At 46.2% G+C, this 138,355-nt stretch overlaps 13 protein-coding genes, 1 long non-coding RNA gene and 14 other non-coding genes across 30 annotated transcripts in view; 15 read left to right on the top strand and 13 right to left on the bottom strand.

The window, feature by feature from the left end:
- Nucleotides 1–179, top strand: part of LOC118357159 (histone H2A type 1-E) — a 547-nt gene extending 368 nt beyond the window's left edge. The window contains exon 1 of the mRNA XM_035728418.1: nucleotides 1–179. This exon is cut by the window's left edge and continues 368 nt beyond it. Within this exon, the coding sequence (XP_035584311.1) occupies nucleotides 1–47 (47 nt within the window). The 3' untranslated portion in view covers nucleotides 48–179.
- Nucleotides 180–1,172: 993 nt separating this feature from the next.
- On the top strand, nucleotides 1,173–11,484 carry LOC113926890. The gene is made up of 4 exons (XM_035728357.1): nucleotides 1,173–1,584; nucleotides 2,686–2,713; nucleotides 9,535–9,843; nucleotides 10,584–11,484. Exons 1-4 carry the CDS (start codon nucleotides 1,180–1,182, stop codon nucleotides 11,018–11,020), a joined length of 1,179 nt encoding a protein of 392 aa, XP_035584250.1. The 5' UTR covers nucleotides 1,173–1,179; the 3' UTR covers nucleotides 11,021–11,484.
- Nucleotides 11,485–14,137: 2,653 nt separating this feature from the next.
- On the top strand, nucleotides 14,138–14,908 carry H1-5 (H1.5 linker histone, cluster member). The gene has a single exon (XM_035728414.1). It carries the CDS (start codon nucleotides 14,138–14,140, stop codon nucleotides 14,816–14,818), a length of 681 nt encoding a protein of 226 aa, XP_035584307.1. The 3' UTR covers nucleotides 14,819–14,908.
- A 362-nt stretch (nucleotides 14,909–15,270) lies between these two features.
- On the bottom strand, nucleotides 15,271–15,663 carry LOC113926788 (histone H2A type 1-E-like). Its single transcript, XM_035728426.1, has one exon. The coding sequence runs from the start codon at nucleotides 15,661–15,663 to the stop codon at nucleotides 15,271–15,273; it is 393 nt and encodes a 130-aa protein (XP_035584319.1).
- Nucleotides 15,664–16,021: 358 nt separating this feature from the next.
- LOC118357168 (histone H2B type 1-K-like) lies at nucleotides 16,022–16,491 on the top strand. Its single transcript, XM_035728440.1, has one exon. It carries the CDS (start codon nucleotides 16,094–16,096, stop codon nucleotides 16,472–16,474), a length of 381 nt encoding a protein of 126 aa, XP_035584333.1. The 5' UTR covers nucleotides 16,022–16,093; the 3' UTR covers nucleotides 16,475–16,491.
- A 9,371-nt stretch (nucleotides 16,492–25,862) lies between these two features.
- On the bottom strand, nucleotides 25,863–29,795 carry LOC118357167 (histone H2B type 1-K). Its single transcript, XM_035728439.1, has 2 exons — nucleotides 29,319–29,795; nucleotides 25,863–26,198 (listed from the first exon to the last, which is right to left on the bottom strand). The coding sequence occupies exon 1, from the start codon at nucleotides 29,720–29,722 to the stop codon at nucleotides 29,342–29,344; it is 381 nt and encodes a 126-aa protein (XP_035584332.1). The 5' UTR covers nucleotides 29,723–29,795; the 3' UTR covers nucleotides 25,863–26,198; nucleotides 29,319–29,341.
- Nucleotides 29,796–43,365: 13,570 nt separating this feature from the next.
- On the top strand, nucleotides 43,366–43,706 carry LOC118357177 (histone H4). Its single transcript, XM_035728452.1, has one exon. The coding sequence runs from the start codon at nucleotides 43,384–43,386 to the stop codon at nucleotides 43,693–43,695; it is 312 nt and encodes a 103-aa protein (XP_035584345.1). The 5' UTR covers nucleotides 43,366–43,383; the 3' UTR covers nucleotides 43,696–43,706.
- Nucleotides 43,707–46,317: 2,611 nt separating this feature from the next.
- LOC113926884 (histone H4) lies at nucleotides 46,318–47,082 on the bottom strand. The gene has a single exon (XM_035728451.1). The coding sequence runs from the start codon at nucleotides 47,079–47,081 to the stop codon at nucleotides 46,770–46,772; it is 312 nt and encodes a 103-aa protein (XP_035584344.1). The 5' UTR covers nucleotide 47,082; the 3' UTR covers nucleotides 46,318–46,769.
- Nucleotides 47,083–51,511: 4,429 nt separating this feature from the next.
- Nucleotides 51,512–51,956, bottom strand: LOC118357172 (histone H2B type 1-C/E/F/G/I). The gene has a single exon (XM_035728444.1). The coding sequence runs from the start codon at nucleotides 51,942–51,944 to the stop codon at nucleotides 51,564–51,566; it is 381 nt and encodes a 126-aa protein (XP_035584337.1). The 5' UTR covers nucleotides 51,945–51,956; the 3' UTR covers nucleotides 51,512–51,563.
- Nucleotides 51,957–52,252: 296 nt separating this feature from the next.
- Nucleotides 52,253–53,235, top strand: LOC113915752 (histone H2A type 1-E-like). Its single transcript, XM_027581663.2, has 2 exons — nucleotides 52,253–52,712; nucleotides 52,816–53,235. The coding sequence occupies exon 1, from the start codon at nucleotides 52,270–52,272 to the stop codon at nucleotides 52,654–52,656; it is 387 nt and encodes a 128-aa protein (XP_027437464.2). The 5' UTR covers nucleotides 52,253–52,269; the 3' UTR covers nucleotides 52,657–52,712; nucleotides 52,816–53,235.
- Nucleotides 53,236–55,043: 1,808 nt separating this feature from the next.
- LOC118357160 (histone H3.1) lies at nucleotides 55,044–56,336 on the bottom strand. The gene is made up of 2 exons (XM_035728420.1): nucleotides 55,848–56,336; nucleotides 55,044–55,729 (listed from the first exon to the last, which is right to left on the bottom strand). Exon 1 carries the CDS (start codon nucleotides 56,334–56,336, stop codon nucleotides 55,926–55,928), a length of 411 nt encoding a protein of 136 aa, XP_035584313.1. The 3' UTR covers nucleotides 55,044–55,729; nucleotides 55,848–55,925.
- A 1,382-nt stretch (nucleotides 56,337–57,718) lies between these two features.
- On the bottom strand, nucleotides 57,719–58,388 carry LOC113912204 (histone H2A type 1-E). Its single transcript, XM_027575118.2, has one exon. It carries the CDS (start codon nucleotides 58,342–58,344, stop codon nucleotides 57,952–57,954), a length of 393 nt encoding a protein of 130 aa, XP_027430919.2. The 5' UTR covers nucleotides 58,345–58,388; the 3' UTR covers nucleotides 57,719–57,951.
- A 213-nt stretch (nucleotides 58,389–58,601) lies between these two features.
- On the top strand, nucleotides 58,602–59,138 carry LOC118357170 (histone H2B type 1-C/E/F/G/I-like). Its single transcript, XM_035728442.1, has one exon. The coding sequence runs from the start codon at nucleotides 58,669–58,671 to the stop codon at nucleotides 59,047–59,049; it is 381 nt and encodes a 126-aa protein (XP_035584335.1). The 5' UTR covers nucleotides 58,602–58,668; the 3' UTR covers nucleotides 59,050–59,138.
- A 5,432-nt stretch (nucleotides 59,139–64,570) lies between these two features.
- On the top strand, nucleotides 64,571–64,642 carry TRNAQ-UUG. The gene has a single exon. It is a non-coding gene; the product is annotated as a tRNA-Gln (tRNA).
- Nucleotides 64,643–68,763: 4,121 nt separating this feature from the next.
- Nucleotides 68,764–68,835, top strand: TRNAQ-CUG. The gene has a single exon. It is a non-coding gene; the product is annotated as a tRNA-Gln (tRNA).
- Nucleotides 68,836–71,387: 2,552 nt separating this feature from the next.
- On the bottom strand, nucleotides 71,388–71,459 carry TRNAM-CAU. Its single transcript has one exon. It is a non-coding gene; the product is annotated as a tRNA-Met (tRNA).
- Nucleotides 71,460–76,254: 4,795 nt separating this feature from the next.
- Nucleotides 76,255–76,327, top strand: TRNAV-CAC. Its single transcript has one exon. It is a non-coding gene; the product is annotated as a tRNA-Val (tRNA).
- A 1,335-nt stretch (nucleotides 76,328–77,662) lies between these two features.
- On the bottom strand, nucleotides 77,663–77,736 carry TRNAT-AGU. Its single transcript has one exon. It is a non-coding gene; the product is annotated as a tRNA-Thr (tRNA).
- A 4,353-nt stretch (nucleotides 77,737–82,089) lies between these two features.
- On the top strand, nucleotides 82,090–82,172 carry TRNAL-UAA. Its single transcript has one exon. It is a non-coding gene; the product is annotated as a tRNA-Leu (tRNA).
- Nucleotides 82,173–84,234: 2,062 nt separating this feature from the next.
- Nucleotides 84,235–101,395, bottom strand: LOC113926896. Of its 3 annotated transcripts, XR_003521437.1 has the most exons (6): nucleotides 101,022–101,395; nucleotides 98,410–98,476; nucleotides 95,189–95,312; nucleotides 90,473–90,683; nucleotides 89,700–89,868; nucleotides 84,235–84,989 (listed from the first exon to the last, which is right to left on the bottom strand). It is a non-coding gene; the product is annotated as an uncharacterized LOC113926896 (long non-coding RNA). The 3 variants fall into 3 exon arrangements; XR_003521436.1 differs by lacking the exon at nucleotides 84,235–84,989 and having other exon boundaries at nucleotides 89,699–89,868; nucleotides 90,323–90,683; XR_003521435.1 differs by lacking the exon at nucleotides 84,235–84,989 and having other exon boundaries at nucleotides 89,699–89,868.
- A 2,838-nt stretch (nucleotides 101,396–104,233) lies between these two features.
- Nucleotides 104,234–104,307, bottom strand: TRNAI-AAU. The gene has a single exon. It is a non-coding gene; the product is annotated as a tRNA-Ile (tRNA).
- A 2,220-nt stretch (nucleotides 104,308–106,527) lies between these two features.
- On the top strand, nucleotides 106,528–106,601 carry TRNAT-AGU. The gene has a single exon. It is a non-coding gene; the product is annotated as a tRNA-Thr (tRNA).
- A 3,426-nt stretch (nucleotides 106,602–110,027) lies between these two features.
- TRNAV-AAC lies at nucleotides 110,028–110,100 on the top strand. Its single transcript has one exon. It is a non-coding gene; the product is annotated as a tRNA-Val (tRNA).
- Nucleotides 110,101–111,626: 1,526 nt separating this feature from the next.
- On the top strand, nucleotides 111,627–111,708 carry TRNAS-CGA. Its single transcript has one exon. It is a non-coding gene; the product is annotated as a tRNA-Ser (tRNA).
- A 1,165-nt stretch (nucleotides 111,709–112,873) lies between these two features.
- TRNAR-ACG lies at nucleotides 112,874–112,946 on the top strand. Its single transcript has one exon. It is a non-coding gene; the product is annotated as a tRNA-Arg (tRNA).
- A 1,463-nt stretch (nucleotides 112,947–114,409) lies between these two features.
- TRNAI-AAU lies at nucleotides 114,410–114,483 on the bottom strand. The gene has a single exon. It is a non-coding gene; the product is annotated as a tRNA-Ile (tRNA).
- Nucleotides 114,484–116,869: 2,386 nt separating this feature from the next.
- On the bottom strand, nucleotides 116,870–116,942 carry TRNAF-GAA. The gene has a single exon. It is a non-coding gene; the product is annotated as a tRNA-Phe (tRNA).
- A 9,393-nt stretch (nucleotides 116,943–126,335) lies between these two features.
- TRNAI-UAU lies at nucleotides 126,336–126,429 on the bottom strand. Its single transcript has 2 exons — nucleotides 126,392–126,429; nucleotides 126,336–126,371 (listed from the first exon to the last, which is right to left on the bottom strand). It is a non-coding gene; the product is annotated as a tRNA-Ile (tRNA).
- Nucleotides 126,430–138,355: the final 11,926 nt, after the last annotated feature.

The following is a 138,355-nucleotide window of genomic DNA, read 5'->3' as shown; positions in this document are numbered from 1 at the left end:
TGCTCCCCAAGAAGACCGAGAGCCACCACAAGGCCAAGGGCAAATAAGGTCTCAGTTCAGATACCAGTCTTTAGGAACCAAAGGCTCTTTTCAGAGCCACCCACCACTTCTGAGGAAGAACTTAACACTCTTGGATGTAAAGAACACGAAATAACTGGTCTCCTTTTTGACGTGACCAATTCTGGTAAAGGCCATACAATGCATATTCTGCTCAATTATAAAACCATTAAACCACCTTTATTGTCTCCTCCCCACGAACACACTTATGGTTAGTTAAAAAGTAAATTTTTGTTCCAGCAAACACTAAATCTTTAGTTCCTGGATCTTTATCAGTAGTACAACCTGATGGTTCATTGGTCAACGAAAAGCTTCCTAACACTAAGGAGCTACTTCTAGAAAAAAGCTCTTAATTATCGGTCATTAAATCTTAGCACTTCACGCCTGCTGATTAAATTTAGCACGATTTACATATTAAGTACCCCAATCAGCCACTTGATTGCATGAGTAAGTTAATGATGTCAGATAACCGCTCGCTGGTATTGAGAAGTCTAACACTTATCAAGCTCACCTCCCCCGCGCCACGCGGGGTAGTCAAGTTCTGGCGTTCCAGGCGGCCGCTGTGCCCTTCTTACTTGAAAACTGACTTTGTTCTGGGTCTCGGCACAGTCAGCAGAAGCAGATCTTAATGATGTAGTTATGAAACGCAACTTTTCTTAGACTAACCAACAGATGATTCTATTTTTCCCCATACTATATGAAAAGGGGGAAAGGGCTGAAATGAAAATGCATTTTTTTAAGGACACTTTGGGCTCTGACTTCCACAGATTCTAGGTCCCATTCCTTTTCACTGGTGGAATCTTAACGTTTTGGTTGAAAACAGTAAACTTAGGATGGAGTATAGCCATAATTTTTTCCTGTAAAAATAGGAAACAAAAATAAAACCAAGCATGGAAAACAAAACCGTTTCGGAGATCTTAGGACTCAAATGAGGATTGGATTGAAAACCAATCAGGTTACTCCTGCGACAGCTCTGACCAATCAGGTTACTCCTGCGACAGCTCTGACCAATCAGGTTACTCCTGCGACAGCTCTGACCAATCAGGATGGGCTCATGAGTATAAAGTCTGGTCCCGACACCAACTCGGCAATTGCTAGTTTTCGCAGTACAAGTGTCTGGTCATGGCTCGCACGAAGCAGACGGCCCGCAAGTCGACCGGCGGCAAGGCCCCGCGCAAGCAGCTGGCCACCAAGGCGGCCCGCAAGAGCGCGCCGGCCACCGGCGGCGTCAAGAAGCCGCACCGCTACCGGCCCGGCACGGTGGCCCTGCGCGAGATCCGGCGCTACCAGAAGTCCACCGAGCTGCTGATCCGCAAGCTGCCGTTCCAGCGGCTGGTGCGCGAGATCGCGCAGGACTTCAAGACCGACCTGCGCTTCCAGAGCTCGGCCGTCATGGCCCTGCAGGAGGCGTGCGAGGCCTACCTGGTGGGGCTCTTCGAGGACACCAACCTGTGCGCCATCCACGCCAAGCGCGTCACCATCATGCCCAAGGACATCCAGCTGGCGCGCCGCATCCGCGGGGAGAGAGCATAATCTGCCGTTGCGACCTTCCCCGAGCGCGTTTGCTTTCCCTCCCAAAGGCTCTTTTCAGAGCCACTTCCGTTTTCACGGAGAGTGGCTGTTCTGCTACTGGGTTGGATGTTTTCAGTCCGGGGAAGGGATGCCGTGGCCTTCTCTAGCAGCTACAGCATCTCTCCTTTATGCGATTTGTAAGCTGGGAAGGCCTCGCCTGTTTAGTCGGTACTCAAAACCGTTCCTGAAGAGGCAACTAATATTAAAAACCAGTGCCTGCTGACTCACCCTTTGGTCTCTTTTGAGTAATCCAGATGTAAAGAAGGCCAACACTTGGAGGAAAGGAACTTTACCACCAAGTAAAGGGAGAGTCATTGCGTGGATACTGGTACCTCCTAGCCCCACACCTGACCTAACTCTGGGAGCAGAGTTCTGTAATTGTGTTCCCCAAAGTACCCACGGCGCATGGAAGAGCACCTTGCACGTTTTAGTTCCCTAGAGTTTGCTCATTGAATTGTCCCAGTTATGAGGAAGTGGTGAGTGCCTCCAGGTTAAAGTCAGGCAATGCTGGTGTTTTGCCTAGGATCTAGCAGGATTTTCTTATTGACACTCAAGTGTGTCCTCCACAACTCCAAGAAAACGAAAAGTTGGAATTTGGCTGCAGCTCATAGAAAATGAGCTAGTATTCAGACTATTTTTCTCTCGAGAATTGAATTTCTCCTGTTTAGCACTAACATCTGGTAACTGTATGGGATAAAGGTCTGAAATGTTTATTCTCTTTCACACCCATCCTAAGATACTGTGACGTCAGTAAAATGGCCCCTTGGGTCTTTGCCAGCGTCCAGGAGCCTGGTAATGGAGAGTGTGCATGTGGAGCAAACCACAGGCAACCCAACCTCAGGATCTGGTTGCTGAGGCCTGGACACCGGTCACCTGATGTAATGGTGACTTCCCTGGGGGACAAGCCACAGTGAGACCATCTGGGGTAATAACCCCTACTCCACTTGACCATTATCCCTTACAGGACACTTCAGACGTGTTCCCCAAAATTTCATGTGAATCGGTGCTCATTAAATTCTAGTTGAATGAATGTATGGTTAATTTGCTGTCTTTTAGACACAAGATAGCTCCCACTCAGCCATAGGTAGGCCCTGAGTGCTTTACACCTTTCATCCTAGATGCTTTTTGTCACCACTGCTTCGATTCCCATGGTGAGCAGGTAAAACACTGACAACAACAATTATATAAAACTTTACAGTTTCCGAAGTATCTTTACATATCTCTTTGTATATGGAATTGACAACAGCTGGGGTTTAGACAGGGCCTATCCATACACCCTCACTAGCTCTAGAAAAGTTTATCTTTTCCAAAAGTATCCAAGTATTAGGGGATAAAGCTGGTTGATCTGTTTAGAATTCTTTCTTTAAGCCCTAGGATGGAAGAAGATCTGATGAGCCTCCAATGGCTGTAGGAAAATAAAGGAGAATTAGTTTAAAACAAAACACAACAAAAAACTAGGGGCAGGAAAGCCTGTTTTCCTTGAAGTGAAAAGGCCAGGGCGGAAGCTAGAAGTTATGTTTTCTAGCTCCTCAGAAAGGACATCTGCTGGGATTGGGGAGTCTATGGATCAGTAAGGATATATTCTATTTGAAGGCTAAGTTTGGACATAGAAGAGGTGGTTTTAGGACATGTTCAAAAATTCTTTGATACGCTTACCTTCAAAAAATGGAGCCTAATTCCTCTCCCCTCAAGTTAGGGCTGGATTTAGGAACTGGCTTCTAGTGAATCGGACAAAGCCAATGGCATGAAGTCAAAGTGACAGAGACCTACTTTGGAGGCTAGCTAACAGGAGGTAGTGTTTCCTGCTTGGTCCCTCTCTCGGGCTACTTGCTCTGGGGGACCCTAGCTGCCATGTTGGGCAGACGCTCAGGCAGCCCTGTGAAAGAGGTCCACTCGATACTAAACCGATGCCTTCTCCAACAGTCCGTGAAGAACTACCAGTAGCCATGGGAGTGAACCATCTCCAGCCCCAGTCAAGCCTCAGGTGACCATAGCCCCTGCGGACAGCTTGACTCTTCTTGAGAGACCCTGAACCAGACTACCCAGCTAAACCGCTGTCTGTTTCCTGAACTTCTGAAGCTGTGGGAAATAATAAATTTGTTGTTTTAAGCTGCCAAGTTTTTTTGGGGGGGGGGTAATTCATTATATAACAATAAATAACTGAGCAATAGAAAAAAAAAAAAGAGGAATAGTTAAGAGTCACCAATGACCTCCACTAGTCTAGATGAGATGACCACATCCCACAGCTGTGCCCTTCACCACCGGGACATCTGGACTCACAGGAACTTGCCTTAGTCCTTGTTGCATTAGCAGCAGGGTTTTCTTCTGCCGCTCTCCAGAGAGGCCAGAGACCAGCTTTGTGCTGCCAGCTTAGAGAAGATGATACCTTTGGTTGCTCATAAGGCTGCTTTGAAGGTGTGCATCTGGTGGGTCACCTCTAGCTATAGACTTTGAGGGCCGGGGGGTGTAGTGTTGGTGAGGTTGGGCTAGAGACAACAGCCGAATACTCTCTCACTAGTGATTTCTCTCTTTCCCTCTTTTTTTGGAAAACTACCTGTCTGAGGTACCATTTCTAATGGTCAGATATACTAGTTAAGGAAACCATTATAAATTTTTATTCTGTGACTCTCCTTTTTCCAGATCCCGCACCAGTATAGACTAGCAGTCACTTAGATTAGAAGTTATTTTAGATGCCATTTTCCTTAATAATGAAATGGATACTTTATTTCCTCAAAAGATTGCATTAAAGATTAAATGTGGCAATATATGAAACTGTAGGAAAATACCCCAGAGAATGTATTAAGTGCACAATAAATACTCAGTAAACCCAATTTCATCTCAGAATCTTAGTTTGGTATGTCTCTTGTAACATTGAGGAAATATGCCCAAAATCCTCTGATAAGATTAGATTGAGGAATCATTCTTGTCATTGGTTGAGATTTGGGAAATGATCCAATTTGATCAGTCACACATTAGCAAGTCATGTCATTTCTGCTAGTGGCCAATCTTATTTCTTGGAAGATTTCTCTTAGTTTCTGTCTCACAAGGTGAAGTTTTCAAAATCTGTCTTCCAATTCTGGACAGTACTTGGAGCACAGGAACTATTTCTGTTTCGGGGGCAGGGAAGATGTTGAAAAATTAGATGAGAACAGATGCTTCTAGAATGGCCCACCCCCCAGTCCCTCCAAAGGGTAGAAGCCCTGAGAGGATATCAAACAGGAGAGCAAGAAAAGTCACCAAGAATTCATTAGGAATGAAGTTTAGGGGCCACCTGGGTGGCTCAGTCGGTTAAGCGTCTGCCTTCAGCTCAGGTCATGATCCCAGGGTCCTGGGATCGAGTCCCACACTGGGTTCCCTGCTCAGTGGGAAGTCTGCCTCTCCCTCTCCCCCTGCTTGTGCTTGCCCTCTTTCTCTCTGACAAATATATAAATAAATAAAATCTTTTTTAAAAAAATGAAGCTTAGATTGTGCTCACTCTGCAGTGGGATATGCTGCCAAAAGTCTCTCCCACGAATGTGGTGGTTCTCGTTATGAAAGAGGTTCTTAAATGTAAAAAAAATTGAATTTTTAAATATCTCTTTGCCAATGATAAGGTTTCTTATCTGGACAAGATTAGAAATAGTGTACTTCCTTAGATGGAAACTGGTAGAAAGTACATTTAAAATTTTTCACCTGAAAGGAGGGTTTATAGGAATGATAGTTCCGTGTAAGAAAATATGCCTTTAGTGTATTAGTTTATTGCCTATCTTGAAGGAAAAAAAGCCTGGTTTTAAATGGAGACACTTTAGGGGCACCTGGGTGGCTCAATCAGTTAAGCATCTGCCTTCAGCTCAGGTCATGATCCCGGGGTCCTGGGATCGAGTCCCGCGTTGGGCTCCCTGCTCAGGGGGAGTCTGCCTCTCCCTCTGCCCTTCCCCCTGCTTGTAATCTTTCTCTTTCTGTCAAATGAATAAATAAAATCTTTAAATAAATAAGTAAATAAATAAATGGAGACAGTCGAATGGCTGACAATTATATGAAGAATTTTTAATCTTCACTTGGTAATCAGATAAGTGCAAATTAAAATAATGACAGGGTAACACCCATCGAATTGGTAAAATCAGAAAGCTAGATGCAATCACGTGTTGCACGGGAGGTGGAGAAACTTATTTTCATGTGGTGGTTTTACACAAGACATTTTGAAGAACTGTCTAATTTACTTAGTAAAATTGGGTGTGCCCAGGTCTATGCCCCAAGGAAATTCTCCTACAGACCTATAAGAGGACATATCGAGAATATTCAACAAAATGCTATTTGTGAAAGCAAAAAGGTAGAGATAAATTAAGGGCCTGAGTAAGTAAAATATTGTGGATGCATTCTAAAGAATGCTCTTTCTTCTAGGATCAAGAAACAAGTAAATGGCAAAAACAAGAGCTGAACCAAAGGCTCAACCTAGCTGCTATCATTCGGTTCATACTTGGACACTTGTGCCAGGATCTCCAACAGAATTTTCTAGCTTTACTTACAACTAACTCGGAATAACCACCAAAACCAAAGACACCAAATCTGAGTACTTAATAAACATGATTTACAGAACACCAGTGTCGTCTCTGTGTGGGCTGCTAGAACAAAATACCACAGACAGGGTGGCTTATAAACAACAGAAATTTGTATCTCATAGTTGTGGAGGCTGGAAGCCGAAGATCAAGTCTTTGTCAAATTCAGTGTCTAGTGAGAACTCACGTCCTGGTTCACAGATGGTCATCTTACGGTGTCCTCACATGGTGGATCACTGGGGTCTCATAGAGGCACTCACACCATTCAGGAGGGCTCCACACTTACGACCTAAGCACCTCTCAATATTCCCACCTCCAATTACCATCACATTAGGGGTTAGGTTTAAATATACGAGTTTTGAATGGACACAAACATTCAGTCTATGGCGACCTGTTCACTGCCAAAGAGTAGAAGCTTAGGAACTGTGTTCTTAGCCTCTACCCCTTGTTTTGAAGCCAGGAGGGCTCGGGTACCCCTACACAAGGGGCCCTCACCTTCACCTTGATTCTTGTGTTCTCAGTAACCAACCCTGGAGATATTATTAAGGTGAGATGAATGAAAGTTTCTGGCAAAATTGTTTGATACATTAACAGGCATGGAAACTCGCTAAGTTAAGGCAAGTTTAGAAAACAAAATAAAGATCATCACTGATTACATGAGAGTAAGAAATTGCAGAAACAAGGTAGGGTATTAGATAAAACAAGGAACGACTGCCAGGCATGAAATGCCTTGTAGACTGGAGAGTACATCTCAGTTGAGAGTTTCAGAAGAAAAGCAAGGGTTTTCTCTGATAAAAGACTTTTGCAAATCACTTTTCAAGCCATGAGCGACAAGACTATGGCTTAGTGACCCTAGGAAAGAGGGTGGGCGAAAGACAAAGAGGCCAGGGAGGACAGTGGCACATCCTCAGTCTTCAGTTGGTCTTAACAGCACACGGAGGGGCGCCTGGGTGGCTCAGTTGGTCAAGCGACTGCCTTCGGCTCAGGTCATGATCCTGGAGTCCCGGGATTGAGTCCCGCATCGGGCTCCCTGCTCCGCGGGGAGTCTGCTTCTCCCTCTGACCCTCCCCCCTCTCATGTGCGCGCGCTCTCTCTCTCTCTCTCAAATAAATAAATAAAATTTTTTAAAAAATTGCACACGGAGGCATGAAAAGCTGAAGGGAGCTTTATGCCTGAGAACAGGGATGATGATTGCTTATAGGCTGGGGCAAGGAGGAAAGGAAACCCCATGCTTCCCAGTCTCATATTTAAGATTATGAGCTGGTAAAAGGCTAAATATATGTGGAAGGGTAGGACATTACAAAATGGAAGGAAAGGTTTGGGAGTTTAAGTTCACGGAGTGGGAAAGACTCCAAAAAGCTAGCGGGGTTTTGGATTAGTGTATAGATGTGCATGTTTATACGTAAATGTGTATGCATTTGGGGGACAGGAGAAATGAGAATCAGGAAAGGGACTGATCACGAGCAGGCAAATTAATTTTGAATGAAGAACAAAAGATAAAAAAGTAAAAGATATGTAAACCTACCAGTCAATTCCAAAGCCTTAACCGAAACAAACAAAAAAAATCAGGTGTCCAGGAAATGAATATGTGGCAAATTAAATTGAAAATATAACATTGGAAAGAATTGATCCCAACATTTGGAACTAAGAACATTAAAAAATTGTCAACTACGTAAGTGTGGATCAGTACGCAATTTTCAGAACATTGGAAAGGCAATTACACCTCATTTATTCATATGACTAAGGGGGAAGGGAATTTCATGGAATTTAAAACAAACATTTTTCTTGGAAAATACCTCTTCATAATGTGAGAGGAGAAAAAAATTCTCTGTATTTATCCCAATTATTCAAGAAATTATTGGACAGTTCATGTCAATCAGCATTATCATATGCTGAGAAAGACCAAAAATTTTTAAATAATTTTTAAATTAATTTAATTTAAATGAAATGAGAAGCCTAAACTCTTTTTAAGCTTAAAAAATCTGCAGGCAGTCTATTTGTTCCCTGCATGAAAGTAGAAGAGAATGAAGAAAGCATCTAATTTAACACAGCATTACACCTTTGGGAAACATAGATGTGAGTGTAAATATTTTCAGGGCAGAGCACATGCAAATGAAATGAAAGTACAGATCTTCCAGAGTATGTTACCTTCAACAGATAAAGGAGCATTCATAACTTTTCTGTGTTTCAAGACTTGGTCTTGGAAAGGTTGGTCTTAAAATAACACTTTCAAGAACAGCTGCTATATGAGGAAGCAGAATGCTGCCTGGTCTTCTATAGCTGCAAGGGAAAGATTGCAATCATTCCACCAGCAGATACAGGTTTGACATCTTCAAGATTAAGCACTCAGATTCCATTTTTAAACAGGGATAGAAGAGGTGCTAGAAGCCCAGTAAGAAATGGATTAACTCAAAGACCCTGGGCATGTAATGTTTTCAACTCAGAGTAATTACGGAATCTATAATACACTTGGTTGCTGATTCCTAGAATAAAAATAGGCATTTGTTCAAGGAGTAAATAATCACACACCTTTGAAATAGAAAGTGTAAACCTAACGGTATCTGGAAAACAAGCCAGGCCAGAAGGAGGTCATTCCAAACAGCCCCAGTCATGGAAACCAACCAAGGAACTGGTCTTTCCAAGTTGTTGTTTTTTCCTGGAATAAAGTCGTTCCTAGTCTCTTCATTCTGCACCTTATTTGTAAATTAAAGGCAGAGGGTTTCTGGGTGCAGTGGATTTCCCAGTTCAACAAAGGATTGGGGGGCGCGCAGAGGAGGGAACTCGGAAAGGCGTGGTCGCCCGCTCCTCGGCTCTCCAAGGACCTTCCTCCTCAAACAACTTTAGAAACCTAAAGAGTTATGTGGCAGGGATGGAAAAAAGGGAAAGACAGAGCGAGTGAAATGTAAAGGAGAGAGAAGCAAACTGAAGAAAGGTGAGGTTAACCGCACCTCGACGCTGTGACCGGGCGGCGTTGACCGCAGCCGACCTGACGGAGGTCGCTGCGAGCGAAACGCCTGCACAAATGCCCAGGGGACTGCGATCCTGACTCCGGAGGGGGGCCACTCGATGCCGGCAGCTACAAGTCACGACTGCGGCAAAGCTCAGAGACGGAGAGCCAGCAGACTGGGCCCAGAAACCCCACACCCCGCGGCAGGGAGCAGGCGCAAAGCGCGGCACGAACTTTCCAAGAGGCGTCCGGTTTAACAGAGTTTAAGCACCGCCCTTCGCATTGGTCCCTAAAACGTGGGCCGGGCTCTGGCTCGGGACCTCCCTGAGCGGATACAGCGGGCCTGCGGTGTTCCCAAACAGGTCCGACAAACTACTATATAAGTTGCTACCTCGGAGGCACAAAGCTGTACTTGTCTTGCAGGCATGTCTGGCCGCGGCAAGGGCGGGAAGGGCCTGGGCAAGGGCGGCGCCAAGCGCCACCGCAAGGTGCTGCGCGACAACATCCAGGGCATCACCAAGCCCGCCATCCGGCGGCTGGCCCGGCGCGGCGGCGTCAAGCGCATCTCCGGCCTCATCTACGAGGAGACCCGCGGGGTGCTCAAGGTGTTCCTGGAGAACGTGATCCGGGACGCCGTCACCTACACGGAGCACGCCAAGCGCAAGACGGTCACGGCCATGGACGTGGTCTACGCGCTCAAGCGCCAGGGCCGCACCCTCTACGGCTTCGGGGGCTAAAATCGATTTAAGTTGCGACGTCTTTCACACAAAAGGCCCTTCTAAGGGCCACCCACAGAATCTTCTAAAGGCCTGTAAACCTCTTCCCAATCCGCTTCCCAGAGCACCTGATCATGATCAGATGAGCTTGGGGTGCACAAGAATTCATTTCAAAGAGGCAAGTACCAATGTGCGTAAGATTGTCCAGGAAGTGCCAAAACTTACGATGACTGGAGTCGACACTTAGGCCCCACCCCCTTGAGTCTGCGCTGTTAAACCGTTGTGGTCAAAGCCGAGCTGGTTTACCATGTGTTCTCTAGCGTAAACCTGGCCAACCCTTGTTATGAAAAGCTGAGTGATTAAGCTCTTTTGAAAGTCCTTGCAGAGAACATGGTTAGAGTTTCAAATAATGCTAATGCCTCCGTTTTACTCCGTCCTCTAATTTTCAGTAAGCAATATATCAAGAATCCAGTCATAACTGTATTTTATTTAAAATAGTGGAAGGAAGGTAGTTTCGGATTCTCAAAACAATAGTTTAAAGAATTTTGATGCATCTTGGAGGCTTTAAAAAAAAAAAAAAAACATTTTCTTTGTCCTTTATCCTAGAGACCTAAGCGGGAGGCGGGAAAATGCTTCCTGTCCTTAGAGGACTGAAGCGAGAACCAATCTGTGCGCGGGGTGGGGCGGGAGGCTCCTGTCCAATCCGGACCCCGGGCTCGCTATAAATACTGGGACGCCTGCTTTCTCTTCTTGCAGCTTTAAGTTGTTACCTCTACTTGGCGATGGCTCGCACGAAGCAGACGGCCCGCAAGTCGACCGGCGGCAAGGCCCCGCGCAAGCAGCTGGCCACCAAGGCGGCCCGCAAGAGCGCGCCGGCCACCGGCGGCGTCAAGAAGCCGCACCGCTACCGGCCCGGCACGGTGGCCCTGCGCGAGATCCGGCGCTACCAGAAGTCCACCGAGCTGCTGATCCGCAAGCTGCCGTTCCAGCGGCTGGTGCGCGAGATCGCGCAGGACTTCAAGACCGACCTGCGCTTCCAGAGCTCGGCCGTCATGGCCCTGCAGGAGGCGTGCGAGGCCTACCTGGTGGGGCTCTTCGAGGACACCAACCTGTGCGCCATCCACGCCAAGCGCGTCACCATCATGCCCAAGGACATCCAGCTGGCGCGCCGCATCCGCGGGGAGAGGGCGTAAGCTTCCTAGCGTACTCCGTATACGCTACCCCCAAAGGCTCTTTTCAGAGCCCCTCCATTGTCCTCGGAAAGAGCTGTTAACCTTGGAGTATGTTACTACAGTCCTATGAGAAAGAACTCGGGGATGTTTCGAGGAAGGTCTTGTGTGCTCAATAGTAAATTGAGGACTGGAGAAGGTGGCTATGTTCAGTAAAACTGTTCCACAGGCAGACCCTGCTGAAAAATGCGCGCAGGAAGGAGCTGTTCCTGGATAAGCATTTTTAAAATGACCCAACCATTTTAGAAATTAAACCTTCTAGACTACAGGAAGTGACAGAAAAAGGACGCTCAAGTTTTAGGAAAGTTGAGCTCAAGTTCCTATGGATTGTGTAAATGGCAAGTACAGTTTATCTTTGCCAAATGATCCCCCCAATGCTTTTGCTTCAGAAACGTGCCTTTTATTTGCTTTCCTGTGATGTGAAGGAACAAAACCGGGATTGCCAACAAGTGGTGTTCTCTTTTCCCCTGTGTCAATGTAATGTTTGAGAAGAGTATGTTCTTGGGCTTTGTGTATGCGATTATGGTGGAAAATGGGCCAACAATGACCTGGACACCAACCTGCAGGCTGTCTGTACAATGAGCTCCCAGTAGCTCTAAAAATTTGTCCACCTGTTTTAAAAGTGTGCTCCTCAGTCTGAAATTGGATTCTCATTTTTTTTTCAAATAAATCATAATGGGAATTAAATCATATTTTAAAGCTGTTAACAGGTTTCCACACTTAGAATTCTGGGTTTCCTAACTGACCTTGACTGTATATTTTGTCCAGTTTGATTTTGAAGTCTCTTCATGCATTTCACATATGAATACCACTGACCCATTTTACTTCTTTTGACTTCAAATCCTCCAGGAGTTAGCAATTTTTCTCTGGAGACTTCAGCCATCTGGACCTTATATTCTTTCCCCTATTTTCAGATATATCCTTTCAGAGAGGTTCATATCCAATCTACTGGCTCCTAAAGCTTTTTGGAATGCCTGGGGATTGAGGGCAAAGAGTTCAGACCCAAGGGACCAGAAAGAACCTCTTCCTATAGATTATTTAGAGATCCTTAGTGGCTCTTTGTAGGGACTACTTGATGTTGCCTCTTACAAGCTTCAGAGATTGTTTTCTGCCCACGCCTTGAATAATTTCCCCATCATAATAGAGTTGAGGCCAGGTGGTCTAGCTTCAAACTCAGAGCTGCCAATTACTAGCCATATAACCGCTTGCCAAGTTACTCATCCTTTTTCTGGGTCTCAGCCTGTATAGCTGTAAAATGTGGCGAATGAATTAAAACTGTAGAGCATTCTTAGTTCTTGGCACTTAGCGAATGCTCAATGAACGTTAGCCCTTGATTATACCTCTTTCCTGCTCCTTAAGCATGGAGGTCCCCTCCGCCCTGATCTTCTGAAAGTTTTGTGGTTGAAATAGTGGGAAATGCTTGATTAAAACATTTTTCTTGTTATTTTCTTGATTTCCATTGTTCTGAAAGAGGCAGGCTTGTAGCAATACACCCTACTCTATGTGGAGGAGTCCAAAGCATAGCAGAATGGCCAAATAGCAAATATTTGAGGCTTTGCAGGCCAAATATGGTCTCTTTTATTTTTTCTAGCACAATTAATAAAATATAAAAACCACTCTTAGCTTGAGAGCCATACAAAACAGGAAACTGTCCAGATTTGGCCTTAGATGGCTACAGTTTAAACTTCAGGAGCTCTTTGGAGAGAAATACGTTGGCGCCTTTAAACTTCCCTACCGTCTTTCACAGGGAATAACATAGTGAGTGTTGACTGCAGTAGAGATTCTAATCATTAGACCTCCCTCACCATCCAGGCCAGTCACAAAATCCCATCCATTCCCCACTCCACCTTCTCCCCAAATAAACAGCAAACTTAACCACCCTCATGATTATTGCCTCAGTTCTCTTGGATGCTGATATATTTCTGAATTCTTCTGACCCGCTATAACTTGCAGTCCCTGAATCCCCAATCTACTTTTCTCATGAGTCAGTAGCCAACTATTTCTCTGAAGTACAGGTCGAAGTACGGTCTCTACTCCCTCAAACACACAATAATGCCCACATTACAGAAGAGAGTGTTTATGACAGTGCACTTTATTAAATGTTGGTGGAGATAAGGAGTTTGAATTGGGGAGCATTGGGAAGAGCACCTTGAAACCTGACAAAGTCCCATGTTATCTAAACAGTGTGTTTTTGAGGACTACTGGAAACCCTTGAATACTTTCAGCAGGTTTGAGTATTTCCTAGAGCACACTAAGCATCTTTCCGATTTATTATAATGGATTTGCCTAATACTAAAGGCAGATAGCATCTCAATCAAAAACATCAAATTTAGGTTTGAATATGAATCCAGGTCATTGGATCCTCAAGCCAAAGCTATTCCTCTTCCTCCTGCTGCAGGTAGACGTCACTCTGCCTACTGACCTTTTCCAAGCTGAAAAGACACTCTCTAAAGACATTGGCACGTGCAAACTCCTAGGAGGCAGAACTGGTTTTTAAAGTAAGATCTATGTGGTTAATTTGGGGCACTAGGCAATCTATTGCCCTGCCTGTGTTACTTGCTACAGTTAGAAGCAACGTTTATGCCCAAACCCAGGAAACCGTGTCTTTCCTCTTGCAAAAACCGAAGGCAGAACCTAGGGACAAAACATGTTTAAAAACGTCCACTTGATACTTAGTAGGAAGTTTTTGCAATTTTCAACTAACTAACAGGATGCCCTAAACCCAGTGGATTCTTAAGACAAGCCGAAAAGATTTTTAAAAAGTATCTTTCATCTGTTGCGCACGATTCATGAAAACACAAACCCGTGTGTGAACGTGGAGCCTGCTGTCTTCCTTGAGAGCTTCAAAGCGTCAAATTCTGTATAATTATGTTCAGCATTTAATCAGGTTTTGGGAGCTAACAAACACAATTAGGGAGTCCAACCGGGAAGGGCGGCTGCCTGAGGGCAGTGGATTGGACGCTCCACCAATCACAGAGCAGCACCGGCTTATATAAGCCCCTGGCCGGAGTCAGGCTGCATTGCAAGACTTGCGCTTTAGATTTGCAACCTCTCTTCTCGTAGCAGTTTCTGCTCTTGGCCATGTCGGAAACCGCTCCCGCTGACACGGCTGCCCCGGCGCCGGTGGAGAAGTCGCCTGCCAAAAAGAAGGCAACCAAGAAGGCGGCGGGCGGTGGCGCTGCGAAGCGCAAGGCGTCCGGGCCCCCGGTGTCCGAGCTCATCACCAAGGCCGTCGCCGCCTCCAAGGAGCGCAGCGGCGTGTCCCTGGCCGCGCTCAAGAAGGCGCTCGCGGCCGCCGGCTACGACGTGGAGAAGAACAACAGCCGCATCAAGCTGGGCCTCAAGAGCCTGGTGAGCAAGGGCACCCTGGTGCAGACCAAGGGCACCGGCGCCTCGGGCTCCTTCAAGCTCAACAAGAAGGCGGCCTCGGGGGAAGCCAAGCCCAAAGCCAAGAAGGCGGGCGCAGCAAAAGCTAAGAAGCCTTCCGGGGCCACCCCTAAGAAGCCCAAAAAGGCCGCGGGAGCGAAAAAGGCGGTGAAGAAGACGCCCAAAAAAGCCAAGAAGCCTGCCGCCGCTGGTGTCAAAAAGGTGTCCAAGAGCCCCAAGAAAGCCAAAGCCGCTGCTAAGCCCAAGAAGGCGGCCAAGAGCCCCGCCAAGCCCAAGGCGGTGAAGCCGAAGGCGGCCAAGCCCAAAGCCGCGAAACCGAAGGCAGCGAAACCTAAGGCTGCCAAGGCGAAGAAAGCGGCTCCGAAAAAGAAGTAGGAAGTTTGCCTTAAAAAGGCGACAAAACCCCAAAGGCTCTTTTCAGAGCCACCCAAATTTTTCTGAAAACAGCTGTACACAAGTGCGAATTTTCCCGGCCATCCCCAAACCCAATAAGTGTATACATACTAAGTCTAAACTAGGTCTAAATTGCAGGCCTGTTTTCGCGGTTGAGTACACAAGACACTACTTTGAAAAGCCCGCGCTACACTCCCATTGGTCGCGGCTCGCATAGAGTAAGTAGTACTTGGCGCACCAAGCCACAAATTCGTACCCATATATCAGGTCCAGGTACAGAATGGGAGGGAGACCTGTATTGGGAGACGTTAGAGCTAAAAGTGGTGTTATATGAGCTTAAAATTTCGAGAACACTGCGGTCCCAGCTCTTATGCAGAAATAGTGGGTGGCTCTGAAAAGAGCCTTTGGGTTTTGAAGTTGTTGCTACTGAGACCTTACTTGCCCTTGGCCTTGTGGTGGCCCTCGGTCTTCTTGGGCAGCAGCACGGCCTGGATGTTGGGCAGGACGCCGCCCTGCGCGATGGTCACGCGGCCCAGCAGCTTGTTGAGCTCCTCGTCGTTGCGGATGGCCAGCTGCAGGTGGCGCGGGATGATGCGCGTCTTCTTGTTGTCGCGCGCCGCGTTGCCCGCCAGCTCCAGGATCTCGGCCGTCAGGTACTCGAGCACGGCCGCCAGGTACACGGGCGCGCCGGCCCCGACCCGCTCGGCGTAGTTGCCCTTGCGGAGCAGGCGGTGGACGCGGCCCACCGGGAACTGCAGGCCGGCCCGCGACGAGCGCGTCTTGGCCTTGGCGCGAGCCTTGCCGCCTTGTTTGCCGCGACCTGACATACTAAGAAGTCCCCAGTGTCTAGAATCCGAACCGAGTAGGAGAAAGCTTCACTTCTTATAGTGTTCACTGGGCGCCAAAATAAAGCTGTCCCATTGGCTAAAATTACAGTTACATTTAAACCAATGGAATCCTGGTTTTGAAAGCCTCTTATTTTGATTGGATAACTGTAGGATGCCGTCCAGAATTTACTACAATCACTGGATTTCTTTAAACACCTTTTTCGCGTAAGAAGCTGTGAGTGAAGAGGCCAAGAACAGCCTGTTTTTCTTTACCCTTTTGGCTTTTGTTGGTGGGGAGGGGGTAGAGGGGTGTTGGTTACTGTCCCCCGTGCCAAAGCCAGTCAGGTTTTGAGAAGCTGTAAATAAAGAGGGCAGTTAGAGCCTCACACTCATTGTGTTATTTTCAAGCCTTCAACAGTTACTCCCGGCCATGCCCGAGCCCGCCAGGTCGGCTCCGGCCCCGAAGAAGGGCTCCAAGAAGGCGGTGACCAAGGCGCAGAAGAAGGACGGCAAGAAGCGCAAGCGCAGCCGCAAGGAGAGCTACTCGGTGTACGTGTACAAGGTGCTGAAGCAGGTGCACCCCGACACCGGCATCTCGTCCAAGGCCATGGGCATCATGAACTCGTTCGTCAACGACATCTTCGAGCGCATCGCGGGCGAGGCGTCCCGCCTGGCGCATTACAACAAGCGCTCGACCATCACGTCCCGGGAGATCCAGACGGCCGTGCGCCTGCTGCTGCCCGGGGAGCTGGCCAAGCACGCCGTGTCCGAGGGCACCAAGGCCGTCACCAAGTACACCAGCGCCAAGTGAGCCCGCCTGCTGCAAAGGTATTCATCAGACACCCAAAGGCTTGTTGTTGTTGTTGTTGTTGTTGTTGTTGTTAGAGCCATCCACACTTTCCAAAGAGTGAGAGGCAAAAGCCAATGCTTTTGTTTTTGAGAGGCAAAAGCAAATTTCCATCTGAAGGCTTTTGTACATGCTTCTTCATTTGTGCAAAGCTACATTTTGGTCTTGTGCATTTTCAATAAGGTCTAACTGTTTTTTTGCACGTTACAAACATCAAACACGGCAAAAGAAATTTATTATGCAGGGGCACCTGAGTTTAAGTCGTTTAAGCGTCTGCCTTCGGTTCAGGTCATGATCCCGGCCCTGGGGTTGGGCTCCCATCTCAGGGGGGAGTCTGCTTCTCACTATTCCTCTCCCTCTGCCCCTCTCCCCCTGCTCGTGTTCTCTCAAAATCTTTAAAAAAAAAGTTTTATTGTGCATATTTCATTTATTATCCAAATTCTAATTTTAAGAACCACCCATTGAGCTAATTAGTGAGAAAACTGCAAATTAAGGTGAAAAAGAAAAATATCCCTCAACCTGCAGTGAAAAACTTATTGGCAGAGTTCTGTTTATCTCCCTTTAGGTTATATCACCATTTTTCAGTCACCATCCTCCTTCCCAGTAGAATGCTCTGTGAATCACATAAATTGATTTAAAGGAAACTTACCAAGTCACATTCCCTTTCACTTATTCTTTAACATCAATGCTAGGGATGTTCCTTCTTGCTCCCTCACTCTAGGACTACATTTGCACAGAATAACTTCATGGTGTTGGGATAAATATGGAGAAAGGAAAATGAGAACCTAAATTAGTCACCTCTTTTCACCAGTTAAGGATGAGGATTGCTAATCCAGGCTCTACCTCTGCAGTTGAATTTTTCTACTGGTTATTTCTTGTACACGTGTCTTGGATAAGCCAAAGCCCCCTGCACTCCACCTCTGCATCTTTCCTAGTGAAGTTCCACAAAGATGGAAATTGACCCTGCTTCATGTTCATCACTCACATTTTCATGTTCTCTATTTCTGGCGTGGCATTTCTGTTCATTGATTTTCACATGGTCAAGTCCCATTTTACGTCAACATATATATTATGAAAAATGGCTATATTTTTCAAAATCACAAAGAAATTTAGAAGAGTGGCATTGTTTTACACTTTGTAAGTATCTTTACTATCTCGTTTAACAGAAGACAGCTGGATTCTTGCACAGTATTTGATTCTGCATTCAATCTATTGCAATATAATTGTCAAGTGGAAAACAGTGCAAAAATTAAGTTTCAGGATTATTACACAAATAAATTTAGCCTCACAGACCCACCAAAAGGGTCTCAGAAACCCCCTTAGGTCCCCAGGTTGTATTTTGAGAATCAAAAAGAAAGCAAACATTTATTTATTTATTTATTTATTTAGCAACCATAGTGTTGGTGGTACCTTTAGGGATGTCTTTGGCAGAAGCTGATACACAGGACAATTTGAGAATTCCTTGCGAGTCAGTTTGTGTTCCCAATGATGACTGTCATTAAAATGAAATTTGCTGTCCTGAGATGAAATTTCCGTGAACAAGAGAGCATCAGTGAGTTTCTCAGGGGGCTCTTTCTGAGCCTTGATCTATAGCATTGAAAGAGGTGGGGCTTTCTTGTGTGGGCACAGAACTCAAGAGTACCAGGAGGGAGGCTTTCTCTGGATGTGATGCTGACCTCAGAAAGGGAGGTACAAGACCTGGGGAAAGAGGAATCCTGAGATACACAGCGTAAAGGTCTGATCAGCTCGTCACAGGATTGGTTCCAATTGATTAGCATCATGAATTCTGCCAGTTTACATGCTGAATCCATTCCAAGTGACAACTAAATTGTTCTGTTTAATTTTAATTCTCACATTAGCACTACTTAAACATGGGGGTTCTTTCATGCTTTCTGGCGCACCCCCCCCCCCTTTTTTTACTCCTACTGTTAGTTCAGACATCTGAGATTGTCCTTACTTTCAGTCAGTATGATGTCTTGGACCCATTAATTCAAAACTTGTAATCAATTCTTCTTCAACGACTTTTGGTTCTTGAATAGAGACCAAAATCTCCATCTAGGGTTTCTGTTAGGGAGTTCTCTGAGCACTCTGCACCTTTCTGACTCAGGGAACCTCAAGACCACTTTAATGGCACGTGCTGTTTCCAGAGGATAAGTGCATGTTACCCTTTCCACTGAAAGTCCTTTATCTGGGCCCAGAATTTTTTTTTTAAATCTAACTCACTTTTCTTCCAGAGCTAATAGCATCATTCTTCTTTGCCAACAAAAGACACTGCCTTCTTAAGGTTAATTTACCAGATTTGTCCAATCTAAATAATGTGTCTTTAAAAACAATACAATTTAAAATTTAGAAAGCACACAAATGGACTCTTATCCAGATATATATTAAAAGAATACTCATAATACCTTAGTAATTTTTATATTCCACTTTGAGCTTTGGAAAAATTCTATATAGTCCACAGAATAAACATAAGGATGCTGTTAGCATGTATAGTTCCTAATGGTTCTCCCAGTCATTATCATCTGTACACCACTTATTTGAAAAGAATATGGAATTTGAATTTTTCTAACATTCTTAGTCCAACAGGGTACCAAAAAATAGAAGGTCATGGACTGTCCAGTTTCTGATTATTCCATTAGTTCCATTAAATATGATATAAATAAAATATAATATATAAAATGTATTATATGTATAATTATTTTAGGGTATGTATTAATGTATGTATATAGTGTATTTGGGCTCACAGAATATATAGCTAAAATCTCAAAGGATTAGGATCCATGTCATTGCTGTTCTGTAACTAGGAGCATGAAATAATCAGAAAATGGAGACCCAATACCTTTGAAGTTTTTGGCATCCCCTTGGAGTAAAAGTATTGGGAAAATTAAAATAGAATATATTTTACTGTAAGTCTATAAATAACACGTTTTATATGTATATACAATATATATGCACAAATATATGTATATACTATATATACGCACACACTCATTTTATGATATAATTATTTAAATTGCAAGCAGTATCAGGTTTCATTACTTGGACATAAATATAAATAATTGTATTTGGCCAAATACAATACATTAATACTTACAGAATACCTTAATGTTCTGTTACCTCATTTTCAAGATATAAGTTTAAAATGTTGGGGGGGAGTAAATTAAGATAAAGCTACAGTGCAACCAAATTAATACCAATAATTCTTTTTAAAAAAAATCCAGTGTTATATTTTACAATGCTACCCCGCAAATTTGAGTGGAAGAATTTTATATAGTTCCATATTCTCAAAACACTTTCATAAGGACCAACCGGCAAAAACCACTAGAATGTTTGGGTTATAACATATTTTAGGTGCAACTCCATATTCACATTACATGTACATATTTCTAATATTAATTGGGGTGTAATTCATAGTTGTCTTTTTCTTAGGCAAGTGCAGGGACTTTAGAAAGTTATCATTACTGAACATTTTTATGCAACACCTGAACATTTGCATGAATAATCCATGCCTATATTCTCATTTTTATATTCTGTATTGTTTTCACAATTAAAGCAGCTGTGATATAAAAGTCACTGTTTAAAAAATAAAACACACCCAAAAAAAGCCTTCATTTATTAGTGGATTGTTTCTCTTCATTCTAAGCATCTGAGGAAATCCTCTGGGAATTATTTTGTCTCTGTTTTGTTATAACAATACACTAAAAATTATTCTTTTTCTTTTTAGGATTTTAATTTTGAGAGAGCACAAATGGGGGAGGGGCAGAGGGAGAGGGAGCAGCAGACTCCCCCCACCCCCACCCCAGTTGAATCATATGTATGTAGCCTTTTCAGATTGGCTTCTTTCACTTAGTCATATGCATTTAAGGTTCCTCCCTGTCTTTTCATGGCTTGATAGCGCATTTCTTTTTAGCCCTGAACGTTATCATAGTCTGGATGTACCAATTTATTTATCTCTTCACCCACTGAAGGACATCTGGGTTGCTTCCAAGTTTTGACAATTCTGAATAAAGCTAATATATACTTCTGAGGGCAAGTTTTGTGTGTACATAAATTCTCAACTCCTTTGAGTAAATACCAAAGAATGTACTTGCAGGATTGTGCGGGAAGAGTATGTGTGGTTTTGTAAGAATTGGCCAAACTATCTTCCAAGGTGGGAGACACTTTTCCATTTTGCATTCTCACCAGCAGTGAAGGATGGCCCACCTTGCTCCACATCCTCGCCAGCATTTGGTGTTTTGAGTATTCCAGATTTTGACCTTTCTAACTGGTATGTAGTGGTGTTTCTTTGCCTTTTAATTTATGTTTTTTATAGTGATGGCAGTCTATCATGTTACTTCATTGTTATGTATTCCTTTCACAAGAAGTTTACTTGAGTTTTTCAAGTAATTTTTTTTTAAGATTTTATTTATTTATTTGACAGAGAGAGAGATCACAAGTAGGCAGAGAGGCAGGCAGTGGGAGAGAGAGAAGCAGGCTTCCCGCCGAGCAAGGAGCCCGAGGCGGGGCTCAAGCCCAGGACCCTGAGATCATGACCTGAGCCGAAGGCAGACGCTTAATGACTGAGCCACCCAGGCGCCCTCAAATAATTTTTTAAAAAACTTTGGAAAGTTTCACAGATTTTCTGTAAACCTGTTACTGTTTTGACTTTCTATCACTTTCAAAGGCTTTAAACTTTACTTTCTTCTCTTTTAAATTCCTTTATGCAAAATTCAACTGTGCATGTAGGAAAAATCTCCTCTGCTTTTGGATTTAGCAGTAATCCTCCTAGCAACAGTGATAGTTAAGAGAGAAGACTTTTGATTTTGTTGAAATGTGTTTGATAGACTAAGAAAGTTAAGCCACAGCACAAAGAAACCACAGCAGAGAAATAAATCACTGACAAAATCCTAAATGCTGGAAGGAAACATAAAGATCATCTTGTTAAACCCCGCTCTCATTTACAGCTGAGGACTTGGAAACTAGAAATGTCATGGGAAGCCCCCTGTCGCGCCAGAACCCAGGCCCCTGTGTGCATGTGCGCGAGTGCGCACGCGCGTGTTTATGCCAAACACAGGATTCAGGGGGAGCAGGGGGGAGAGCGTGGTTCATCCAGCCCCCATATATTTACTGTTCTGTGCCAGGGATCGTCACACACATTTACTTTTGAAAATTAGCAATTTCATTATAAAAGATGTTTTTAGTTAGTAACATAGAGGCCAAAACCTTTAAGATATTTCAAGTATGGATAAATAGTAAGTAGAGCACATGTGGTTAAATAGAGACTATAGGAATGAAAGGGTCCAGGGATCTGGCTAAATGTATGAGACGGTAAATATTTGGAATTCATTGACACAAGAGTCACATAAAGCCCTCACTCAGTAACAGGAGGCCTTAGATGAGCCCCGCTTCGGGCCCACCAGGAGCTCACAAACAAAGCCCGCGTCTGTCCCACAAACCGCGGGGAGTGCGGGTGCGGCCCGGCTCGCTGCCCGGCCTCTGTCCCACAGGCCGATGCCGCAAAAGAGAGCCGAGATGTACAAGAGTGCACGCGCTTGACTCACGCAGCATGGCTCTCACCCACTTGTCCACCAAACTGTCAGCTTGCGCATCTTTTCTCCCTTGCTAATTGCATTTCTAATTGATTTAAGAAGCTATGATTTGAGCATTTAGATGCAGCCCGAGAGCCTTTCTCTGCTGTGTCCCTGGGAGAGCTTGCGTGGTGCGATGCTTGGAGGCTGCCTGGGCCTCGAGGCAATTTCTTGCATGATACTAATGCTGGAATGTCATAACAAGACCGCAGAACAGGGACATTTGGGCAGCGAACGTAGGAGGCAAGGAAGAGCTGTGGGGGAGCATTGCAGTCCGAGGGAAAGGAAGTGCACAGGCTCCCGGGGCGCCGGGCTCAGCGTGTCTGAGAAGGAACAGCAAAGGGATCGGGGTGGCTGGAGCAGAGGAAGCATGAGGGACCCTGGGATTGGGGGCCTAAAACAGCCCAGAGCCAACGCACACAACACCCCAGAGACCAAGGGAAGGGCTTTCGAGTTTTGACGCCGACCTGACAAGGGTTTTAAAGGAATCTCGGGGCTGCTGAGGGGAGGCAGAGTTGAGGAACACCAGGCTGGGAGCAGACGCCCCGGTGGGAAGCCTCTGCCATGACCAGGAGAGAGGAGGTGGAGTGTGGAACAGGGTGGTGGTGCCAGAGAGTGTGAGGGACTCGGAGCCTGCGTCTGTCTCCCTCCATCGCTGCCAAGAGCACCTTCTTCCCCAATCTTCTCCCTGCACGCTTCTGCCAAGTTAAAAATCTCTAAAATGTCACTTGCCTCGTTAAAAACCTTTTCCAAACAATGCTTCTCTTCCTGCACAAATGAGTCCAGACTCGTTACCCTTGGTACCGTGTTGCCTGAGCCCTGAATGCTGGCGTCTATGAAGAATTTGCCCGTTCTGTTCCATCTCCCTCAAAACACAGCACACTAGGGGGCGCCTGGGGGGCTCAGTTGTTAAGTGTCTGCCTTCGGCTCAGGTCATGATCCCAGGGTCCTGGGATTGAGCCCCGCATCGGGCTCCCTGCTCAGCGGGGAGCCTGCTTCTCCCTCTCCCACTCCCCTTGCTTGTGTTCTGCTCTCAGTCTGTCAAATAAATAAATAAAATGTTAAAAAGCACACTAGATCACGATGCATTAATCAGATAGATCGTGTATAAAGCTCCTTCAGTTTCCTATATTAGGATATATGTCCTTTAGGACAAGGGCCGTGTTTTTTTGCATTGCCTGCTCCCCCAAGGACACACTCAATGATAACTGGCCCCCTTCTTCCATCTCACCCCCTGCCCCCCAAAGACACATTTATTTTCATTTCTTTCCTTCTAGGCTGGTACAACATCTCAGAAGAAGGACAGGAAATCGGAAAGTGAAAACTGAGGTTTGGGGATAGCTCGTCCCACGACGAGGAGGCGCAGTGGGCCTTGTCGTTCCCAGAGCGTGTTCTCACTCATGTCTAACTACCGAAGTTCCAGAAAGGGCAGTTCTTCAACATCGCGGACTGATTTTACGGAGAGAGGACGGGTCTGACACACCGGTGGGAGGCATCTGCGATGAGCTCACTGTGCAAAGGCCTCCCCAGGAGGTGGCTGTGGGGAGTTCATTCCTTCTTTGGGATCACCGGGCCTCCCTGTGTCATAATCTGAGGAGAGCTGAGTCCCCATTTGTTCTTAAGGTCTCAGGGGCAGCCAGCCAGTGTCACAGTGGATCCCACAGAGGGGGACCACCACTTGTATTTCGATGTCCTGCCGTGCCTTTTCTGTTCACTGGGCTAAAGCTGAATGTAAATCTCATGGTTGCTGCCCGAGTTCAAAGCCAGCGGACTGGTGCCCCTGCAGACCCAGAGCTGGCCGGGGTATCAGCAACTAGGGGGGACTTCTGGGTGAGGGGCCCTTTTCCGTTAAAAGCTGTCCACCTCGTCTCCACATCAAGGCCCCCTGCTTGTTCACACGTCCACAGGTAAGCTGCTGAGAAGACAAGGAGTTTGGGACTGTTCCACGAGGCACAAGGACCAACGGGCTTACCCAGGGCTGATGCTTCGCAACAGACGTTTCAGCGTCGCAGACTGTTTCTGGGGACATTCTGGCATTCCTGGAAGCTCTCCGGCAGCTCCCACCGTTGACATCTCCCTTCTGCAGCTTCTGCAATGAAAGTAATCAGTGTCTGCCTTCTCAGAGAACAATAGTGGCCCTTAGCGAGCATTCTAGAAACCAAGCAGACTGTTTTTAGGCTGTCCCAGGGCTTGGGGGAAGGTGCACCACTGACATTTAGGAAAAGACCAGGTAGGGGCGCCTGGGTGGCTCAGTCGTTAAGCGTCTGCCTTCAGCTCAGGTCATGATCCCGGGGTCCTGGGACTGAGCCCCGCATCGGGCTCCCTGCTCCGCGGGAGGCCTGCTTCTCCCTCTCCCACTCCCCCTGCTTGTGTTCCCTCTCTCGCTGTGTCTCTCTCTGTCAAATAAATAAATAAAATCTTAAAAAAAAAAAAAAAAAGGAAAAGACCAGGGATGCTAGATGTCCCATGAAGAACTGAGTCAGGTTATGCACGACTTCCAAGTGTCCCATAGCAAATCTGAAGGTAAAAAAACCTGTTAATCAATCCTAGAACCTGACTCCTTTTACAAAGAAGCACGAGGTCTTTGCGCATGTGTGTGTTTCTGTGTAGTTCAGTAGGCACCGAAATTTCCAAGAATGCAATCATTTTATAAATTGAGATTGCATTTTGTTCTTTTCAAATGTCTCCCAAGAATTATTGTTTAAAAAAGAAAAATCACATCACTGAGAGTGTCTTCCTGGTGCCTGATCCTCTGAGTCGGTCTACAGGGTCCTTTTTGCCTTCAGGATGATTCTACCTACAGGTTCTGTGACAACTGATTTGTGTGTCGACTTGACCAGGCTGTGTGTTACCCACATATTTGGTCAAACATCATTCTGGGTGTTTCTGTGAGGGGGCTTTTGGATGAGAGTAAAACACTTAAATTGGTAGACTTAATTTGTAAAGCAGATTATTCTCCCTAATGTGGGTGCGCCTCATTCAATCAGTTGAAATTAAGAATGGAGTGCAAAGGCTGTCCTTCCCCTGAACAACAGTTCATGTCTGGCTGCTTTGGAACTGGGACACTGGCTTTTTCCTGCCTTTGGACTCAGACTGAGACATGGGCCCTGCCTGGGTCTCGAAGCTGCTGGCCTCCAGACTGGAACTACGCTGTCGGCTCCCCTGGGTCTCCAGTTTGCCAGCTCAGCCTGCAGATCTGGAGCCTTGTCGGCCTCCATAATCACATGAACCAGTTCTTTATAAGAAATCTCCTAATATCTATATGCACATCCATCCCACTGGTTTTATTTCTCACTAATACAGGTACAAATACCCAACTTCTAATTTATGTTTTTGAGTGTAGGGCCCAAGCAATGATATGTGGTTGAAATTACCTCCTTTGTTGTTAAAATAACTGTCTCTTACTTTGTTTTTATGTAACAGTATGGTGTTTCATGATTTTGAAAAATTATGCATGCATTTAAGTATTATTACCTAAGAATTTAACGTCAGCATAGGAAAGGGGCCATTAAAACTATTAAATATCAAAGGGGAGCCTTGAGGATGACAGCTATGGGAACCACTGCTTTTCATAAATTAACCCCAAGATGAAAGCGGTTTATTAAGCACAGACGTCACAGCGATGTCAGTAAACACAGGCCGCGACCCCCCCCAATCTCAACGGCCGCAGCAGGCGGACAAATCAATATCTTTGCGATTCCAGTGTTCCCTTACAGCTTTTCATAATTTCTCCATCAAAAAGACTTGCTAATTTTTGATGTAAATGCAGATGTTTGGCTGAGACACTGATTTTATTCTTCCTTCTATCAGTGGGAATTCTGGTGCATCTGCAGGGGGAGGGGTCTCTGTCTTTCCAGTCTACCCCACCCATGCTCTTTGCACTTTTCGGGCCCTCTAAAGTCGTCTTAAGCTGGAGCAGTCCTATTCATTGACCCCTAGGAATACTTACATGTATGTTCAACTCTGTAGGAGTTGATAGGAACTTTTTATCCTTATTCAAGTCTGGAAAAAAATGTCCTTGTGCTTTTTGTTAATTGGTTTTGTTTTTTAATACCACACATCTGCTTTACTCTTGAAACCCCCAAAGAGGCTGATTTGGTGACATCGGAAAAGGTGAGCCTCTGAAATAGAAGTTAAAAGGTATCAGACAATGGATAAACTAGTCATCTGCAGAAAAAATAAACATTTGAGATTGTTTGGACAGTTATGGATGACGAGATGCAGGTGTTTTCCACATCAAAGAACCTAAAATGTAACTAAGATAAGTTGTGGTCTAAGTTAATGTGCCCGATAGTGTCCTAACTGAAGGATGGCAAACTGCATGGAATCTAGAAAGGAGTAAAAAGAGTTAAGCTTTGTCAGTAAATTTTGTTCAACCTCCATAGAATGGAGTTTTCAATGAAGAAAACATGAATTTCTCTAAGCTGGACAAAGGCCAGTTTCAGGTAACATAACTTGGGGAAAAAAATCTCTCCTTTAGGATAAGACTCTCTTGTCTATTTTAATGTTCCGGTCTGTTCTTTTGTGTTCTGAAAATTGTTCTTTAGGGGAAAAATGACAAAAAATATTATCAGGGGCAAATCATGTGAATTATTAAAGCTACCAGCTGTTCCAGTATAAAATAGTAAAGTGACATCCAGGTTTGGCTGAGCTCAAGTCCATTTCCCAAGGCTGATCAGCAATGACACAAATTAATCAAGATACTTTGAACAACAAAGTGTTAGATGCCTGGATCACCAAGGCACAAATAACCCACAAAATCTAGCTTTGAGGGTTTTTTTTTTTTTATTTTTCTCTCCTTTTAGGAATTTTAACCTTCTAAATACTGGACTGTAATGGGCCCGATATGTGAACCTTTTATAGAGGGGCCACAGATTCCTTCTGCATGCTTCTGTCCATTCTGCACCGAGTTCAGCTACCCCCTCCCCATATTCTTCTAGATATTGTTCCTGCTGACACTTGCAAGTCATTCAAGCAGTCCTTGATCGCCAAAGCATACCCGTCCATATCCAAACCTATACCTGTGTGTGTAATGTCTTCCATACCTGCATCTATACACACGTACGTTCCCCAGGCCCAGGATATTCGTGGTTAGCTAACTGAATCCTTCTAAATCCTCTTCCCACTTCCTCCCCCGGATTTCTGTCTGCTGTTCCCCTCATTCTGTAAAACAAAGAAATACCAGAATTTGCTATCGATTGTCTGCATTAATGGGTTAATGGACAGGATGAAAGGCTTCTGTGCTCTGAAAAGTAGTGATTAAAAGAACCAAATATGTGGTGAATTTACTATCATCAACTATCTTGAGAGATGGTGGAAGGAGAAGAGATACATAAATTTAAAAAGTATAATTTCTTTTCTAACAGAATTGAGGGAGGGATGTACACACATATACATGACTACATAAAAGGTATACGAAATACACACACCTGCGTACCTCCTCACACCCGTTTGGGTCAGCGGGCTGTCACAAAGATTTTGAAAATCTCAGTAGATGGAAAGTTTACAAGAGCTGGAGGAGGAAGGTTGCTGATGTAATTGAGCCCAAATCTTGAGTTTTCTAAATTCATAGACCTTCTTAATGACCTGTCAGTCTTTTTCTCCCACTCCCTAAAAGAAATACCATAAGGTTTGGGATTCTCCTTTATAAGATTTCCTTTAAGACAAAGTAGATGATGCTTGGAACTTGTTTGTATGCAAGCGTCCTCTCCCTACTGTGGTTTTCAGTATAGTATCTGATACATAAAGGGAATATCTTGAGTTTAAAACAAATTGTATCAAACACCCACGATGGAACTTCTAGCGGTAAATCTAGAATGCTGGCAACAACTTGTATTTACCTCTGTTCTTGTCTACATCCTCTTGTCTACACTCTGTGTCTGTCACTGAGGTGTCCATTTCCTGATTTTTTAAAAACTCATACATAAAGCTCTTAAAAAGGTTTTTGAATCATACACTTACATGTGCTTCTCTACATGCTTAAATAATAATTTATTTTTGAGCTTCATAAAGTGGTATCATATATGAGCCTTCTGAGATTATAGGTTTCTGAAATTCAACCAAGTGCTACTGTGTATTTAATCTTTTTTTCCCCCTCTCTGTATGGACTCCTATTGAGTGACCGTATCTCAATAAATTTGTTGATTCTTTTGGCCATAAATATGCGGTTGCTTCTCCTGTTTTGTGAATAAGAATAGCGCTGCTCCCTTCTCCTGTGTCTCCTGTTCAACGCGTGCAGAATATTCTCACGCGAACACCTCGGCTCCGTAATTGGATAAAGGATATTATTCAAAACAAAACAAAACAAAAAACAACTTCAGCAAATACAATTCAGTGTGGAAGTGTTTCCACCCCGAGTCCCGGCAAAGACCAAAATACTCCTACATGTGCCATTCCTAAGGGCTTAAGTCGGGGAGAGGGATTTTGACGTCCTGAATTGGGCTTCCCCCCTCCTCTAGTTTTCTTTTTAAATGTCTTCCAACAGAAACACGAAATGCAAGTGACACAGAAAATATGATGGAGTGGATTCTGACCGGAAAGGTAGGAACCTGAGCCCAGTCCTTCCCATGAGAGGAATTTCACCCAGAGAAGCGAGGGTGTAAAGCGGCAGTTCCTCCCTCCCGCACGCCGCGCTGCGCACAACTACCGGTTCGGACAGACTCCCGAAGCGCGGCCCCCGGGGGACTTCAAACGGCCCGCGCAGCGTCTGGATTGGCTCTCACACCCACGTGCCACCATGGACGCGCGCTGACATTTTCAATACGGCTCCGACTTCCATTTTTTTCTGCTGCCTTTCTAACTCAGTACGTGGCAAATGCAAACTCCAGGGACCAGAGCCAGCACCGCCCCCGAAACGACTTGTGCGCCTCTTAGCGCGTGCCCAGTGCCCCGTCTGTAAGGTACACCTGAGAATTAAGGACAGGGCGCTCGAGGCATTAATAAGACCTTTTGCTAGGTTGGGACTTTCAAAGGTGACCAGGTTTTGCTTGGAGACAATGTTTTATTTTACTCCATTTGTCTGATAATGAACGTGATCCTTCCTGACCGAAACCTTTTTAAATACGTCTCCAGCGCTACTTCAGCTTCCCATACATTGTAACTAATTTACCGCCAGGTGAAAACATGGAATTCAGGTACTGTTTCTTTACAGCAAATAAACACCCAGGGTAAATGAGTGCCAGTTCTCTTTAGAACGCTGAGTGGCTCTGAAAAGAGCCTTTGGGGTGTGTGCCGAGCCTTACCGATTGCTCTGCAGCAGGCGGGCTCACTTGGCGCTGGTGTACTTGGTGACGGCCTTGGTGCCCTCGGACACGGCGTGCTTGGCCAGCTCCCCGGGCAGCAGCAGGCGCACGGCCGTCTGGATCTCCCGGGACGTGATGGTCGAGCGCTTGTTGTAATGCGCCAGGCGGGACGCCTCGCCCGCGATGCGCTCGAAGATGTCGTTGACGAACGAGTTCATGATGCCCATGGCCTTGGACGAGATGCCGGTGTCGGGGTGCACCTGCTTCAGCACCTTGTACACGTACACCGAGTAGCTCTCCTTGCGGCTGCGCTTGCGCTTCTTGCCGTCCTTCTTCTGCGCCTTGGTCACCGCCTTCTTGGAGCCCTTCTTCGGGGCCGGGGCGGACTTGGCGGGCTCGGGCATGGCCGGGAGTAACTGTTAAACGACCTGAAAATAACAGGAAGAACGAGTATGAGGCTCTAAGTGCCCTTTTTATCCACAGCTTCTTAAACAAAGGAGCAGTGAGTCAAATCCTGTATCTAATTGGCGAATTCTGCAAACGTCACGTATTAATTTTGTTCAATCAAAAGAAGTGTATTTGAAAACCAGGATTCCATTGGTTTAAGTGAAACTGTAATTTTAGCCAATGGCACAGCTTCATTTTTGTGCCCAATAGAGACTATAAGTAGGGTTAGCTCTGGCTGATTCAACTCTGACCCTACTCAGGTCTGTTCCTTTTTCTCCGTCATGTCCGGACGTGGCAAACAAGGCGGCAAGGCTCGCGCCAAGGCCAAGACGCGCTCGTCGCGGGCCGGCCTGCAGTTCCCGGTGGGCCGCGTCCACCGCCTGCTCCGCAAGGGCAACTACGCCGAGCGGGTCGGGGCCGGCGCGCCCGTGTACCTGGCGGCCGTGCTCGAGTACCTGACGGCCGAGATCCTGGAGCTGGCGGGCAACGCGGCGCGCGACAACAAGAAGACGCGCATCATCCCGCGCCACCTGCAGCTGGCCATCCGCAACGACGAGGAGCTCAACAAGCTGCTGGGCCGCGTGACCATCGCGCAGGGCGGCGTCCTGCCCAACATCCAGGCCGTGCTGCTGCCCAAGAAGACCGAGAGCCACCACAAAGCCAAGGGCAAGTAGGAGTCTAGCAGAGTGTGCACCTCAAACCTCCTGTCCAAACCAAAAGGCTCTTTTCAGAGCCACCCACTTAATCAACAAAAGAGCTGTGACTTCAAGTCGCATTGTTGGCATACCAAGGTGTTGAATACTGACAAATCCTGTAAAGAAGAATGAAAATTTTGCCTAAGGTATTCATAAATCTGTCATTTGACCCAAGAGTCCCTAAATTGAAGTCACCTTGCAAGAAAAAAACTTGCTTTAATGAGCCCATGTGAGCAAAATTTGGGTATCCTTGATTCCTCTGCGGATCAAATGTCCATCTGGAACACAAACTTGGCATCCTATTATGGCACGGACAGGTAAAGGGACAGGCAGAGAGGAATCTAGTAGGACCTGAAGCCACTGGGTAAGATACCTATCAAGTCTCTGGCCTCCCAGGAATACCAAGGAGGAAAAACAACCCCAGGGGGCTGGTCTGGGAAAGATCCTCTTCCCGGAAAACTTCCCCCCGGGCCAATCAGACAAAGACATGAAGAAATCCTGAAGGATCTGGGCTGCAACAGCCCCAGCTAAAACTGCATAAAAGAAAATCTGTCCTTGCTGGGGGTGGGAGGGGGTTATTCTCGGATCCCCCATCTCCGTGTGAAGAGCTGATTCTATCCTCTTAAAACTTTGCTTTGCTGCCCCTCCCCCCCCCCCCCCGTGTCTGGTCTCCCTCTTCATTCCTCCAAGCGGCGTGAGCGAGGACCGTGGGCACCAGAAAGCTGGGGTAAGAAAGATTCCTGAAACATTTTCTTGGGGGCTCCTCCGGGATCTCTGGTCGTCATCAAGGACCTCTAACCGTGAGTAGTGGACCCCGAGTCTCTCCTCTCAGTTACAGTCAACGTGATGGGCAGTCATCATCTCAAGCGCATAGCACGGCTGCCATCCTCAAGTCTCGGGTGGTAGGTTCCCACCGATCCCTCCTCTAGGGGAAGGAATGCAAAATCCCTGGGAAGGTCCCCCCCAGACATCCTCTTGCCAGAGGCCTCCAAGGGATCGCAACCACAGCTCCCCATTACGGTGAGGAACAGCCTTCTGCCTCTGCCCTCCGTCTGTGGTGGCACCTCTGAGTACTACCCCTTCACCTGTTACCCTGTCAGGTGGACAGAACACTTAGACACGTGGCCTCCTCCGGGATGTGGCCCAGATCTTGTTGGAAGTAGTCCCCCCACGCCCCACCCCACACACCTTGAATTCCCTTATTGGGGTCCCGCCAGCAGTGTTCGACCTGCGACCCTGCAGCCACTAAGCATGCTTGTTTTTGTGTGACGGACACTAGATCCCCACACCGTCTGGATCAGGCTCACTGGACATCGGGAGGGATTGCCTCCGGGACACACGGGGACCATTTTGTTACACTTGGCAAGGTGCATGCCCCTCTGCTCAGCTGCGACCATCCTAAGATGGACCCCGTCTGGCTGGGACACATCTGAGTAGGTGTTGCTGAGAAGGGCAAGGGAACGGACCTCTACCTTGGCTGTTTCCCCCTTCCCCAGCAGCCCGCCCTGTGCCTCCATAAATTGGCCTTTGTTAACCACTTAAGACGGGTCTGTCAAACAGAGCAATTTTAGTAGGCCCATTATGCCACCTTTCAACGGGCCAGGAAAATTCTGGCACATCCACCCACCACTAAAGGAGCCTTTCTGGGTCCCAGCCCAGGATCCTTCGAGTCCCGTGGCTGGGAAATGCAAAGAGAATAAGAGTCAGGACAAGCGGGTTGCTCCCTGGAGGTAGAGCCTGGTAAGAGTGACTACTAGCGCCTCGCAGAAGAGACAGCAGCCCTGGCTGCCAGGCGCAAAGCCCCCAGGACACTGGATCCGGAAGAAGCCCTCCTGATCAACTGTGAGGAACTGAGGTAAGGGATGCCATTTCCGCTCTTCCTAGAGATGGGCAACTGCAATCCCCTGACCAAAGCCAGTACTCCTTCGGGATGCTTCCTGAATAACTGGAATGGTTTGACCCGCAAACCTTAAAGAAAAGGCAGCTTACTTTCTTTTGTTCCAAGGCACGGCCACGGTACCAACTGGAGGAGACATGGCGGCCTGAGGGATGTATTGGTTATAATAACCTGTTACAACTGGACTGGTTTTGCAAACATGAGGGAAATGGGGAGAAGTACCCAATGTGCAATGTTTCTGGGCCTTAAGGGAAAATAAGGGCCTGGGCCAGCCTCCTGGCTGCTCTTTCGTGGCCGGACACTGGGGGACAGGAACGAAAGAATACCACACCTACACCAAAGGCAGACGGGCACATGGCGTCCGCAGAGGATTTTCCACTCCCAGCTCCATCTTCCCTAGGGTCTCCACCAATTTATCCAGATTTAAGATCAGGTGCCCTTACCTGTCTGCCTTATCCTGGACCCCCGGCTGACGCTCGGGGGCTCCATCTCTTGCAAGAATACGTCCGACCTGGAGGAGGACCGAGGGGACCTGCCGCTGTGGCCGGGGTACAGGTGCCCTTGTCATGGCAAGACCAGAGATGAAGGGGGGCCTTGGGAAATTTTCCAACAACCAGATAAATATATAGAAGCTTTCCAAAATCTCACTTATGTGTTTGAATTAACCTGGAAGGAGGTAATGCTCCTGTTAAATCAAACCCTCTCTGAGGCGGAGAAATGCGGGGTCCTGGCCACCTCTGAGAGAACAGGGACGAAGAGCTGATTAATTTTCAGGGCACGGGTGGGCCCATGGGGGACTCCCATTTCCCAACTGGAGCCCAAGCTGTCCCTTCCCAAGACCCCAGTTGGGACCCTAACGATCCCCTCAGAAACTGGTACCTCAGTCACTTCCAGGCCTGCGTCCTGGAGGGATTAAAAAGGTCAAAGTTTCAACCCCTAAATTACACCAGGCTGTCCGCTGTCACCCAACCTCGAGAGGAAAACCCGACAGCCTTCTTAGAGGGGTTGAGAGAGGCTCTCATTAAATATACAGCTATCTCCCCCTATCCTCCTGAGGCTGAGATCATTCTCAAAGACAAATCTGTGATCCAGTCAGCCCCAGATAATTGGAAAAAGCTGCAAAAGTCAGCCGTTGGCCCCCAGGGGGCCCTTAGAAGAGCTCTTAGGAGCTGCTAACTGGGTCTTTTACGGCCGGGACCAAGTGGGGAGTGAGGAACAAGAGAAGAGGCTAAGAAAGAATTCTGAGGCCCTAGCTGCGACCTTACAAGCCCTGCGGCTCTGGTACCAGATGCCACATCTGGGCCGCCCAGGGCACTGGAAGCCGGCATGTCCTCAAAGGGGACAGCCAAAATCAAAGCCCCATAAGCCCTGTCCTGCTTGTGGAGGGGGATGGGAAGTCTGAATGCCCGCAAGCATCTCCATCGGCCAGGGCTCAGATGACCTGCACCCCTACAGGGTCTGATGGGACCTGGAGCTCTTCATGGCGGCTCCCCAGAACAGCTTGCCGTTGGGAACCCAGAGCCTCAGGTAATTCCCGAGACAGAGGGAATGCCAGTCAAGCTCCTTCCCCCTTTCTGGTCCCTCTCTCCACCCCGGGGCCAGCTGTCCAGCCTCAGTGCTGCTGTTAAGGGTATCACTGGACAGCCCAGAATCAAATTTTTTTCTCGCCCGCTGGGATGCACCTGGGGAGAACGAATTTTCTCTCACTCCTTGTTGATAATGCCTGAGAGCCCCACACTTCTCTTAGGTAGCGATATTATGACCAGTCTGGGAACTCTCATATTGATGGCCCCTGGACAGACTAGCAATTGCATCCCCTTAATAGAGGCTGATATTTATCCCCAGGTCTGGGCAACTCAGGGAGAAGTGGGTCGGGCCTTACCTGCAGTGCCCATGCGCACACATTTTAAAGACCCCCACAACTTTCCCCTATCGGAAACAATACCCTCTAAAACCAGGAGCAAAGGAGGGCCTTTTGAGCACTCTCATCCACAAATCCCCAGAGGCAGACAGTGAGTGGGGAGCTTGGGGAAGATTGGCAACTGGATTTCACACATATGCCTAAGGCACAGGGGTACAAAAGTCTCCGGGTTTGGGTAGATACCCTTCACACACTGGGTGGAGGCCTTCCCCTGCCGAACCAAAAAGCCTGCAGAGGTGGTAAAGGCACTGGTAAATGAAGTCGTCCCTCGGTTTGGACTCCCCTTGTCCCTTCAAAGTGATAACGGCCCCTCCTGTAAGTCCCAGGTGACAGAAGGAGTATCCAAGGCCTTGGGAATTCACTGTCACCCCCACTGTGCCTGGACACCCCCATCCTCGGGAAAGGGAGAAAGCACTAATGAGGTTATTTAAAAACACCTCAGAAAACTAGCACAAGAAACTAGTCAAAATTGGGTGTCTATACTCCCTATTGCCTTACTCCAGATTAGAAACACCCCCATGGAAAGGTCTTATATGGGAGACCCTTCCATGTAAATGACCCGTGGGTGACAAGGGAGTCTTTGACTTAGTAAACAGTGTCATCCCTCTGGCAAGTGCTCCGCAAGCTCTTCGGGCGCTTCCTAACCCCCAGCTCCAAGACAACCAACCTTCCCTGTATCGTCCCAGGGACCAAGTGCTTGTGAAAACTCTTCCCTCTTTATCTTTGTCCCTAGAGCCTGTCTGAGAAGGCACACACACAGTCATCTTAGCCACCCCAACGGCCATCAAGGTACCCGCGATCGAGGCCTGGATCTACCATTCTAGGGCCAAGCCCTGGTTTCCAGTGGAACAAGACAACAGGAAACCAAGATACCACTGCGAGCCCGGGAAGGGTTCAAACCCATCTTTAAAAAACAGAAAAGCCAGCAACACCAAGCTAAGTACTTCAACCCCTGATCAAACATGCCTTCGAAAGCATTTATTCTCTTTCTTCTTTCTCTTCCTAAACTTCTACACTGCCACTCACCTGCAGGGATCTTAGGATGGGTTCAACTCAATGCCACTCCCTTCAATTCGACTGATTGTTGGATATGTGGGAATGACTCAGCAGGAACTGCTGTGCCCGCCCCTATTGCAGTCTGGCTACGGGCTAATTACTCTGTCATCCCTTTTGTCTCCTATATTAATTCATTCCCCAATCAAAATATAGAGCAAGTATTTTTTAAAGCCTGGAAGAAGGACATGGAAACCAAAGTAGCCGGTGTCCCTTGGTCCAACAAGACCCCAAACCTTGCCTGGTTGGATCAGCTCCAGCTCAGTACCTCAGCAACATTCCCTATTTGCTTTGAAAACTCCATTTACACTCCAAATTCAGGGTTTTTTGTAGGAAATCTTTCCACGTCCCAGTGCAACTTCACTTTCCAAGTCACTTCGACCTCTACAGAGGAATACTGGAATGGTTCCCTTTTCAACTCCCTCAGCTCCTACAAAGATCCTGATAAACCTCACCTCTTCCTGCGGGCCCAGTATCCCCCAAAGGAAAAGACATCTTTTTGTACCTCTGCTAACAACTCCTGTTCAGCAGGGTGGTCTCAGGTGTCCTGCAATTCTTCTACACTAGGACTGGCCAAAGGTTTACTCCTCTCATCCCAAGAATTCTTTCTTAAAATCTATCCTTCCAGCTCACTTGCTTCCACGGTGGGCGAGCGGCTCCGTTTAGATGCTTCCCTAATATGGAATAAATTGTCAGGAGCTACCTCTACCTCCCCGCCAAAGCTTCTCTATAAATATGGGTTCCACCTAAATCTCCGAGCAGAGGACAGTTTATTCTTCTATTGTGGGGAAAGGGCATACATTACCTTACCCCCGCAGTGGAGAGGGCGATGCTCTTTAGCCTACTTAGCTCCGCTCACGGACTACGCCCCTGGGTCCAGCCACATGCCGCAGGCTGTAAACCAAACCCAGCCTGAGGTATAGAGACCCGCAGTCCTCACACAGCAAGGAAACTCCATGAGGGCCTGGCCCTCCAAAATCCCCAGGCCCTGGACCTGTTAACCCCCCACGCAGGGGGCACCTGCACCTTCCTCCAGGAAGAAAGCTACTTTTATATTAACAACATGGGTCAGGTGGTCCCTCATTCAGATTCATCAGGTAACCTGGTGGCCCACGTAGAAGACCTCTCCTCCTGGTGGACCTCCCTTAGGGCCCAGCTGTCGCGCTGACTATGGCCATGGTGGCCCCAGAGTTAGTCCCCTCTTTCTTCTGCTTTTTTTGACGACCTTGTATTCTAAATGAACTCATCCAAGTTGTGTCTTCTCGTTTAGAGTCCATCAGGCTTCAAATGGTCCTGTCTATGCAACCACAGATGGAGACAGCCCCTACCTAGTTTAGGGGCCTCTGGACAGACTTCGGAACCAGTCGACGCCCCTCCCCAGCAGGAAGTAGCCATAGATCGGTCATCACCCCTGTTCCTTACGGCAGTTAGGAGTTACCTGTTCAGAGGGGGGAGTATGGCAGGGTCGGATAGGAGAGAGACTGGCAGAGAGCCATACAACAGGACCAGAGGCCCCAGGGGGAAGATCGGTATCCTGCCTGCTCCGCCTCCCTGAAAAACCACAGAGGAAAACAACCCCAGGGGGCTGGGCTCGGGAAGATAGCCTCCCTGGAAAACTTCCCCGGCTGATCAAAGACATTAAGAAATCCTGAAGGATCTGCCCTGAAAGAACCCCAGCTAAAACTCCACAAAAGACAAACTCCTCTCATTGCTCGGGGAGGGGGGACGGGGAATACTTGGATTCCGCCCCCATGTGGAGAGCTGATTCTATCGTCTTAATAAAACTTTGCTTTGCTGCCCCCCACTCTGTCTGGTCTCCCTCTTCATTCGTCGGAGCGGCGGGACAGAGGACGGTGGGCACCAGAAAGCTGAGATAAGAAAAAAGTTCTGAAACACTATGACTGGCCTACCTTCCCTTTTCTCCTAATTCAACTGAATCTCACTGAGTAGGACTCGTGCCACTAAATGGTCCTGCATTAGTCACACGGATTGGTAGGTTCCTTGTTTCAAATAGGTTCAGGCAGAGAATGCATTTCGTAGTTGTCCACATACACAGAAATGAGGAAAGATGACATGGAATTGCACTAGGGAGATCATGTGCTTTTGCAACAACTGTGAAAGGTGGACATCGTAAGTCAGATTTTTACCTTAACTCTATGGGGACCCAGTCAGTCGTGATGCTGTCCATTTCCGCCGCTGCCCCTTTCACCCGCTTCTCATCACCAAGTCACTAGCTGAAGAGGGCCTTCTGTTCCTCTCCACCCATGGACACAGCAGCTAATGTTTACTTCTTACTCGTGGATATCTTAATGAAAATCAGATTCTATGGCATTCTTAGTCTGTTGGAATAAATTCATTTTGAGTCTCTTGAAATATTTGTATGTCCTATAGTTAAACCTGAACTGCAATCACAAGCCAAGACAGACAGAATAAGTGACCACAGCAATCACAGAGGAGGTAAATGTTACCTTTAAAAACGTGTCTTTTTAATTTATGATTATACGATGTCGGAGGACCCAGATCCTGATTTCAGTAAATCTGACTGTTCAGTTGTTCCCTCTTAAAAAGTCACCTGCATTATCTGAGTTTGTAAATTTTAAATAGCAATTTCTCTTAGACCTAGAAATGTCAAGTAGAGTTATACAGCTCAAGGAAAGCCTATGAGTTCTTTCTTTTGTAAGAAAATACATTGTTTTATCATTGACGTTGATGGCGTGACAGGGTTCAGTACAAATCTCCTAGAATGAGCCACTTTGACACATGGATTATTTTGAGCTGAAGACAATTGGGCTCAAAATACTCAGGAGGAGCTTTTTACCTCCCCCCTTAACTGCCTAAACAAATTTGAATAGGTCCAGTCCAGGAAGTGAGTGATCAGCAGAGATAAGTACAGAGAGTACGAGCCAGGTGTGGTGAGCTGGGGGCAGCAGGACCTGTTCCTTCACATTCCTCCCTGTGTCTCCTCGGTCTCTGCAAGGCTGCCCTTCCCATCTTCCTGTGAACTGTCTTTCTTCCCTTCGATAACATACGAGCCTCAAATTTAGATGAGCCCCTGACTGTTGGGGAGCCTCTCCTATCTGTGTGGGGCTCCTGCATGAACAAAATTAAATGTTTTTCCCTTGTTATGCTGTCCTCTGTCAGCTTAATGACTAGACCACCCAAAGAACCTAGAAGGGAAGGAAGGACAAGTTCTTTCGCCCCAACAGATGAAAACTACTAGTACTTGCTTTATTGCATGGTTTGTATTCCTCACAAGAACCACTACATTGTTAAATAGTTATTCAAATTTTATTATTGGTGTGGTTTTGATTTATCAAACCAATGAGCCCATAATCAAATAATTGACAAATAAATACACATTTTTTTAAGTAAAATAAAATACCCAAGTGTGATACATCATTGCTTATGATTCCCTGTTGACTGACCTTTTTTGTTGATCAACTCTCACTCCCATGCCACTGGATAAAGTGTGTACTATTATTACTTACACAATCAGAAAAACATTTTAAACTTTTTTTAAAGGACGTAACAAAGTTTGGACAGTTTTGATAAAAAAAAATTCAGATATTTTTAATTGCAATTAGATCCAGAAGAGCAAATTAGAACTTCATGGTTTACACTGTGAAGCTATTTTCATAGGAGGTAAAGTTCAATTTTAGGAGCAGAAGATTTATGGGAAAAAAAATTTTTTTAAACTGAAGTGTGCTTGACCCAGATGGAAGCAGTATTTAAGCTTTCTTTCTGGAGTTGGTTTTCCCATTAATTTCTCTCTCCGCAGACTCTATGAAACCACCTAATAGTGTCTTCCTAAATTACATTTCTTGTGCATCTTATCCAGTAGTTGACAAAATCCCTTAGAGAGTGGGTTTTTTCCTATTTGCAACTTCCTTGACATTACTTCAATGACGACCCCATAAAATATGGTCAATAAATTGTGTTAATTTTATAATAACAAAAGCCGTATAACATAGGTAAGTGGTACAAAATAAAAACAAAAAAGAGCACCTGGGCGGCTCAGTCTGTTATGCGTCTGCCTTGGCTCAGGTCACGATCCCAGGGTGGGTGTTGGGCTCCCCGCTGAGCGGAAAGTCTGCTTCTCCCTCCCCCCGCCCCCCTGCTTGTGAGCCTGTGCGCTCTCTCTCAAATAAATAAAAAAAATATTTTTAAAATGATAAAAACCAAAAAAGAAGTTGAAAGTTAAACAAGGATGGAAAGCGTGACGGAAAACAGGGGTTTTTAAGTGAGCAACTTGAAAGCAATCAACTAGTGGAGGCAGCATGAGGATGAGACTGGTCCAAGGAGCAAAGACCAGTTTGAATGGCTGAAATTGCCTTTTCAGTTCATGATATTAATTTATCTGGAAAATGGTTGTTCTGGATGACATTTTTTTTTTAAGATTTTATTTATTTACCTGAGAGAGAGAGAGAATGAGAGAGAGCACAAGAGGGAAGAGGGTCAGAGAGAGAAGCCGACTCCCTGCCGAGCAGGGAGCCCGATGTGGGACTCGATCCCGGGACTCCAGGATCATGACCTGAGCCGAAGGCAGTCGCTGAACACACTGAGCCACCCAGGCGCCCCATGGATGACATTATTAATTTGGTCTACCTCCTGCTTGCTCCCCCAATCTATCAACAATCTCAAATTTAAATAAACGCTACGGATGCTCATGAATTTTAGTTACCGGGTGGAAGAATGAAGCAGCTTCAGGGATCAGGGGCACCAGTGCTTTGGAGGAAGGTGGGGACTCTGGACAAGGGCAAACACCCGGGGCGGAGAATTAGGGATCACCCAACCAAGACAAATTTCTGAGGCTCTCCAACAATGCCTTTCCCCTGACGGTGTGTTTCTTTTTGTGGTTTTTATAAATCTCTCATCTTCCAGACTTTTACATGTGCTTACTATTTAGATTGTTTCTATGAAAATATTAGATTTCCTGGTGTAGTGGTAGTGTTTCAGGAGGGGGTTTTAGTAAAGAGGGAGTAGCAATGAGTTCTTTGCTATGATCACCCTTCACTTACATTTTTAGCTGTTAGGATACTGTTTAGAAGTTATTTCAAAACACAATACATGATAAAGCTGTACATACATAAATAAGAAATTTGCACAGAAGAATAAAGTAACAGATGTTTATTTTGTTAGGGTAATAAATATTAAAAATGTGTTTTCACCAAAAATAAATGTCCCTAAAAATCTATTGAAGGAGAGCAGATTTTGTCACCCCAAAATATGTCTCTTTGGCATAAGGAGGATTCTCTTTTTAAGATATTACTCATTTGAGAGAGAGTGAGATCACACAGGGTGCCTGATGTGGGGCTCGATCCCAGCACCAGGATCATGACCTGAGCTGAAGGCAGAAGCTGAACCTACTGAGCCACCCAGTTGCCCCAGGTATAGGGATTATTTTGAGCTAAAGGCAGTCAAAATTTAGCAGATTCAGGAAACCCTCTTAACTTCCCCCTCAACTGCCTAAATTTACATTGGAAAGGAGGCCTGTACCAGGAAAAGAGCTATTACCAGAGATACTTGTTAACCTAACAAAGTTATCTGCATAACAAGGTAACCTTTATTTTCCAAACAATTCTCTCCTGCCTATAAATGGTTTTCTTTCCCCTTATTCTCCCAGACACTTACCCTTTTCCTTAGATCGGGATGTTATATAAGACTCAATTAACTGGGTGCAGTGTGGGTCTTATATTTTTGAGGCTTCCCTACATATGAAGTTTGTTTGTTTTACTCCTCTTAAACTGTCTCATATCAATTATTGGATCAGCCAAAGACCTTAGAAGGGAAATATTCCCCCCACATACTATTAATACATTTTTTTAAAAGATTTTATTTATTTGACAGAGAGAGACACAGCGAGAGAGGGAACACAAGCAGGGGGAGTGGGAGAGGGAGAAGCAGGCTTCCCGCGGAGCAGGGAGCCCGATGCGGGGCTCGATCCCAGGACCCTGCTGAAGGCAGACGCTTAACGACTGAGCCACCCAGGCGCCCCACTATTAATACATATTTAAGATAAATGTGGACTCTTAATAATATGATAATATGTAGCAAAAATATATATTCATTATTTAGCATTTTATATATGATATAGAATATGTCTTAAGTCCATGTTTATTAAAGTACAAATATTTTAAAGTATGTAAATATAAAATATTTTAAATTTAGTACTAACAATAAAAATTGCTTATTATACTATATATAAGCATACTCTGTATACTTTATGTAATAATTTACTCAGTATATTATATAAATTATCTCCACTTTTTTTTTTTAGAGAGACATGGGAGGGGAATAGGTAGAGGGAGACAGAGAATCCGAAGCAGGCTCCGCGCCCAGCACACAGCCCAACGTAGGGATTGAACTCACTACCCTGAGATGATGATTTGAGGGGAAATTAAGAGTCAGACGCTTAACCAACCAAGGCACCCAGTTGCCTCTCCATTTGTTCTTAAAATAACTCTATGAGGTAAGTATTGTTGCCATCCTAATCCCACTCTAGGAGCTCGATCCCAGGACCCTGGGACCATGACCTGAGCCGAAGGCAGACGCGTAACCATCTGAGCCACCCAGGTGCCCCTAAAATGAAGTTTTTCTAAGTAGAGCTTCGGCTACCAAGCACTTTCGAAAACAATTGAATAATGGGTGACATTAATTACAGGAGTTTACAAAACTATGTTAGGGTCAAGAATTTCAAAGGATGATCTTGTATGTGTTTTTTACAAATAAAATTCAATGTATGCAAAAAATTAACCTGCATTAAATATTATATAAAAACCAAAATTTAAAAACAAACCGAAAAACAAAATTTTTAGTCATTAAAATTAAAAGGCTTAAAAGCAACTAGAAGCACAAAGTTTCTGAATTTAAGTACTTGATTTTTGTAGGGCTTTAATTGTATTCTAATTAATTTATACTTAATGCAATCGTGATCAGAAGCTCAAGGGATTTTTTTCCAAACCACGACAATGATTCTAAACTTACACACAAAAAAGGAATCTTCTGAAACTAGATCAGAAACTTTTGAAAAGAAATAATGGGACCTGCAGTGCCAAATTATGACCTGTAATACAACCATAATTTAAAATACTGATGTAATAAAAAGAACAGTGTAAGGGAGGAAAAATAATTTCCCCTCTACCTTTCTAGGTGCTGTGAGCCTCCCCCTTATAATAAAAGACAGATTAACGAGAAAAACCAACAGCAGTTTAGTAACACGTATACGTCCTGTATACATGAGAGATCCTCTGAAGAACTGAGTAAAACTCCCAGGAAAGGCCCAAGCCACCGCCTTAAATACCGTCTTCAGCTAAAAGATGTCGGTGTGCGAGCGGAGTGCACAGGGAGCCGGGGACGGGTTACCGGGAAAAGGTAAACAAGGTTGTGATGCAGAATTAGGCTCGGGCCTTCTCCATGGACAAAACTGTCTGGTGATTTAATCATCCTTCTCTTTCTGGTACTGAGAGGGAGACACTTACAGATTGAGATCTCCTGTATAAATGTAACATGTCCCTTAAGACAGAGTTCTACTCTGATTTTAGAGATTCTCCTGTGTCTGGTGTTTCTTAAAAATGACTTGCTCACAAACAGTCCTTATGCCAAAGAGGCATATTTGGGGGTGGCATATTCTGCTACCCTTCCTACCAAAGTGGCCTGTGTGGAGACGGTTTGTCCTGAACTCCTACACTCCTCTTTTGGGGTGGCATCTGAGGGTTCCCTTCCCGGCTAACAATCATTCCCTTCTGAATGGGAACGACAGTACTTCGTGGTAAACTAGAAGCCCCTACTCACTTTCTCATAGGAAGAGCTGCAGCTACAAATACCACGGCGCTCAGGACAATCCAGAGCTTCCGCGGGAAACCGCCCTGCTCCCTGTGCCACAGTCATCGGAGATCGGCCCGGAGAGGGGCGGAGCCCGGGGTGGGGCAGCGGGGCCGCGGTTCCCGCGCGCGCTTTCAGTTCTCAACGAGGTCCGGCCTCTGCTTATAATTTCTCCTGCCGGAGGCGCAGAGCCACTTCTGTGTCGAACTCGCACAGAGCTTCCGAGCAGCCATGTCTGGCCGCGGCAAGGGCGGGAAGGGCCTGGGCAAGGGCGGCGCCAAGCGCCACCGCAAGGTGCTGCGCGACAACATCCAGGGCATCACCAAGCCCGCCATCCGGCGGCTGGCCCGGCGCGGCGGCGTCAAGCGCATCTCCGGCCTCATCTACGAGGAGACCCGCGGGGTGCTCAAGGTGTTCCTGGAGAACGTGATCCGGGACGCCGTCACCTACACGGAGCACGCCAAGCGCAAGACGGTCACGGCCATGGACGTGGTCTACGCGCTCAAGCGCCAGGGCCGCACCCTCTACGGCTTCGGGGGCTGAGACTCACCCAAGCCGTCCCATGCAAACAAACAAATGGCCCTTTTCAGGGCTCCCCCCACTTTCACCCGAGGAGCGTGACACTGGCTTGTTGGCGATCATTGGTCCGCGTGGCCAGGTTTCGCTGCGGGTCACCGTGACCCGCACAGGTCGCTAGTCCTGCCAACCAACCCTGTACCTAGACGTTTTTCCGTAAGTTGGTTTGGTATCCTAGATTGCTGCGGAACTGACTCTAGGAGGTATGTCCTGGGAGAGCTTTTAGGGCTTGTTGGCTCCGCACACCTTCCTTTTGAAGACTTTGCTGTTCTATGGACACACTGGGAAAACACTTCTATCTCCGGTAAAATCCTGGCGAAGGTTCTAGTAGAGAGTCGGCATGAGAGTTGGAAAAATGTTCAGACCCAAACTCAGAAACTTGTTCTGTCAGGAAAGGAAAAAAGTGGCAGTTTTTAAGTCTGATTATAATTGACCTCAGCTTGTAAATGGGACCTGGCTTGTCAACTCAGGTCACTATTAGCCTGGAGGGACTATTAATGGCTTATTGCTGGCCTCCATCGCTTACCACAAAGAGTAGAGAACCTTTAAAGTTTTAGTAAAGGTATTCTCGTTTGTCTTGTAAGGACGGTGATCGTAATTGGCACTCCTTCAGCCTTTATGATGGACAAACAATTATGTGTCACTGGTGATTGCCAATAAAAATAACAGTTAATGTAACATTGTTAATTAAGATGAAGCAAATGCAAGTATGTTCTATTCAATTTAAAAAGTAAAATTGTTAAACATATTAAAACATTTTATCTGGTTAACAAGGATGTATAGTTTATTTTTTATTTCCTCTCTTTTTTCCTATTGCATGATATATAACAAAACAGTTCTCACAATTGTATGTGGTTAATCACAAATACAAACTATGTCTCTTCTCATGAAATGAGAAACTATGTGTGGCCCAGTGGCCACTTGGGAAACTACAGGAGTTTAGATGTGAGTAATACCTTAAAGGTTTCATTATTCAAAATTTAGGGCCTGGATTTAGGAAAAGTATTATCAAGAAGTTTTGAAAGTTTCATTAAATCAGGCTATGAACATAAATCAGATATCTAACGACAAGTACTGGAATATTAGCTATAAAAATAGCATTGAAATAACATAGAATACTTAGGGATTTTTTTGTTTTGTTTTTAAGAACTGGGAGACTTTTATCAAAATCATTCAAGAAATTAATGGAAAGCAGTGTGCCTGGGTGACTCAGTTAAGCGTCTGCCTTTGGCTCAGGTCATGATCCCAGGGTCCTGGGATCAAGCCCCACATCGGGGTCCCTGCTCAGCGGGAAGCCTGCTTCTCCCTCTCCCTCTGCCTGCCGCTCCCCCAGCTTGTTCTATCTCTCTCACTGTCAAACAAATAAAAATCTTAAAAAAAGAAAGGAAGTAATGGAAAGCCACAAATACATAATTGACCCTCAGAAGGTGTTGGGGGAATAACCCAGGAAACCGCTCCACAAAAGTAGTAGAAACACAAGTTTTATTATTGAATAAGCATTAAACCGGAATGTGATGCGTATCACAGGCAATCTGCTACAGAAATAGCAAAGACACAGAAATCTCACTCTGTTGGATAGCGAGATGGACACAACCCATCTAAAATACTGTAGTGTTGCAATTTGCAGCCTTATGTTAGCTGCAGTTGGGCCCAAGTCTTCCCAGGAAAATGGGAGCTCACCATCATTAAGAAAAGACAGCACTGTATTTCAGAGATTGCCTCTAGGGTCCTTGAGGAAACATTCCTGAGCCAGGCTACTTGCACATTTAGCATTTGACCTTCCAAGGGTTAAAACTTGGTGAGACAAGATGTTGAAAGTTTTTAAGTTCAGCTTTAAAATGTATACATCTCATCATTGCTTACCCTTTTTATATACGTGTGGGCAATTGCTACTTTAGTCTGTACCTGCATTATAGCCAACCTTCCTACCAACACCCAAGTCTTCCCCTTTGACTTTGGGTTCCCTTCTCTAGTTAAGACCCCCTCTGGGAGAATCCTAAAAACTACTTGGAGCATAGGTCTGGATTTACGGCCTGATCCCGTGTTTTTAATTCCTTTTGCACTCTGTGCCAAGGATCCCTTTTAGCAGCTCTCGTGGGCTAGGGGCTGCCTTTTCTCACAGCAACATTTCTGTAATGCAACCTTGCTTTCCTTATCATTTAGTTGACAGGCCTTTTAACTGCATCCCACCCTCACCAACTGCTCTGTGGCGTATCGGCCTGGTAAGTCTTCCAGGGGCTTCCAGTCTCCACTCCCAGGGAACGCCAGGACCGGCGTCCAGAGCGCATCACATGCTTCGTCTCTCAGCAACTGTCACACTGTTGCTCTCCAATTGTCTACTTAACACTCATTTATGTTTCTTTTTTTTTTTTTTTAAAGATTTTATTTATTTATTAGAGAGCGAGCAAGAGAGAAACAGCATGAGAGGGGAGAGAGTCAGAGGGAGAAGCAGGCTCCCCACTGAGCTGGCAGCCCGATGTGGGACTCGATCCCAGGACCCCGGGATCATGACCTGAGCCGAAGGCAGTCGCTTAACCAACTGAGCCACCCAGGCGCCCCACTCATTTATGTTTCTTGAGCAGAGGACACCTGGCACCAGAATGGAGAGGACTAAATTGTAAGGCCTTGTGTCCACGGAAACGCGCCTTCTCACGAATTCAGCGCGGAGGGACCTGCTGTTCTTGTTTTCAACCCCAAAACCTGCATTCCGTCCATACCGAGAAAGCCGTTCTGCTCAAGTCCTAAACCCGTTTCCTTCCAACTGGCACGCCAATTAACGTTCCACCGTCTGATACAGTACCAGTGTCATTAACTTAATACAACTCTCCAAACCCCCGCGTGAAAACATGGAAAACTACAGGACCCGTCTCTTCTCTAGTTGTACAGAGAAACTTTCTTCTAAGGGAATGGGTGTATCTTTCAAGGCCGCAATCTAACACAAGTTAAAGGGAAACCAGCGTCAGGGCTCCTCGGATGAAAGAGTGGGGGCCCTGAAAAGGGCCTTTAGTTCTCAGTAGGAAACGAGCTGGGAAGCCGGGGGCTCAGCCCCCGAAGCCGTAGAGGGTGCGGCCCTGGCGCTTGAGCGCGTAGACCACGTCCATGGCCGTGACCGTCTTGCGCTTGGCGTGCTCCGTGTAGGTGACGGCGTCCCGGATCACGTTCTCCAGGAACACCTTGAGCACCCCGCGGGTCTCCTCGTAGATGAGGCCGGAGATGCGCTTGACGCCGCCGCGCCGGGCCAGCCGCCGGATGGCGGGCTTGGTGATGCCCTGGATGTTGTCGCGCAGCACCTTGCGGTGGCGCTTGGCGCCGCCCTTGCCCAGGCCCTTCCCGCCCTTGCCGCGGCCAGACATGCCGAGAGTGAAAAGCGCACAGCGTCGCGTCCCCTGCCCCGTGCTGCAGGCTTTATACCGCTGCTGCGGACCGAACTGAGAACCTCAGACAGACGGGAAGTGCCACCCCGTGGGGAGAGGGAAGTGTGACGAGACAAAAAAAAAAAAAAAAAAGTCCTGGGTTTCCTGTTCGGTGTTTTGTTTGTACCTCGTAACCATTTTGTTACTGTTTGAAAACTTTAAAAATTGCTTTCCAATGCGAACGCCAAGCGCGAAATGTGAGAAATACAGAAAAGGGAAGTAATAAAATAACAACCTTTTATCCCACCACACAGAGAACACTTAGTCCTACTGGCTAGTTTGGGACTTTGGTGAACAGATAGGTGCACATATTTTTTCAAAGAAAATTTACAGTGCCATGTATGACGTTTTGGAACTTCTTTACACTGATTACATTTTAATTTCCCTTTTCTAAAGACAAAAAAAAGTTGTTTTTAATATCTATTTGTTATTCCTTCTTAAGAATTCTCTGTAGCACACTTTAACAAATTCCCTGGCAATTCCTTAATAAGCCACATGTTTAAAATAATTCTTTTCCCTATTGATTGATGTACATACTTGGAACGGTAGAGGCCAAGGGCAGGCCACCCTGCGATGGCTCCCTTTGACATGAAGGTTATTAAAATCCAGGAAATTTCGGAAAAGCTTTTTACCTCCTCCACAACTGCCTAAAAGGAAATTAGATAGAGGACCTGCTCCAGGAAGAGAGTTATCACAGTAAAGAACTGTTTTAGACTATGAGCTGGGTATAGGTATAGACCATGGGGAGGAGCAAGGCCTGTTTGATCAAAGCCCTTTATGTTTCATTGTTTCTGAGTGGCCCAGCAAACATTTTATTTGCCAGGCATTTACTCTTCCGGTGAATTACATTCCTCCCCTTTGAAGTTCCAGACTCCCATCCCCTTCTCCTTAGTTCAGAAAGACATATATACTTCATTTTACTTGACTGTCTTTGAAATTTCATGTCTGTATCAATTCCCTGTAGGTATACTATTATAGTTTATATTTTCCTATTAATCTGTCTTATATCAACTTGATATTTTCCTGTTAATCTGTCTCATGTCAATTTGGAGGCTAGAAGGGCCTCCAAAAGGACAGCATATTCCTGCTCTCTGAAAGAACCATTACTAAAAATTCTAATTTGTTCTATAGTTTAATCAATTTCCTTTGCCAAAGGAAATCTATTTTCAGTTGAATCTTTGGAAAATTTACATTAGGGAAAGTGAAAAGAGGGATTATTTATGTGTAATACTCCATCACAAGCATTTTCTATGATACATTTTAAGTAAAATCTCTAGTATTTAGCATAATGTGCTTTCTATTTTTTCTATTTTAAAGGAGATCTGTACATAATTTATTTCTTGAGGATAACCTAGAATTGAAATGCTTTGTCAGAGAGGATGTAGATGTTGTGGTATTTGATTAATATTTCTACATTTTCCACAAAATTCTTACCACATTCAGCAATAACTGTTGTGCATGTAAGTTTATCATACATACTCCAAGAGGCATATTTTGAGATGATATATTCTGCTCCCCTTCAAAATACTGTAACTTGTTTCAGGTTTAAAGGAAAAATGAACCCTCTTGTAATTTTTATCATAACTGCATCGCACTGATTAACTAACTGGGGCAGAAAAACGGACATCTTTAATAGAATGAGTTCTTCATCTTCGTATATTGTAGGAGCTGGACATTTTTCCCTTATTTCCTTCTAGGTTCTTTGGCTGATCTACTAATTACAATGACATAAAACAGAGTAACAGGAGAAAAACAGATTTAATTTCGAAAGTACAGAAGCCCTGTAAAAAATAAGACTTAAAGGCAGTCAGGCAATTAAGGCTTCTAGGACATCTCCAGCTAAGGAATGGGAGGGGGGCCTGGGGCTCTGGAGAGGAGGCCAATCCACAGCAAGAGTTTCATAATCACATGTCTGCCCTGCCAAGCTGAGTCTTTCACATTAAAAAATTATGTCTGATAATAGCGCGCGCTCTCTCTCTCTCTCTCTCTCTCTCTCTCTGTTATCAACCCCTTACCTAAATTCTTTAAGGCAGTTAGGGGGAGGGCAAAAGTTTCCCTTGACCCGTGGTATTCTCAGTTGACTTTAGTTCAAAATAGTCCATGTGTCCATGGCATTTGCGGGAGACTTGTTCTGAACCCCTTCACTGTCATAACGTTACGTTAAAGTAGTGTCTGGCTCACGGTAGAGGGGCAATGAGTATTTGTTGAATGAAATGTAAGGGAATGAAAACTTCTCTGTCCTCTTTGGATTTCTGCCTAAGAATTAAACTGACAGGAAAAAAGCATACACGTTTTGTTGAATTTTTACATGTTACATGGCAGCCCTCACACAAGAAGGAAGTCCCGAAGCAACGAGTCAGGGAGATTTCATATTTTTAGAAAAGATAAATTTGTGAAAAATTGACAAGACAACGAGGTTTGGGCTTAGGGTAGTAAGTTGAAGAAATACGGTTTTTTCTTGTGGCCTTTCAGCCCCAAATTCCTTCTGGTGATAAGAAGGCCTCCTTCCCTCAGGGTACAGGGTGGGTGCCTGTCCCAGGGCAGGTTTATCTCCTGCTTTCAGGGAAGGGTGGAGCAGGGCGGGGGGCGGTCCAAGGGACCTTCCTGCTTCGGCAGTCTTCTCAAACTCTTTTAAGCTTTAGATATTCAATATATGCCTAGGTGCTTTGGGGCATCGAGTCAGAGTGAACGTGGCAGGTCTCCTTTCCTCCCAAGCCCACTTTCTGAAACCCCTTTCTTGAGTAGTGATGTGGCACAAGCTGAAAGCAAGACACTCCAACCTGTCCTCCTTCCCCTTCCCCTGCTGCCAGTCCGCAGCAAGGCCTCACCGTTCGGCTTCATTTTCCCCCTTCTCCCTCTCGTTCTCCTCTTCCTGCCTCCTCCTCAGTTCAGAACCTCGCTCCCGGCTGGTATTTCCAAACTTTTCACCTGGATCTCACCCCCCTTTCCATCCGTTCTCAACTGGGCCGCCAGAGTAATGATTCTGAATCATACATTTTACAAGATTTTAAAATTCTGCAGATCCTGCCTTCCTCTACTAGATAAATCTTTATATTTCTTCTCAAGGTGTACAAAGCTCCTCAGTATCGTAAGGTTCACTGCCCCACCTTCTACTTATCTTTCCACATTCATCTCTGGCCATCCCAGCCTCCAGCCATGCTAGAGGATTTCTAAGTCCCGGGCACTCACTCGACCTAGAGCACCCCTCCCCTCCAGGCTATACCATCTGCCCCGTTCAGCCGACTCCATTTTGCTAGCTTCCCAGTTTCGTTTTAGAGTTCATATTCTCTTAACCGTTTCTTTGGAAGAAGCTGGGACTTTCCCCCATTGCAGGTACATTTCTTAGTACCTATGAGGCACCCGAGAGCAGTGTGCGGGATAAATGTCAGAGTGAAGAATGATGGCTGCTTTGAGTAAGCAAATCTCAAAGTTAGCCTTAAGAGGTAACCTGGCCACACGTTTTGTTCTTGTGATGCACTCTGCAAGTCCTTACTCTTGAGCAAAGGTGCTAACGGTAGATCTTCCTGAATTTACTGCAGCTGGTCCAACACAGCACCCAAACCAGGCTTGCCTTTAATATGGCTTCCCATCATCAGAGGCCGCAGACTTCCCTGCCAACAGAAATGAGAAGACACGCTGCATTATTGGGAATACTATTTTAGAGAATTGAAGAGGTAGAGAAGAAACATTCCCAGCTCTTCACTCGGCTCCACGAGAAAGAACTCAGGTTTATTTTGCAAACCATACTGGTTACACTGCTAATGCTTGGAATTTTAATGGGAGATGGTGGACCAAGGGACCATGGTGTGGATACCTGCGGGGGGTGACCTGAGGGAGTTAACTGGTTGAGAAAGTGGAACACGATCTACATTATTCTGCCTGGTGACACCCAGTCACCAAGCTTCCAGTCAGCACTACTGTCCTGACACATTACCTCTTAAATATAGCTTTAAAAGATGAAGGAGGCGGCTGTGTGGCCCTGCTAGATGTACTAGAGGATGAATTCTAGTCTCATCCACTGAGACTGACCGCTCCAAAATCCTGCTTAATCCTTTAACTCTAGAGGCAATTTAGTGAGGATTACCCAAATAAAAGCTTAAGAAGCCACAACTGTTAGGACAGGTTCTCCACAGGACTTCCAAATACTTCTACAGCCTAACCGAAGATGCGAGGTGTTCTTTGCATCGTGCCTTACTAGACGAAATATTCGATACTAAAAAGCAACTGCAACCCAAACACTGAGAGGTACGAGGCAAATCCCAAAAGCAATTACGTAGGACGCTAAATTTTCTAACACTACTTATACAGGAAAATCTATTGTTCACTTCTTTTTACCAAAGGTAAACAGCGAACAAGCTCTTTCTTAGAAATGGTGGATGGCTCTGAAAAGAGCCTTTGGGTTGCGGTCAGCGGCCGGCGGGCTCACTTGGAGCTGGTGTACTTGGTGACGGCCTTGGTGCCCTCGGACACGGCGTGCTTGGCCAGCTCCCCGGGCAGCAGCAGGCGCACGGCCGTCTGGATCTCCCGGGACGTGATGGTCGAGCGCTTGTTGTAATGCGCCAGGCGGGACGCCTCGCCCGCGATGCGCTCGAAGATGTCGTTGACGAACGAGTTCATGATGCCCATGGCCTTGGACGAGATGCCGGTGTCGGGGTGCACCTGCTTCAGCACCTTGTACACGTACACCGAGTAGCTCTCCTTGCGGCTGCGCTTGCGCTTCTTGCCGTCCTTCTTCTGCGCCTTGGTCACCGCCTTCTTGGAGCCCTTCTTCGGGGCCGGAGCCGACTTGGCGGGCTCGGGCATACTGCAAACAACGCCAAAAAGGGCTCACGAAAAAACGAAATAACAGCGTAAGCAAGGCGCACCTTGTCCGGTTTATATAGAAGCCCTTATGCAAATAAGGCGTAAATGACACCCTGCGTCTGATTGGTGACTGTTCAACCCAACGTCAGAAGTTAGTCCTGCCCAATCGGAACGCAAGGATCCCAAAGTTGCATTTCCATTGGGCGATACGAAGCCACAGTCTTAGCCAATGCACAACCTCCCTTTTGGCGCCCAACAGGGTTATAAAAAGTGCTGGGCTGGCGCTTTGGGTTCGGCAGCTGCTCGCGGTGCGTTTGGGGCCGTGATGTCGGGACGCGGCAAGCAAGGCGGCAAGGCTCGCGCCAAGGCCAAGACGCGCTCGTCGCGGGCCGGCCTGCAGTTCCCGGTGGGCCGCGTCCACCGCCTGCTCCGCAAGGGCAACTACGCCGAGCGGGTCGGGGCTGGCGCGCCCGTGTACCTGGCGGCCGTGCTCGAGTACCTGACGGCCGAGATCCTGGAGCTGGCGGGCAACGCGGCGCGCGACAACAAGAAGACGCGCATCATCCCGCGCCACCTGCAGCTGGCCATCCGCAACGACGAGGAGCTCAACAAGCTGCTGGGCCGCGTGACCATCGCGCAGGGCGGCGTCCTGCCCAACATCCAGGCCGTGCTGCTGCCCAAGAAGACCGAGGGCCACCACAAGGCCAAGTGAGGAAGTTAGAAACAAGAAAAGGCTCTTTTCAGAGCCACTTCCATGGTCCTAAAAAGGTGACACTTGTCATTCTGTGCTATCACCAAGGGTTGATTTGGGACGCCTGTTCACATTTAGGCTTTAGTCCTAGCTAATCCTTAATCCTTGTCCACATTTCAGAATTGGTTTTTAGTGGCCGAGGACAGGCTGCCCCTGCACTAGGAAGTTACCACAATGATTATTGTGAATTGAGACTACTTGGGAAGCAGCCAGATAATCACTTGGATCTTCGTGTTTAACCCGAAAGCAGGAATTAAACCTACGTGAAAAATGCTCTCCTTATACTAAAAAGAAATTTTTGTCACCAGAGTTAAGTGGACCGTAAAGGTTGAAGAGTTGTAGAAACAAACCTTAACATTTTACTAATCTATCTGAGCTCAGATTTTGCTTCTATTTCCTCACTAATTCAGGCTCAAGTATCTTTTTTCTTTATCTTGTCAAGTCCTCACACATTTGTCTATAAAGTATAAAAACTACCTCCTTGGTCATTTCTTTGGGGTTGAAAATTTCAGTGGGCCTCTGCATGTAATAAAACGTGCTTTTCCTCCTGTTCAATCTGTCCCATGTCAATTTATTCCTTAAACCAGGTAGGGTAGAAGGGTACCCATGTCAATTTATTCCTTAAACCAGAAGGATAGAAGAAAAAATTGTTTACCTTCCCTATAGTATCTAGGATACATTGCCAACAGGTTGACATTTGTGAACTAAATAGACTATTATTTCAGTCATTTATATTGAATATACAAAAACAATAAATTAACTCAAGATGATTACCTAAGTCCATATCTGCAAATTAGTTGGGGGTGGTTTATGGGTGACAAATTTTACTATCAAATCAAAGCAACCTTGGGGGGATGCAGGAGTGGTTTCCATAAATGGCACACAGAAACCCGGTGGGGGTGTCAGGAAGGTAGGAAATCTTGTATCTTAAAACACTTGCCTTTAAAGAATTTTTTTCATGATGCTTACCAAAAGTATTCAAGTACAATTTAGAGTATTCTAATTATCCATATTACTACCTGACAGCACATACATTACCACACTGCCAAATGAGATCTTCAATACAGCAGTACAAGCTTGGTGATGCCAAGGCTGATAGTGCTATTAACTTGATTCCAAGTTTTGATGATGGAGACCCCCAGTTTGAAAAAAAAAAAAAGACTTCTGAAAAGCCAAAGGCTGTTTTGAGAATAGTGAGATCAAAGATCCTGGTATGTAGTCCATGTTTCTATATAGGCAAAGCAAATCTTTTTATTCTAGGCCTCAGAAAGGATTGGAATATTTATTCCACTTACTAGTTTTGCCATCTCAAGAAACGAGACACAAAGACTATTTCTTGTTTCCTCTTTTATTGAATCTTAATGTACTTAAACTTTCCATAAATACTTATTTCATATTCAGGTACAGTGCATTAAGGACATACCAATAAAACACTGCTTATCCAAAAGAAACACAATCTAATGGGAAGAATCACACAAAAGCAAATAATTAAAACAATATAGCAAGAGACGTAAGTACAGGAAATTAGGAGGGCATAGAGGAGTAAGGTCTGTGAGAAGGAACATCTGATCTAAAGGTTAAAGGAAATTGGGAATTAGAGGAAAGTATGGGGATCTCCGCAGAGAATGAACATCATTAGACTCATGGCTTGTGTTATGTTCAGGCAAATGACATGAAGTTTGATACTGGCAATAAAGCAGACAGGATGGAGCCACAGCAGATCTGCAGGCCACGCCATTGGTTTAAAATACTACTTTATATACTAATGACTCCTAAATCTTTATGTCCATCCCAGACTTACCTCCTGAGCTCAGACGTGCATACTCATTCTTGTAGACCTCCAGGAAACTCGAAATGCATATCCGACTGGTCAACACCATCACTACTCCTCCAGGGGCCTTCTTAATAAATGGCCCCACCATCCACATTAGCACGAGCCAAAATGATCCGGTGTCACTATTTGTTTTTGTGTGCCATTCCTATAGCAAAACTCAAGTTCTAGTACAGGGTGATGAGAGAACCTTGAAAGCCCAGAAAGAGCTTAGGTAGAAGGCCACAAGATGACCAGTTTAGCACATGGAGTGTTTTGAAAAGCATGGAGTATCCATGTCCACAGAACTAAAAATGTCCACATTTAGGGCATCTGGGTGGCTCAGTTGGTTGAGCAACTGCCTTCGGCTCAGGTCATGATCCTGGAGTCCTGGGATCGAGTCCCGCATTGGGCTCCCTGCTCAGCAGGGAGTCTGCTTCTCCCTCTGACCCTCTTCCCTCTCGTGCTCTCTCTCATTCTTTCATATAAGTAAATAAAATCCTTTTTAAAAAATAAAATATAAATGTCCACATTTAACTAGAACCACTTGCTGCTCCTGAATAAACCTTCATATAATCAGAACCAAAAGACTAATTTGGAGAACTCAATTTCATGCTTTATCTCCAGGAGAGGGGGCTCTGCCCGGGCAGCAAGAGTATTGATCAGTGGGGACAGGGACTTCTGTGGGTGCTGTTTCCCAGCCCATATGAAAGGAAGGCACTGCTTAACACTCAAGAATACCATTCTGGTTAGAATTTGGCCTTAGAGTGGATCACCATGGCCTCAAGTGTGTGTTGGGGAGTGATTTGTGAGGGAGGGTTCACATCTACATTTCCTTCCAGGGGAAGGCAGATTACTGACGACACAGAATACTTTCTTTTCCTGGAAGGTATTAGGACATTTCTAACTGGTAAAATATTGGCACCATCCTAAATTCCAGCTGTGGAGATCACAGGTTCTACTTACGATGAAGTCACTTACAGGAAGGCAAATAGCAGGATCATGGTCGATGGTTTAACAGTTAGCAGTTGTGATCTTACTACACAATTTCTAAAGTACCATGTAACTTAGAAATTTCTTCCCATCAGCTTCACAAAGTAGAAAGGAAACGATGCAATTTGCAGGTAGTCTTCCTGTATGCTTAAACGAAGTTGTGTGCCGTTCTGAGACGCACACCAGAGCCGAACAGGTCAAGTAGGGGGAAGTATAAGCCAGAGCGCAAGCCTGTCAAGGAAAAGGAAAATGCACTTATAAGGAACTTCAGTAGACACTTCCAGAAAGAAAATTGTAAAATGCCCGGAAATGGGCCCTATCTGGCAGATAAAACCGCACTACAGCTTACAGGGAAACAGGCCTTTTCAGCGTGCATGTGGGTGGCTCTGAAAAGAGCCTTTGTGAAGGCGTGGGCAGACCGTGTGGCTCAGGCCCTCTCCCCGCGGATGCGGCGCGCCAGCTGGATGTCCTTGGGCATGATGGTGACGCGCTTGGCGTGGATGGCGCACAGGTTGGTGTCCTCGAAGAGCCCCACCAGGTAGGCCTCGCACGCCTCCTGCAGGGCCATCACGGCCGAGCTCTGGAAGCGCAGGTCGGTCTTGAAGTCCTGCGCGATCTCGCGCACCAGCCGCTGGAACGGCAGCTTGCGGATCAGCAGCTCGGTGGACTTCTGGTAGCGCCGGATCTCGCGCAGGGCCACCGTGCCGGGCCGGTAGCGGTGCGGCTTCTTGACGCCGCCGGTGGCCGGCGCGCTCTTGCGGGCCGCCTTGGTGGCCAGCTGCTTGCGCGGGGCCTTGCCGCCGGTCGACTTGCGGGCCGTCTGCTTCGTGCGAGCCATCGCTTGAACGCCCAACGCCAGTTAGAAGCAGAAGCTGGTCAGAGTATTTATAGTGAGAGCCAGGAGCTGATTGGACAAAAGGGGACCAGTCTACACAACCGGGAACCGGATTGGTTAAGGACTCGAATTTTGCCCCAAACGCCCTATGACTTGCCCCTGACCTTCATATATGTTTTCTGTCTTTCTACTGGCGATTTCCAGTAGAAATAAATGCAAGCTACATAAGAAATGGTAATTCTTCTAGGATCCACATTAGAACAAGGTAAAACCAGGAAAAATTATTTTAAATGTTTAACCGAATATGTCCAAAATATTCATTTCGACACATAGTCAGCAATTGTTAGATATTTTACATTCCTTTTTATTTTGTACGAACCCTGCGGAATACAGTGTATTTTATAGATTCTGCACTGAAGTCAGACTAGCCACATGCCCAGTGATTACCGGCACAATTGGCTAGTGATCACCACAGGACAGCTCAACTCTATACCCTTTCCTCTCAATTTCTTATTCTTTGAATACTTAAATTTAAGATTTGTTTTTATTTTTCAGCTAGAAAAATATAATTTGCATGTGAACAATCCAAGGCAAGGAATTTCACAAAGAAACACATCCCCACATGAACTTCATTTTCAGATAATGTAAGACAATCCCATTATAGTATGCTTCATTTTTCTATCCTGGAAATTCAAAATTATAACAGAAACCTATTGTCTTGTTCAATTTGGGGGTGGACCGGCTGGCTCTGCGATGGGCATGAAGCACTGTATGTCTGCAATTTAACATAATTACTCATAATTCCTTTGTCTTAAAAGAATCTAATCCCCCACCCCCCACCAGTAAGCTACATGGGGATAAACTAAGCCACTAAGCCACCTCTTTGCATACATCAAGTAGTTCTAAGTTAGCAACTGGCAAAACCATAGGATAGGTTCACTGCATGGCATGATGCATCTTGATGCCTAGTGAGCTAGAAGTCACCAAGGCAGGCAATTCTAGGATCTAATTTCATTCGTGAACCAAGACCTTTAAGTCACAATTTTAAAAAGGCATTTAAAAAAGCCAATCAGCTACCTAATTTTTCAAAGAGGCTGATTAAAAATGTCAATTTAGCAATGTGGAAAAGGCCAGATCAGGTGTGTCCCAGAATTCTAAAGGCTCTGAAAACAGCTTTGGATTGGTATGGAGGCTTGGGTTGATCCCTTTAACTTCAGGATGTTTTGAATTACCAAGAGCCAAGAAACAAGGTTTTGAAACTGTTGCCTTTGCCTCAACTCCACCGCCAGAATTTATGCCTTTATGAGGCTTAGAATGGGAGGTTAGGAACGTCCCTAATTAAGTGTGAAGGAGACCCTGCATTATGTATTTACGAAGTGCCTATGAATGCAACCCAGGCTTTATAATATTCCCACGAAGGCATAGGATTTTTTAAAAATTGCAGATTTTGCAAAACCTAACTGATCAAATTGTCCTCCCTTAACTCAAGTTGTGAAGGTGATATAAACTGCTGTAAAGTGAAGGTTTTTCAAAGTGTTCAGTTCTTCACAGAAAGTCGTAGATGGCTCTTAAAAGAGCCTTTGGTTTCGCAGAGTTGTGTGGCAAGTTGAATCGCGATCTACTTGCCCTTGGCCTTGTGGTGGCTCTCGGTCTTCTTGGGCAGCAGCACGGCCTGGATGTTGGGCAGGACGCCGCCCTGCGCGATGGTCACGCGGCCCAGCAGCTTGTTGAGCTCCTCGTCGTTGCGGATGGCCAGCTGCAGGTGGCGCGGGATGATGCGCGTCTTCTTGTTGTCGCGCGCCGCGTTGCCCGCCAGCTCCAGGATCTCGGCCGTCAGGTACTCGAGCACGGCCGCCAGGTACACGGGCGCGCCGGCCCCGACCCGCTCGGCGTAGTTGCCCTTGCGGAGCAGGCGGTGGACGCGGCCCACCGGGAACTGCAGGCCGGCCCGCGACGAGCGCGTCTTGGCCTTGGCGCGAGCCTTGCCGCCTTGCTTGCCGCGTCCCGACATCACGGCCCCAAACGCACCGCGAGCAGCTGCCAAACCTGAAGCGCCAGCCCAGCACTTTTTATAACCCTGTTGGGCGCCAAAAGGGAGGTTGTGCATTGGCTAAGACTGTGGCTTCGTATCGCCCAATGGAAATGCAACTTTGGGATCCTTGCGTTCCGATTGGGCAGGACTAACTTCTGACGTTGGGTTGAACAGTCACCAATCAGACGCAGGGTGTCATTTACGCCTTATTTGCATAAGGGCTTCTATATAAACCGGACAAGTGGCACCTTGCTTACGCTGTTACTTCGGCTTTTCGTGAGCATTTTCGGTGTTCTCTGCAGCATGCCCGAGCCCGCCAAGTCGGCTTCGGCCCCGAAGAAGGGCTCCAAGAAGGCGGTGACCAAGGCGCAGAAGAAGGACGGCAAGAAGCGCAAGCGCAGCCGCAAGGAGAGCTACTCGGTGTACGTGTACAAGGTGCTGAAGCAGGTGCACCCCGACACCGGCATCTCGTCCAAGGCCATGGGCATCATGAACTCGTTCGTCAACGACATCTTCGAGCGCATCGCGGGCGAGGCGTCCCGCCTGGCGCATTACAACAAGCGCTCGACCATCACGTCCCGGGAGATCCAGACGGCCGTGCGCCTGCTGCTGCCCGGGGAGCTGGCCAAGCACGCCGTGTCCGAGGGCACCAAGGCCGTCACCAAGTACACCAGCTCCAAGTGAGCCCGCCGGCCGCTGACCGCAACCCAAAGGCTCTTTTCAGAGCCACTTAACTTTTACCGAGAAAGAGCTCTTGCGCTTTTAACTGTCGAAAAATGCATGGTGTTCCGTGTAGGTGTCGTCGTCCAGAACACTTTGAGCGGGTCTCCGGTAAGTGAGGCCGGATGAGGAATTTGGCGGTGCTTGCATGTTGTCGGCGCCCCACGTTACGGTGGTGCTTGGCACTGCCCTTACCCAGTCCCAGTTCCTCCTGCTTTTGCCACAGCTAGACCTGATGATATTGTAGATGGAAACCCTAAGGCCAAAAGTAAACTGGCGCACTCCAGAGGGAAGGGGCGGGGACACAGTCTTGAGCCCTTCAGATAAATTTGAAAACTAGAGTAGCGCGGGCGGGAAAGCCCCGCGGTTCTGGTTTCGCTTCCTTCCACTTTCCAAGGCGGGGGGGAAGGGAAGTCCCGAAGCTTTTGAGTCTCTGAGGCCGTTTTGGGGGAAGGTGAGGCAGTCTTTGCGGTGCCTTCGCAGGGTTAAACGGGTGCTGTGGACTCGTGAATATTTGAGGCAAGAAAAATAGTGAATGTGGGTCTCCGCTAGCTACTTGCCAAGCTGCAAATGTGAGCACTAGGTACAGTGAAGTTCTTCAACTCCTTGGAATGGAAATGGGAAGATCGGCTTCTGGCTTCAGCTCCGCCACTTGCTGTGTGAGCATGGGTGTACTGAACCACTCTGAGTGCCGATCTGTGGAATGCACGCACTGCTAGTAAACGCACGGTGTACAGTATGGCTTGTTCCAGGGCTCGAGGTGTGCGAACTTCTTAGAACAGCTCTATGAAGTAGGTACAATCATCTCCGTTTCTCAAGGCAAAACAGAAGTAACTTTCCCAAGGTCACACAGCAAAAAATGGGGTGAATGGAATTGAAGCTTCCAAATTTTGAGTCCGTGCTTGTAAGATCTGCCTGTTTCATAATCCCCACATTTGTGAGAATGGAAAGTGCAAATGAAGACTGAAAACAGGCCTTTGCTTCTACCGATCATTCTTTCATGGTAACTACTCATTTATTCAACTTTATTGGGCATTAACTATGTTCCCAGAGCAGGGCTAGGTTCTTAGCACAACAAGGCCACTTCTTGGCTCTGTGTCTTGCAGCAAATTACATAAGTTGTGGATCTCTGTATCTTTGCTCTCTAAAATGGGAATAACTTGAAGATGATTTTGATAAATGTAAAGGGAGCTTGCAGCTTTTATTGTCTCAATGTTCATTTGTCTTTTTGCCTTTGTATCTTTTCATATGTATTAGAATCACGTGAAATAATAAATGTGAAGACACATTATTACAATAGGAAAGCATTTTGCTACAGGAAAGCCAATAAATCAAATATAGTCTGCCCAAAATTCTATTTATGATCTTCTGCCACCCTGTTGCAATAAGGTATTAACAAAACTGCAGTAATATTTATTTATTATTCATTCCAGGTTCTCAAATAAATCTCTGTAATAGTAGACCAACTCAAAGTGATCAAAGTTAACTATTTCTACCTTGCCTTCCAATAATCTTCAGTGACTTTACCATCAAACAAGAGGCCAAGGTGGATTTTAAAATGCTTTTCTTACTGCCCCCCAAAACCCAACTGTATTTCCTAAACCATTCTTCTCTCCAATTAACTAACGTTTTATTTAGCATTTACTCTTCACTATAGGCTGCTCATTGTATGTTGGGTTAGGAATGGAAATTCCTGAACAAGACTCCGTGATCTTAATTCTCATTCATCACTGGTGGCCCTGAACATAGGTAAAACTTTCATAGAGGAAAATTTGGCAACATCTCTCAAAACAATGCATATATTTTTACACCCACAAACACCACCTCTGGAACTGCACCATTCTTGAAAATGTACAAAGTGGCATATTACAGGGTTTTGCAATGGCCCAGTTTGTAATACAAATGACTAGGAGCAATCTGAGTGATCAAAAACAAGGGAATGAATTACAGTGCATTATTCTATCTGATGGTAAAAACAATTGAGAATGCTCTTCTTCATAATAACAGTAGCTAGTAATTATTGCTTACCAGATAATGTCCTAAATTTATTGCCAGATAATGTCCTAAAAGATTCCTTACATACATCTAATTATTTAATCTTTATAACAACCTTATGAGTTAAATTACTACTATGCCTAGTAGTGTGCAGAATTTCCTACATGTATGTTTATACAATTGTAAAATATCTCTAGAGGGATACTAGGTAAGCTGCCATGGATGAAGGGAGGATCTTTTCAATTGTAACCCTTTTATGCTCTTTGACTTTTAAATCATGGGTGCATTGCCACTGAATGAATGAATCTGGGAATACCCGTGCTCAAATATTGATAAGATAATATCAATAAATAAATGCCTCAGTAAAGATGTGTGTGGAAAGCCTCAGGAGCACAGGATAGATAATGTTCCCAGTAGGGGTGGGGGTGATACACAACTCGTCTAAGCAGATGAAGTAAGAAAGTGGGTATCACATTCCAGGGATCAGTACTAGTTGGTGGGGCTAGAGTCTACAAGGGTAGGCAGAAGAGAGCAAGCCAAGGGGCTGAGCAATGAGTCTGATGGAATGTCAAACCCAGGGCTTATTCTGTACTAGGCGCAGGCTCCTTAAAATGATGACAGGACCTCAGGATAAAACAACTAGGTAGGGATTGTGAAGAGCTTATCAAGTAAGATTCTGAAATATGCCAAATTCTAGATGCCAATATGAGAGTGTATGGTTATTTAAGTGAAGCAGACTCTCAAATTATTTATTAAATCAATCCAGCATTCATAGGATTTCTTTGCTCCATGAGCAAGAAGGAGGAAAAGAAAGTAGCACTGGTCTATTTTGGAACTAGCAGAGGAATCTTACAAGTATTTATTACCTGTTGAAAGGAAAGACTTCACAGCAACATTGTTATCTTTGTAGTATATGATCAAATAAGCCAGGAGACCAGAATGGCACACTGCTCGGATCCAGGACTAAGATCTGTGCAACAATGTCTAGCATTTGAAAGTCCCAGGAGACCCCTTACAAATCAAGTGACACTCTGGGGTTTTTATTAACTGAAAATAATGGGGTGGCAGCTTTGAACACTGACCGAGAACTTCATATTGGCCAGGCAACATGGTTCGCAGACAGGGCCCCACAGGGCAGCCTTGGATTCATATTTTACATGAAGAAATAGAAAAGAGGTTGAAGACGATTTTCTTTCTTACAAGAGAATTGGCATCCTTTGACGGGGCTTTGTCTTCTACCATCCAGGAGGTCCTTCTTTTGTATGTACTTACTGGCTTATTGTCAGTAAGAAGGGACTTCTTTGGTTTTTCTTTTTCTGTTTAGTATAGAAACATTCCCCATCTTCTTTCATGCAAGCTTCTTTTCTAAAATGGTTTCCTTTAACCTCCCATTTTTCTCTATGAACTTACTCTTCAGTCTGTCTCAGAACATAGAACGTGTTGACAAGATAGGAACTGTCACAAAGGTCTGACTAATCCACAGAGCTTGAGACTATGTGTGTAACAGGAACATAATTAAGCATCATGCATTAAGGGAAGAAGAAGAATATGCACATTGTTGCAAATTCCAATTACAAGTCAGGCAAATCATTGGAGAGCCAGTAACTTTACCTCTGTGTGTACAGAAAATTAATGTATTTAATCATAAAATAGGACTATCTATTATACGACAGGTGCTAGTCTAGCATTGAGGAAGACACAGTGAAAAAAGCCTGTGAGAGTTCCTGTTCTTGTGGCACATCGAGGGGAGGAGGGAGCCAGACAATAGGAAATAAATTAATGAAATCTATAATATGTCAGCTCCTTGATGAAGTAGTTTGTATAAAATAAAGCAAGGAAGTGGATAAGGAGCTGGGAGTCACAGCTTGTTGGAGGGTATGCAGACAGGGCCTCATTAGGGACTCACTGGCATCGAGTGCTGAAGGAGTCACCATGGGGGGAAGCTTCTGTAGGTGGAAGGAATGAGGGCCAAGTGCTCCAGTCAGCTCCCTGCTTAGTGTGTTCTGGAAACAGCAAGAGAGGCTGGTGTGGTTGTAGCAAAGGGAGTAATGGGGTGAGAAGTTTTGAGCTTCACATGTCTGCCTCTTTCTCTGAGTCCAACTTAATTCCTGCATTGAGCCTCAAAACCCTAAAGGTTTTTACATAGTTGAAGATAAGCTCTGCAAAATAAGAGACGATGGCCCCACCTCCGCTAGGATCTAGATCTAGGAAAGCGAATGACATTCTTGTAAAACTCTCCCTAAAGAGGTGAATTCTAAGAGGAATCTTGTTCCCAGCCATACATACCCCCAGCACCAAGACAGTCTGGAATGACACTGAGGGACTGATGTCCCAACGGATGGCTTTTTATTGCTTAATAGAATAACAATACATGGTGCTTAGAGGATGTCTTTGGGGGAGTTTTCTTATCCTTAGTCATCTACTTCCTATTTTTAACTCTTCCCATTTCATCCTACTTTTGCAGAACCCAAGGCTAACAATTCTGTAAACAATCATCATTTTTGGAAGTATATAACAAGATCTTAAACAGGCCCATAAGAAGACACGAACACTGATGTTCATTAACATATTACTTATGGTGCCAAAAAAAAAAATGGAGGCCAGTCCTCTTGGGCAGTACTGAGGGAGTAGATAGGGCCAACTGCTGTTTCTAGAGGGGTTTGTGGGTTTTGGGGGGTTTTGTTTTGGTTTTGTTTTTGTTTTTGTTGCCGTTACTGCATAGTAGGCCAGCCCAAAATTTGGTGCCACAAAGCAAACCTTTTGTTATATTCATGGACTCTGGTCAGGATGCGCTTGGGGATGTCCGGAACCTCAGAGGGGAGTTTTCCTGAGGCGGGTCGTTCTCGATAGAGGCGCTGAGGGCTAGACTCCTCCGTAGGCTTCTTGGCTCACAGGTCTGTCGGTTGCTGCCGCGCGGGCCCTGGGACCGCCAGCCGGAGCTACTACTGTGCGCGCCGGGCTTCCTAACAGGATGGTGGCCTCCCGGTGGTCAGACTCCTCCCACCATTCTGAGGGTGAGTCCCAGGACACCCAACCAGAAGCTGTGACCTCCCACCTCAGAATAAAAGTCAAAGCCCTAACAAGGCCCTACCTTGCCCTATGAGCTGTAGGGGTGATAATTCGGGATGGGTGGAAGGGGACCAAGGCGGGAGCAGGAATGTCGCTGTTAGAAAAGGCCCTGAAAACCAGATGAAACATACAGGTCCGTTTGCAAAAGCTGTGCGATCCTAAGGATGGTTCTCTGCTAGGACTGTCCTGAGACCCGCAGGACTTCCAGCCTCTCTGCTCCGGACCTGTTCGAGCCATTTGGGCCCCCATGCATGGAGACCACCACCACACTCACACGATTTCAAAACACCCCCGCAAGGGGGCGGTGCAGTGTGATCGGAAAGAGAGGGAGAAACAATCTTTTAATGCTGGCGGTAGGGATTTAGTGCCTCGGTGATGCACATTCATCACAAGAGTTACTCGCCAGGCAGCGGCCCCCGCCGGCCCCATGGTGTAATGGTTAGCACTCTGGACTTTGAATCCAGCGATCCGAGTTCAAATCTCGGTGGGACCTTCGCGAATCTTCTTTGCAAATTTTTTTCATTTTTCTCCCTGCTATCTCCTCTCTTAAAACTAACACTGTCCCCTGTAATGCAGCCAATAGGGCAGCCAGAACGAGCACGAGTATTAGGAAGTCTGAGCCCACGTGGGGCAGCGAGACCAGGGGCAGAGAGGCGCAGGGAGAAGCGGCGGCCAGTCCAGTTAGCGGTGCGGGGATGCCGGGCGGCCCGGGGGGCCGGGGGGGCGCTCCCCCGTCGGCCCTGCCTGCCTCCCAGACGGGAATCTGCGCGCACGACCGAGGACTTGGGCTTTCGAAGGAGGGCCACGTTGCTACTGTAAGGCCGGAACGGGACGGGAACCTGCGCCGAGGAGCGGCCTCGGGGGCGCTCTCCACGCCTGTCCCCCCGACGCTCAGGGGACGGCCTCACTCCGGCCCTCAGGCCCAGCGCAGCTGCAAATTCTGGGTTCTGTCTTCGTCCTTCAGGGATGCCGCCGCGCTCGAGGGGGCTCACCGCGGAGCAATCGCCACCTTTCGGCTTTCGAGGCGCGGCCTCCCCCGTTTCGATGGCTGCTACCTTCACGTGCGCACAGCTCCACTCCAGCCTCGTTTTCGCCTCCTGCCCCTCACAGACCCCCGCCCGCATTAGCTTCTAGTCACCAGCCGGGCTGAACTTGTTTCCAGCTTCCCATTTCCCCCTCTCCTGTCAGCTTTTATGTGCTATGTGGCTTTGCCCTCCTCTCTGCGCTCGGGCTATGAGGTCCAATTCTCTACCCACTCCTCAAATACTAACCTAGACCTTTCAGCCTTCTCCCTGAGGCGATCCTTGGCTCCCTATACCTGGGCTTAAGTGCCTCCTCTGTGTTTCCTCGGGACCCCAAACCCTGTTCTCGTACCTGTCCCAACCGCTCGCTTAACAGGCCCTCCCTCCTGCTCAAGACAGCACGTTCTCCTGCTGGAGGGGTCGGTCCTGGCGCCTGTTCACCTTTCAGTTCTCCGTCCCACAGCCCCTAGCTCGGGGCGGGAGTTCATAAAGACTTGCCCAGTGCAGAGCCTTTCGCCTGCTCTGGTTTGATCATCCCAGAACCCAGAAGAGCTCTTGTCCATGCTTGGTTCCAAAACGTTCTGCTCTGCTTCCCCAGATTTCTTCTGACTCCTTTTCCTTCGAGGACCCCAAGTCTACACCTGCGCTAAGAACAGGCTTTGCCCAAGACTGGAGCACAAGTCTCCCTGGAGATGAATTTCAACCACAACTTTTTTTTTTTAAGATTTATTTATGTATTTATTTAAGAAAGAGAGTGAGCAAGCTGGGGCGGGGGGGGGGCAGAGTGGAGGAGCAGGGGGGGAAGCTGACTCCCTGGTGAGCCCAGAGCCCAGACCAGGGGCTCAGTCCCCTGATAGGGAGATCACGACCTGATCCAAAACCAAGAGTCGGAGGCCCCAACCATGACTTGTCTTAATGAGGCCACTCAGTAGCTAAAGGCAGGAGGGGTGGGGGGATTGGACCACTGTATTTTGCTTGTTTTTCGGTGATAATTCACCTCAGGGAAGAAAGGTTCCTCTTGCTGCATAACTGCCCATTCATCCTGAGGTCTGCATGCGCCTAGTTTTGATTACCTATTGGTTGTAAGGAGCCCAGTGCCTGTCAGGGGCCTAGCCTCTGGAAAGCACGAATAGCACGTTTGTGATTAAATTGAAGATTTGTGAGTGCTGCCCAGGAAGCAAGGTTTTGGGCTGAAGGTGCCCCTGTTTCCTTTCTGAGGGCTCAGGAAGGAGACACTGCCTTCTGAACCGTGCACTTAGTGGGCTCCTACTCATGCCCCACCTTGGCTCCCACCCCGCATCAGCTGAGGGAGGGAAGGAGGCCCGCAGGGGGCGGCCCAGGAGCAGCACAGATATCCTGTCTGCTAAACGGAGATCCAGGGCTGCTCAAGTCAGGGGCGCCTTCTGGACCCCGCAGGGCCAAGGCCATTGGGACTGTTTTTCCCTTTAGCATTGGAAGATGCGATCAAACTAGTGTATTCATCTCTGACTAGTTTTGTCAAGGAATGAGAAATCTGCGGATTTCACAGAGCAGGCTTAGAAGTATTTCCTTTGTGAGGACCTTTTCCTCATCTCTGCCAGGTTTTGACAGTTTGGACTCACCTGTGGAGGATTTTTACCCTCTCTCCCGAGGATCTCCTACCACCTCTGTGCAAACAACAAACCGACCTTGACCATCCTCCACCTGTTCTAGCTTGAGGAAAATTCCCAGCCCAGCTTTCCAGAAAAGGCCCAGTGGTCCAGTAAGAGCCACCCTGCAAAACTCCCTTTGCAAGGGAATCCCCGAGAAGCCCGGTACTTACAGGGAGAGCTGCGTGTTGTGGAGTGGAGCGGCCCCTGTTTGGGGCGTTGGGGGCTGTTCCGCTGCGCTTTACCGCCCATGTCCACCAGAGGGCGCGCCGGCCCGGAAGCGCGGCTCCGCGACGCCCTGAGACCCCGGGAGGCAGGCCCCCCCCCCGCGCAGCCGAGGCAGTGGCCGCGGCCCTCGCCCCTACGCCGAGTGCAGTCGCGCCCCGAGCAGGCGGGAGGCCCCCAGGTAGCTCCCTCAGGCGCGCGGTCAGAACGGCGTCCCGCTTTCTGCAAGACGCGCCCCCCCCCCCACGCGCGCGCCTTCTCCACGGCCGCGTGGGCTCGACGGAGGGCGCCCACCCCAGTGCGGGCAACGGGCGCGGCAGGTGGCGCAGAGCCTTCGCGTGAGGTCGGGGGGCCTCCCCTGCGCCCGCCTTCCGTCGGGGAGGAGGACGCGAGGGCGCGGGGCTGGTGCGGGAGCGCTCCTGAGGGGCCCCCACCGCGACCCGAGGTGCCCCAGGGCCGCGGAGACCCTCCTCCCGCCTCGTCCCCACTCCCCCCCACAGGGGCCCCCGCGACCCTCCTCCCTCCTGGTCCCCAGCCCCCCCCAAGTACCCCCGCGACCCTCCTCCCGCCTCGTCCCCAGCCCCCCCCAAGTACCCCCGCGACCCTCCTCCCTCCTGGTCCCCAGCCCCCCCCAAGTACCCCCGCGACCCTCCTCCCGCCTCGTCCCCAGCCCCCCCCAAGTCCCCCCGCGACCCTCCTCCCTCCTGGTCCCCAGCCCCCCCCAAGTCCCCCCGCGACCCTCCTCCCTCCTGGTCCCCAGTCCCCCCCAAGTCCCCCCGCGACCCTCCTCCCTCCTGGTCCCCAGTCCCCCCCAAGTCCCCCCGCGACCCTCCTCCCTCCTGGTCCCCAGCCCCCCCCAAGTCCCCCCGCGACCCTCCTGCCTCCTGGTCCCCAGCCCCCCCAAGTCCCCCCGCGACCCTCCTCCCTCCTGGTCCCCAGCCCCCCCCAAGTCCCCCCGCGACCCTCCTCCCTCCTGGTCCCCAGCCCCCCCCCAAGTCCCCCCGCGACCCTCCTCCCTCCTGGTCCCCAGCCCCCCCCAAGTCCCCCCGCGACCCTCCTCCCTCCTGGTCCCCAGCCCCCCCCAAGTCCCCCCGCGACCCTCCTCCCGCCTCGTCCCCAGCCCCCCCAAGTCCCCCCGCGACCCTCCTCCCTCCTGGTCCCCAGCCCCCCCCAAGTCCCCCCGCGACCCTCCTGCCGCCCCGCGGTCCGAGCACCTGTACTTGCGTGAACAGCTCTCGGGCAGGGCGTCCGCGGGCTCCGGCTACCTTCTCAGGACCGTTGTTGGCGGAAGGAAGAGATTCTGAGAGAGCAGCGTGAGGACCTCAGGGCTGTGCCTCAGGTGTCTCCCCAGTAAAGAGCGACAATGGTCCCAGCTCAGGGCGGCCGTGAGCCTGCGGTGAGATAACGCCACGAAACACGTGTCTCGGAGCCTGCACCTCGGGGAGGGCTCGGCCTCCGCCACGGCCTCGCCCGCTTTCCCGCGAAGGAACAGGGGCGCGGGCGCCCAGCTCCCCAACCGCGTGGGAGCAATTCGGGGCTGGAGGGGAGGGTTCCTGACGTCCGGAAGCCGATGTCTTCTGTTAAAGACTCTGGGGCAGAGGGTGTGCAACAGGTAGCGGTCCCCATCATCCCAGAGGAAGAGCAGCGCGTGCTCACATGTACCTTTTAGGCAGAAAGGCCAGGGGACTTGGGAGAGGAAAAACTGTCATCTAAACATCAGAAAGAGCCCGTGATAAGTTGGCCCCATGGTGTAATGGTCAGCACTCTGGACTCTGAATCCAGCGATCCGAGTTCAAATCTCGGTGGGACCTCTTTCTGTGCCTTTTAGTTCAATTCCTAGCTCCTGTCTGTAAACTACTAATCATTTTACTATCTTTACCAAATCCTTTCCATTCCAGCCCCTAGAAATTGTCATCTGCAGACCCATGACCTAAAGGGGGGCGGGGGGGGGGGCGGAAATCCCGTCCCTTTCACTAAGTTCCAATACAATTTTCTTGTTCATATACTGTATACTTATGAAAAATTTTATATTTACTTTTTACTGATTGCATGCTATTGAATTTAAAGACAACTCAAACCAGAAGAAAAACACTTAAAACAGACAAACACTTGAAATACCTAAAAATCATTTCTCAATTTTTATGTTTTTCTGCTTTAGACTAGTATGATAAGGTAATCACAGCCTTTAAGCATAAAAATGCAATATTTTGGGACATAATTCTGGGACAGTTATAGTATAGAAATACTTTTAAAAGAAAAAAGAATTCATGAACGTTTTTCAACTGTTAAATAAAAGCATGCCATATTTTCTAAACTGAGGTATAGTTAACATATAACATTAGTTTCAGGTGTACAACATAGTGATTTGATATTTATATATATTGTGAAATGATCACCATAAATCTAGTTAACGTCCATTACCATACATGGTTACATTTCCTTTTTTACTTGTGATGAGAACTTTTCAGATCTCCTCTCTTAGCAAGTTTCATATATGCAATTCAGTATTATTTATGACAGTCACCATGATGTACATTACCTCCCCAGGACTTACTTCTCTTGTAACAGGAAGTTTGTACCTTTTGACCCTGGTCTTCCATTTTGCCACCTTCTGCCTCCACAGCCACCGATTGGTTCTCTGTATCTATGAGCTCTTTTGTTTGTTTTTGTGTTAGATTCCACATACAAATGAGGTCATATGGTATTTGTCTCTCTGTCCTTATTTCACCAAGTATATTTTTAGAGAATGCTAGTGCATATCAAATTGTTAGAGCTTTTAGTTTCCAATGCACAAAATCCAATCATTGATTGGACTCTTTCTTCATGTCCAAATTTTACCATATGCTAGCACTTACATTCTTTGGAGTGATTTAAATTTATGAGGAAACCTTTCAGAAGACCACTGGAAAGCAATGTGTGAGAACACAAAATACTGTGGCAATTCATAAAGACTCCAAGGAATTAAAATTGCTTAAAGACACTGTTCTTGGTTAAAACAATGAAGGGATGGGCCAAAGCAGCCCCCTCCATCATCTCCGTCAGACTGGCTCATTTCTAATTTTCAGGCAGATTTTTCACATGCTTTCAAAAGGTAAAAGTTTGCAAAAAAGTATACTCAGCGAAATAGTCTTCCCATAGTCCTTTATACTCAATTCCCCCCACAACTATTACTACCCTCTAAGATAACCAGTTTCACGGGTTATCTATGAATAATACTAAATGTGTAGGTTTTCCTAACTTCCCGTCTTAAAAACTGGTAACATAGTGTAATGTTCATCTGCGCTGGTTTGCCCACCCCACCCCGCACTTAGTAATATCTCCTGGAAATCAGTCTATGTCTTTTGTAGCTGCATAGGTCTTCTCCTTTGAGTCCGTATGTCACTGTTTATTCAACCGATCTACTATACCTGGACATTTAAAGTTAATTAAAATGTTCTTAGGGGGTAAACAAGCAAAATAAATTGAAGATGGTTGGTCTTGCCAAACAGGAACATCTTCACCACTAAACTGAGGGAACATACCAGGTCTACCGCATACACCGTCTTATTAATATTTTTGCTTTTGTTATCTTGCTCTGTGAATTCCCATTGTTTAGAAGACTTTATATTTTCCTGCCACACTCTAGGCACGCATTAAAAGTATTTCGATTAGTAATTTTCTCTCAATTTCTTCGGCAAATATATCAGAAAGACTATTTTTCTTCCTTGTTTGTCCATGGAATTTGATGCACAAAATGTTTCATTTTAATGTATTCCACTGTTTTCTACCATTTCACATTTAACTTCTTGTTTTTCTCATGACATTCCCAGCAATCCAGTTTCTGTGGATATGGACAAGGAGAGGCTATAAAAGACATCTTCCCAGTTAGTGTACATAAATTGCTTTAGAGAAAAATTTGCAGCGCATTACCATCAACTTGAAATGAAGGTAATGAAATCATGCATAGAAATAGACAAAAGAGGGAAAGAAACAGAAAACTCCCACCCAAGTAAAAAAGACAATATAGATTTACGGTAACCAACGGTCTCAGGCAAAAGTAATGTTTTTCCTTCAATTGTAAGAAAATATGCAAGGAAATACAAAGTGCTATGCCACCTCGAGGTAGATTCTATTCACTGGAAGGTGGGTTAACCTGTTGGAAGCAAACACTGGGTTTGTCACCTTCCCTTTTTCTCTTCTAGAGATATGATTTGCCTCCATTTGAAATGAGCAAGAAGGGAGCTATACACTCAATTGGGGAAAAGGGTGGAAAATACCACACATATGTAGAAATCAGATGCAATGTCAGAGACGAATTTTAGTTAATGAGCATGCACTTAACTTTCTGAGGCCATCTCCCTCCAGACACGTAATCAAAAGCAGTTAGCAGAGGATGGTTTCGATCCATCGACCTCTGGGTTATGGGCCCAGCACGCTTCCGCTGCGCCACTCTGCTCTGCGAACAGCGGGCCTGCTCTTGTTATTTACCATGGGAACGACCAGGCCCTTCACCAGCTTGTTTCACACCTTCCTTACTTCTTTCTCCCCCGCGCCTGGCTCCAGCCTCGGCCTCCGCAGGACCGCCTCCTCCAGGAAGCCGGCCGCGCCTCGGTGAGCCTCTCTGGGCCCAGGCCCGCACCCCCTGAGGGCTAGGAGGAGCGCAGGAGCCCGGTTTCCCGGCCCCCGGAGAGGCTGGGAGGAGTCGTCTGCGCGGTGCGAAGGCCGGTGCCCTCCAGCCCCCCGGCACCCCGTGCCCTCCAGCACCCGGACCCGCGGGGCCCTCCAGCACCCGGACCCCCGCACCCTCCAGCCCCCCGGCACCCCATGCCCTCCAGCCCCCGGCACCCCGGGGCCCTCCAGCCCCCCGCACCCCGGGGCCCTCCAGCACCCGGACCCCCGTGCCCTCCAGCCCCCCGCACCCTCCAGCCCCCCGGCACCCCATGCCCTCCAGCCCCCGGCACCCCGGGGCCCTCCAGCCCCCCGCACCCCGGGCCATCCAGTCCCCGGAACCCGCGGTCCCCGTGCAGCCTTGCTCCGCTGGGTCACCAGCTTCTGCACCTGCCTTTCTAGGGGTCCCTCCGCCTTCACGGAGGACCTGTGGACCCAGCCCCAGGGTACATAGGGTGTCCGTTACTCTGGAAGGGGAGGGAAGTTCATTTTCTCTCTACTCTTGGAAGCCCTTGGCTGGGAACTCTGTAACAAGAGAGCAGAGAAAGAAAAAGAGAAGTTTATTAACATGTATGCCTCCTGCGCGCCTGGGAGAGACCCAGGGGGAGAGGAGCCAGTCCCAGAGGTGGGCTGAACTGGGCACCGGCGTCCGCTAAGGACAAAGAGAGAAACTCGTGTGCGGGAGGCCAGTCACGGGGAGGTGACCCGGACAAGCCCAGTGCGCAGGAGGAGGTGTGTTAAATAGATTTAAGGTTGTGCCTTCTCCATCAGAAGGGTCTAGAGCTGTCCTGGGGATTAACTTTCGTCTTGCGGGGGGCGGGGGGGGGGGGGGGGGGAGGGAGGATGGGCCCCTTTGTAAACTTCTGTCCTGCTTTGAGGCCCGTGGGGGGAGGGCAGAGAGCTTTTCTTGCTGCTTCTCCGGTGCCTTCAGGTCAAAATAATCCTCACGCCAAAGTGGCAGATTCGGGGGTGGTCTCATCCTACCACCCCTGGCTCCAGCCATTCTTTCTTAGTTTTTTCCTTCGTGAAGAAACACGCAGGCAGCCTGAGGCAGAGAGTCGAGGTTAGGAAGACACTGCAGAACAGGAGAAAGCTGAGGAATTCGAGTGCACAAGATGGACCCCCAGCAACACAGAACCAGGTCCCCCCCAGACGTGACCCAGGACCACGAGATTTGGGGGCCCGGCACTTACCATCTAGGGATGAGACTCAGCAGCTTATGTTGTTACCCATCCCCTGCTGCCTGAGGCCCACAGGGTCCCTGTGACCTGGAGGCCTCGGGAGACCCAGGAGACTGCCCACCAGGTACCTGGGCACAGTCTCCTTCCTGTATTCCTTCTGGGGTGTTCTTCCGTAGCTTCTGCAGACTCCGGCTGCCTTCTCTGTGAAGTACTTCTTTTCTCGCAAGGCCCATCTATGACAATGTATTCCTTCTACTCTTGTTCGTCTGACAAAGGCTCCTTCTTCGGCACACTGAAGGATAGTTTCACTGTAACAGAATTCCACACTGGTAGTAGTTTTCCTCAATGCTTTAAACATTTGACTCCACTCTTCGTGCTTGCATGGTTTCTGAGGAGAAGTCCGCCATCATTCTTATCCTGGCTCCTCTCCAGGCAAGGCCTCCTGCCTCCGTCATCAAATCCCACATAAAAGCCCTCAGCTTTAGCCCTGTCTCTGAATCTTCCTTCCTCAGGAAGGCCCCCCGCCCCGTAAAACTCACATAAATGTGTGTGCATTCCTCCTGTGCATCAGTCTCTGTCAGTCTAATTTCCAGACCCAGCCAGGGACCCTCAGAGGGGAAAGAAAACTGTTCTCTCCCCTGAAAGCCCTTGGTACATTAATCATAGTTGTTTTAAATTCCTGGTCTGATGACTCCAAAAATTTCCACTAAGAATCTAATTCTTAGGCTTTCTCTGTCTCTAAAAATTGTGTTTTTGTCTTTCATCATGACTTGTCATTTTTTTGAAAGCCAAACACGAGTGCTGCTGAAAGGAACTGGGGTCAACAGGCTTGCAGTGTGGGGTTTGACGTTTACCTGGCTAGAAGTGATGCTGTATTCACGGCTTGCTGAGGTCCCTCTACCGCCCTTATCATTTCCTCCCCTGTTGGGTCTGGCTTTCCCTAGAGACTTCTTAAATAAGGTCCGCGATTCACAGTTCTTTCTGGAGTCATTCAAGGTGTGAGGGGACAGACCGGAAGCCCTGTGTGCTGTGGGCTCAGTCTGTCAGTGAGAGAAAATAAAATAATATAAAATGCTCAGCTAAAACCACAAAAGACAAAAAAAGAGTAGAAGACAAAAATAAGAATGAAAAACGAAGGCATCAAATAGAAAATTTGGGAAATATTATGGGAAATATTAATCCAACTCTATCAGGAATCAGTTTAAATGTCAATGGTCTAAATGCACCAATTAAAAGACAGAGACTGTCAGAGTGGACCAAGAAACAAGACTATATTTTGTCTACAAGAAACCCACTTTAAATATAAGGACATTTATAGACTAAAGGTTAATGAATGGAGAAAGGTATACCATGCTAACATTAGTAAAGAGAAAGAAGGAGTAATGATATTAATTTCAGACAGAGCCAACTTCAGACCAAGGAAGATTATCAGGGATAGAAAGGAGCATTATAGAATGATAAGGGGTTCGATTCTCCCTTGACGAAATCAGCATCTCCAGACAGCTTATCCAACAACAGCAGAACACACATTCTTAAACTCAAATGGAACATTCATCAAGATAGACCACATTCTGAGCCACAAGACACACCTTAACACATTTAAAAGAATTGAGATCATACATGTCTGATCTCAGACCACAATGAAATCAAAGTAGCAATCAATAACAGAGAGCAGGAAAATCCCCAAATACCTGGAGACTAAACTGCACACTTCTAAATAACACATCGGACAAAGAAAAATTCTCAGGAGAAATTTAAAAATTTTTTTAATTAAATGACAATGAAAATACAAATTATCAAAATTTCTTTGATACGTTGAAAGAAATGCTTATAGGGAAATGTATAGCATTGAATCCATATATTTGAAATGAAAGATCTGAAATGAATCATCTAAGCTTCCATTCAAGGAAAGGAGAAAAAGAAGTCCTAATTATCCAAAGTAAGCAGAAAAAAAAATAAAGAAAAATTAGAGCAGAAATTAGAAACAGGAAATCATTGAAACCAAAAGCTGGTTCTTTGAATCAATAAAATCAATCAGCCTCTCACCAGGCTAACTAAGAAAAAAAGAGAGAAGACACAAATTAATGATATCAGAATTGAAAGAGGGGACAACACTACAGATCCCATGCATACTAAAAGGATAATAAAGGACTATTATGAACAACCTTTATGCCCACAGTGTGGATAACCTAGATGAAATGGACCAATTGAAATTGTGAAGACAAGATTTGCCAAAACTCACACAAGAAGAAAGAAATAATCTGAACAGGCCTACATGTATTTAAAAAATTGAATCAGTAATTAATAACATTCCAAAACAGAAATTTCAGGCCCAGATAAGTTCATGGTGAATTTTGCCAAACATTTAAGGAAGAAATTATACCAATTCTCTATTATCTCTTTCAAAAGACAGAAGCAGAGGGAATACTTCAAAGCTTACTCAATGAGGTCAGGTTACCCTAATACAAATATCAAACAAAGACATTACAGGAACAGACGCCTCCAGACAGGTATCTCTTATGAACACAGATACTAAAATCCTCAGCAAAATAGTAGCAAATTTAACCCAATGACGTACAAAAAGAATATCCCAGGACCAAGTGGGATTTATTCCAGGTGTGCAAGGCTGGTTCAACATTCAAAATCACTTGATGGAATCCATCACACCAACAGGCTAAGCGAGAAAAAGCACATGATCAGATCAAAAGATGTAGAAAAAGCATTCAACAAAATCCAACTTCCTTTCAGGATAAGAACTCTCAGCAAATGTCTGTACCTTGTGCTCTGTGAACCTGAAACAGCTCTTTAAAAAAAAAAAAAAAAAAACCTCTGTTAAAAAATAATAAATAACCTATATTAGGAAAGAAAATGGTTTCTGTTTGCGGAATTTGATGAAAGGAAGTGAAGTTTTGAATTTCAAGGTAGGCAGGGAATAGACTGAGAGCCGTGCCTGGGGGCTGTGCGGAGAGGGGCAGGAACAGCTATCAGGGGCCTGAACTAGGGACCCATAAAGAAGGGGGGGCGTTTCGCGGAGTCTGAAGGGAAACCCAGCAGAGTTCGGCAATCATTTCCAGGCTGGGTGAGCCGGTGGGAAGGAATCCCGAGAGATGCCGGAGTAAGATGCCAGCTTGGTCAGCGCCAGGATGTTTGAGATTATTCCGGCGCTGGTCATGGTTTTAGCAGAAGGCTCCTAGAACTTAAATACTTAATATCTATCTGGGAGTCGGATACCTCTTGACCTCGGCGTGGTGCTGGTTTTGGGTCGGCTTGAAAATGCGGCTGCAGACAACGACTCCGAAACAGACCCGAGTGGGGAGAAGACCCCAGGGTTTTAGGAACCAGCGCGGCTGAACGCAGGAAGCCGAGGAGCGCGCTTACCAGAGCGCCCGTGCGCGCTCAGGGGTTTCCGTGGTGTAGCGGTTATCACGTGCGCCTCACACGCGCAAGGTCCCCGGTTCGAAACCGGGCGGAGACACGCGTGCCCCGTGGCGGGTTAGCTTTTCTTTCTCTCTCGCGTTTAGATCACGTTTCGCGGACACCTCTCACCCTTTCTGACCCAGCCTCCCATTCAAACCTATCAAGGGCATCCATGCGCGCAGCCTTGCTACGTGGAATAAAGCCCAAGTTACACAGTCACGGGGACGCGCCGGGACAAGGTGTCTGTGCGCCCTGTCGCCAAGGCCAGGTGACATTTACTGGGACCTGGAAGGAGGAGTCGCTTGAGACAAGAACATGAGCCAGAAAAAAATTCAGTTGGAGAGAAGACTCTTCCACCAGGTTTGTTTTCACAGGGTTGGTTTGTATGGTGTAACATTCCCGCGTCAGTACCTTCGAGCTCTCCCCTAAAACTACTTGATATCGTGGACCATCACTTGGGATTCCATTCCACTTTTAGGTGTCCTTTGAAATCCAGTCTGCGGAAAAAAATGGCACTCCCAGAGCGGGCTGGCTTCGCCCTCGCAACCTGTGCATGCGCACCAGACCAGCCCCTTGATGTAATGTTCCGCGATGGCCCGTTGGAAAATCTCAGGAACTTTTTTTAAAAAGCCCTGCGTTCTCATTTTGCACTGGGACCATAAGTAATGTAAGAAGTTCTCCCAAAAGCTCACAAAAGGAGCAATCATCCAAGTTCAGCGTTCCTTACAGGGAGGAGCAAGAAGTTGAGAACAAGCCCACCCTCTGCTCGACAGAAATGCGCACATTCCTGAGGGTGAGGGGATGCCTCTGTAGACTATAGTAATACTTTACGACACGCCCTAGAATATCAAAAGAAAAAGATCCACTAACGCATTAAAACTTTATTGTAGGGTCTGACGCATTTTTTTCAGCCTTTTCTTTTCATCTGAGTCCTTCAGGTCCCGTCCCGTTTAGCTTTCTTGTTTTCCCTTGTGTTTTGTTTCCATATGTTTCATCACTAATCATTCTTACTCTTTCAAGATTCCATCATTTTGCTCTACTTTTCAAAATATTCAGTGATGTCCTAGAATGCAGAATCATGGGAGAAGAAGGGATCATATTACAGCACTCAATTTATACAATATGCACATTTTATCTCTTTTTTCTTGTCTTTTTGAATTATATTCAAAGCAAAATGTGAAGGGAGACTGCACGTTTCTTAGGAAATGTGGAGAGTAGCCACAAAAGTTTAAAACTAGGAAACCATCGCTCAAGTCTAGGTCATAGCATAGGCTTTGCTAATTCATGGTGAATAATTCTCTAGCTCTTCTACAAAGTGCCTCAGATAGGCAGACTGGTGTCTCAGGCTCCACTCTGCAATAAACCGAAGTTTTCGTTAAAACCACAAAGGGAAAGGCCCCGCTGGGATTCGAACCCAGGATCTCCTGTTTACTAGACAGGCGCTTTAACCAACTAAGCCACGGAGCCCCACGGCCTACCCTCTCTTCTCACATATTGTTTTAAAAAAATTTCACACATTAATCTGTGTTCTTATTTCAGCAATTTCTTTAGCATCTAGCAAGAAGGTGAACCTGGACGCCAGTCCGAACCAAAGAAGAATGCTCCCTCTGTGGAACGAGAACCGGGTTGAGAAGCCCATCTTGCTTGGTGCTGAGACCCATCACTTCCCTTAGGACCAGCAGTGAGCCTGCCCTTCCAACTCTGGGTGAGTGATAGTAGAAACGAGGCCCTGATTTTATCCATATGTCCCCCTAACTTCTGACCTCCAATGATGCTGTCTCTCCCACATGCCAAAACATACTCCCTCCCTCCCAGTGGGATTCCTTTGTCACATCAACGTGAAATCCAGGATGGCATCATCTAGATCGGGGGAAGGCTCAGACGGAGTTCCTCGGTGGGGATGCTCAAGCAGGCCTCTTCGTGACCGGAGCAGCTATGGCCTGAAGGGACAAGTCACGTGTCTTCCCTCAGACAGGCCGAGGAAGCAGCGGCTAAGCTGCTGTACACCCTCCCAGGCAGAGAGAACACAACCGGGGACACATCGTCCACAGCAATTCCAGAAGCCAGTGGGCACATGATGCCACTTGGGTGGGACTCAGTCGTGCTGTCTGGGAACTGTCCTCCTGGACTCTGGGCTCCCCCCCCATCATCCATCCTGCTCACACGACATTTCTCTTACTAAGTCTCCTTCCCATCGCAGTCTGGGAGGCTCGGGTCCTCTTTTCATTTCGTGCTGTCCCTCCTTCCCTTTTCACTCCAGCCGTCAGTGTTCACTGCCGTTCTCTTGACACCCCTGTGATGTCACGAACCTTGTTGGAGCGTCTTCCTTTAGGTCTGGAGCCTGCAAACTCTGACGCACAGGCCATATCTGGCCAGCTCCCTGTTTTTGTAGTTTTATTGGAACATAGCCACGCTTACTCTTTTCCTATTATCTGTGGCCACTTCCCTGCTTCAATAGCAGATGTGAGTCGTTTCAACAGACCCTGTTTGGGCCACAAAGCCTAAAATATTTACTGTTTGGCCCACTGAAGAAAAAGTTTTCCCACCTCTGTATTAAATATAAACTGCATTTGCAAACCTGATGAAAATAAGCCCTTGTTTACCTTGGCTTCCTGTAAAGGTGCTGGCAGGCCCACCCCTCAGATTTGCGGGTTCGAGGCTGGGGTACGCAGGGCAGGCCCCGAAGATCCTTAGAGGTTTGGTTTTCTGCTGAGCGATCACCGAACTCACTTGGGACTGCCAACAAAAGATTTCACAATGTGTGCCTGAAAGGCATTTCTTAATCTTAGCACCGGCTTTCACCTGGAGCCGCTGGGAAAAAGAAACGGCTTCTTCTTTCCAACCCTGTAAACTCTCGCTCATTTGTATAACAGTTCTTCCCTTAGCTTAAATCTCCCATCTCCCGTTTCACTATGAACAGCAAGAAAGGCTAAGCAAGCCAGCGCCATTGACCGGAAGTCTCTGGCTACATTGGCGGCTGGGAGGTTTGCTGTCCACATTCCAAAACAGTGCAGGAAGCGCAACTCTTCAGGGCAGCTGCTGGGAGCTATTTCCAGCACTTTGTAAGCAGCTTGCTTTTTTCCAGGGGCTCTTTCCCCAGCCTCGTGGAGTTTTAACCCCACTTGATCATGAACCAGTATTCCACTGAAGGTGCAAGGAAGCCCCTCGGCCAACACTGGGGCTCCCTCTCTCTGTCTCTCTCGGCAGCTTTCTCCTCTCTCGTACGCTGTTCCAAATAAGCTAACTGCATTGGCCTCCTGGAAATGCTATCTTTGTGCCCCCGGTTCAGACCCGCTGCTTGGCTCAGATTCCCCCCACCCCCACCCCGCCGCCCCTGGGTGTGCAGAGGCCTAGAAAGTGCCTCTAGGCAACAAGCTAAAACCTCTGTAAGGCTCATCACTTCTTTCGGTCAGGGACCAAGGTCCTGCACTGACAGCAAGTGTCAGGACATATTCCGCTAGTCCCATATTTGTGTCTAGCATCCTCGTGTACAGGGGAGGGCAGTGCCTCCCCCCGCGAATGCTTCACAGGTGGAAACAGAAGGCGCCACTGTTGGCAAAGCTCCTTTGCCACAGTGTTAGAATTTTAAGTTCCATCCGTGTTGCTCCATGGTCACGTTCTCTGTTACTACAGAATGAACGCGCATACTATTCTAAAGTATGCATTTACACTGCCTAATAATGAAAAGCAAAGTTTCTTCCAATTTCACAAGACGCACCCATTGCTGACACTAACTTCCTTCCATGTGCCTGTGTCACGGGTAGGATTTGAGGGGTGGGAAGAGGCGAGGAAGATTCAGAAGCAGGAGCAGAGTAGCTCCATGCTAGAACGGGGACAGCCTCCACCAGAGTAACAAGTTCTCCAGGAGGACATCCTCAATTTCAGCTCCCACCAGCAGGATTCGAGGGTTCTTTAATTCCTAGTCCTACGATAATGGGTTTTACTCCACTTTTTACTTTTGCCAATCGAATGGCGACAGAGTACCATCTCTTTTTACTTTTTATTTCTGTGGTGATTAATGATTTGAGAAATTTTTGCATAATATTTGTTAGTTTTCATGTATCTCTCTCCTAAATTGCTTGTCCTATACTTTGTCCATTTCCTTTTGATCTTGCTGCTTTTCATGGCTTCTTGCTATTATATCATCTAATTATCCATCTCGCCCCTGCTATTTGGGGACAATTTAAATATACTCTCCCATGATCACATTTATCTATTGATGTTTCTATTATGGCCCTTATTTTACATATTCTTCATCTTAATGGAAGCAAATACTAGAATTGTATTTCTTTGTTATTTGTGCTTTTGAAGTTTTTAAAAGTTCTCTGCTCACTGGCACATGAGGATATTCTCCTTCATATACTTCTGGTAGCTTTATTCTTTACTTTCACACTTAAGAATCAAACTTAATAGCTGGTTCTACCGTGTAGCCCGTGCGAAGAACAACAGTAATGGGGTATTTTGGAAACCTTTGTATCTGTCCATACCTGATGGACTCTCTCTCTGATCTGTTTCTTCTGGAACCCTGCAGTCATGCACAACCCCATCCCCAGCCCAGTTCTCACCCCAGCACTGAGAGATCTGGGCTTCCTTCAGGGCGGTGCACGACTCTCGTAGGCAATGTCTCCTTTCTAGGAGTTGACCCTTAATCTGGCCAGAGACAGAACCCAGAGCGGGACAACCACCACACTTATGGGGACCATTCCTTGTACCTCAACCACCACACTTATGGGGGCCATTCCTTGTACCTCAACCACCACACTTATGGGGGCCATTCCTTGTACCTGAATTTATCAGGCAAGGAGAAAGATCTGGATGGGGATCGAGTCAGTCTGAACATTCAAAATGAGGGTTAGGCTTCTTCATCAACTGAGGTTCTGGGAAGAGTCATCTTCGGACCCTCTGCTTGTCTTGTACCCCTGCCATAACCCCGTCATCCTGCGGTACCTTCCCTCGGCTGCCTGAGGCGCCCTGCGCGCCCTGGCACACTCGGGGTGCTCGGTATTGTTCTATAAATTAATTAATTATATTCCAGCCTGTGCTACAGGATTTCATTTCAGCTCCGTGTCCTCCAGAGACCCCAAATGTCCCATCTGGGAGCTTCTTTCATGGATTCTTAAATTCCCCACGACCACTCTTAGCGCCCGTGATTGAGTGCATTCAGCCCACGGTTGACGTCAGTTAGCGGAGTGTGCCTGGTGGATTCTTGGGGTCCACCCTATATCGGAGTTCTGGGGGGGGGGCTATTGTCTTTGCAGCCCACACTGGGCTCAGTGCGCTCCTTTGTGGATACTGGGTGTCGGGGAAAGTGTCCTGTCATTAAAATCAAAGTCACGAATTCGAAACGTGTCCCCTAGGGATTTCCACCCCACCCCACCCCCACCAGGGCTTGCTCATTTTCACCTCCCGTCCCTCGGGGCGCAGCCCTGCAGCCTCCAGCCCGGGGGCTCTGCAGGGGGGTGGACGAGAGCAGGAAAACCCTGGTGTCTTCTGGCAGAATCGGGGCGGCGTGTGCCGCGGCCAGAGGAAGCAGGTGCGCCCAGGCGGGGCTTTCTCCTACTCTCTGTCCCTCCCCAGCGTTTTCCTTTCCGTATCAAAGAAAAAGAGCGATTTCTCTGAAACACAGGCGATGATCTAGCGAGGGGAGCTCGGGGGAAAGTGGGCGCTTTCCGAAAGCACAAGAAGTGTGCTGTGTTTTCTCTATCACAGGCCTCCTCGTGCAGTTCCACAGAAACAGAAATAATTCAGTATTTTCTTCACGCGCAGCGCGAATACATTGGATCCAATAAAAAACGAATTGCCGAGGGCAAGAGCCCAGCCACCGGGATGGCCGAGTGGTTAAGGCGTTGGACTTAAGATCCAATGGGCGTGTGCCCGCGTGGGTTCGAACCCCACTCCCGGTAAAGCAGGTTTTGGCCTCTGCAGCCCTTCTCGGGAGCAGGCGAGCCCTTGGCAACCTCCGGGTCTGCTTTTTCCATCCCTCCGCGAAAACAGTGAAAAGTATTATTAGAAAATGTTACCCTGCTCTGCCTTCGAGCAGGAGGAGGACTAAACAGTAGTACCTCCGTGAGCTACTTTCTGCCCCGCCCCCATCAAATTGCCAACCAGGAAAACTCACCATGTCCGCAGTGTTCCTAATGAGATTTTAACACTCCAGGCCCTTCAGTTGCAAGGCGGATGGAAACTTGGAGGCTTTGCCCTTGAAGCCACAGGAAGGAAGCCCTCGTTCTCTGTGGCCCCTGCGAAGCGAGAACCACCTGCCAGGAGATTCTTACTGTTTCTAACGGTGGTCGTCAGAGCTCAGCTGGGGCTGCCCCTCCAGCTCGCCCCGGAAAGCAGAGGTGAACCGTCACCAGCAGAGCATGAGTGCTTTGAAATCTAAAAATGGTCCCTCAGTGGAGTTTGATTTTGCTTTTCTGGGGTTAGTGTTGTTGAGCATTTTTTAAGTTTATGAGCCACCTGTATTTCCTCTCCTGTGTACTCGTTTTTCTATTGGTTGTTAGGTCTTTTCTTATGATTTATAGGAGCTCTTTAAATATGAATCAATCAAGCCTCATTCTGATATGTCACCGATAATCCAGTTTGTTATTTGCCCTAGAATTTTGCAGTGATTTGGGTCTGTGGCCAAAGTGATGAGTCTTCTGGTTCAATGTCTGGCTTAGGTGTGCCTTTCCCCACTAGATCAAAAAGAGTGACAGAGGAATGCCATGCTTTCTTCTAGAATGTTCATTTCTTTTTTGTATTTGTATCTTTGATTTATCCAATTTTTCCTGTTTTAATATGTGAAATATAGATCTAACTCTACCTTATTTCCAGAGAACTGCCAGTAATGCCAACACCATATTTTTTCATTTAAATTCAATTTAATTAACATATACAGTATTATTAGTTTCAGAGGTAGAGGTGAGTGACTCATCAGTTGCATATAACACCCAGGGCTCATTACATCACGTGTCCTCCTTAATGCCCCTCACCCAGTTACCTCCAGCAATCCTGTTTGTTTCCTAGAGTTCAGTGTCTCTTACGGTTTGTCTCCCTCTCTGGTTTTGTCTTATTTTTCCCTCCCTTCCCTTATGTTCATCTACTTTGTTTCTTAAATTCCACATATGAGTGAGATCATATGGTATTTGTCTTTCTCTGACTGACTTATTTTGCTTAGCCTTATACCCTCTGGTTCCATTCAGGTCATTGCAAATGGCAAGATTTCATTCTTTTTGATGGCTGAGTAATATTCTATTGTATATGTACACCACATCTTCTTTATCCATTCATCTGTTGATGGACATCTGGGCTCTTTCCACAGTTTGGCTATTGTGGACATTGCTGCTATAAACATTGGGGTGCATGCGCTCCTTTGTATCACTATACTTGCCTCCTTTGGATAAATACCTAGTACTGCAATTGCTGGGTGGTGGGGTAGTTCTCTATTTTTAGCTTTTTGAGGAACCCCCATACTGTTTCCAGAGTGGCTGCACCAGCTTGCATTCTCACCAACAGTGTAGGAGGGTTCCCCTTTCTCCACATCCTTGCCAACATCTGTTTCCCGAGTTGTTAATTTTAGCCATTCTGACAGATGTGAGGTGGGATCTCTTTGTGGTTTTGATTTGTATTTCCCTGATGGCTAGTGATATTGAACACTTTTTAATGTGTCTGTTAGCCATTTGGATGTCTTCTTTGCAGAAATGTTTGTTCATGTCTCTGCCCATTTCTTAACTGGACTTTTTGTTTTTTGGATGTTGAGTTTGATAAGTTTTTTATAGACTTTCGATACTAGCCCCGTATCTGTCATTTGCAAATATCTTCTCCCATTCCAAAGGTTACCTTTTAGTTTTGTCGACTGTTTCCTCTGCTGCGCAGAAGCTTTTTATCTTGATACAGTCCCAATAGTTCACTTCTGCCTTTGTTTCCCTCGCCTTTGGAGACATGTCTAGCAAGAAGTTGTTGCAGCCGAGGTCAGAAGGTTGCTGCCTGTGTTCTCCTCTAGCATTTTGATGGATTCCTGTCTCACATTTAGGTCTTTTATCTTTTTTGAGTTTATTTTTGTGTATGGTGTTAGAAAGTGGTCCAGTTTCATTCTTCTGCATGCAAACACCATATTATTGAATATCCATATTCTCCCCAACGACTGAAAAGCCAGACTACTAAATCTTGTTCTGTCTAAAATGTATAGGCTGGGATGATTTGAAAGACCATGAACTTTGGAACTCAACAACCAATGTTCTAACTCTCTGAGCCTTGATATCTTTCTTTGTTAAATGGAGGTAATAATCCTTACCGCATGAAAGGCAGTTGTAAGGATTACGTGCCTGGTGAATTAAGAAGTGTCTTTGTCACTATATAGGTTAGTCCCCTTGCCCCTTAGAAGAAACTCCCACATTTCTTTTATAGCAGTCCAAAATCAGATTAAAAATTAGATAAAATTTGTCCTGATAGTTAAATTGCATCTATGTTTTGAGATCAAACACTGGGATTACACATTTGAAAGTTCTCTGATCCTAGGGGCAGCTCAGTGGATCATTTTCATGAGCTGCCTTGAATTTCAAGTCTGAGCCTTGAGCTTCATGTTTGCTCCTGGCCTTCCTGGGCAGAAGGGAGCTCCTCCCAAGAAGTTCATCTGTGTCTTCACAGTCAGAAGTAAGTTGGTTTAAGAGAGACTCAATTTCCACGGAGAGGCAAGACTCATCCCTACCAAAGGTGGGTTTTGTCATCTTTTTTCTTTCCTGTGGATTAAGGAGAGAGAGAAAGGATGAGTGGAAGTGGAGGGTTTACTTTTTTCTGAAATGAAACTCCAGGTGGCAAAGATTTTACCAAACTGAAACTTGCTAAAGAGAAGACACAGCAGTCTCTTAGTGGTCAGTGAGTAATTTTGTTCAGACTGTCATGCCAATGGCACCGGGTGCAGGTTCCATCCCTATAGACATCCCTTATGTCACATTTCCTCACCAGAGAGTCAACTGATCTAAAACTACCATACCACACCCATCTCTGCCACCAGGAAGATCTGAACCTGTTGTCTCAGGTGCTTGATTTACTAAATTCCTCCAATCGTCAGTGATGCTGGAAATGCCCACTCAACTCCAACCTCTGTTGTTTCTTGAGGTAGGCGGAATTCTATGATGGCCCCCAAGATGCCTCCCCATGGTGTATAAGCCCTGCTGTAAAATCCTTTATACGGATATTAATTTTTCATCTAATACATAATTAACAATAGCTACCAATTCATCCCTTAAACTTTTTTTTTTTCTGTAACATGCATCTTCTTATTGGGAACACAACACTGAGGGAAAATAAAACCAAGCTTCTCCCCTCCCACCCAGGCTCTCTGGGTAGAGGAAGAGACTGACAGGTAGCTTTTATTTTCAACGGGAAATGGATTCGAGGAGGAAAAATGAGGCAATCTGGATCGGTTTTGTCTTTGTACGGAAAATGTAAAGCCTGCCACACTCCTACCACCTCACTCTGGGCCGTCCTGTCTTTACTGGTTCTATCAGCCAGCCTTCCCCAGAGAAACAGAATACGATGGAATATACACATTGGCTCCTGTGATTATGAAGGCTGGTAAGTCTTCAGATCTGCAGTCAGCAACTGGGAGACCCAGGACAGCCAACGGTGCACTTCTGGCCCAAAGACCAGCAGGCTTGAGACTCAGGAAGCGCCACTGTTTCAGACCGAGTCTGAGGCAGGAGTAAACTGATGTCCCAGCTCGAGGCAGTCACGTGGGGGGAGTTCCGTCTTCCTCAAGGGAGGGCCGGCCTTCAGCTGATCGGATGAAGCCTACCCACATTGGACAGGGCAAGGCGGTTTCCTCTGCCTACTGATTTACATGTTAAACTCACCTCAAATCACCCCCACAGAAACCTCCAGAATCATGTTTGCCCAAATATCTGGGAACCCCAGGGTGACACATAAAATTAACCATCACATGTGTAAGAGAAAACATGATTAAAAAATAAGAACACTTTTCAACACTCTTAGCACAGTAAGAATGAAAGAAACAATGCAATACGTATTTTTTGCATGCGAAGTATATTCACAGAGCTCAACAATGAGGAAGTATTAGGAGGCAAACTGAAGTCTACGGCCGTCCTTCCCCACGTCGCTCTGGTTCTCACCAGCGCCTTCACCTTAGCTTCTAATGCAGCGTCCTGACTTTTTGTAGTGATACTTGCAAATATGAACATAGTCTTCATTTACCTATCTTTTTACATAAAAGATAAACTATTTACCCGTCGTTCTGCAGCTGTTTTCCATTTAATAGATTTTGGAGAGCTGTATTTTATCAGTACTTGGCTTACAAACAGCATCTCCAACTTTGCACACTGAACAAGTGTGGTTTATTTTCAAATGAGTTTATCCAACCACGAAGGAGTTGAATCTGAAATTCTTTCCCACTGCCCCTCTAAAAGAGGGAATGAGAACAAAGTGCAGGTTTATTGGAAGTAGATGGAGAAGGAGAAAATGACATCCTTATTATTATTACTATTTTTTGCTCTAATGAGGAACAAAACACTTTTTGCCTGAAGCAATACAGTGTCCAGAGATGAATTAGGGGTTTGAAAGGAGCTGGTGATCAAGAGAAATTATATATTCACCCAACAAATATTTATTGGCCTTCACTCTTCAGACTGTAATAATTAGTTATCTATTACCTTTTAGTAAAAATGTTTAAGACAAAGAATTAAATTTTTTAAAAATGGGGTACAAAGTTTTCCCAGGATGATAATCCTTTTTAAAAATGTATACACATAGCATATGTATATAAATGTCCAGAAATATATATATACAATAAAATGTGCTTAACAGTGTTTACTTTGGAATGTGGGGTATATATATATTTGTTCCTTAGCCATATTTTTATGTGTTTTGACAACAACCCTCTATAATACTTGTATAATTAAAAAGAGGAGAAAAGTAAATTCAGAAATAGTGAAAAAAACCAATCCTTTGGATTTTTTTTTATTAGTTTCAGAGGTAGAGGTCAGTGATTCATCAGTCTCATATAACACCCAGTGCTCATTACATCACCCAGTTACCCCAGCCCCCTGCCCACCTCCGCTCCAGCAACCTGTTTGTTTCCTAGAGTTAAGACTCTCTTATGGTTTGTCTCCCTGTTTTTATTTTATTTTTCCTTCCCTTCCCCTATGTTCATCTGTTTTGTTTCTTAAATTCCACATATGAGTGAAATCATGTGGTATTTGTCTTTCTCTGACTGACTTATTTCGCTTAGCATAATACCCTCTAGTTCCATCCATGTCATTGCAAACGGCAAGATTTCAAACCTTCGGCTCATTGCACTGAAGATATACCCAGCACGATGAAGAAAAGATGGAATACATAAAATTAAACTTGCCCTGACAGCATAGGGTTGACACTCAGGGTCCCTTACGCAGGCTAGGAATCAGCGGACCTACAGTCCATATTTGGTATTAGTGATGTGGAAAGTCAAAACGACAGAAACTTAGAACAATTAACATTCTGGTTTATCGTCGGGATTCTGTGAATTTAGTTATCTAGATAGGAGGATTTCTACAAAGAGAGTCACTCGCTGGTAAAAAGGTAAGTTTGCTTTTCAAAGGCTGTGGAGTATAAAAGTTCAGAACAAGGACTTTGGAGCAGATTGCCCAGATCTAGATAAGTCTACCCCTTACCTGAGAGCTTGAGAAGGGAAAAGTTCATGGACACATGGACACTGCAGCCCAACAATCTTGTCTCCCAGTTCTGGCTTTGACACATACTCTCCCTGAGCCGCAGTGCGTTCGTTATTAAGACAGAGAGAATAGCCCCTACTGCACTGGATTGTGAGCGTGTGCACGCGCGCGCACACGCACACACACACACAATGTGTGTAGCAGAGCACCTGGTAAGCAGTAAGTGCTCAGGAAAGATTAGTTCCTTTGCACCTTAAAAGAGAACCACTCTCTTCCTTTATAAGCTGGTCCTTAATGAAAATGTTCCGGATTAACTTCTGTAGCTTTTAAAATAGTCTAGAACGCATTTCTCCCTCCTCTAAAAACCGTATCACCTCCTCAACACCTGTATCAGCCCAACACCTGTGCGGGAGACGCCCAGGGGGGCAGACAGCTTGCAGTCTCTTTGGGCTCTCGGACCCTGTGCTGCACCTTGGCATAGCTATGGTTTTGTACGTGGTAGTGACACATGGTTACCGCCCTTCTGTGACCCCAGACGTGAGGAAGGCCTCTCCCCCAAACACAGAAACTGTGCCCGCCAGCAACAGTTGCTGAAATAACACCACGGGAAAAAAAAAGACCAGTCACAACACTTCCAGAGGGAAGAGGGCTTTTATTAACACTTCAACTTCACAGATGGGGAAAGGGCTCGGTTAAGGACAAGGAAATACCCCCGTAGAACAGGCCCCAGCAACGGCAGAGTTGCAGAGATAATGGCGAACAGGCACCTACGTAATCTAGGAGCCGAAACGCAAGACCGCACACACAATTCTACCCCCTTCCCTTTCTCTGCCATGAAACAGACCTGAGGTCCGGGGCTCCGGATAAGTGACCAGAAGAAAGGGAAGAAGTCAGTTCTTTCCAGAATCAGCAACACTGTCTTTGGGACGAATGGCTGAGAAATCCCCAGTTACGGGTGGAGAGTCCTCTGCATTACGCTCACGCCTTCTGCTTGGTTTTAGGCTCAGCTTTGTGTCTTCTAATGAAATGGGGGTATCCGTGTGGCGTGTTCGAGATTTTAAAACTCAACAGCTCCCACATGCTGGGAATTGTGAAGGCAGAGGGCCCCTAAGAAAATAACTATACCGATGAATCTGGCGAGGACCATCTCTAGTTTTCAAAGAACATAACAGGCCCAGAGACCAAAGTGCGGGTTACCCATACACGTTTTTATTATCACCCCATAACACACTGTCCCAGCTGACTTCCCGGACGCGTGACTTGGGCAGAGACACAGGCCCTGCATTCGGAAGACACTCAGACTTGCTTTAATGCTTTGCTGTGTCCTGAAATTGTTAATAATTTTTGAACAAGAGACTCCACATCTTCATTTCGCATTGGGCCTCACAAATTATGTAACTGGTTCTACATGTTGTCTTCTATTTCCCGTTGTGAAAAAAAAAAAGGAAATAATTCTTTCCCATAGTCTGCATTCTACCCCTTGTTCAAGGTATGTTTGGTGCAGAGAGACCGCTTCTCAATCCCAATTTTGGGGTTGATATTGCAAAATTAAATTGCAGGAAGAAATCAAGAAAGAACAGTTCTTAATAGAGGTCACTGGACAATAGGAAGAGATTGTGGACAAGCATCATAAGGGACACCAATGCCCAGAAACCAAAGAGGAAAAGGAGAAAGTTAGATAAGTGGCTGTGGATGTAACTTCCACATGTTTGAGACTCGAAGACAAAGGAAAAGGGAGATCAAAGAAATGAGCTTTATCTACTTCCTGGGGGGTTGACTCACCTTCCTCCATCAGAATCCAACGATCACTCACCAGACAGTAGAAACAGGGCAGAGCTGGACACATTCATGAAGTAAGGAAACTTATAGGTGACTTTTGGTGGATCAGGTCCCTGAGACATTTCCAAAATTTGCATGTAGTACATTAATAATGAGAGGAGCACAAAAGTACCTGTGGACCCAAGAAAGGGGAGAGACAGATCTCCTGATTAGACTCCACCAGTCCTCCAAGGTTTCACTGCAGGGTCATGATCAATGAACGAGAATCACGTCATTAGTTACTGCCCCTCACTTTCCTTCTGCCTCCTTTGAGACCATGTGTTTCCCTTAGACTTTTCCTTTCCCCTGCACTCTCCTGAACAGTGTTTAAAAAGCTAATCAAGCAAAAATCCCACCCTCACCCAAAGCCAAGACCTTCTGAGTTCACTCCTGCCTCTCCTTACTTGTGACGATGAGGATAAAAGCACAGGAAACATACCGTTTCTGGGTCTCAGGGAATAACTGAGGGAAGGTCAGCAACAAAGAGTTGAGGGAGAGTGAGAGAAGGGAGCTGATCATGAGAACTCCACCCAGTATGAAGTAGGCTAGGATCAGGGAAGGATGACGAGAGAGTCTGAGAAGCTCACCCTTTTTTAGGGGTCACTCCCCGGTTTTCCAAGTGCCCAGGTATACAGGGAGCACAGGAGGTCCTGGGGGCACCAGCAGGAAGGAGTGGCTGGGACGGCGAGGTGGGCAGGAGGCAGGTACCCGAGGCTACAGATTGCACCAGGACTCACGTGGCTTGTGTTTGGGCAGCCAGCACATTTGACTACTGCAGTCCTCGAAGGGCAGACTGACGAGGACACTGGGGTCTCCAGGCAGTTCTAGTTCCACCCAGGAGGAGACAAGGGAAGACCACCACATGAGGGTAGTGGCCAGAACATGACAGGCGAGGGTCACGTCTCTGTCCAGGTTCTTCATCCTCAAGCACCGATGGGAAGGCATCGCCTAAGGGAGGGAAGAGGTGGGAGGCGTTCCTCCAGACCCTCTAATTTCACTCCTCATCCTTCCTAGACAATTCCTAATGATCCCTCACTCCTAACACTTTCTTAAATTTCCCATTCTAGCCTCAATATCCCCCTACGGTTTAGCTCCCTATTTAACAAGTACTGTGGGCCCACAGTGTGTCACGCCTGAAGTTCTGGAACATTGCCTCCTCACGTCTCTCCCAGGCTCCATCACCATTCCAGACTCCAGACGGACAGCCCCTCCCCCAATAACTTTATCAGGTTTTCCCCCTGCTTGGAAGCCCCCTAACATGTCCCCGAGCACACCTAATGTAATCCTTCAAGTGACATCCAAGCCCTTCCTTAATCTCGCTTCAACCTATTTTCCAGCTTTGTTCTGTCTACTCCCTCCAAAAATTCAACCTCTCTGCCAAAAAACATTTACTACCTTGTTTCCCAAATCCTATATAGGTTAGTGCTCCTCGAATGGACTCCATTTAAACCTTCTGTCCTACTGCCCACTAATTACCATCCAAATATCCCTCATTCACTCAGTAAATAAATGTCTCGACCACCTACTGTGGTCCCTATACTGTTCCAGGTACCTGATACTGGTTTGCAAACAAATATGGTTCGCGGGGCGCCTGGGTGGCTCAGTTGGTTCAGCGACTGCCTTCGGCTCAGGTCATGATCCTGGAGTCCCGGGATCAAGTCCCGCATCGGGCTCCCTGCTCAGCGGGGAGTCTGCTTCTCCCTACGACCCTCTTCCCTCTCGTGCTCTCTCTCTCTCATTCTCTCTCTCAAATAAATAAATAAAATCTTAAAAAAAAAAAAAATGAAAAAGCAAGTGGGTTGAGGGTGTGGGCAACAGAGTGGCCGCAGTGGTGAGCCACGGAATCTAGTTTCGGTAAGGAGGGAAGTGAGAGTGTGAGAGGCGGATGGGCAAGACCGTAGGACAATGGACACATATTTGGTACTAACTTTATTCTTTTCACTTATAGTAGCAAAGGAAGCAGTGGATTGCAAAACTTCCAGACAAAAATATTCACACAAGAAATGTGTATTTATGACTGTGAGCTGACGTAAAAGGTGAAAAGCACTGGTCTGAGTTTGGGCCACATGAGGGGGTTGAAAGGAGAGTGGAAAAAAGATCCCTGCATGAGGGCTCAGGGAACCGGGAGGCCAAGAGCACCGGAAAAATCACCTTTCTGGATTCTACCACCACCAAGAATTATGATAGGAGTAGTCTCAGCGAGTGATAGTGCTCTAAGGGCTTAAATGTTCAAGGAATGAGAGGAATTATTCCAACAGTCTGTAGATGACAGCAAAACGAAGGAAGAGTGGTCAAGTCCAGGAGAAAAGTGGTTTTAGGAGAAAGGAGGACAAAACAGTCCGGAAAGGGCAATGAGGAGCAAGAAGGAGACCCACCCATCTCCAGGCCCAGTGGTAACAAAGGGTGGGGAAGAAACAGCCGCTACCGCTCAGAAGGACCGCAAGGCAGGCAGGGTCCATAGGAGAGAACCAGATTTCCGTTCAAGTGAGAATATGAAAGGAATAGTCGGAGAGACTGAGAATACAGGCAATGTATCCTGCCTGCTCATTAGTGGGCCCGCTTAGGGACATCATAAAAGTGGGAAAATTTTTACGGACCCAAGATTATAATGTAATCTGCCTCTGAGAGCACGCAAGCGTTCTCAGCTCTCTCTAGCACTTGACACAAAGCCATCCTTTGTCTGTGTCCCTGTTTTCTGCTCAAGAAGGAAGAAACCCTATGCTTGGGAACAAAGTCCCAAGGTGACGAAAAGAGAGGTCAGGCTCACGAGTGAGCAGCCAGCAGCTGACAGGTTCTGGGCTGCGGGTACAGGGGAGGTGTAATGAATGTGGGTGTGGGGGAGACTTCCGGAGCCCTGAGCTGTGGCAGGAGGAGAGCATCGTGGGCCATGCCCTCTGCCAGCTTCTCTCTCCCCACTAGGCAGACGAGATTCAGGCCTCCAAAGACTACGAAGCCGAGGAACAGACGGGATCTCTTAAGTGTCCGTGCTACCATGTTAGCAGTTCTGTGCAAGTGTAGTCTATAATGAATACTCACTTCTTTGCTCAAGGGCCACCTCTGCTCCGCACCCCACATGACAGAGCACTCCTCCTCCTTCTCTGTCCACATACTCAGCTTTATTTTTCTTCATAGCTCTTACCTACCAGAGATCCTATTTTTCGTTTCCTCCCACTAGCCCATAAGGTCCCACCGTGTCCATTTCCCCATTGCCTAGAACAGTGTGGCATGTAGTCACCTGTGCTATTTGCTGGATGATGAACCCATCACAGAATGATGGCCCCAGTGCCCAGAAAACCATAAATCACAAGTGGAATATTCAAAACTGGAATGGTCAAGAGCTAGAGCTCCTTTACCACAGAGCTAGTTAAACCTCCAGGATGGTCTCAGGAAGCAGTCACTGGAACTATGGTGCCGGCAGGGTAAGGGCCCACCAAGAGCACTTGGGCCGTACTCCAAGAGCTAGTTGATCCGTCAAGGTGCGCTAAGAAAAACGGATCAGTGCTATTCCTGGAGAAAGACATGTGGACCACCTTATTCCCACAAACACTCCAATTTAGCTACAATTCATGGACAGACTCCCTTTCTGAAAAATCAAAAACTAAAAGGCTTCTGCATCCTAGGTGAACACAAAATTAGACTCACCAAAACTGGCAGATTTGGGACACATTCTTGCTGGGTTTGCCAGGACATTCATCATCATCAACACAGCTCAAAGATGACTCGATTAATGGGATACACCACATTAACTGAATACAGTATAAAAATCACATGATCATCTTAGTAGGTGCAGAAAAAGCATCTGACAAGATTCGACAAACTTTTATGATAAAAACTCTCAACAAACTAGGTTTAGAAGGATGTACCTAAACATAATTTAAGATCAAATATGAGCCCACAGCTAACATCATTCTCAAACATGAATAAATGAAAGCTTTTCCTTTAAGATCAGGAACAAGGCTCGGATGTCCACTCTCGCCACTTCTATTCATCGGCAGTAGTAGAAGCCCCAGTCAGAGCAATGAGGCAAGAAAGAGAAAGAACAGGCATCCAAATCAGAAATGAAGTAGTAAAACTATCCCTGTTTACAGCTGACATGATCTTCTAGAGAGAAAAATCTTAAAGACTCCATTTTAAAAACTGTTAGAATAAAGGAATTCAGTAAAATTATAGGATATGAAATCAGCCCACAAAAATCACTTGCACTTCTATACACTAACAACGAACTATCCAAAAAGGAAATGAGGAAAACAATCCCACTCATAATGTTACAAAAAAGAACAAAATACTTAGGAATGAACTTAACTAAGGAAATAAACAACTTGTACACTGAAAACTACAAAACACTGATGAAGCAAAGAAGTCACAAATAGACTTCCCATTGGGTGGAAACCTCAATACTGCTGAAATGTCCACACTACCCAAAGAGATCTATGGAGTCGATGCAGTCCCTATCAACATCCCAAAGGCATTTTTTACAGAAATAGAAAAAACAATTCTGTAATTCATACAGAAGCACAAAGGACCCTGAATAGTCAGATCAATCTTAAGAACAAAGCCAGAGGCATCACATTTCCTGATCTCAAAAATATTACAGATAGAGTAATCAAGAATATAGCAATGGCATAAAAATACACATACAGACCAAAGAATAGAGTGGAGAACCCATAAATAAACCCAGGCATCTCGGTCAACTGATCGTCAACAAGAACACAAGATGGAGAAAGGACAGTCTGTTCAACACAAGCTGATGGAAAACTGAATATCCATTCACACGCAAAAGAATGAAACTGGACCCTTATCCTATACCACATATAAAAAACAAAACATATTAAAGATTTCTACGTAAGACCTGAAACTGTGAAACTACAAGAAAACATAGGGGGAAAGATTCACAATACCGGTCCTGGCAATGATTTCATGGATAAGACACCAAAAGCACAGGTGGGAAAAGCCAAAACTGACAAATGGGATGACATCAAATTAAAAACCTTCTGCACAGCAAAGGAAACCGTCAGTAGAGCGAAGCGGTGACCTACAGAATGGGAGAAGGTATTTGCAAACCACGTGTCTGATAAGGGATAATTCTCTATATAAGGAACTGCTACAACTCAATAGCAATACACAAAAACAAAAAAACAAATGGTTCAACAAAAAATTGGGCTAGACTCGAACATTTCTCCAATGAACATATATACAAATGGCCCCACAGGCACATGAAAAGATGCTCGGTGTCATTAATTATCAGAGGAATACAAATCAAAACCACAGTGAGATGCCACCTCACACCTGTGAGGAGGGCTATTATCAAAAAACAAGGACCCCCCCCCCGCAAAAAAAGAACAGTGTTGGTAAAGATGTGGAGAAAATGGAACACTTGCATCCTGTGGGTAGGAATGAAATGTGCAGCACTTATGAAATCAGTATGGAGTTTCCTCAAAACATCAAAAACATACCGCGCTCCAGCCATCCCACTTCTGGGTCTTTATCCAAAAGAAATGAAATCAGGATCTGGAAGAGATCTTAGCACTCCCGTGTTCACTGCAACAATGTTCAGGACAGGCAAGATGTGAATACAGCCTAGATGTTCAACAGAATAAAGAAAACATGGTCTATGCATACAATGCAATGTTATCCAGCCTTAAAAAGAGAATGGAATTCAGCAATATTTGACAACATGGATGAACCGTGAGGACAGACTACTAAGATACGCCATTACAGACGGACAAATCCTGCATGATTCCACTTATATGAGGCATCTAACATAGTCAAATTCACAGAAGCCAAGAATGGAACAGGGGTTGCCAGGGGCTGGGGGGCAAACCGAGTTCTTAATCAATCGGCACAGTTTCAGCTGAGGATGAATAAGCTCCACAGATCTGCCGTACAATGCTGTACATACAGTCAGTGGTAATCTACTGTTCATTTAAAAATGTGTTAAGATAGGGACGCCTGGGTGGCTCAGTCGTTAAGCGTCTGCCTTTGGCTCAGGTCATGATCCCAGGGTCCTGGGATGGAGCCGCATCGGGCTCCCTGCTCAGCGGGAAGCCTGCTTCTCCCTCGCCCACTCCCCCTGCTTGTGTTCCTTCTCTCACTGTCTGTCAAATAAATAAAATCTAAAAAAAATTTTTTTAATTTAAAAATCTAAAATTTTTTTGGATTTTGATAAGTTAATAAACTAAAATTGAATTGCAAATGCATCTCTTAATGAGATGGATGTTGCTAAGATTTTCTAAAATCTAAGATTTAGAATCTTAAAATCTAAAAATCTAAAACCTAAAAAAAAGGGGGGGTTAAGAGGGTAGAGTTCATGTTAAGTGTTCTTTCCACAATAAAAAGAAAAGAAAAATGAATCAGTATAGTTATGGATGAGAGAAGAAAAGCAACTTAGCGCAGACACAGGAGAAATTACAGGAGGATGTGGGGCCAGCAAAGAATGAAAACAGGCTGAATACCTGTGATTCTAAACTCTTTTCCCCTGGTGTGGGTTACAGAGAGGCCAAAAGTCCTAGGGTAGCATGAAGGTTAGTCTCTTGGAGCTCAAGAATTTGTGACTATTGCTACCAGAACAAGGTGTCTCCTGGAATTAGGACATATTCAGAATATTTGAATATTCACCTAAAAATATGTGAAAAGGCTGAAGATGACCCAAGATACTCAAATAATCCCCTCTCAGAGGTGTATAACGACACTGTGAATACAAACAATTTGTGACCTGCAGCTTAGCTCCACGTTCTCTGCAGACACACCCACTTCCCAAGTGAGAAACTTAAACTGAAGTAATCTATTTGTTTACATTTTGTAGAACATGACGACCATGATTCTAAGATATCTCTTAGTATCCTTTAGTTTTCAAGCTGGGCTATGGGCATCCCTGGGAATCCACGAACACACTTTTCAGGGAATCCACTTGCGGATCCTGGGCTTCCACATAGACTCATCATGATCGATCTGCCTGAAACATCCTGCTTTCCCACCCACCTTTTTGTCACAACCCCTCGCCCACTAAGGAAAGGGGGGGGTAACTCTCAACCAACCCAAGTCACACCCTTCATTGCTGCCCCAAGAGGCAAAGCTTCCTCAAAGCATCTGACCAAGGGCTCTAAAACAATGATGTCAGTGAGCAAGAGAACGGCCTTCTGCAGCTCAGGTGGTTTCTCGTATGTTTACTTTCAACAAAAGAGCGTCTCACCCAGTCGTCAGCAACAGACTAACAAATTTTTGTAATACATAAAGTGATTTTGGCATGTAATACAGGTGTCAGAATAATTAGAATTGCATTCCTACTTCAAAAATCCTGGAATTCCTACCTACTCATGTAAACTGATATAATCTCTCATAACTTCAATAATGAAAACTGAAAACTGATGAACCTGTCTCATTCTTGCAACAAGGAATATTGATCCATAGATACATGAATTAATTAGAAAATCTTAGCAACACCCATCTCATTAAGAGATGCATTTGCAATTCAATTTATCTATTAACTTATCAAAATATACAATACATTCACAATGAATTTGATTTTATGCTAATAAAAATCATAATAACTTAATACAGAAAACAAATTTACTCTTAAAGCTGTTAAGGTCACTGGAACTTTTTTAAAAAATATGAAATTCAATGTTTATACTTTTTTGTTTCAGAGAAGTATGACAAGGTAGACCAAAAATAGCCATGTTAAACAGAATTTATTTGTGGGGTGGGGGAATGAAAATACAAGTTCAGGTATAAAAGAGGAGGATGTAAAATTTCAAATGTTAGAGGAAAATTATTTTTTTAAACTGATGATAGCCCGTTTAAATAAAAAACAACAACAACATTTTTTAAACAAATGATAGTCTGTTTAAATAATAATAATAAATAATAATAATTAAAATAATAATCACTATGGTACTTAGATTCCACTGGATAGATTTAGGAGAGTGATGGAACACATTTTAAAATATCATAATTTACAATGGACTGGAAAACACATTCTTTACCATTGTTTAAACTTATGATGTAAAATTTTATATGCCAATCTAGAAATGTACGAGGGGATAGATTATTTTTCAAAGGGGTAGGTTTTCAAATTCTGGAGACCACTTCTCTAGAGCAGGAATTCTTATCATGGGATGTAATGTAGTCATTATAAACACAGGCTCAGTAGTCAGTCTTACTGGCTGTAGGACATTGTAGGACTTAAATTCAGCTCAGTCTACCTGTCTGTAAAATGGGTATAGTACCCTATCTACAGAGATTAACCTGTCAAACTTCAGCATACATCAGAATCACCTGGGGCGTTCTTAAAACAGACTGCTGGGCCCCTACTCCCAGAGTTTCTGATCCACGTCTGGGGTCAGGCACCCAAGTTTGCACTTCTAGCAAGTTTCCAGTAATGCTAATGCCATTGGCTCAGGGACCACACTTCTGAGAACTTTTGGTCCATCTCCTAAGACCCTTATGCAGAGTGTAATGAGGACAGTGTAAAAGTTAACACCTCGGGTGGTTAGAGCTGCCACAGAACAGGCGCTAATGTTCACCAGCCGATATCACCAGTCAGGACTGGGTTCCCTGCGGCGGAAAGGAGTGAGCACATCATTCAACAAGAGGTCCTGAGGTAAAGCACCCAGGGCTGACCCCACTGGCCAAGAATGTCATGACATTCCTGGGCACCTTCTGTTTTCTTGCTTACCTGTCTTTGTCCTGTGGCTTTTGGCATCACAGACGCGTGACGGCCGCCGTTCCTCCAGGAGTCTTGTCTGCGGTCCAGACAGGAAGAGAAGAGCAAAGAAGTTCAGGGTAAGGAGCTGATGGAGCATGCCAGCCAAGTCACCCTCCACCTTTTATAAAGACTTTATTCTTTTAGAGAAGTCACTCCCTTTAAAAACAGGTTTCTAGAAGCCCCTCACAAGTGATTTTCACTTGAATCTCAATGGTCAGACCCAGGTCCCATGCCAACCACTCCAACTATAAGGGAGTGAGGGAAGAATTTTTGGCTTTCTGGCTACTATGGTACAGGAAACTGAAGGAGAAAGGGATTTGGATAGAAATATACAGCTTCAGCATGTAGACATTGGCCCCTGGTGATTAATCCAACTTCCAGCCCCTCTCCCCTTGCTGGAGGTCAGAGAGGGTAGAGCGGAAAGTTCCAATCCTCTAATCTCAAAATTGGTTCCTAACCCTATTCTAAGTTACTAGGAGCATACAAAAAAAAAAAAAAATCACTTTATTAACATAAACTCAGGTGTGGTTGAAAGGGGTCTGTAATGAATAACAGAAAATATTCTTTTCACATTTATCACTCTAAAGATACTTCAGGAACCAAAGGGTAAACACCAAATATTTTAGCAAAAGATGCCCCTCTAACTCTAGTCTCTTAGGAAACTACAAAGATTTTGGGACTTACGAGCCAAGAACCATGGATAAAGACCAAAATATATATTTATTATATTATCATAATAAATAGTTTATTCATACATAAACAAGCTATTGCTAAGATGGAAATCTCTAAGATACAGCGTTAAGTGGAAAAAATAAGTGTAGTATGCCACTTAACATACAAGAAAGAGTGAAAATAAGAACATAATTTGTGTTTAATTGTATTTTCACAAAGGAATTCTGGAGAGACAGCTAAAAACACTAATAAAAATGGTTACCTGTTTGCTGTGGTGGAAAGGGAACAGGGTGGATGGGAGGTCGGGCAGGAGTGAGACTTTACCGTGTACCTTCTTTAGTATTTTGATTTTGAACCACAAAAATACATAATGTTTTTTAAAAAGTAAATATATAATAAAGACGTTTTAAAAATTGAGAGATTGTAGCAGAAGCACCCCATTGGCTTAAAAGTAAAAAACACAGGCTCTGATGTCATACAAACATGAATTCAAACCCTTGGTTCTGCCGCTTACTAGCTATGTGATCTTGACCTATTTACCAAGTTAAACTCTCTGAGCCCCAGCTTTACACAGTGTAAACGCATCTCTCGTTCAGGGTTGTGAGGATTAACCACAAAATATTTGCAAAGCCGTTTAGTAGAGTAGCTGCCATAGAATTCCTCCATGTGTGTTCCCGTAACTACTGCAACAAAGATCTTTTGAAGGATTTTTCAAATCACTGGAGCTTTTAAGAGCCTGATTTTTCACCCTAAGCCCTGATAGAAAAGACATTAAAATTCTATCACTGAGCTTTTAGCAGTGCCAGAAAATGCTTATATGGACTCTCTTTTTGCTGAAGAAAAACCTGCTTAAACAGAGAAAAATACCTCGGAGTTCTTCATCTTAAATAAAGATAGAATTCTTTCCCTCTGCTCACCTCTTTCACCTCTACTATGGTGCTGGTAAATTTCACTCGGCGAGAACCACACACACGATTTAAGTGCTGGTTAAGCCACAAGGCCTCGACTAGACACGGTGTCAAAGAACCGCGTCTGCCCAGAAGGCAGGCCGAGACACACCTCTGGGACCTGAGTGGAGCCCGGTGGTTATCGTCACCCTCTGCACATTAACACTGCTCCAGAACTTTAATCTCTAACGACTTCAAGGTAGAGGCAGGCTGTTGAGGTCGATGGACTGCTATCATCTGATGACCCCCTGGCCCCCCCGCCCCGGCTCATGACATTACACATCTCACACTGACCTGATGCCCAGAATTATCAGTGCACTCAACACAGTCGCAACGCTTCTGCCTTCCAGAGAATGGTTTTGCAGAAGATGCTGTCAGCCCGAGCAGTAACCTCCCGCACCTGCCGCCCAGCACCTGAGCCCGAGCAGTAACCTCCCGCACCTGCCGCCCAGCACCTGAGCCGGAGCAGTAACCTCCCGCACCTGCCCCCCAGCACCTGAGCCGGAGCAGTAACCTCCCGCACCTGCCGCCCAGCACCTGAGCCGGAGCAGTAACCTCCCGCACCTGCCGCCCAGCACCTGAGCCCGAGCAGTAACCTCCCGCACCTGCCCCCCAGCACCTGAGCCGGAGCAGTAACCTCCCGCACCTGCCGCCCAGCACCTGAGCCCGAGCAGTAACCTCCCGCACCTGCCGCCCAGCACCTGAGCCCGAGCAGTAACCTCCCGCACCTGCCGCCCAGCACCTGAGCCCGAGCAGTAACCTCCCGCACCTGCCGCCCAGCACCTGAGCCCGAGCAGTAACCTCCCGCACCTGCCGCCCAGCACCTGAGCCGGAGCAGTAACCTCCCGCACCTGCCGCCCAGCACCTGAGCCCGAGCAGTACCTCCCGCACCTGCCGCCCAGCACCTGAGCCCCTCCGTGCGTCCCCCACCCCCAACCACACGCACAAATAGGGACGTCCTACCGTCCGCAAGGCCAGGCTGCTCCGGGTGCATCTCACTGGTGGGGAGCCGCCAGGCCAGTGCCATCTGCTCCCGGGCCCGAGGACTCTGCACAGTCATCCACTCCGTTCCCTCCCGAAGGCCGAGGAGAAGCGACTACTGCCTTCCCCTCCGCCGGGCGCCTCCTGAGCCAGCCTGTGTGCCGCGGGGGCAGCTCTGGTCGCAGACCTACGTTTCTGGACACGTCCCCCCACGTCCCGCCTTCGTCAGGTGGCAGGCTCCGAAGCCTGGCCCTTCTCGAGCCGCCTCAGAGCCCATGGCGGTCCTGTGGGGCCGCGGAGCAGTTTCCCACGCCGCCGGAGCTCCGGCCCGCACAAACACCGCGAGCACAGCGACCGCTCGGGTCCACAACCGGACGCTCGGCCTCCCGCCGCGGGCGTCACTTCCGGTCCGCTCTAGGAACCTGGAGGTTTCTGCGCCTCGGTGGTCGGTTCGCGATGGGCCTGCTCCCCCCGGGTCTCTCTCTCCTGGGCCTGCCTCCGAAATGGGCCGGGAGGGGTTCGGGTTTGACCGAGAACAGTATAATGAGCCCGATAGCCATATCGAACACTTTCAATAACTATCAACTCATGCAGTTTTATTCATGTATAACCCCAGCCCTCATTCCCCTCATTGACACGTTGAAGTAAATCTCAGACCTGAATCATCCACAACTTCAGCTCCGCCTGGGGTGGGGTAAGGCGAGTGAGTTACCTGCCTTGGGCACAAAACTGAGAAGGCTTAACCAAAAAGCTTAGCAAACGAAATAATATTTTAAAGCAATATTTTTAAAAAATAAAAATCAATGCAAAAGATCCATAATGAATACAATATCCAAGCTTTTAGTAGGGAATCAGTATTACTGATTTTTCCTTTGCCTCAGGCTCCAATATAACCGGCACAGGACTAATATTTAAGTATGTATCTCTAAAAGATAAGGAAAAAATATAAATAAACAAAAATAAAAGATAAGGACTTGAAAAAACAATCACAACACAATGATCACATCTAAAAACAAAAATAAAGTCAAGTATTCAATTATTGTTCAAATGTTGCCACTTGTTTTATATATTTTATAAATGGGTTCTATAATATATTACAATTATATGCAGATATTATAATAATCTGTATAATAAAAGAATATATTACAAAAAGCATATATATATAGATTACACGTATACTCTTTTAAAAACAAGCCTTTGAACATATATGTCTCTCAAGTTCTTTGAATCTATAGTTTTTCTCTCTCTCCTTTTATTTGTAGAAGAAACCTGAGCTTTTCCACAGTCTGGATTTTGTTTCCTGGGGATTTTTAAGAAGGCACACAGCAGAAAACCAGTCTCTCACTCCAGTGGAGAGGAGCAAAAATAGTCTTTCCTTCTGCCCTTCTAAGTTCTCGATGTGAGCCCCCATAACAAAAGACAAATTAACCGAAAACACACAACTTTATTTAATGTGTTTTATGTAACACGGGATCCCTCCATAAGGAAATGACACAAAGAAGCGGATAGAGTTGCATGTGCATATACTGAATTGGACAAAGGGCAGTAAAATCAGGAAAATGTGATAAGGCAATGGGGCTGGGGCTAGGATAATTAATTGGGTGAAGTGACTAGGAAGATTGGGGTTAATTTAATAAGATTTCCCTGAGCCTCAACTTTCTATCCTTGAGAATTAGAATGTGACTCTTCTCCTGGTATAAAGAAGACATCTTTCACATGGGAATTTTATCTCCTACTTTTAAGAATAAGTAGAAAGTTTGGAGTGGTTTTCTTGTATTTAATGCTTTTCAAAAGCCCTTAGCTCAAAGTGATCATTGTGTCAAAGTGTCATATTTTGGGCTGGCATATTCTGCCACCCTTCACCAGCTTCTTTCTTATTTCCTAATGACAAAGCCCACAAATCAGCCAACCTATCTCACAAAAGCAGAATTTTCAGCTGGACTGCCTGAAGCTAGAGATCGTTCTGAGAGTAAAATGGGCATGGGAGGCCAGAGCCCCAGACCCTTTTCCTTGACAGCCTCCTTCAGCCACACGGGTCATCTATCTCTACAGTACTGTGTTCACTTGGTTTTAGGGCTTTGCAGTTGCTATACTAATGCAGAGGAAGAATTTTCTCTACCCTTCAAGTTTCTTCTAGCTGGTCTAAGAATTAAATTTATGTGAGACTGATTAACAGGAGGAAAAAACCCAAACTTTCATTATGTACACATGGGGGGGTCAATAATGAGCAAAAATAAAAGCTTCCTTCCACAAGCAAATAAATATTTGTTAAAATTGTACATAATTTCTTTTGATGATTGAGCACTTTGGGAGTGCATATTCAAGCCTCTAAATGTGATATGGCTTAAGAAAGAAACTGCTTTGTTCACATTAGAGAAAATTAAGGATATAATTTCCACTACCTCCTTCCCTGAGTTGGAAAAGCCTACATTTTGTACAATGTTGAGAGGTTTCCAGATTCAACTTCTGGCTGGCAGGACCAACTCATTTGAAAATAAGCTTTAATTTTGGCGGCGTACAAAGTAGAAAGTGCAATTAGAAATACTCAAGATATACTAAGAAAAAAGTGCAAATGCAAAACAATGAGTAAATGATTATCTTTTGTGTGAAAAAGAAGAAAAATAATAATCAATATAAATATTTACGTATACATGCCCAAGGAAAACCAGTAAGGATAAAATGAAAAGTTATGGACAGAGTTTACCTAGAAAGTGATTTTGAGATGTGGGCTAAGAATAAGGGTGAAAAGGAAACATCTCTTTATCTTTTTAAAGTTTCTTTTTGAAACACAAGGATGTTGGTCATTCTTACTATTAAAGTTTTGGGAGATTTTTGTTTCTCATTTTTTAGCTATTTTTCTTTAAACTGAACTGGGAAATGCAGAATGACCCAGAAGGAGTGATATAAAGGGTGATTCCACAACTGGTTAATTCAGGGATTCCCCGCCCCCACCCGCCTCCAAAAACAGTTTCTTCACAGGAAAACAAAGTAAGGCCACCGCCGTCTGTTGTCCCCGGTCTTTGCTGCCAAGGGGGAACTGCTCGACAGATGCAGGAGCGCCTGGAACCGAGGCTAGTACCCAGCTCTATCTGAGGGCCAGACATCGCAGCAAACCGGCTCACAGATGTGTTTAATTCGTAAAGCTAAGAGTCCGCCATTACTCCCCTCGCGTAGCGCAAAAGCGCCGCACTGCTTGGCCCGTACGGGGATCGAACCCGCGACCTTGGCGTTATTAGCACCACGCTCTAACCAACTGAGCTAACCGGCCCGGACGTTGAGCGCCTCCTCTAAACAACACTGAGACAGCTTGCTTGCTTGCTTGCTTGCTTTCTCTCTTTCTTTCTTTACTTACTTACTTACCTGTCTACTTACTTACTTACTTTAAGATGTTACTTATTTGACAGAGCAAGAGGGGACACAAGCAGGCGGAGTGGGAGAGCGAGAAGCAGGCTTCCCGCCGAGCAGGGAGCCCGACGCGGGGCTGAAACAGCATTCCTATCTTGAGGTTTATCTTGAGAAAAAGAGAGCATTGCTCCCACTCTTTGCGTCCTTCCCCTCTCGAGGGGCAGAGCGGGGAGAAGGGAGGGGAAAATTCCATATTCCGCTTCAAGGCATCACGCTTCTTCCAGGAAAACCTGAGAAGATTCAGGCCAACGTCCGGCAGCGGGACCAAGTGGCTCCCGGCTCCTGCGGCCTGTTCGCAGCAGGCCAGCTCCGCCCGGACCCCGGGGACCCGGGACCCGCAGCCCCCGCCGCCCCCCTAGTCCGCCCCGAGGGTCGCCGTTTGGAGCTGCAGTGCGGCTCACCGGACGCGCGGTGGCGCCCGAGTGCGGGGCTGGCGTAGGCGCGGGCACCGGAACCGGGGTCGTCTCCGAAGAGCTTCTGACCCCGCCGGGACCCACCCAAACCAGGACGAGGGCTGTGGGAGGCAGGGCGTGTCCAGAATCAGGGCCGTTATCTGGCCTGGGAGAAACGCCGGGACTGACCCGGGTCGGGAGGCTCGGGAGGACGGCGGGAAACCTCCTCGGAGGTGTGCCCTCTCCAGCCGACGCCCTACGCACCTGCCGGCAGGTGCGCGCCCAGGGAGCGGCCGACGGAGCCGCCGGGTCCTCTCATCCTCTGCTCTCGCTGCCCCGTTCGGCTTCTCCTCTTCCCACCATGGCTCCTTCTGAGCTAGGGGTACTAGTATTTTCAGAAGCTTATCGGTCTGTGTACATTCTAAAAACCTTTGCCCTCCATTTGTAAGAACATACGTGCACATCTGTGTATTATATGGTCTTCTTCTGGATACGCACTATAGTCTGTAAGATGTTTAGTACTTGATATTCTCGTTTTTTACCAGAAATGAGAATCATATTCTTTGACTAGCTAAATTTCCCATTTAGTTTCTAACCTCCCATTCCAGGTACTTGCTTCTAATATCATAAATTCTTCTTCTGGTCCTTGAGCACGTTTTAACTAACTTTATACATCTTTTGAACCAATTAGTAGATATCTTCATTTTTTTTTTTTGCTCTGTGGCAACAGTTCTGTAAGTTTGTAGGGTAGAATATTAATATTGCTACCATTCTTGTTGTACCAGGGCACTTGCTGTGGTAAATGATTTCTGAGTCTGGGCCACATTCAGACTTACTTTGACCTCTAGAGCTCGAAGGAGGCATCAGTCACTTGCCTTTGGTCAGGTTGTGTGCAGTTTTATTGGGAATGCTCTTAGAATCAGCAAATAAGAGAGGGTAAGGGAAGCGGGGTCGGGAAGAGGCAGAAGTTGAGCTTGATGTAGTTTAACAGAGGCCTCACTGTTCTCTCAGGGGTCTTTGATCATGGAATGGCCCTTCAAAAATGTCCTGCGTTGAGTCCAACAGGAGGAGGGGAGGCCTTTATACTCTTACATCAACCAGTCTTGGATGTGAGCACCCCCAATGGTGGGTGTAAATCTGAGCAAGGTGCGTCTTCTGTTGAGGACAGTTCCCAGAGACCAACCCAGTTGTGAGCCATCGGCAGTCAACATTTCTGGAGTTGAGAAATGAGTGCCACCATCCTTAAGCACCATCTGACAGGTGCAAACGTATCCTCACAGTTCTTTTGGCAACAGCGTGTCAGACACCTGTTGATTTTGACCAGTAGCATGTACTTTTCCACACTAATAGAGGAGCGCACAGGTGTGGTTAAAACAAAATGGTGGTTAGTATAAAGTCCATTCATTTTTCCTTTTGGGTTCAACAAAGGGCTCTGTCCCTGCCACCAGAGTTTATAGTCTAGTGAATCTAGGAGTGTCCACACTGAAACACTGATCCAAGAAGAGACAGTCATCTCAATCCAGTCCCTATGTTCATCCTTCCAAAAGAACATTCTTCTTTGGTTTTGACTGAGACAATGTCTATTCTTTTTTGTTTTTGAAACATCTGGTAAACTAGTTACTAAGTTCGTTACAGTTGAGGTGTGTGAAATCATACTCAAATAAGATGCAGTTAGAGGGGTTACTGTATGTGGCTCCGTGGCTTAGCTGGTTAAAGCGCCTGTCTAGTAAACAGGAGATCCTGGGTTCGAATCCCAGCGGGGCCTGTTCTCCTGCTTTCTTCCTGGCTTTTGTGATTTAACCTCCTATGTTTTCTCTACGTGAGTAGGAACCAACTTGAATTTACTTTGGATGAATCTTGTAATACTCAGGCCCTTGAGAAGCATTCCCAACACATATATCAAGAGTAATTTAAGGACTCGGAATATTTGTTCTAGTCATGATATTTGCAGTAAGTGAGTAGCCTAGATGAGGTTTGCCCCTTTGTCCTACCATTTGAGATCAAGTGACGGAGACTCAACCACTTTAAGAACATGCCCTTCCAGATATTCTTTGTATTACTAAGAAAGGATTAATTTCTTGTTGATTGCTGAGCATCTGGGAATGCAAAGATGTTAGAGGACTATTTTTTAAAACTCCTTAAAGTGAATTTGAATCTAACAGATGACATCATGTAACTCCGGAAGCACTGAGTGGTTAACAGTACTAAATGATAAAAGGTGGCTACTCTGTAAGACAGTTTTAACCATGTCCTGGACATTCACAATTGTGTCTTTGCTGAAGGGAGTTTTCTGTAATGGAAATACTATTTCTTTCCTGACACAACTTATTCTTTATTCAAACCACCTCCCCTATTAAATGTTCCCTGGCTTGGGATCCTCAGACAGACAGCTCCTCTTTTGTGCTATTAGAGTAGGCATGCTGTTGTTTTGACCAGCTGTGTGGTTCTTTCTTCTTCATGTCTCGCTATTCATTGGTGAAGTTGGGCATTGGATAGTTTGATGAATTCACCTGAATGAAATGTCCGTTAAAAAGTGAAAGGCAGGGGGGTGGGGGGATAAGTTAGCCTGGTGATGGGTATTAAAGAGGGCACGTTCTGCGTGGAGCACTGGGTGTTATGCACAAACAATGAATCATGGAACACTACATCCAGAACTAATGATGTAATGTATGGTGATTAACATAACAATAAAAAATTTTTTTAAAAAGTGAAAGGTAAAGCATGGCCATGATGAGAAATGTCAGGGAAAGGGAAATGGTTAGGAAGTACGTCCACTTGGACATACTTGTCTAACCAGGCAACTTTAGGTTTGAAACAAATGTGATAATGACCACACTGTGGATAACTACTTCTGGAAATCATTACTCTGCAGACTCAGCTGAGATCTTCTGGATTCATCTGTCCCTGTTACCTGTTATCACAGTTTCTTCTCTGTACTGGGATTGTTTAATGCTGAATCTGTGTCTACAATTCCACATACACAGCACATCAAACTTAGGAGTGTCAAACACTCTTAGATGGTTAAGTTTTAAGTTCTTGAGTCATGTACCTACACCATGATTGCAACTGGAAGAATCTCAAGCATCTTGGTGCTTTCCAGGGCTGATGTTCACATCCTGACTCATTGCAGAGTCTCTGGAGTTGATCCTTCATCCCTCAGAATTTCTTCATCAACTCTAAATCTCTTGATTGCCTACCTGGAGCTAATCTCCCCAAATATCCACATCTAAGACAGATCTCTCCCTAGCTTCAAACTCATATTTCAATCTCCACTGGAATTTCATATAGGTACCACTAACACAGTGCACCATAAACTCAACTGACATCAATCCCATTGGAAACCTGTGGTTAACTTTGATTCCTCCCACCATCAAATCATCACAAAGTCTATTGACTTTGCCTTCAACATGAGTAAGATGTCTTTCCCTTCTGTCCTGCTATTGGTCTCTATTTGGGTCTTGGATATCTCTTCTTGACCATAATCTATAATAGCTTCCTCTTGTCTCCCCCCGCCCCCCGTGTCTTCAAGATTGGTCATCAAAGCCATTCTTGACATGTGTATTCTACAGTAGTTAAGTGCAGTGTCTTTTAAGTGCTAACTAGGTCAAGTTGGTCAGTTACTAGCTACACTTCAAACCCTCTACATCCTATTTATTTCCCCTTTTCTTTCAGCTTCTCATCAGCTACTCAAAGGAGTCTTTAAAATCACCAACCATAGTTGTGGTTGTTCTATTTCTTGTTTTAGTTTCCTCAGTTTTGCTTCATATAAGAATAAGTCCTCTCGGCGAATTGTTCATTTTATTGTTATTGAATGTGTCTCTTTATCTTTGGTCTTACTTTTTACCCTAGGGTCTACTCTGTCTGATATTGATATATATCCGATATCGATATAATGGTTCATGTCTTCAAGGTATATCTTCCCTCATCACTCTACTTTCAACCTGTCATCTTTATTTGTCTTATGTGTCTCTTGTAAGCAGGGTACAGGTGGCTCCTGTTTTTCTTTGTTTTGTTTTACTATTTAGCCTGCCAATCTCTGCCTTTAATTATGTGTTTATCTCATTTACATTAAATGCAATTATTTATATTTGGATTCAAGTCCATCATCAAGTTAATTGTTTTCTATTTGTCCCATTTGTTTTTTGTTTCTCTTCTTCTGCCTTTCTTTGATTTAATATTTATTATTCCATTTAATCTTTGTTTAACCTAAAATGTATTCTCTTTTCCCTCCAGCTGCTTTTAAGATTTCTAAAATTTTGGTTTTCAAGCATTTCAAAATAATTTGGGTAGTTACAATTTTCTTTATGGTTAATCTGGCTGTCGTTTTCCGAGTTTATTGAATCAGTGCGTTGATGTGACTTTTTTTTTTCATTGAGCTGTGTCTTTAAGATCAGTGCATTTTAATTATGTAAACTACACTTTAATTCTTTTTTAAAAAAAGAAATCTTGGGGCGCCTGGGTGGCTCAGTCGTTGAGCGTCTGCCTTCTGCTCCTCCCTCTCCCACTCCCTCTGTTGTGTTCCCTCTCTCACTGTCTCTCTCTCTCTGTAAAATAAATAAATATATTTATTTTATAAATAAATAATAATCTTATAAATAATTTATAAATAATCTAAAAAAATTTATCTTATAAATAAATAAATAATAAATAAATAAAAATAAATCTTAATTTAAAAAAAGAAATCTTCACTGATGACATCTGTACTCCAAGAATTAACAGCCCAATTTCTCTCCTCATATTCAGATTTAAATATACCTTCCCCGCTTTGGAAGGCACAACCCGTATTTTCTCTCATCTGGCCCACATATTCCCTTTTAACCTAATTTATTTCCATACCCTGCTTCACATCCTTGGATATCCTCCCGCCACCAACACCATGCCCACTCCATTCAGCTCCCAATGAAAAAAGTCCCCTTTCTAACGTCTCTGCATCCTATTTCATCACACTCTTTTCATCTATGAAGTCTCCGATCTGCTGTTATTTTCTCTAGAAACCCATCAGGGCACTAGGGTGAGTTTCCAATTTTTTGGCTGTTCTAAACAGGCTTCTCTGAACATTATACTAAATATATTTGGCAAAAGCATTTCTACTGGTATATGACAGTGTTAACTTCGTAAAGGGAAATCCCTCCAGAAAAAAGACCTGGGGTATCAAGCAATATTAACTTTTACCGAAAGGTGCCCTCACGGGGTTTCCGTAGTGTAGTGGTTATCACATTCGCCTAACACGCGAAAGGTCCCCGGTTCGAAACCGGGCGGAAACAGGTACTTTTGCTTCTGAGCCTATTTCCTTTTAGACATGAACTTGTATTTTCTTTTGAGGGTCTCAGACTTAAAAACAAACGCGAGTATTTGCGACCCCGAAATATGCCACTTTAGCATAAGGATGATTTTGAGCTGAGAGCTATTAAGAAAAAGCAAACTGGAAGGGCTCTCTGTCTTTGCTTAAAAGCAGGGCATGAACGTCCCTTTGTGAAGATGCTCCCCTCCCGTCTCTCATGACGGAGGAGAACTACCCTGATCACTAGAGATGGAAAGTCAGCACCAAGATGAGTCTGCAGAAACAAATCCTGCTAAAATAATCCCTGCTTCCACTAGTTTCCCCATATAGTTACCTTCCCACAAATGTTGCCCCTAGAAGCCCAAACTTCCCTTTTCTTTGTCTACCTACTTCCCTACAATGTTGTTAAAATGGTATGAAATCTTTCAAGTCTAACTGCTTCTTTGGGTTCTCGTTTCTTTCCTGGGAAGCCTTCATGCATGTAAAATTAAAATAAAAAATATCCACATCAACAAAATTTGTAAACTTTTTCTCCTGTTAACCTATCCTTTGTCAGTTGGACTCATAGGCCCCTGCTACAAACCTAACAGAATAGAGGAAAAATTCTTCCTCCTTACATATGGAAATTGTGAAGATCGGGGCTTTGGGAATTTGAAGAAAATACACACATATCCAAAAAGATGTGAAGGATGAAGCATGTAATGTGGAGCCAGGAGTAGTTGCGTTTGAACCATAATTCACAAGGTTCCACACAAAATAAATAAGGTGCATAATGTGTCAAAGGACCATGAGTGATTTGGAGAAAAATAAAGCAAAGAACGGGGAGCAGCCCTGGGATGAGGGGCGTGTAGGGCTTAGATATAATGTTCAGGCTGTGTTCCTGATAAACTGATATTTGAGAAAGCACCTGAAGTAGGTAAGGGGCTGGGTCATACTTATATCAAAGCAAGAATAGCTTAGCAAGGGGTGCAGTAGGAGCAATGAGATCTTGGGCAACTCAGTAGCCCAAGTGGGGGCTTTGGTATTTGCTCTGATGAAATGAGGCGTTGTTGAGTTTTGAGCAAAGCTGTGCTCAAAGTGTTTTGGGTTCAAAAAGATCTCTCCGGTTGCTTATCATTGAGTGTTTCATAAGGCTGGAAAGGATGGAAGAAGGGAAACCTATTAAGAGATTTTGCAATATCCCATGTCAGAGATGAAGTTGTGGTGGGCCGGGGTGATAGCAGTTAGGTGGTGAGAAGTTGTTCAGATCTAGATGCATTTTGAGGGGAGAGGAAACAAGAATCCCCTCACATATGTGGAATGAAAGAATAACTGAAGTCAAGGGCGTTGCCAAGATTTTTGCATAAATATCTGAAAAGGTGAAATTGCCATTAAGTGAAATATGGAAGCCTGGGCTTGGAGAAGGTTTTGAGAGGACACTCAGGAACCAGTCATCCTCTCTCTAATACACTACATGGTAAATGACATGTACTTGTCTTCAGTCTAATGAATGACAGCCTTAGGAAAGGGGCTGTGATGGCCGAGTGGTTAAGGCGTTGGACTCGAAATCCAATGGGGTTTCCCCGCGCAGGTTCAAATCCTGCTCACAGCGTTGTGCTTTTTGGTGTGGGGCCTACCCCCTGAAGCTTCTGCAAAATTGAACGGCTCCCCGCCCAGCACCGCAGAGACATCTCTTAAGCGGCAGTTCCAATTTATAACTCAAATCCTTTAGGAGGACAGCGCCAGCTAGTTACGAGTTCCATCATCTTCTTTGGTCGTCTGGGTGCTTGCTCCGTGTCCCACTGTCCACACCGAGCTTCGGCTTCAGACTTGGAGCACTCAATAACACTGGCTCGTGGAGGTGAATTTGTTAAATCTGGTGAATGCCAGAGCACAGCAGCAAAGAGAACACAGGAGATGTTGAAATTTGGGGGAATAGATGCCCTTTCTGATCATAGAGCCAGCAGCTTCCTTAAAGGCATTCTCAGGCAGTAATCTTTAGTGTTTATAACTGACATCAAAGGCTGGTGAGAGCCATAAAAAATTTAGGATAATACTCCAACATATTTGCCAAGTGCTCTTTGAAGCACTTTTTACAAATAAGGAAATTGAGGCACAGAGAGGATATATTTGGACTTCTGACTTTGCCTTTTCAAGCCCATATGAAACCTCGTCCCTTCAGTGGACTAAACCTCTCTTTTATAAGCACTTTTGCATTTGCAGCTCTTTTGAAGAGCTAAGTAAAATTTAAGCCAATTTTGTATTTATTAGTAAGTGAGTTCCTGGTTTCCAAGATTCTTTGTCAAATGCCATTCTTAAAATGTATACTTCTATTGAATTATTGCCTCCTTATTGCATTTTGTGTTTATTGCAATTTGTGGGCAGATGAATATTATGGGGGGCAGTAATGAAGAGCTCAAAACTAGGCACTAATATAAACTGGGTAAGGAGTGAAGAGAGAACGTGGAAACTGAGTCCATGGAGATACGTTCAAGTAAAACAACAAAACAAAAACAAAACCAACAGCTACTAAGCACCAAACAAGTTTCCAAAGCATACAGTCAGAAAATAAGTGAAGACTGACCTATTTTCAATGAAAACATTTTATGTAAATGTGCATAATGCAAACCAGTCACAAAATAAATTATGCTTTCCCAGAATTGGTACAGATTTTGTTCCTAATCCCTGCCTAAATTAAAAAATCAACCACTGTTTGTCTGATATGAATTGTGTATGGTGATAGAAAATACAAGTATTGATAGTCTTGCAAGAGGTGCGGGCCAGTGGCGCAATGGATAACGCGTCTGACTACGGATCAGAAGATTCTAGGTTCGACTCCTGGCTGGCTCGCGGAGCTCGCTTTTTCTTCACACTCTGTAGGTACTTTTTTTTTTAAACAAAACATTGAAGCAATCCTTAAAGTCTTTCGAATACACTTTCCTGGAACTGATCCTTCATTTTCGCGGATGCTCTCCCGCATCGACTGTCGGTTGAGCCTGAAAGAGATGTCAGAAGCATCAAAGGAACGATCCTCTAAGATTTTCTTCTGTCATCGCTTCCTGAACTTGAGACAGGAGATGGGCTGAAAAAGACCCTTAGAAGGAAGGCTTTTAAAATCAAAGAAGCTCTAAAGAAAAATAAACAATGACTTTTCTTCCAGTGTCTTCTCCATCGATGTTTTGTCCTCACTGGGAAGAGTCCTCACCTTAGAGGTCTCTCCTGCGCAGTTCCTTCCTCGCGTGGCTACCAAAGAGAAAGGGGACAGACATCTCCTGGGGAAATGTTGAGGCAAGGGAGGTTCGGCTGCGGGGACACGGGTGCGAGCGGCTCTTTGCCTCAGTTGAGCCCTTTAGACAGAGGTTGGCCCTGAAGACCGCGGTCGCCGCTCCCCCCACCCCACGTGTCCCCACGTGAGCGGCCGAGCATTCGTCGGGACAGAGCCCCCCCGCCAGGGGACAGAGAATCAACAGGAAGGAATCCCTTGTTTTGCAAAGGTAAACAGCCGGGAAAAGATGAGAGTGTAAGGAAGACCTGGGAGGTGGCAGCTTTCAGGCTGCCTCTCTCCACAGACCTGCCTCCTCCCTATGCGTCGAGGCCGCGCGTAGAGGCTGGAGAGAAATCACTGCCAAGTGGGGAAAAAGTCCTCAGACCAACCCCCCAAAATCATCTTCATATGTGGACCGATTTCCGAAAGTGTAGCTTGTCTCCTTGGTGTGCATCGCAGGTGAGTTGCAGTCACCGCGTCGCTTTGGGGGCGGGGACCAAACCAGAGAAAGCAGGTGCGTAGTGTTGCACGGCGCCGGCAGGTGCATGGAGCCCAGCCCGCGCCGCGCCGCACTCGGTGCCCTGTCCTCGCAGGCACCCCGGACGGAGGGTTCTCGATGAAAAGGAAGGACCGAGCGCGGACCCGACGGGAACACAGCGCGTGTCTCGCTGCTCTAGCCGACCGAGCCGCTGGCCACGCTGCGCATGACTGCTTTTCTCCCCTGAAACTTGAAACTTCTAGGACGCGCCCAGATAATACTGTCTCCTGAGTTTCACTGAAAACTGAGCAGGCGTATTTCAAAAACTCCTCAATTTCCCCGTTCCTAAAACTCAACCGCCTGGCTCCCACGCTACTCCCTCAGGTTTCTTCAGTGAAGTCTTCCTAGCAGGTGTACGTTACTTTTTATTAAAAACAAGCAAAGCGAGACGAAAATACCCAGCCTTCTTGCTGAGAGGGGCAATGTCTGAACTCTCGATTGTAGCACTGGCGATTTCGGGTAATAGGTAGTTTGAGTTGGTCAGGCCGAAGGCCAAAAGAGGACCTTGCCTGGCCCGTACGGGGATCGAACCCGCGACCTTGGCGTTATTAGCACCACGCTCTAACCAACTGAGCTAACCGGCCACTCCTGCGGCACCTTATTTTTTTAAAAATGGTAAGTTTCTCTAAATTTTTGTTTGAAACTAAAGGGAATTTCTTCTTCCCCCTCCTTCTAAGGGGATCTTTCAACCATATTCACAGAGTGTAATGAGTCTACATGCTTTCAGTTCTTCGGATTTGGAGAAGAAAATCCACCGAGAAACTTTTGTGCAGAGGCTGAGTCTAGTCTAATTGTGGAGGGTGCGCTGTAGCCGGATTTTCAGTCGTTGGTGAAGGGAGTCCCCCCTTTTTAGAAGCACGTCTGTAGCATTGGATCACAAATTGCACACTTGTCTTTCATGACTTGTAACTTAATGTCCCATTAAGTTCAGGCTGTTCCAAGGCGAGGAAACGAAGACGAGCGGTGGAGGGAAGGATCCAGGGCCCCGGGGTCGCGGAAGACCCGCAGACACCTGCACCGACGTCATCAGCCATGCGGTCGGGCGCTGGACCGCGGCCTCCGGCAGCATCGGTCACGCGCTAAGTCGGGGTGACTTGTTATCTTGTTAGGGGTGGGAGAAAGGGGCCGCGGAGGTTTGCAAAGGGCGAGGTGGTGGGGCGCCGGCTGAGCGTTCAACTTCTCACCCAACGGCACATTCTGTGCGTCACTCAGGTGGCGGGGCGCGAGCCGAGGGACCCCCGGCCCGGGCGGCGGAGGCCGGAGTCGGAGAGGTGCGCTCTGCGGTGCCCAGCGAGCCTACTGGTCCCTCACCCGGAGACAGGTGGGAGGCGTCCGTGTGTTAGTTTCCTTGTAACTTTCCAGTTTTCTTGCTGACCGACGCCTAGGCAATTTTCAGCGAATACTTTCATTTGGAGCTAAGTGAATCAACAAGTAATGACTCTGTTGATTTGAAGGCCGACGCGGGCTCCGGAGAGAAGCTTGAGCCTCCCGTGTCCACCGCTCAGGTCGAGGGCGGAGTCCCGCGATGTTCCACCTTGCCTTCTTGCAGTCTGCGGGGCTCTCGCGGGCGGCCCAGGGCTTGCGAACCTCGACCCCACACTACAGGGCGCTCTCCGACGAGGCCTGCAGGCTGCGTCCTCCTCGTCGCCGCGGCGAACTGCATTCCCAAGCGCGTCACGGACCCCGAGGTCCGCAGGCAAAGCCACCGCGACGCACCTCGCTTGCGTCCGGGCCTTGCAACCCCAAAAGGATTACTCTTGACTCCTTCCTCCTGCGAACGAACGGAGTTTTCCGGGTGGCAGACCTCCCTGACTTTTCCGATTCCGCCCTAGGGTGTCCGGGAGGGTTACTCATGCCGGGCACTCGCTCTCCTAGAAAAACCAGCCCCTTCCCAGTTGGCGAAACCCAAGACATGGGTCTGTTGTCCTCACCCCCACCTTCAGCTACGTCCCAGGTAGACTGAGGGCTCCAGATCCAAGAACTATATTTTTCTGTGCCCTGCTTTTGAATGAAATATTGTGTTTGAACCTTACTAATAGTGATTCGGGATCAAAAGAAGGACTCGTTAAAAGATCTGTCCTTTAACATTACACCATGGTACAGAACGAATCTCCACCGATCTTAGATTCCAACTGCCCCCAGATCCTCCTGGGAGGCCACCGGAGCGCTCCGCGCTTGTTTATCCTCCTCAAAATAGTCTATGCATAGTCAAGCATACCCTTAATACCTTCCCCTGAGTCGTTGGCAATACACAAGGGAGTATCTGCCTCAAATGTCCTGTAAGAAAACTTCAAATTATGTGTGCTATATTCCAGATTAGAGTCTATGAATTATCCAACACTGTCTCGGGAAAAATAATAAATCAATATTAAGAATCCCTATTATATTTTACGGCATATACGTATGTATATATACCATCCCATATAATCTTAATAAATACTACTAAAATTCAATTTATGCTTATACCATCATTCTTGCCTTTCTTCATAGTAAAGTGACGCACTAGGCCTGACCCCGCCGCTGAAAACCAAATGCTGTATAAGATAAGCAAAACTTTTTACAGGATTCAAAGTGCTGACAACAATGTAAGGATGGGTAAGGCCCAACAGTGAGCGAAGGCAGGAGCAGAGGTAATTAAGAATTGAAAGTGCACATACCCTGATTCTTATAGATGCACTTAATAACACCCAAGTGCTCTGAAAAAGGCACTGGGGAGGTTTCCTTTCTTTACTTCAAGGAATTGCTGGAAGGAATTAGGTGTATGGATGTAGAACTGTGTTTTGCCAAAGAATTTACAAAAGCCCTTTCCGTGATGAGGGTAAATGTCTGTAGCTCCTTTCCACATCCCTGGCACTGTGGTCTCAACCTATTTGAAGGTGAGTGACATTGGTATGGGTGGGTAGTCACTGGTTTACACAGCCAATCAGTAATGGGAAAGTCAATGACGTTTGCAAAAGAAATGGGAGACCGTGCCAAGACCCGGGATCGAACCAGGGACCTTTAGATCTTCAGTCTAACGCTCTCCCAACTGAGCTATCTCGGCCAGCCCTTAAGACGTTTTTCATCAATTTCTTTTACAACAACCGTTTCTGAACAGCTTATTTTCCTTTTTGGATGCTACATTTCAGGAAAAATAAGTAAAGTCTTCGTCTTGTTTTCTGCAAATGTAACGTTGTGCCCATTTCAAAAATGATTATACCTACATAAAAATTAAACAATGGGGAAACACACTCAAAGTTTCCTGAGTATTATAGGAAGAACGAAAAAACAGTGACAACGAAAATTTTAGGTACGGTTTCTAAGGATATGAATTAGACAACCGTTGGGGTAGTGATTCAAATCTTCCTGCCGGAAGAATTCAAGACGACACCATTTGGGATAAATTCTAGTTTGGACCACAAATATTTTTTTATTCTTTCAGTTGTTTTTATTCCTTTCCCCTTTCATTTATTAAGGTATAAATTACATACAGTAAAGTATGCAAATCTTAAGTGCACAGCTTGATGATTTTTACAAATTTGCTTTCCTGGGTAACCACCTCAGCTCTCTCAGGATCCCTCTCCTTTGCTATCCTCCCAAAGTTAGCCACTGGTCTGAACTCTCACTACATGTGCGGTCATTTATTTTGTACCTTCCCGTACATTAAATCAAATTGAATCTGCATTCTTCTAACTCGCTTCTTTCACTCAATATTGTCTTTGAGATTCATCTGTGTTTTTATCTATGAAAACAGTTTGTTCCTGTTCGTCACCTTCCATTTGGTCAGACCACAATGTACTTGTCCATTCTAATGCTAATGGGCGCTTGGTTTCCAGTTTTACGTTACAAAAATCATGGAACCTTCTTGTGCAAATTTTAGGTGAACATAAACACTCATCTATCAGATAAATAGATATGTATATACATGTATAGGTACATAGATATGCGGATAGATGTATGAAATTGCTAGGTCATGTATGCTGGATATATGTATGTTTAACTGTTGCTAAACAGCTTTCCAAAATGCATGTATCAGTGTACACTGTTAACAACGATGTTAATGAGGCTTCCGGTCACGCCACAGACTAGTCAATACCCGGTATTGTCAGCCATTTTAATTTTGGCTATTCAGGCCAGGATGTAGTGGAAATTCTTTGTGATTTTAACTTGTATTTTTTTGATGACTAATGATACTAATTATTAACAGGGGAGAGAATAAGATATTTTTGGTGTTTCTCTCTATTTTTTTAAATATTTACATTATGGGAGTATCTATTATTTGGATAATGGAAAAATAATTGAAAAAATTGAAAATTTTAATAATTGAAAAAAACTGAAAAAATAATAATTTAGCATATCCCATATCAAAAATTATATGAGATATTTGCAGTCAACAAACCCCACCTCCTATATAATGCAAAATGTTATAGTATTTAGGTATGGACAAGGCCAAACACAAATCTTTGCTCTTTTGCTCAAACTTGCTGATAAGGCCAAACACAGACCCTTCCTCTTTCACTTTTAGCCAAGGTCTTGTTCTTTATCTCATGAGTGATTAGCTAAGATGAGGACACTTTGTCCCTGGGTTGCCCCTGGTTCAATGATCTGAGAAGGACTCGCAGGACTCAGCATATAGTTGTCCTCACAGCTATTATTGATTATAGCAAAAGGATACAAAGCAAAGTCAGCAAAGAGAAAAGGCACATGGGGCAAGGTCTGGAGGAAACCAGGTGCAAGTCACACAGAATGGGCTTAATTCCTTCAACCCAAAATTGTGACAACACGTGAAAAATGTCCAGCAGGCAAGTTCACTAAAGACTCGGTACCCAAGATACTGGGAGGATGCCTAGCATATATCAAAACTCCAGACCCAGAAAGAAAGCAGGGGTTCAGCACAAACCATACGGTTAGCATGAACAGCTTTGGCAGTGAGCCATTCCTGTCATCTGGGAAATGGTGGGAACTCTCTTAAAATCTAAGTTCCCAGGTGCCAGCCAAGAGCCAACCTTGCAAGCAGGCCTTTCTAAGGAGCATAGTCTCAGGCCTGCTGTGCTAACTTTCTGTACAATCCCCCTTGAAAGTAGCTAGACACACAAATGAACACATCCCATTCATCTGACTGAAGCTTCTCCAATGCAAAACAATTCCAAATAACCTCATCTGGAAGTTGTGTACTATCCCTATAAAAGTCTACGGCAAACTACCCTGCAGACAACACTCCGATCCTGCAATCTGGGGTGTTCTCTGGATCGCAAGACCCTAAATAAAGTCAATGTCCTCATTTATCTGGTGTTTGTCTTTGACAGTTTGGTGTCCTGAGTCACCCAGGAGGAAAAGCCCACCTGGGACACCCATCTCATCCACCCAGACACTGAGTCCTCCCAAGCCTGTTGTGCTCCTTTCCTCATGGGATCCCACAGGGAACCCAGCTCCTCATCCAGGTGCTCCACACATTCATCTGTCGTAGGTTGGTAAGGATTTAATTTCACTTCTTTGTTTGAGAATTCTTTTGGTTTGGTTTGGTTGCTGGCTTTTGTTTAACCTTGGTATTACGGGTAACTCCAAATCCACCCGCAAACCCCCTTCAAAAGAGCCACCATTACATGCTTTGGCACTATGGTGACAATTCAGTTCATTTCCTCCCAAAATGGCAGAATTTAACTCCTAGAACTATCTTTTTTTAGTATGTCCTTGATTATTTAAGGTAACAAAGTCTTTCCACTTTTGAAACAGTTAAGGTTATTTATAATCATATTACCTCCTATGTTGATTTTTAAAATAGACTTTATTCTTTAGAGTATTTTACAGTTACATAAAAATTGTACAGAAAGTACAGTGTTCCCCTATTTCCTTTTCTCTTAACTTCAGAGATGCCCCTATTATTAACATCTTGTGATATGTTTGTTACGATGGATGAACCAAGGTTGATGCACTGTTACTAGCTAAAGTCCATCGTTTACATTAGGATCTACTCTTTGTGTTGTACGGTTCTATGGATTTTGACAAATGCATTAGTTGAGTGACTAGTAGGCATTGCGATGTAGCCTGATGCTACTACTGACCTTCTGATGGTGAGAGAAGGAGGAATATCAGACCTCAGTTGACCGTGGGCAACTGAAACTGTCAAAAGTGCAGCCGTGTGTAAGGGGGGATTACTGTGCCGTCGGTCCCCAACTTAGGTTGGTTCAGTTTACGATGGTGCAAAAGCAATACACATTCAGTAGAAAGCGTACTTTGAATTTTGATCTTTTCCCAGGCTGTGATGTGGGTGGGATCCTCTCTGGTGAGGCTGGGCAGTGAACCGCGGCTCCCGGTCAGCCACGGTATCACAAGGGACAACAACCCATACAGTGAAAACCATTCTGTCCCCACACAGCCATCCTGTTTTTCACTTTCAGTGCAGTGTTTGATGAATTGTGTGAGATACTCAACACTTCATCACGAAATAAGCTTTGTGTTAGATGATTTTGTCCAACTGTAGGCTAATGTAAGCATTCTGAGCACATTTTATCTGCACTAGCAAATCCCTTCTCCGGGCAACAATGTGTGACGATGCACAGAGTATTGACAGCGCAGGAAGTTCACCTGAGCTTCCATGTCCAGAGTTTTTATTGGGGCTTCATTATATCGCCATAAGCGCTTGATGACCCGTGTGCTTGAACTCACTCTCCAGGCTGACTGATAGAGTAACAAAGCCTTCACCCTAAATCACATGGTTGGTCTTTCTGACATGACTAAGGTATGCAGCCAGATCCACCCTAAAGATATATCCTATTATTAGGTATGACATGGATTATCTCCCAACAGCTAAAGCAAAGACCAGGTCTCTCTTTGGGCACAGCCCAATTTTTCACCACATGGGAAGGGATGGGTTCCTCTCCACACACTCACCTAGAATGGTATCTGGCAAAGAAGAGAATGTAAGTCATACTATTTTTTTTTTTTTAAAGATTTTTATTTATTTATTGAGAGAGAGAGAGAATGGTAGAGAGAGAGCATGAGAAGGAGGAAGGTCAGAGGGAGAAGCAGACTCCCCGCTGAGCAGGGAGCCCGATGCGGGACTCGATCCCGGGACTCCAGGATCATGACCCGAGCCGAAGGCAGTCGCTTAACCAACTGAGCCACCCAGGCGCCCCAGTCATACTATTTTTTGAAGAAACTAATAACACTGGTAAAATAAAGGAAATGTCCAGCCTTCCCTGTGTGTGGGCCCTGCCCCTGGGCTCCCGGGGAAGCTCTACTCTAACATTTACCCAGGTCAGAATGACTCAGCAAAACCTCAGAGCGTGGGCTCCTTTGCTGCCCTGAGCACCATGTGCATCTCCTTCCTTAAAGTAAATAACCAAAAAGGAGCTTTCCAAGCATAAAGATAAGAAAAATTTTAAAACCCCCCTGGTTCCCGTTAGATTAAAGTCATACAGTCTCACACATACTAAAAACATAAGATGAAGTCTGTAACTTTCTGGAATGTTCTTCATCATGATGTAACATGATTGTAACTTTTTTAAAATGTAAAAAACATATATAACCCTGTACCAGATGTTCCCTCCCTCGAGGACTCTCTTCTTTGTGAAGATTGTGTATCCAGAGCAACTGACCTAACTTGGGCTCAAATGAAACTCTTTTCTTTCCTCTTTAAAAATTGGACTAGGAAGTACCTTTATACCTACAAATACTTGGAACCAGAGGAATGTATTATCTAGGCAAAAAATAAAAAATAAAAATTAACAAAATTGTTATATGAAATATAATTTGGATGTAACAAAAGACATAAAAGTAGGCCATATTTGTAATGGATAAAATCACTTGCAGAGCTTTTTAAGGATCTGGACCTTTTCAGTCTGCACCAGAAACAGAAATGGAAACCGGGAGAAATAAATAGTAAAGAGACCAAAAGGTCAAATTGTAAGAAAAGTTTCTTGTTCAACAATTTAAAATTCTATCACTCCATAAATAGTCTTAAAAAATAATTAGACACAGGGGTGCCCGGGTGGTGCAGTTGGTTAAGTAGTGGACCCTTGGTTTCACTCAGGTCGTGATTTCAGGGCCTGGGATCGAGCTTCACGTCGGGCTTGTACTCAGCATGGACTCTGCTTGGGGTTCTCTCTCTCCCTCTCCACACCCGTCTCCTCTCTAATAAATAAAATCTTTTAAATAACGTATTGGACACATATGAAGAGGGAAATTTTTAAAGTAGACTGACTACCTGGCCCTTTCTGATGATGGCAATGTGAGGTCTGGGCGGGGGGTTACTCTACACAGGGGCTAAAACAAACTCATTACCAGTTCTCCTTGTCAGCCAAGCGTGTGTATTAATCCTCGTTTGGCAGAAGCATATATCAACTCTAGAAAAGCCTTGAGTTGTAGTGTTTAAAATATCCAGTATTTTCACCTGGAAGAATCAAAAGAAACACATCTTTTTTTTTTTTTTCTCCTCATCATTCCATCCAAACCACCTCACTTTTTCCTCCTTCCTTTGTTGTCTTCCTCTTCTCTCCCCAAAGTTCTGAGTTTATGCCACTGTGCCATTTTGAGACTCTATGGATATTTTTGAGTATTTTCTACATGTCACATGATGGACTATGTAATTAAAAGTTTTTTTTTAAAAAAAAAAGTCATGGTAATTGTCCTCCATAAGCAAACTAGTAGAAAAGACAGTTGTGTATATAAATACATCTTTTTTACAATGAGATAAATGCGAATTTAATACAACAAATGATCTATTAGTAAGAAGGAAGAAACCATCAGATTTTTTTTCTGGGCCATGAGGAATGAGCAGGGATCTGTCATGCAGACCAGATGAAGGAGAGCGCTGTAGGGAGAGAAAGGAGTCAAACAGCCCTCCTCGTTTTTTATCTTTATCTGCACCAGCAAATCCCTTCTCTGACCTTTCACTTTACATTCTTTAGGGAAAGGAACTGCAAGACAAAACAAAACTCTCTTGCTGATACTGTTCATTTCTCAGTAGCTACGTTTAACCTTCCTTTTGCTAAAATCAATGGGTTAAGTCAATAAAACAAAAGAAACTCTCACCCCAAGGGGTTAAGGCGGGAGACAGAGGGAGCCAAGGAGCAGAGACCTCCCTGAGACCACAGGTAGAGGAAGTTCACTGAGAGGTGAGTCAGGAATTGAGCAGGGTACTAAAGAAATAAAGGCAGTCAGAGTACAGCCCCTGTCCACCACCCCCCCTCCCCAGGAGCTTCTGATCCAATCAGTGAGGGAGGAAAGCAAAGAGAAGCCTGAGCTCATGCATCAGGGGCTTGGCCAAGCAGGCAAAGCTCACCTAGGGGAGCCTCCCTGGGAACCGGGAGGTGCGGGTGTGCGGTCTCCAGTGGAGAAGTGGGCGCAAGGAAAGAGGAAAGAGCCGGGGCAGAATGAGGGTATTTGCCAAGGCACAGAGGCCTTTGGGAACATGGACTGTGAGCAGGAAAATACTGAGAGACATTAGGAGGTAAGAGGGAATCAAGGAGACTGACAGGTAAATACGGGGAGCTTAGAAAAGAAGGAATAAAAAATGAATCTCGGCTGCAGAGTTTAGCACACCATTATACTAAGTAAAAGTGGTCTAACACGGAAGGCCACAAACTGTACGGCCCCATTTACACAAAATTCTAGAGAAGGCAACAGGATAGCAATGGAAAGCAGATCGGCCGGGGCAGGCGGGCAGGGAAGGATGGATTACACAAGCGGAGGAGGAAAAACTCTCGGGGAGGGTCTGTTCTCCGTCTCACACATGGTGTGTGACGACCCCGGCAAAGCAGGGGCTCCTCGGAGCGTCCCCACGATAAGCACCAGGAGCTGGGAATGTGCTGCCTCACGGGGCGAAAGGGATTTGCAGAGGTGCTTAAGGTAAGGATCTTAAAATAGGGAGATCACCCGGATTATCCAGGGGGTCTGATATAGTAGGGTCCTTAAAAGATGGAAGAGAAGGGCACCTGGGTGGCTCAGTTGGTTAAGCGACTGCCTTGGGCTCAGGTCATGATCCGGGAGTCCCAGGATCGAGTCCCGGGATCGAGTCCCGCATCGGGCTGCCCGCTCGGTGGGGAGTCTGCTTCTCCCTCTGACCCTCTTCCCTCTCGTGCTCTCTATCTCTCATCCTCTCTCTCTCAAATAAATAAATAAAATCTTAAAAAAAAAAAAAAAAGAAGATGGAAGAGAAGTATTAGAGTCAGAAAAGAAGACGCGACAACACAGGCAAAGACCAGAGTCATTCACTTGCCGACTTTGGAGGTAGAAGGTGGCTGAGGGCCAGGGAATGTGAGCACCCTCTAGAAGGTGGGACAGGGAAGAAAAAGGGCTCTCGCCCAGAGCGTCCAGAAGACCACGGCCCAGCCAGCAGCCTGATTTCAGTGCAGGAAGAGCCACTTTAGGCTTCTGGCCTACAGAACTGTAAGACAACAAATTTGTGCTATTTTAAGCCACTGAGTTGGTGGAAATCTTACTAAAAAGGAGACAATAGAAAGAAAACTGCATTGCTGTTTTCACCCCACAGAAGCTGGTGTGATCAGAGTCACAGCGGAGTTGTCAAATCAAGCCATGGAACCTGGGGAGAGCCCAGCCCTTGGTAGGTCAGAGCCTCCCAGAGCAAACAGCCTCAACCCCTGGGGACACTTCTCTGTGCCTCTGACAATTATACCTTACCACCGCTCCGTCCTGGCCTTAACTGGGATCATAAATAACATCACATCAGGTATTAGCTTTATGAAAATGATGGAAGCCTCTCTTCTGTTGAAACATGTGCTGGTGTGAGGTCTTTTTCTCATTCTTCTCTGACTGTGCTTCTGGGGCCACACCGCCGCCAGGCCTTGGCCTTCGTTCTGCCCTCCGCCCACACCGGTCTTGGACTGTGTGCGTCCATCACCTTCTTCCTGACCGCCAGGCCGCTGCTGAAATGCCACCTTGCCCGAGAGGCCTTCCCTAACAGCCCTACCTAATACAGCACTCCCAGCATACCCTGGGCTCTCCTCTCCTTCTATCCTGTTTTCAGTTTTCTCTATAAAACTTCATCTACGTGTATATTTATTTTTAGCTGATCACTGTTGTTTCCTGCCTACTAGAACTTACCTTCCAGAGCCCAGAGGCTTCCTCTTTCTATGTCACCAGTAACCCTGCACCTAGAATGGACCGGCGGGAAACGTAGGCATTGCACATTTGTGGCATGACTGAATTCAGGAGAAAGAGCACAGGGGAGGGAGTGGATTGAAGCCTGATCATTTTCTCCCGATTGCTGTGACAGACCTGTGGGGATTTCGGTCAGACGAGTGCGGTTGGTCAGCAAGATGCCTGGCTCTGGGTTCAAAGGCGAGGATGGGTGGGGGAGAAATGGTACAGGGTCTTCAGTGTTCACAGAGAGGTCGTAATCAAGGGCGCGAACGTAATACAGAGAACATGCATATCACTAGCAGAGAGGAAAGCGGGGGACAGAACTGTCAGGAATATCATTCTTAAGGAAGAGAGAAGGAACAGAATAAATCCAGAAGAGACGGGATCAAAGCAGAGTAACCTTGAATCATTGATTTCGGACACAGCGTCAGAATGAATGTAATTGTCCAAACAGGACTTGTTTGTTTGTTTTTTTTCTGATGAAAATAAATACACACCCAGCCACCCCTGCCCCATGTATGACTGCTGGAGGCTGGCTTGTGGGACTCAAATCACGTTCAGATTTCACAGGTGGAAGTCAGCAACCTCACCGCGCCTTGCGGCATCAGAGCAAAGATGCTCTTTCCCCACTCCGGGGACGGCTGACCCCGGGAGCTCACCGAGGAACTGACCCCGGGACCTGGCCCGGGAACTGACCCCAGAGCTGACCTTGGAGCTGACCCCGGGACTGACCCCAGAGCTGACCTCGGAGCTGACCCCAGAGCTGACTCCGGGAGCTGACCCCGGGAGCTGACCTCGGAGCTGACCCCAGAACTGACTCCGGGAGCTGACCCCGGGACTGACCCCGGGAGCTGACCCCGGAGCTGACCCCGGGAGCTGACCTCGGAGCTGACCCCGGGACTGACCCCGGGAGCTGACCCCAGAACTGACTCCGGGAGCTGACCCCGGAACTGACCCCGGGAGCTGACCCCGGGACTGACCCCGGGAGCTGACCCCGGAGCTGACCAAACCGCAGAGCGCAGGACCCAGGTTTTCCACTCCTCTGCTCAGTTCCCAAAGAGCTGAGGATTCCTTTAAAGAAAGGAGCGGGGAAAGGATGAGGGGGTTCCTGTGAAGCTGTGCAGTGGCTGTAAGGGCTCAGGTGGAGGAGAACCTCCTTGGGTAAACTCCATTTGCCTCCTTCTGATCTGTGGTTTCTTGCTGTTCGAAAACTACCAAATGCCCTCCTTAATCGTGGGAATATCCGCGGTCTCAGCATGGAAAATAAAATACCCTCCTTCCAGCTTTTTCTTTCAAGAGGAGGGGAAAATGCATTAGAATAAGAAGAATCGGAAATCGCGAAGGGAAGAAAACATGCTCCAGGTGAGGCTCGAACTCACAACCTCGGCATCACCCGCACATATACTGTTGTATAAGTACCGCGCGCTAACCGATTGCGCCACTGGAGCATGCTTTCCCCGCAGCGTCGGCGCGCGCTCTACAGAGCCTCGGGCCAGGGCGCGCCCGTCCCTGCGCCGCCGCCGGGAGCGCGCCGAGCCGCGGGGTCGCCTCCCGCGCCTGCCACCCGCCGGCCTTCCGAGCGAACCCGCTGTGGTCTGCACGCCTGCCCCCGTCCCTCCCGGGAGAAGGCAGCGCTTCTTCCTCTGAGCCGCCGGGGACCCAGGACGCGCCCTTCAGGAGCCCCGAGCAACGGCGGCGGAGACAGGGCGCGCGGACCGCGGCTCCTCCCCGCCTTCCCACGTCCGTGGAAGACCGGAGCCGTCCGGCCGAGGCGCGGCTTCCCGGCGCACAGCCGGCTGCTCGGGGATGCTCCCAGCGGACCCGGGACCCCGGGGAGCCGAGTCGGCCGGGCCTGGCTCCGCGCGTCCCCGGGCGGCACCCCGCAGCTGCGCCTCGCGTCCCCCACATCCTCCCGGGCCTGCCTGAAAGCCGCCTTCCGAGTCGGAGCCGGCTGCTCGGGCCTCTCCTGCAGGAGTCGTGACCACTCCTCGTTCGTGCCGCCGGTTCCAGCGGCCAGGGCGGCGTCCACACCCCTCCCCTGCTCCTGCACCCGTCTCGGGCTCGCAGGCTCCTTGCACCCGCCCGTGATCCTCATGCCCTCCCCGGGGCCTCTCGGGAGAAAGGCCCGTTGCGTGCGTCTCTCTGTTTGCTTATTGCCTTGATTTTGGCCTGGGGAAATTGCAGCTCTCTGGACGCGTGCACCCAAGCTCCGAAGCCTTCTGGCTGTTAGGAATAATCCCCGTGAAGTAGGAGAATTGTTTAACGAAGGGACTAGCCTGGCTGTTCTTTTTTATTATTATTATTAACATATAATGTATTATTTGTTTCAGAAGTACAGATCTGTGATGCAACAGCCTAGCACAATTCACAGCGCTCACCATAGCACATACCCTCCCCAATGTCCATCACCCAGCCGCCCCATCCCTCCCACCCCCCTGCGCTCCAGCAACCCTCAGTTTGTTTCCTGAGATTAAGAATTCCTCATATCAGTGAGATCATATGGTATTTGTCTTGCTCTTATTGACTTATTTCGCTCAGCGTAATACCCCCCAGTTCCATCCACGTCACTGCAAATGCAAATGGCAAGATTTCTTTTCTTTCTTTCTTTTTTTTTCTTTTTAGCCTGCCTATTCTTGACCACACAGTGTCTACCAAACAGGACTGTGAGTAATAGACCAGCAGCCAGCCTCCTGCTTCCAGACATGTGGAAAGTGGGGTGTCTATTAAGCTGCCCTGCCGGTCTCATTGCATGGGTATTAACACCTTAACATGAGAAGCAGTGAGAAGCACTTGGGTAGAAGACCACCTCACCAGAGAATTTCCTCCAACATCCCCACCATACAGTCCTAGAGAGAGAACAAGTTCGCCTGAACCTCTAGAGGTTGTTCCATCTACAGAACAACCCTAGCAATTACCCCTTGGATAGAGCTTACCAGCGGCCCGGCATGGTTCTAAGTGATTTACGTAAATCTCATAACAACAGCATGGGGCCATGCTCCAAGTCTGGATCTAGGAAAGAACCAGTATCTAGGGAATTATTGTTCTTAAGGGAGGAAAACTTACCGTGACCCACCGTGCCACTGGCTATTAAACTGACTTTCATCAGAGAAGACAAGTCTGTGACACAACATAGGCATCAGAGCATGAAGTCACGTTCATGGAGGAAAAAGTAGAGAGCTAAATGGCTTGGAATCGTTAATGCTAAAAAAATAATAACCATCTCTGACCTCCGTCTCCTCTTCCAAGGAAGCCTAGCCTGTATGGACTACATCACGGGCTCCCTGCCCTCGGCCTTCAGCCCGAATTTCATGGTGGGAGCACTAGAAGGAGATCAGAATGAAACAGGACACAGAGGCTGCAGAGTTCAGTTTCCTGCATTCTTTTCTGGAGGTCAGCTCTGTCTAGTCCATCCAAGTGGACCTTTCCTTCAAGTTCCAGTAATGGCTTCTTTCCTCGTTCCTTCAGGCCGTCGGGGTGCTAACCACCTGAGAGCCCTCTACTCCATCCTTCCCCCAAACCTGCCCACGCCTTTATTAAATAGCCCCTTTCTGAAACCCTTCTAAAAATATCCCTCTGTACCCTCTTGATTTCCTGACTGATAGAAACCGTGATCTAATTGACAAGGATGAATGACTGGCAATAGTTTGGGAGATAGTTTATAATATTATGTTTTGAATGCGGGAGCAATCGCATGGAAATAAACATATTTTTGTAATTGACGGGGTTCAGAACACACTACCCCAAAATGTGGCAACCTGGCAAATTAAATCTTTTAAGCTGAAGGAGTCTGAGAAAATATGAGAAGCCGGGAGGTCACTCTGACCCGCCCCTGCCCCTCTCCCCTGAAGCAGGTCATAAAACTCTCATGTGAGAGTTCCCTGAGGAAAGGGGCACCCTTCTGTCCAGAGACAAAAGGACACCAAGAAGTTCCTCCCAGTTTACTAGACTTACCTTGTACCCTTTGGCCTATGGTATTTCCCCACAACGGTCCACTTTTCATCAAACTCAGCATAAAAATACTCAGCTTTAACCACTTCCCTGGGTTTTCATTTCCTTATGAAGGCTCCCATGTCCCATAAACCTCTTACCAAGTAAACTTGTATGCTTTCCTCCTGTTAAACTGTCTTTGTCAGTTTAATTTTCAGATCCAGCCAGGGACCCTAAGAAGGTCCCGGAAAACTTTTTTCCCTTCCCTACATTAATAGTAATGCAAACACAGGGAAACCACTGGGTCTTTAACGTACTTTTCAAGAAGATGAAAGTGATCTGGTAACAACTGAAACGTCCTGTCAAAGTCATCTCAGACAGGAACTATAGGGAATGCTCAAATTCTCTCTCAAAAAGATGATTCTGAAAAATTCATGATTCAAGGTTCTCGTGATCCTGCTCTGGAAAGAATTTGATATGGCTGGGCTCCATGTGCCATTTGAGAAAAATGATGTATTTTTATAACCTGAGAAAAATGCCATTTACCTGTGGGTGTAACTTCTCTCCACAAATCTTTAAGACCATATTAATAACATGAAAAGGCTGAATTGGGGGCGCCTGGGTGGCTCTGGGTGGCTCAGTCATTAAGTATCTGCCTTCGGCTCAGGTCATGATCCCAGGGTCCTAGGATCGAGCCCCGCATCGGGCTCCCTGCTCAGCGGGGAGTCTGCTTCTCCCTCTCCCATTTCCCTCTCTCGCTGTATCTCTCTGTCAAATAGATAAATAAAATCTTTTAAAAATAAATAAAATAAAAATCATAAAAGAGTACTTTGTATCACTTAGCAAAAAATTGGAGAACTGGGACAAAACTGGTGATTTTCCAGGACAAGAGGCATTCCTAAGGTTGATTCCGTAGAAGCTAGAGGGCCACAGAGGCTTATACCCCTGGAGGCAGTTAAGTGACTTGTCAGAGAGCCAACCCTCAGCTTCCCCAGGCCCAGACGGTTTCACGGGAGAGAGCCTTTCAAATCCTCACAGATCACATGTGTGTGACTATACCCAGAAGAAAACCCATCTAGGTTCTGTGAGTGGCATAAGCATTACGTTGACATAAAACATTGACAAGAGGGGAAAAAAGCAGTTTTAATTACTCTTATGTATGCATAGGAGTTCACACATGATTGAGATTTACATACTATCCTGGGATAACACAGAGGAATAGGGATTTGGAGCTTCTGAGTTGGCAGAGGCAAATTATCAAAAGGTACAGGAAGAAATGCTGGTAAATCAATGTTGCTTTTTTGTGCAGAAAGAGTGTCTCCAGCAATAAACTTATCCCTGGGACTAGCTCTCTTCTTGGTACAGATACTTTGTCTAATGGAAGTTTCCCTTATAAGTGTAAATTTCCTTTACAAAAGGGGATATTCATACTGTAGTTTAGGCAGTTGAGGGCAGGGAGGGCAGAGGGGTTCTACTGTTGACTAAAAATAATCCGCATCCAAAGTGGCATATTTTGGGGTGGAATGTTTGGAACCCTTTCAATATTTAAATAGCATCATACAGGAAGAAGTGCCTTTGTTTTTTGATTTTACAACACCAGTATTACTCTGATACCAGCAACAAATAAAAGTAACGCAATAAAAGAGCACCAGTATAGGAATTCTCTGTACTTTCTGATGTAGGAAAGACTTAGGGAGAGCGTAAGTCTCTAAGGAACTTTGGAAGCAAGGTTTCCAGGACCTTGAGGGCGCCAGCTATTGTTGGGGAAAGGTCATTTATTACCGTCTAATAAAACCTGAGTCATGAGACCCTTCAGATATATAATAATGGGTCATCTGCTTGGGGGATGATTGCCAACATGTATCTTAGGTGGGTAGAGATAGAGGAAGTTTCCAAAAGAATTTTTATATTTTAAAGTTGACTCACAGGATCCTGGGGGTCGGGCTAGGATTGCCTTATGCCCTTAGCAAAGTATTAACATCCAGGCAGCTGAGCTCCCAGGGGAAGGTCTCTCTGCCTGGTTCAAGGACTTGTCAGTGGGCTATAAGTAGTAAGGAAATATAATAATTTTTCTTCAGACTTTGTTTCCCACATCACTTTCTGCTCGTTTTCCTGAAAAATCTAAAACTATTCTAAAACATAAAGTTTGTTAATAAAAAAACTGATTAATTTTGCTTTGTAAAGTAGGAAAAATAATCTTCCCTCTGCCCCTCAGAGTGCTAGCCCTAAATCCCTGTTGTAAACAATTAGCAAAAGAAAAACAAACAGAAACTCCTGTATGTGATGTGGGAAACAAAGGCAGAAGAAAAATTACAAATTATTAAATTTCCTTACTACCTAAAGCCCATTGACAAGTCCTTGAAACAGGCAGAGAGACCTTCCTCTAGGGACTCAGCGGCCTCAATGTTAATACTTTGCTAAGGGCATAAGGCAATCTAGCCCCAAACCGCGCCCCCCACCCCCCAGGATCCTGTAAGTCTACTTTAACGTATAAAAATTCCTTTGGAAACTTCCTTTATCTCTACCTGGCAATGTACGTGTTGGCCATCATCCCCCAAGCACATGGCCCACCGATGTACATCTGAAGGGTCTCATGACTAAGGTTCTATTAGACGGTAATAAATAACCTTTCCCTCACGGTCCTGGAAACCTTGCTTCCAAACTCCTTAGCGACTTCACGCTCTCCCTAACCGCCTCCCAACTTGAAAGTATGTAATGGGCCACTCCTCACGACCCCAGTTCAGCTCTTTCTGCCCACGGGTCCTGTCCCGTGCTTTAGTAAAACCACCCTTTTGCACCAAGGACATCTCAAGATTTCTTTCTTGCCCATCGGCTTTGAACCCTAACATCGTCTTTCCTACATCATATGTATGAAAGATACCAAGGGTATCACCAAGTGACTTCCAACTCTAGCTTAAATACCATCTGTAGTTAAAGACAAAAAAGAGAAAGGTGTAGGGAGGCCAGTTTCGAAGAGGTTATCAGGAAAAGCAAGATAAACATGGGTCATGTTTGTCATGCAGAGTCAAGTCAGCGCCTTCTCCTTTGATAATGTTATGGACCCCAACTTGGGCTGCCTGTCGCCTGGAAGATCATTAGTCAAGAGAGGCATTTTGACTGGAAAGGAATTTGAGCTTTAATCAGGAAACCAGCACACTGGGGAGAAGGTGGATGCTTGTCCAAAAGCCAGCTCCTAGGTTTCTGCCTGGCCCAGGGGTTTTTAAAGGATTTAGGATAGTTCATCAGCAAGGGGAGTGCAGAGGCCCGCAACATTTCTCAATTATGTGCAGACGCCAGGATGCCGACTACAGATACTCTCATGCTGGGGTGGGGCGGGGTGAGGGAGTTCCGTTCCTGTTTCGAGGTGTGCAGGAGGACTCTGTTCCTCTTGCAAAGGGCAGGATCTACAGAAACACAAAGGGAGGTTAGTAAAGTCATTTGTGTGACCTGAATTATATCAATTATAGGTCAAATGAAAAAAATTACATAAACTTGAGGGTGTAGGCCAAATAGGGAATAGGTAAATTCAGTATACTTTCCCTAAAAAAAATAAGCTCTTCAAAATACTTATGGGTGGGGGCGCCTAGATGGTTCAGTCGGTTAAGCATCTGCCTTCGGCTCAGGTCCTGATCCCAGGGTCCTGGGATCGAGCCCCGCATCCGCATCGGGCTCCCTGCTCAGTGCAGGGTCTGCTTCTCCCTTTCTCTCTCCCTCTCCCCCACTTGTGCTCGCATTCTCCTTCTCTTAAATAAATAAGTAAATAAATAAATAAAATAAATAATATACTACTAATAATAAAATCTTTAAAAAAATACTTATGGGTGTATATGTAGGGGCCTAGGGCAGGCTGCCCCAAGATGGGGTACTTTGGCATAAAGATTATTTTTAGTTAAAAGCCATCAATACCCAGCAGATTCGGGAGAAGCTCTTTACCTTCCCCACAACTGCCTAAAAAGAACTTAGACAGAGGTCCTGCTCCAGGAAGAGAGCTGCCACCAAGGGTGACCACATCATGGTATGAACCAGGTATGGTAGACAGCAGGAAGCTAGCAAGGCCCGTTTGATGAAGATGCTCTCTCTGTCCTGTTGTTTCTGAGTGGCCCGGCAAACATTTGTGCACCAGACATTTACTCTTTTTCATCTTCCTGTGAATTGTGTTTCTTCCCTTTGAGTCCCAGACCCCTACCCCCTTCTCCTTGCTTGAGGATGACATATAACCTGACTATCTTTAGAATTTCCATGTCTGTGTGGATGCCCCGTACACATGCTATTAAATTTTCTTTTCTCCTGTTAATCTGTTTCATGTCAATTTGATTCTTAGTCCAGCTAGAAGGACCTTGAAGGGGACAGGAAAGTCTTGCTCCCCAACAGAAACACAATTATAATATCCTGTAGGTACAGTGGAGTGCCCTGTTTTGTGTTCTGGGGGATGTGCTGCAGAGATGGGGATGGTGGGTTATCTTCTGGCCTCAGAATAGCCCTTCTCAGAGCCTGGGGCCCCTGGGCCTTTCACGCTACTTGGCAGACCACCGTCACACCCTCTTGCAGAATAGGTATTGACTTGTCTGGCTGATTCACATGGGACAGTCCTTGTATGCCATAGTTTTGTGCAAGTCTAAAGGCATCACGAATAGTCCAGCTCAACTACTCTGGTTCCTACAAACTTTCCAATCTGGGATAGCATCTCTCTCTATCTTGATTTCTTAGAGACCAAAACACCAAAAACAAAGAAGGTATCCAAAATCTTTCTCTACACTTTGACATTCAATTTCACTGTTTTTTTTGGGGGGGGGTTAAATTTACTTGATCTTTCTACCTTCCAGAAATTTAAGATGCTCTAGTCATTCATTATTCTTTTGTATGCTCTGGTTGAGCTTGACTAGATAATAGGAAAGCATTTAAGCTTCCCAATTCTGCAGACTAACCTACTTGGCAGAGGGCTTCCAGCTACCTTCTTGAGGTTCTCAACAGTGTTGGTGCTCTTCCTATCACCGGTTTAAGCCATGTACTAAACTTTCTTGTTGGTATAACTCTGCTTCCACTTTCTGACTAAAACACTTTACCCTTACCACCCCATCTTAGCTCTCCTTTCCCCCAATTTTTTCCACCTTTCTGAGCCAGGACAGAGTGACACTTCCCCAACACATCAATTCCACACCGCTAGGCACCTGTGAGGCATGGTCTTATCCTCTCAAACTACCGTTTCTCACACCACCAACAAAGGGAAGGAAGATACGCAAGTGCCTGGAATGGGCCAGGCTGAGCAGTAACGCAGAGGCACAGAGGACATGCTGAGTACCACGAGGAGTGGACTGGGGAACGCCTTCCCCAGTCCTGCCAGCCGGAAACCATCCTTCCCTCCACGTGGCCCCACGGACACCACACTCTGTGGTGGCCAGGGGTCCGATGGTCACTGCTAAGATTGCTCCTTCCAGTCAGGATCACATCTAGCTCTTTTTTGTTTCCCCTTGCCTTGCACACAGGTGTCCTATCAGCGTTTTCTGAACAAAGGACGGAAATTCTGATTTCACTTTCCACTTGTTCAGTATCATTCCAAGTTTTATATGAAAACTGCAGAACCTACTCACGTACTCTTTTCTCAAAGAAAAGCACAGGACTGCCCTTGACTGGTAGTGCCTTTCTGTGGGTCCCTAGGTAGGAATCCTGTGTCTGTTTCACACCTGCCTGCCTACCCTTAGTCACTTTCTCCAGACTCTGTAACGTCTCCCTCCAGCTCCGCTTACTCAAACACATACAGTCCTGTGAGCTAGAGATTCTAACCGGAAGCTAGTTACTACCTCTCCCATTCACCTGATTAGACCCTTTTACTACTGACTGGTTAGGGCAGGAGGGTCATCCACACTGTCCCCTGACCTTGGCAGAATGACTGTCACCTCCAGGAGCCATTAGGTTTCCTTTCCTGGGAGACCACCTGCCTGTTCTCTAGGGACTAGACCTTATTTCCTTCTATGATGCAGGAGGGCATATTATCTGTTTTAAGCAAACATTTATGAGGGACAGCCCCCTCCTCAAAGAAAGAGACCCTGAATAAAATACAACCCTGAAAGGCTATGGACTATGAATTGGACTATGATCTCTGGCAGAAATCCATTTCTACAAATAAATTTCAGTCTTTCCTGTTTCTTTTGTGATTAGGGGGTTGCTTTTTGGTAGGGAAAAAGATTTTTTAATCACAGAGTTAAACATCTTGGAAATCCAACCCAGATTTTTAAAAACCATGGTCCTCTCGAAAGAAAAATAATCATGACAATAATATTAATGGTAACAGCAACAATATGGCAGATTATTGAATGAAATGGATTAACTTGAATAAAATGCTATGAATTCTCAAAAAATAAAGTACATAAAATAAAGTATCATGTATATTTTGAACACTGCTTTTGAGTAGTCAACCTATGTTATTAAGAGTCCCATTCATCTCAAGGCAGAAGTTAGAAACTCATTTTCTCAGTCTCCCTGGAACCCAGGGTGCTAAGTTCACTTAGATTTTTCTCCAATAGACACAGTTATAAAGGACTATGATTTAGAGGAGAGTAATGTGAGGAAGAAGCATGGATAGATTTTGTTGATTTTTCCAGGATGTCAGTGGAGACCCATTGGTTGTTAGAATAGGCAGTTACTGAGGCTCTAACAGGATGCCCGGAGGCCAGCAAGGAGGCGGCCGTGGGCAGCTGTGGGGAAGGTCAGAGGCCTGTCCTGGCAGCATCCACGAGAGGCCGGATCCCACCAGACAGGCCCACGATGCAGCGCCACGACAGGAAAGCCCTGAGCAAGTGGGAAGAAAAGGCGGGAAACTGTCCTACCAAAAAATCCTTGCTCCAAGTAATAAATATTCCACTCCCTTGTTAACAACTCAATAAAAGGAACCCAACCCCATGCACACAGCTCTCTCTCTTTCACCTGCTCTCAAAACTCGAGAACGTACTTTCGCTGTAATACATTTTCCTGCTTATATCACTGTACACTGTGATGTGTCTGTCCCCGACTTCTCCCATGAGGAGACCAAGAGCCTGCAGCGCCATCTTTGGGGTGGGCTGGGTGGGGGCCTCAGGGCCTGGGGTCTCTCCAGTTCACCGGGCAGATGGCTCTTGGGAACAGCTAGTGTCCTGAGACATGCTTGGGGGCAGCTCTTCTCAGATGTTATCAGGCGTATGGGGGCCTAGGAGGAAACTCAGAATGATGCACTTTCTTGCCTCCCTTTTGGAGTGGGAACAGAGCTTCTCTGGTTTCCCCAGACGCAAGGTGAAGTACAGAACATGAGTACATGGGGCCTACCAGAGAAACAGCAGAAATGGAGTCTTCCTAAAAGGCAGTCCCTTTGATGTAGTTTTGGAATGTTGGTGAGGTTGGTGGGGTCCGGAGCCAAGGGCCAAGAAGGAAGTCTTGAGATGTCTTTGGTGCAAAGTGGTGGTTTATTAAAGCCCGTGGTCAGGACCCGGGGGCCGAAACAGCGGCTGCCCCGGGGTTGTGAGCGTGGCTGATTATATACTGTGCGGCTGGGGGAGGTGAGGCAAAGGGAGGTTTTCAAAAGGACTTTCTTATGCAAAAGAGGACCTACCCGATACCGGAGGCCTTGCCATTGTCAAGTCAAGGTTGTTTTTCCCTCTAGCAAGGCATTAGCAGGAAGACAGTTGGGAGCTTCCCGGAGGAACAGTACCCTCTGCTCGCTTCAAGTATCTGTCAATGGGCTGAAGGTTAATAGGACATTTAATTTCATCTACTTTCCTTCTGGAACTTAGGTTATTGATAAGAACGCCTTTTCCTTGTAAATCACCAAGACATTTGTAAACTGAGGGAGACTCAGGTCCTTCAGGACTGTGATTAAGTTAACCATTTGTTTTCCCTTCCCTTAGCTTTGGGGCGGCCTGAGGGCCTGAGGAACGTCCCACCTGGGAGTGGGGGGCGGGGAGTTGTGGGGTGTCAGCTTGTGCTTTGTCCCCAGCTTGCCTTCTGCTCCCTCATCACCTTCCGCTCCCCTGTGTCATTAACCAGGGTCAGAATAATTTCTCTGTAACAACGCTAATAACTGGTCTTATTTTCCAGTACAGTATAATATCAAATCTTAACATTCTCACCCAATTTAAAGCTTTCTCTTTTCCCAGCTCAGGCCTTTTTGGTTCTCCAACGTGCAGGGGGTGAGGAGGTATGCTTGCTCTTCTAACTATCCGTCGTCCCTCCTGCTGCCCTTTTGGGCTCCTGCGAGGTCGAGCAGAGTGAAAGGAACAAAAACCACTCTGTCATTCTGTGCAGCGGGTCCTGGGTGTGGCCCTCTCCGGGCTTTACAAGGGCTCGGGTGTAGAGGGCATCCATCCCTGCTAGGCAGCGTGTTACATCGTCAGAAACCCTGCTTCCTGAGGAAACTCACCTCCGTTCTCTGTGGCAAGCAATGCTTCTCCTGATCTGGCTTGTCGGTGTGCACCCCACTCAGACTCTGTCCTCCAGCCGGTCATCCCCCGCCCTCACTGCCGCCCCAGGCCCTGCACACATTCCTTCCTACGCGAGCCAAGGAAGCCGCAGTCCCTCAGGGGAGGTGCACATCCATCACCGAGAAACACCCAGCTTTTTCTGATACCTGGGAGGGGGATGGCTCACCCTCTTTGTGCCTGGCTCCTCGCTCTGCCATCAGGGCAGCTACTCAGGCTCTTGCTTCTAGATGTTTTTAGCCATCAACCTGTAAGTTTTTTGAACCTTGTGCTTTGGGGATTTTTTTGGAGACTCATCACATAGGCATGATGATCATTAACTCAATCTCCAACCCCTCTCCCCTTCCTGGAGGATGGTTAGGGGGGGAGCAGCTGAAAACTCCAAGTCTCTGATTGAGGCTCAGTCTCCCAGCGACCAGCCCCCATCCAGGAGCCCACCCAGAGTCACCCCATTAGAAAAAAAGACGCTCCTGTCACCTGGGAAATTCCAGGGGATTTAGGAGTTCTGTGCCAGGAATTGGGGTCAAAGACCAAATATTAGACCAAAAGATGCTCCTAGTGCTCTTATGACTTGGGAAACTGCAAGGGTTTTAGGAGCTTTGTGCCTAGAACCAGGGACAGAGGTTAATATGTATATACTTTTTGTATATGATCCTTGAACAACACAGGTCTAAGCTGCATGGGTCCACTTATATGCAGATTTTTTTTCAATAAATACAGCACAGTATTGTAAATGTATTTTGCCTTCCTTGTGATTTCTTTTCTTTTCTTTTCTTTTTATAAGTAATCTCTATGCCCAACATGGGGCTTGAATTCACAACCCCATGATCGAGAGTCCCATGTTCTACCGACTGAGCCCGTCAGGCACTCCTGTGATTTTCTTAATAAAATTTCTTTTCTCTAGCTTACTTTATTGTAAGAGTACAGCATACAAAATAAATGTTAATTAACTTTATGTTATAAGGCTTCTGGTCAACAACAGGCTATGATATGGGAAACAAAA

Source organism: Zalophus californianus, chromosome 7, assembly GCF_009762305.2.
Source record: "Zalophus californianus isolate mZalCal1 chromosome 7, mZalCal1.pri.v2, whole genome shotgun sequence".
Classification (NCBI taxonomy): Eukaryota; Metazoa; Chordata; class Mammalia; order Carnivora; family Otariidae; genus Zalophus; species Zalophus californianus.
The sequence above is the reverse complement of the archived record's forward strand: the minus strand, read 5'-3'. Positions and strand labels throughout refer to the sequence as shown.

Coding starts and splice junctions, on each gene's coding strand:
- H1-5 (XM_035728414.1), top strand. CDS start 14,138: ATGTCGGAAACCGCTCCCGCTGACACGGCTGCCCCGGCGCCGGTGGAG.
- LOC118357160 (XM_035728420.1), bottom strand. CDS start 56,336: ATGGCTCGCACGAAGCAGACGGCCCGCAAGTCGACCGGCGGCAAGGCC.
- LOC113926890 (XM_035728357.1), top strand. CDS start 1,180: ATGGCTCGCACGAAGCAGACGGCCCGCAAGTCGACCGGCGGCAAGGCC. Junction 2,714..9,534: donor TAGCTCCCACTCAGCCATAG/GTAGGCCCTGAG, acceptor CTTGTCTTGCAG/GCATGTCTGGCCGCGGCAAG. Junction 9,844..10,583: donor CACCCTCTACGGCTTCGGGG/GCTAAAATCGAT, acceptor CTCTTCTTGCAG/CTTTAAGTTGTTACCTCTAC.
- LOC118357170 (XM_035728442.1), top strand. CDS start 58,669: ATGCCCGAGCCCGCCAAGTCGGCTTCGGCCCCGAAGAAGGGCTCCAAG.
- LOC118357168 (XM_035728440.1), top strand. CDS start 16,094: ATGCCCGAGCCCGCCAGGTCGGCTCCGGCCCCGAAGAAGGGCTCCAAG.
- LOC113926788 (XM_035728426.1), bottom strand. CDS start 15,663: ATGTCAGGTCGCGGCAAACAAGGCGGCAAGGCTCGCGCCAAGGCCAAG.
- LOC118357177 (XM_035728452.1), top strand. CDS start 43,384: ATGTCTGGCCGCGGCAAGGGCGGGAAGGGCCTGGGCAAGGGCGGCGCC.
- LOC113926884 (XM_035728451.1), bottom strand. CDS start 47,081: ATGTCTGGCCGCGGCAAGGGCGGGAAGGGCCTGGGCAAGGGCGGCGCC.
- LOC118357172 (XM_035728444.1), bottom strand. CDS start 51,944: ATGCCCGAGCCCGCCAAGTCGGCTCCGGCCCCGAAGAAGGGCTCCAAG.
- LOC113912204 (XM_027575118.2), bottom strand. CDS start 58,344: ATGTCGGGACGCGGCAAGCAAGGCGGCAAGGCTCGCGCCAAGGCCAAG.
- LOC113915752 (XM_027581663.2), top strand. CDS start 52,270: ATGTCGGGACGCGGCAAGCAAGGCGGCAAGGCTCGCGCCAAGGCCAAG.
- LOC118357167 (XM_035728439.1), bottom strand. CDS start 29,722: ATGCCCGAGCCCGCCAAGTCCGCCCCGGCCCCGAAGAAGGGCTCCAAG.